This window comes from Vipera ursinii, assembly GCF_947247035.1.
Source record: "Vipera ursinii genome assembly, chromosome: 1".
Lineage (NCBI taxonomy): Eukaryota > Metazoa > Chordata > Lepidosauria > Squamata > Viperidae > Vipera > Vipera ursinii.
The window spans coordinates 158503691-158647869 of NC_139512.1; the positions used below are offsets into that span (position 1 = coordinate 158503691).

Sequence of the window (144179 nt, forward strand, 5' to 3'; positions counted from 1 at the left end):
CAATCTAATGGATGTCAATATAATCCTATATCTATCTATCATCTATCTATCTATCTATCTATCTATCTATCTATCTATCTATCTATCTAGCTATCCATCTATCATCTATCTATCTGTCTGTACCTACTTACGGTGCCTATCTATGCATTTACATATAATTTATATTCTGGATCTTGAAAAGATTTGCTAATGGATGATAATGTAGTTACAATATTTTGTAGATTGTTAGCACTAATGCAATGTAGTTGCCATGTTGAAGCAGCCTCTAGCAGTTTCATTTCAAACTGCTTGAGTTATGTAGATTGCATGACCTCCATCCAGGATGCCTGTTGATTTAGGCAGATTATGTTTTAAATCATTTACTGTATGTCTCTGCTTATAAGAATTGCCTTCTTGGGAGCTAATCCAATACAAGTGAGTGATTCAGAATGTTGAATCAGTTTGGGGTTTTTCTTCCCCGCTATATAAACAGCAAAGAAATAAGAAAGTAAAAGTTAAAAGTTGCAGCCATTTTTTGTTATAGCCACCTGTAGAAAGTTTAGGGTTTTTTTGTAATGGGCAGAAAGGTTCAGTGTTAGAGAACACTGAAGAAGGAAAGAGTAATTTTTTCCAGTTATATCTAAGTTTCCAGTAAAGATATTGGAAAAGAGGATTGGAGATCCAGGTTGAAATTTGCCTTTAGCTGTGGAAACTCAGTAACTTTTGGTCAGTCAATTCCCAGTCTGACCTACCCTATAGGACTGTTAAAAGAAAGTTGAAAGACACTGTGCTGGGTATATTTTGATATTTTGGAGAAGAGCAGAGTTTAAGTCTAATCAGTCAATCATTCCAACTTATCCTTACCTCTTTCTCATCTGCATATAGGTAATCCTTGTCCTATGACCATTCTTTTAACAACTATTTGAAGTGACAGAATGGAGGAGCTAAGGCTATGAGACATGATATCTGTGGAGATTCTCAATCATCCAGGGCATGGTTGTCTCAAAGGTGTTTTTTTCAAAAGGCAACTGGACTTTGTTTTTTCTTGATGACTTTTTGCTTCTCATCCAAGAAGCTGAACTGAATAAGCTTCTTGGATGAGAAGCAAAATGTCTTCAAGGAGAACCAAAGCCCAGTTGCCTTATGAGACATGATGTTGAGACTGAAAGAGAAGGAAACTATATACTTCCCTTACAAGCAAGGGCAGACATGTCAAAACACAAGGCCCGGGGGCCAGATCCGGCCCGCGAAGTGGTTTCATGCGGCCCGCGAAGCCATCCTGGAAACAGTGTGGGAATGGCCCCCACTGTCTTGGCCCTGGCCCAGAGACTCTCCTCCTGCCAGAGACCCTCAGATCCGTCCCACTCTTGCCCAGGCCCCCATAGGCACCCTTGATGAGAAGATGTAGAGCTGGCCATGCCCACCCAGTAGGCCATATGCACTCTAGCCACGCCCACCCAGTAGGCCACACCCACCCTGGCCACACCCACCCAGCCCCCCGAGGGCAACCACAATGCTGATGCGGCCCTCAATGAAATTGAGTCTGACACCCCTGAGCAAGAGCATTTGTATATAAGAGTATTTTTAGATAAAAGTAACCAGCAAATATGAACGGTTGTTGTATAGGCCATTCAGAGAAGCATGTTCTTAGACAGCCTTGCAAAAAGCATGGGAAAAAGAAGTTAAACAACTCTAAAGAGACCCCATCTTCATGGACTCACCAATACAGGTTGTTCTCGACTTACAACACTTCATTTAGTGTCTGTTCAAAGTTACAATGGCCCTGAAAAAATTGACTTATGACCATTTTTCACACAACTGTTGCAGCATCGCTGTGGTCATGGGATCAAAATTTGGATGCTGGGCAACTGGTTCATATTTATGACCGTTGCAGTGTCCCGGGGTGATGTGAACAGCTTTTGCGACCTGACAAGCAAAGTCAATGTGGAAACCAGATTCACTTAACCCACCATGTTACTAACTTAAGAATTGCAATCATTCACTTAACAATTGTGCCCAGAAAGGTCCTAAAATGGGGCAACACTCACTTAACAAATGCCTAACTTAACATCATAAATTTTGGGCTGAATTGTGGTAGTTGAGGACTACCTGTAAAACAAGGCTAGAGTATTCCAGTCTAAGTTCTCATGATTTTGTACTCTGCTCCCATATTTTTGGCAGTCATTAAAATAGATACTCTGAATTTAGTCAGTTTGGCTGCCGAAAATCTCCAGGTTCCAGAAACTGAAGAACTCTGAGGTGATGGGAGGATCACCAAACATGGAGGATGGTCGTGTTTTAATGGAACTTTTGTACCCAATCAGAGAGGATCCAAAAAAGATCTAAGAAGATCATTGTTTTGCTAGTTGTGTAAGATTGATAACCAAGCATAATTAAAGCCCTAAATTAACCGGGGAAGGAGTTAGTAATACATAACTAACTGTAAACATTTTGATACAGTATATATTAAAAGGTAAAGGTTGCCCCGCACATGCGTGCTAGTCCTTTCCAACTCTAGGGGCCGGTGCTCATCTCCGTTTCAAAGCCGAAGAGCCAGCGCTTGTCCGAGGACGTCTCCATGGTCATGTGGCCAGCATGACTAGACGCCAAAGGCGCATGGAACGCTGTTACCTTCCCACCGTAGTGGTCCCTATTTTTCTACTTGCATTTTTACGTGCTTTCGAACTGCTAGGTTGGCAGAAGCTGGGACGAGTAACAGGTGCTCACTCTGTTACGCGGCACTCGGGATTGGACCCACCAAACTGCCGACCATCTGATCGACAAGTTCAGCATCCTAACCCACTGAGCCACCGCGTTCCTACAGTATATATTAGGCATACACTAATAGAGCAGCAGTAGTGCTACTTTACATGGAGCAAATTAATCATTGGAGGAAAGAAGGAAGTAAATCATAACTCCTTTACTGCATACCAAATTTCTTTGAAAGCAAATATAGGAAGAGATGGAGGGAATATTATGTTTCTCTGTTTAAATTAAATGTGGTTTAATGATTTATCTTTAGATCTGAAAGAGAAACTATGACTTTACTATCTCTTGAATTATGCCACAAAGACAAATTTTGTTTACAAGAATCTCTTTTTCATACTGGAATTTTTATGGTTGGATCCTGAGGGCCTAACTGTCCCACCCCCCACCCACCCCCCGGACAAATTATAATGGCTTAAATATTCATATGACAAAATGAGCCAAGGGTTATGAATAAGTGCAACAAAATGTGTTATAGAGCCTTACAAATGATGTTACTTTTCATTTTGTGAATGAATGTGGAATCAGCTCTTTTTTTTCAGTAGAGCAGTTAGTTCTGCATTAGTATATTAGATAAGGCCAAACAAAGGTGCATAGAACTTAATCTGATTATTTGCTCCTGCCTCTTTCCTCTAGCACAACTCTTGGTGGTTTCCCAAAAATGAGGGAATTGAGGGATTTCACAGGGTATGTTTGCAAGTGAATTGGGTGGGATCAGGCAACAAAGAATTAAAAAGAATTTGCCAGAACAATCTTATCAATGTGCTTTTCTACTTAAGCAAGACATTTGTAGATCCAGCCCACTATGGATTGCTTCAAAGCATCATAGCCTCTATTAAGACAGTAGGAGTGCGAGGGATACAATATTTATGTATTTGCTTATGGATAAATGCCACTTGCATTGCACCATTTATAAAAATTACAAGGCAACATAAAGCAATCATTAATAAACCTTAATAAAAAAGCCATGAAAAGCACCCCTCAAGTATACCATGCATTTCATAGAAGCTACAGATAATTTACAAATTCTTGGCAGAACACTAGGTTCTAGATGGGATAAAAAAAATAAATAAAGGTGCATGTCTTCGGGTTACCAATTCCATATTTAGAATTACCTATCACCATCTCATATAGTTTCTACGATGGGTCTTTGTCCTCCAGAATTAAAAACCCAGATGTATTATTAGAACTGACCCAGGCATGACCTTTGCATTATTTATTTTAACCATCTTCATTCTGGCTGGTGAGAATTTTCTGCTTAAATTCAGCACTCAGTTCTGTGCACAACTGTGCAGAAATACATTTAGAAAATGATCTAAGGTACTTTATTATTTATATCATTGTAATGCAGATTGTGAATCGGTTTTTAAATCTTATTTTAAGGATTGGTCACATTTACTCAGTGATCCAGTCTCAAACTATGTCAGAATTATTATTATTATTATTTTAAAAAAGGGGGGGAGCTGATCTTGTAATTTATGATTTTAATGAGTAATTAAGACCTATTGGTGAACAAGACGATATGATCCAGTTTAAGTATAAAACAAAACTCAGGGGTATACACACACACACACACACACACACACACAAGAGAGAGAGAGAGAGAGAGAGAGAGAGAGAGAGAGAGAGAGAGAGAGAGAGAGAGAGAGAGAGAGAGAGAGAGAGAGACTGTACACTAAATTATTGCTCCCTTTTTTCTGGAAGTACAATTAAGCCATGAATGAAGGGAAAAAATGTATTTTGACCAGATACACTTAAAACTCCAAATCAAGTATTTATTATTTAGCAAAGATTTGCAGACAGGGTTCTGGGTCTGGAAAAGATGAGTGTTGTGCCAGATTGTTCAGGGACTTAGGTTGTGTATATTTCTTCAAGTGATTCAACAAAGATTCATGGCATAGCCTAGATTCCAAAACTCCTAGGCAAGCTGACGGTTGCAAATATCCTTTCCTTTTGACAGCCTATGTCGCTGTAAGGGAACTGGTCTCTCTTTCGATATGTGCAGGCACACATATACGGTAAGAACCTTTTCCAGTAGTTCTCTAGGATCTGAACATAGGAGGAAATGTGCTCTACGTTCTAGTTGTTCCTTTACAAAAAACAGTTTCGGGACTTTGGACTGAAGGTATGCAAAGTGAGTGTCATTTAGCTTTTTGTGTCAATAAGAACTTATTTGCCTTCTCGTGTAAAGGAAAGTTAAGAATTCAGTGACTTGTGATATCAGAAATCTAATTGATTTATTTATTTATTTTTGCCATCTTTTTCTTAAACAGATTTTTTGGTGGTATATATTGTCATTATGAGATGTCGTCTCTCGGCGCTTCACTTGTGCAAATTAAATTCGATGATCTGCAGTTCTTTGAAAACTGCGGTGGCGGAAGTTTTGGGAGTGTATATCGAGCCCGATGGGTATCTCAGGACAAGGAGGTGGCTGTGAAGAAGCTGCTTAAAATAGAAAAAGAGGTAAGGCCCTGAGCATTACATTTACATTTTGAACTGGAAGTTATAGCCCCAGCTCTTTGTTTTTCATGTTTCTGAATTCTGTGATGTTTGTTTCCTTCAATTGTCAAAGCACATAATACTGGAAAACTCTACTATTAACAAAAATCAGGAAACCATTTTACAACTGGACAGCCAAATACTTTTGATAGAATAAATTAATTAAACGTCAAATAATATAGTGAGCTTGTAATAAACTGTAAACAATATGTTAATGAGTCAAATTGTTTTTACTTCCTGATTTTTTTAAGCAAATGTGCCATGTAAACAAGATGCTCTATCTTTTGCTAAAATAGTGCTGTTCCGGGATTGGATTTTTGTACTTGGATATAAAGTTACTTGTCATGTATTAATATTGTTTGTAGTTATCTTATATGAGCTAGAGGGCGATAGAATTAATAGTTTATTGTTGTTAGCATATGGATGTTTATGATTGTTCTTTGTTTTTATACCTTGTACTTAGCTCTGGGAAGTCGGGGGGGGGGGGAGGGGGGAATGGGGGGGAGGGACAGGGAGGGCTAGGTAGGGGTGGGGGGAGGGGGGATTGTTAAAGATAAAATGTACTGTAAAACTTTTCAATAAAAAAAAAGTTACTTGTCATGTTGGTTTTCCTGGGAATCACATGCTTTTTTAAGATTGAAGGCTTGGTGTGCAACATCGTATTTCAGTCAGACTTGTATTTTTGGAAATGTGTTGTAATACTAATAGGCATTTCCAATAAGAATCTGTCCTTTCATTCTAAAGCAAGGCAGTGCCGTTCACGCTCGTGAAGCACCTGTCCAAGGAAATTGTAGTAATGAATATTTTTTGAGTTGGATGAGGGTGGTGATGGGGCTCTGTGCATAAAGGGGTATCAAAGTTTCTCCTTAGCAATAATATATGTAGGGCTAATTCCTGATATAGATTTAATACTTCCACACTATAAAGAAAGTGGCTTTAGTAGGAAGAATATAAACGTTACAGTACTTTTAACATCTTGGTCTTTCTATATTTATTTCATTGCAGGGAAATAGGAGTAATAGTAATAGTCTTGACAGAAAACAGTTGCATGTTATGGGCAGTATTAAGTTCACATTTCCAATGATTAGCCAGAGTAGTAGGCCCTAACTCTATATGGATTAACTACTAGACAGTAAACCAAATTGATTAGTTCAAAGAGAGTAAACCATTTGTTTAGTTCTAAGTTACAACAGCACTGGAAAAAGTGACTTAGGACTGTTTTTCACACTCATGACTGTTGCAGCATCCCCACGGTCACGTGATTAAAATTTAGATGCCTGGCAACTGGCAAGTTTTTATGACAGTTGCACGGTTCCAGGGTCATGTGTTCACCATTTGTAACCTTCCCAGCCAGCTTCCAACAAGCAAAGTGAATGGGGGAACAATCACATGATTCCCTTAACAACTGTGGCAAAAAGGCTGTAAAATGGGGCAAAAGTCAGCTAACAACTGTTGCTTAGCAACAGAAATTTTGGGCTTGATTGTGGTCATAAATTGAGCACTACTTGCAGCAAACCAGATTAAAGAGTTCTTACTAAATGTTCTCATTAAACCAACATTCCCTTGATTGTCTTGGAGAATTGTTTTTTAAAAATCAACAAAGTAGTAAACACAGTAAAACAGATAAAATACAACACAACCAAGTTTTAAGTAGTCTTAAAATCTGTTTTGCAACATGTGTAGCAGCCAGTACAAGACTCATCTTCTTAATATCATTTATTTGTTATTAAAAAAATTGATATGTTTGAAACTGAGAACTGAACAAATATTTGAAATGTGAACTGTTATGCTGAAGAAAATTCATTTAAAGTTTATATCAGCAAACTACTTCAGTTTTTATGAAACAGTTGTTATACTATAATATAAAATAGTTATAAAAATCATAATAATAGTTATGATTATTTGTATTTCTCAGGATCAAAGGACCACTTTGTTTGATATTTTGTTTTTATTATTCATTATAAATTTATCTCCTGACTTTCTATCTATATGGCATTTTAAGTCAGCTTAAACAATTAAAAATGCAAATTCCAAGCATTAAGAACAAAAACAGTACAGTTAAATTTAAAGTGGCATTGGTAGGTAATTGTCTACTGTCAAAAATTGCTTCTGTAGAGGTCTACTCCAAAGTAGGTTTACTTGAGTTCAGTGGAGCTTCCTAAGTGGAATAGAAATGCACCCCCCAAAATTAAAGGAGCTTATCTGATATTTCAGATTTTTTTTTTTAACGACCCTGCAGTCCCTTGCATTGGAGGGAGAGTTGAGGGAGCTGAGTGTTTACTGGCTGGATGCCCTCCCTGACGCCTATGCAGAGTTTGTAGCAGATATTTTCTCTTTGCACCTAGATAGAGAAATATCTGCCGCTACCTAGGATCAAACTCATAGCCTCCTGATTGTGAGGCAAGAGCTTTACCTCTTGGCCACCACACCGCTCACCTGATATTCCTAAATTAATTAAACCAAAATTTTTGTGCTCTATTGCAGCGGTCTCCAACCTTGCCAGCTTGGTGACCCAGCCCAGCCCAGCCCGGCGCAGTGTGGGTGTGTATGAGTGTTAGGCACACGTGCGCTCACAGCTTCATTTGTCCAAGAGGTGCGTGTGCGTGCCCTCCACTCATGCGAATGGAGCTTCGGACGCAAGCTTGCACTGGCCTGCGAAGCTCCCCTCACACAAGTGGCAGGCAGTTGCACTTGTGGGAGTGGAGCTTTGCGCATGAGCACATGTGTCCTTCGCTCACATGAGTGGAGCTTCACACGCACTCGCTTACTTCTCCCGCAGCCTGGTTTCAAACAGGTTGCGGCCTGGGGTTGGGGACCCCTGCTGTATTCGGTTATGCAAGTAGACATCTGTTTGCACATTGTGGCTTCTTTTTACTTTGCTTTCTCCTCTCCTTCCAAAATCTGCTTTAAGGTGGTCCCACACTCAATTGAAGGAGTCATGCTGCCTAGCACAAAGACAGCTATTCTTCACTTTGAAGCATGTTTCTAAAAATATCTCTAAATGAAGCAGAACTATAATTTTCATTGCTTAGAGTAGGCAATTCAGTCATGTCACCTGTGTTCCTCTCTAATTCATAAATTAAAGGGCTCCACCTAGCTTCTTCTTCCTAATCTCAACAAAGCTGAACAGAGTCCTATTTGAATAGAAGACCACCAGGAAATTTGAAGATTGTAAGTTAGATAGGGAAGCTGAAAAATAAATAAATAAATAAGAAGTACTAACAAACTGTGGCTATGTTGCTGCTAAGAAATGTACACGAATATGCTCATTAGGTGTCAAGACCAACCCAAGGAAATTCTTAGCGTTCCCTTTTTAATTTAATTCAGATTGCAAATCTCTATGCCCCTTGCAGACCTAAAAATCCTCAAATTACTTGTGAAATTCAGCCTTAATATTATTAGCTGAAGGTTAACAATTTCGTTTATGATTGGTTGTGATTTTTTACTTTAAAATCATTGAGATGCCACTGCAGTTTCTTTCCATAAATACACTTTTAGCAGTCAGTTTGGAGCCTGTTTCATTCTTGGAAAAATTTAATTAAAATGTTCTGCTTGTTGTTGTTTGTTACCAGCAAATATAAGACTTATATGGGTCATGGGAATTTCATGAGCTAATAGAAAAAATATATATTTTTAGGTAAATTGAGCAGTTTTGTAATCTGAGAGTAGGGTGGTTGTATATATTGTCTGGGTTCATGGAAGTGTTAGAATTATGTGTATCTGGCATGTTTAATTTAATTTATAGCACATTGTCAAGAGATCCACACTAGCAGCTTATCCTGTTTATACAGTAGATTTACAACAAGAAATTACAGCCTCGGTATCCCACTGTAGGAGGGATGTCTTGGTCTATGGTGGCCAAAAAAAAAAAAAGGAATCTGGCAGTACTTTTTCCAAATAATTAATTAAAATGTATAAGCTTTTGTGAGTTGCAGCTAACTTCATCACATACACAGAGTGACTAGATTGATGAGGGCAAGAAAAAAATAAGAGGAAAAAGGTGTGGAGGAAAGATCAGGGAAGAGAGGTTGGTTATGTAGAAACATGCTATATGTATCACATATTACAATTACGCTGTCAGTTAACAATTTGAATATGTTTAATATGTTAAAAACTCACTGTATATAACAATGGCTTGCTTGATGGTGCTGTTAAAGTCCAGCTTTCTCTAAACAGTAACTTTTAAGTTACTTTTCTGTAACTTTTAAGTGTTCTGGGGGGTTCAACTGCTTTGATATTACTTCATTGTCGCTTGATTACTGATGTCAGACTTGTGTCCTGTCTATGCAAAGTTTGTCTATTTTTCCTGTATAGAATCCATATGGGCATTGCTGCAGACAATGACTTACATCACTGTGGAGGAAAAGCTTCTAATCGTGTGGGTGCATTAATTGTGGTTTGTCATGGGGCTGTTGGTGGAAGCACAGTAGACATGTACGTTTGTGGGAGAGGGAGAGTGGATCTTATGGTCAGAAATATCTGAGGTAACTTTCAACTACATACACTAAGAGATGGAAAGAGCGATGGCAAGTACTAATGATAGCTGAATGAATACAGGATGAAACGTATGAGTAAAAATGCAGAATTGTAAGGACAGAGTTGGAAGGCCATTGGGTTCCCAAGTTCTCCTCCTATTTCTTCTTCCTTGATTATGTCTTCTCTGTTGGGTTGTGTCAGGTCAAGAATACTGTATCTCATTCTCTTAAACCCTTTTCCACTCACCAAAGGAGGAAATTACTGGAAAGGCAACGGAACAATTTTTTAGAGGCACAATGCTTGCCAATGTTTGCCTCCCACCAAATGCTGGAATAATTGAAGTCCCCACCAATACTATATCATGTCTTGGTCAAAGATTTACAAGTTTATTTTTGGAAGCATTTTCTCCATAGTTTTGTGGAAATAAGTAAATAGCAACAATAGCAGTGTTTCTGCATCCTTCCATTCATTTAATCCACAATTTTTAGCACAGTGAAGTTACCGTATTTTTTGGCGTATAAGACGACTGGGCGTATAAGACGACCTCCTACATTTCCTGTTAAATTATAGGGTTTGGGCTATACTCGCCGTATAATACTACCCCTCTTCCAACGCACACCAAATAAAAATTAAAAAAACATCAGATTTGATTTTAATATGGCAATTTTAATTCAAATGCCTATGACATGCAGGTACTTAGTAGGAAAACTGTCACTTATAAACATAAGGCTGTTTGTCATCAAACATGTAAACATAAAACAGTGCAGGTGGATTAAACTTTTCCTAATTCACTCTAAAGCTTTGCCTGCGCAGACCAAATGGGAGACCCTCTCCAGGTTTTCTAGCCAGCCCGCCCAGTTCCTGAGTCAAATGTGTCCTTAGAGCTAAGCAGCTGCTCTGGCTGCTGTATTCCCCACCTGCCTTTCAAGTTGGGATAGACTGCAGCTGCTCTTCAACTTTAGAAGGAAAGACGCCCAGACCCCAGCCTGTAAAAAATCACAGACTGCAGCTTCTTCTCCAACTGGTCCCGCTTTCCCTGCGCAGACCAAATGGGAGATCCTCTCCAGGTTTTCCAGCCAGCCCTGTCCCTAAAATTTCAGCACCCGGCGTATAAGACGACCCCTGACTTTTGAGAAGATTTTCATGGGTTAAAAAGTCGTCTTATACGCCAGAAAATACGGTAATTCATTCGCAAGTAACGTAGACTTCCTTCTTTTATTACTTCTGGGTTGTGTTTGTGTGTGTGTGTGTGTGTGTGTGTGTGTGTGTTTTGAACAAATCTGCTTTATTCCATTTTGGGGTGTCATTCCACCAAGTCTCCATAATACCTTTTAATATTTGCTTTTCTATATTGAAAAGTCATTTTCATCTTCTTTATTTTCTATATTCTGGGCACTGGTACTATATATAGATAATGAAGCAATGAAGCCTATGAGCTAAAGTTTCTTCCTTACTGATTTTTCTTTTGTTTTACTAAACCCCATTACCACAATATTCCACTTTTCTTTTGTAGTTCACAAAGAATTTCTAAAGAATTTAGTTTAAATCCCTCCTATTCAGGTTTTCCCATATTTCAGTGAAATATGTGTTTGCGATTCTTGTGAGCTGAGTAAGTCCATTACTGTACAGGTAGTTCTCAAGTTACAACCATTTTCATTTCGCTTGCCTCCAGAAATCGTGGGCACTCCATCACTGGAGATTTTTAAGAAGAGACTAGACCAGGGGTCAGCAACCTGAAACAGTGAAAGAGCCACTCGGAACCGGTTCCCTCACAAAAGGAAAAATTGAGAGCCGCAAAAAATGTGTGCACATGCACGTACATGCGCACATGCGCAGAACAGGGTTTGACTGAAGAGTGGAGCCAAGGCGAGATATGCACCTACCCTGCATATTTGAATTGATTGGTTGAACTTTTTTAGTCCCACTTTTTTTTTTTTTGGACTACACATAGCAGAAGACTGGGAGCCGCAGGAGACGGCTGAAAGAGCCGCATGCGGCTCCGGAGCTGCGGGTTGCAGACCTGTGGACTAGACAGTCACTTGTTTGAAATGGTATAGGTTCTCCTGCTCGAGCGGGGGGGCTGGACTAGAAGATCTCCAAGGTCCCTTCCAGCTCTATTCTATTCAAATCATAATGCTTGTAAAACAGGTAAGTTAGATGACCAGCCCGATTTTATGATGTTTTTTGCGGCAGTTGGTAAGCCAATGTGGCAGTTGTAAGTATGAACCCATTGTTTCTTATCAGCATGGTTTTGCTGAAAACTAGAAATAAGTGCCAGTTTTCTGCAAAACCATTGTAAATGCAGCCATGTTGTTCAGTGCTTGAAGTTTGGATATAAGACTTCAGGCTGGGGGCTCTTGCCCATTGGAACTTCAGATCTTGGTCATAAGTCCTCTTTCTCAGGTAATTTGTAACTTTGAACAGTTGCTAAATGACCAGTCATAAGTTGAGGACTATCTCTGAAGGAAATAAGAGAGGAGGAAGACAGCAGTCAGAAGACAGCCTGGCCCAAGAAATTAATTTGACTAAATGTCTTGGACATGCCCCTCCAGAGTTCCCAGAAGATAACATGAGGGGTGGGGGAGGCAAATTCAGGCTTGCAACCTGAATAGGTTGCATATACTTAAGTTTATACTTACGTCTCTTAGTCTTGACTTCCTTGTTGGGCTGACAATCATTCAGATCCAGAAACCAAATCTATGGATACCTCTGATTCATATAATACAAGTTATGTTCCTACAGTCCAAAAGGAATATATTTTAAAAGCAAGTATAAGCTGGAACAATTTGACTCAATAAAAAATTAGACAAAGATCCTATACTTTCAAAGGTGGATGCTGGTTATAGAAAGAGATAAGGTCTTGAAATACAGGTAGTCCTCCACTTACAGCAGTTCACTTAGTGACCATTCAAAGTTACAACAGCACTGAAAAAAGTGACTTAGGACCTAATTTCAGACTTATGACCGTTGCAGCATCCCCATGGTCACGTGATTAACATTCACATGCTTGACAAACCGACTCACATTTATGACGGTTGCAGTGTCCCGGGGTCATGTGACCATCTTTTGCCACATTCTGACAAGCAAAGTCAATGGGGAAGCCAGATTCACTTAACAACCAGTTTACTAATTTAACAACTGAAGCGATTCACTTAACAAATGTGGCAAGAAAAGTTGTAAAAGGGGGCAAAACTCACTTAACAAATTTCTCACTTAGCAATATAAATTTTGGGCTCCATTGTGGTCATAAGTTGAGGACTACCTGTAATGGATAGCTAGTAAGATTTTTCTTTTTAAAAGAGAAGGTAAAAAAGAGTTTGCAGCTTAGCCTGATCCTTGGAGAACACTTCACAACAGCAGAGGTTCTGGTGATGCCTCGTACAAGTAGAGACTTCTGAGCTATTGGTGGGTCGTAGAGCATTTAGGCTTGGCTAAACTCCAGAGGATTTTAGGATTTAAGCGGCTAAGAAATAAGTGCTTATAACCATTAGTATGAATGGAGCAATCTGTGTTAGCCAGAGAAGATTGCTGGGTCTGAGTGACATGCAGCCTAATAGGCCTTTGGGGGAGAAGAGAAATTATGTCAAATGTACCCAATTCCCTTCCCGCCTCCCCCGCTTACTTTGTCTTTTCCATAAAGACAGTAAGCTGCCAGATAAATTGACGCAGTCCCAAAACATCTGTTTACACCGTTTGAGGTTGAGAAATATAGCTACGTGAGTAAATGGCTGAAGTTGCTGAAGTTTTCTCCACAACCGCTTCTCCCCCAAAATTATTCCAGGCTAGAGCAATAAAGGATATTCGAATGGTCAGTCTTTGTAAATGTTTAGAAAGTGATTATTCTTTTCTAATAAGAGCTAGGAACGAGACAAAATATTTGTGGTCTTGAGCAAAATGTGTAGGGAAAAATTAAATGGAATAATAACGTAATGCAGTTGCGCACTCATAAAGTCCCTCTGTGCTTACACTTTCTGCCATGTAAGATGTGTCTGAAGAAAGTTACCTTTTTAAGAGGGCAGCATAAACAGTTGTAAGGAAACATTGCGCACCTGTTTACATTAACTGGGCAGTGAACAGATACAGAAAAGGCTACCACTCCGGCCACTCTTGTACAAATATATAATCACAGGAAGTGCTTCATAGGAACACGAATCTGTAGGAACGCTATAATGCCGTTCTATGTATGATTACTGAAGTGAGATTATTATATGTATAGAGATGGAAAAATTTGATGATGCCACTATGAAGGAATGGTTGGTGAAAATGACAGATAAAATAACACATATTGTTAGGGGGGGAAAACAATATTTACATTGATTGGTGACTGGAAAATTCTTATGGACATTTTGCGTAAAGATGAAAAAAATGAACTTGTGTCATAGCTTTGATGATTACTTAGGATAGATTATAGTAAGGAGAGTATTATAATGTCACTTTAGACCAGGGGTGTCAAACTCAATTTCATTGAGGGCCGCATCAGCATTGCGGTTGCCCTCAGGGGGCCGGGTGGGTGTGGCCAGGGTGGGCGTGGCCTACTGGGTGGGCGTGACTAGAGTGCGTATGGCCTACTGGGTGGGCGTGGCCAGCTCTACATCGTTCGCATCAAGGGTGCCTTTGGGGGCCTGGGCAGGAGTGGGGCAGATCTGAGGGTCTCTGGCAGACGGAGGGTCTCTGGGCCAGGGCCAAGGCAGTGGGGGCCGTTCCCTCACTGTTTCCAGGATGGTTTCGCGGGCCACATGAAACCACTTTGCGGGCCGGATCCGGCCCCCGGGCCTTGTGTTTGACATGTCTGCTTTAGACAAACAGGTGAAAATATAATTTTTATAACTTCTGTGAAGAATATTGGGAGCCATTTTTTCATATCTTTTTGTATCTTATTTTTCTTTAACTTTTTTCTTTTTTTTGCATTTTATGCTTTCTATTTGACTTATTTCTTTTCCTTTTTCCCCCTCTTACTCTACAATAGTTTGCCCTAGTTTTTATTCTTTTTTGAAAGTTTTAATAGGAATGATATAGAATAAATTAAAGAAGGAATGATCTAATGCAGGAATGATCTAACACTAGTGTAGATTAGTGTAAATATGATGCTATTGTTTTTGAAGAAATGTTATAAAAGTTGGGTAGGATAATTACACTGATAGAGGCAGATTCTCTGCCAACTTTTCAGTTTATTCTACTTTCTGTGGATTCATTTCTGCCATTCCTTCATACTTGCTGTTCTTACAGTGAAAATGTTGTATCATCCATTTCTTTAAGAATTTAGATTAATTCAAGATTAATTCAAAAATTTAGATTAATTAATTCAGACACTCCAGATACAATTATTCTAAAGAGAGTAGTGGAACTCAACTTGAGATGGATGCTGGAGCAGCAAGACTTTAGTTTCAGCAAAACATATTACCAAATAACTATGATGAATGTGTATGTTAACATAATAGTGCATATTCAACATCAAAGAAAGAGCAATGGACAGGAAAATGAGAAGCATAAGACTGCCTCAGGAATTAGTAAAGTCCATTTATTTTCATATAGTACATGCATTTTCATTAAAAAAAATCAAAGCAGTGTACTGTACAGCAACAGAATATGAATTATAGTACAGATTTTGCTACCATCTTGAATTAAGTTCAGCAGCGTATGAACAAAATACCGAAACATGAATAACTGCATTTCCTACATCAGATAAGATATGACATTAAATTGTTACTTTTTTATTAATGTGATTGACAATCTAATAATCTAAATTATTTAAACGTACACATCCAATTTTTGTCATTACAATACTGCCATTATATTAATTTTTATCTTTAATGACCTTATATATTATCAAACTGCTGCATCATTTTATAACCACATTTGCACCCATCTTTCGGAGTGAGATAATGTGCGAAGGCTATAAAAATATGTATTCGTATATCAGATTATGATGAGAACTTCACACTATGTACAGGTGTTCCTCATTTAACAACCACTCTTTCAGAAACTATTCAAACTTACAATGACACTGAATGAGTGTAGTTACAACCAGCCTTCACACTTACAGCCATTGCCATGTCCCCGTGATCATTTGTTAGCAATTTGCGATTTTTCTCGTCAGCTCTGGCAAGAAAAGTCAATGGGGAAGCTGGCAGGAAGTTGCAAGTCCCAATCGTATGAGGTCCTTACTTAATGACCCGTGAAGTTCGCACTTAATGAAATCAGTCAGGAGCGCCAGAACAGCTGTGAGTAAGCAGCTCACACGCCCCCTTGGCTTTGACCCCTGCTCCTGCCCGTGCCTTGCCTTTGCCTTGTGGCCTGCCTTTTGCCTCATGGGCTTGCTTTGCCTTGTGGATTTGCCTTTGGCCTTGTAAACTTGCCTAACCCTGTGGACTTGCCTTGCCCTTTGTACCTAGACTCTGGACCTCTCCCTGTGAGCTTCCACCTTCTCTTCGGACTTTCTTTGTTGTTTGCTGGCTTTTGTTTGGGGCACTGAGGATGGCTGCCTTCAGGCTAGTGTGGAGTGGAGCCTTACGAGCCGTTGTAGGGGCATTTGTTGCGCCATTTAATCAGAGCAATAAAGGACTCTTTATCAATGCCTGCCTCTGCCTAGGTCAGCATAGCCGGCTCAGGAATTCTGGGAGTTGAAGTCCATGAGTCATAAAAGAGCCAAGGTTGCCTACCCCTGGCCTAGGTGACCTAACTGATCTGGTGAAATTGTTTGTTGATTATATCCTAGGACCTTACATTCCTGCCTATGCAAGGTTTTTCTGGCTTTGGGGTTGGTGTCCAAAGATATTGATGAGGAAAATTGCAGTTTCCTTCATTTTCCTTCCTTCTCTGTGGATCTATACAGTTGCACATTCTAGGCCTTGCAGATCTCTTATTCTTCACTATGGGATAAATTTAATTAATACGGTAAGAACAAAAACCTGATTTTGGACATAATGCAGGTCAGGAAAGGTTACTTACAAACTTGTCCCATGTATTGCTTACTTTCTATGCATCCCAATGAGAAGGAGGAACAGGGGAGAAACTTAATAGCAATACATTGCCTGTACCAGGCTTAACTGATGGTAAAAAAATAGTTGTTCAATGTTCTAGTTGTTTTAAATTTAGGATGATAAAATTCAAAAGGAAAGGTTGAAATATGTTCAAAAATTGGTTCCTTGTAATCCAATGAACCCCTTCATGGATTACTGCCTTGTCATGGAGAAGGGGCTTGCGTATTTCAATGAAGCTATGAGCTATGCCGTGCAGGGCCACCCAAGACGGAAAGGTCATAGCAGAGAGTTCTAACAAAACGTGATCCACTGGAGAAGGAAATGGCAACCCACTCCAGTATCTTTGCCATGAAAACCCCATGGACAGTACCAAAAGGCAAAACGATATGACGCTGGAAGATGAGCCCCTCAGGTCGGAAGGCATCCAATATGCTACTGGGGAAGAGCAGAGGGCTAGTACTAGTAGCGCCAGAAAGAATGAAGCAACTGGGCCAAAGCCGAAAGGACGCTGAGCTGTGGATGTGTCTGGTGGTGAAAGGAAAGTCCGATGCTGTAAAGATTTTTTCTCCATAGGAACCTGGAATGTTTAAGTTTATTGAATTTATATACCGCCCTTTTCCCGTAGGAAGATCCATGAATCAAGGAAAGCTGGACGTGGTCAAACAAGAGATGACAAGACTGAACATCGACATCTTAGGTATCAGCGAATTAAAATGGACAGGAATGGGTGAATATTCCATCAGGTATACTACTGTGGGCAAGAATCCCTCAGGAGAAATGGAGTAGCCTTCATAGTCAATAAAAGAGTAGGAAAAGCAACACTGGGATACAATCCTCAAAATGACAGAATGATCTCAGTTCGAATCCAAGGCAAACCATTCAATATCACAGTAGTCCAAGTGTATGCCCCAACCACCAGTGCTGAAGAGGATGAAATTGACCGATTCTATGAAGCCCTACAGCACCTTATAGAACTAACACCAAAAAATGATGTCCTTATCATCATGGGGGATTGGAATGCTAAAGTAGGAAGCCAAAAGATAACCGGAGTAAAAGGCATGTTTGGCCTTGGAGTACAAAATGAAGCAGGGCACAGGCTGATAGAATTTTGTCAAGAGAATACAATGGTCATAGCAAACACTCTTTTCCAACAACCCAAGAGACGGCTCTACACATGGACATCACACATGGACATCAACACAGAAATCAGATTGACTATATGCTCTGCAGCCAAAGATGGAGAACCTCTATACAGTCAGTAAAAACAAGACCAGGAGCTGACTGTGGCTCAGACCATGAGCTTCTCGTTGCAAAGTTTAGGCTTAAACTGAAGAAAGTAGGGAAAAGCACTAGGCCACTCAGGTATGAATTAAATCATATCCCTGTTGAATATACAGTAGAGGTGACAAATAGATTTAAGGAATTAGATCTGATAGACAGAGTGCCTGAAGAACTATGGACAGAGGTTTGCAACATTGTACAAGAGGTAGCAACTAAAACCATCCCAAAGAAAAAGACATGCAAGAAAGCAAAATGGCTGTCTGAGGAAGCTTTGCAAATAGCTGAGGAAAGGGGGGAAGCAAAAGGCAAGGGAGAAAAAGAAAGATACGCCCAATTAAATGCAGAATTCCAGAGAATAGCTAGAAGAGATAAGAATGCCTTCTTAAATGAACAGTGCAAAGAAATAGAAGAAAACAATAGAATAGGGAGGACCAGAGATCTTTTCAAGAAAATTGGAGAGATGAAGGGAACGTTTCATGCAAAAATGGGCATGATAAAGGACCAAAATGGCAGGGACCTAACAGAGGCAGAAGAGATTAAGAAGAGATGGCAAAATTACACAGAAGAACTATACAAGAATGAGCTTAACGTCCCTGATAATCACGATGAGGTGGTCACTGACCTCGAGCCAGACATCCTAGAACATGAAGTGAAGTTGGCCTTAGAAAAACTGAGTAACAACAAAGCTAGTGGAGGTGACAGTATTCCAGCTGAGCTATTCAAAATCTTAAAAGACGATGTAGTAAAAGTGCTACACTCAATTTGCCAGCAAATTTGGAAAACTCAACAGTGGCCACAGGATTGGAAAAGATCAGTTTACATTCCAATTCCAAAGAAAGGCAGTGCCAAAGAATGTTCAAACTATCGCACCATTGCACTCATTTCACATGCTAGTAAAGTTATGCTTAAAATCCTACAAGCTAGACTCCAGCAGTATGTGGATTGAGAACTACCAGAAGTGCAGGCAGGATTTCGAAGAGGCAGAGGAACTAGAGATCAAATTGCCAACATACGCTGGATCATGGAGAAAGCTAGAGAGTTCCAGAAAAACATCTACTTTTGCTTCATTGACTATGCTAAAGCATTTGATTGTGTGGATCATAACAAACTGTGGCAAGTTCTTAAAGAGATGGGCGTACCAGACCATCTTATTTGTCTCTTGAGAAACCTATATGTGGGCCAAGAAGCAACAGTGAGAACGGGACATGGAACCACTGATTGGTTCAAAATTGGGAAAGGAGTCCGGCAAGGCTGTATACTGTTGCCTTGCCTATTTAATTTATATGCAGAGCACATCATGAGAAAGGCAGGGCTAGATGAATCAAAAGTTGGAATTAAGATTGCTGGAAGAAATATCAACAACCTAAGATATGCAGATGATACCACTCTAATGGCAGAAAGTGAAGAAGAACTAAAGAGCCTCTTGTTGCGAGTGAAGAAGGAGAGTGCAAAAGTTGGGTTGAAACTTAACATTAAGAAAACCAAGATCATGGCATCCGGCCCTCTCAATTCCTGGCAAATAGATGGGGAAGAAATGGAGGTAGTGACAGATTTTATTTTCCTGGGCTCCAAGATCACTGCAGATGGGGACTGTAGCCAAGAAATTAAAAGACGCTTGCTCCTGGGGAGGAAAGCCATGACAAATCTAGACAGCACACTAAAAAGCAGAGACATCACCCTTTCAACAAAAGTGCGTATAGTCAAGGCTATGGTCTTCCCAGTTGCAATGTATGGCAGTGAAAGCTGGACCATAAGAAAGGCTGAGCGCCAAAGAATTGAGGCCTTTGAACTATGGTGCTGGAGAAGACTCCTGCGAGTCCCTTGGACTGCAAGGCGATCAAACCGGTCAGTCCTAGAGGAGATCAACCCTGACTGCTCTTTAGAAGGCCAGATCCTGAAGCTAAAACTCAAATACTTTGGCCACCTAATGAGAAGGAAGGACTCACTGGAGAAGAGCCTAATGCTGGGAAAGATTGAGGGCAATAGAAGAAGGGGACGACAGAGAATGAGGTGGCTGGATGGAGTCACTGAAGCAGTAGGCGTGAGCTTAAATGGACTCCAGTAGATGGTAGAGGACAGGAAGGCCTGGAGGAACGTTGTCCATAGGGTCGCGATGGGTCGGACACGACTTCGCAGCTAACAACAACAAGAAATCCAAGGAATTTTACAGTACAAGTAGGCAAACTGTATTCTTTAGTACAATTACTCTTTGGCTTGATCATCTGATTCAGGATTAACCCTGGGTATTCTACACATCATTTCAAGAAAAAAGTTTATATTGTTTGGGGTGGCAAAAAGGAATTTGCATATAATAAAAATGTACATCATAGGATTGCCCAGTAGTCCCCGGGCTATATTTTGCACTGCCTTGGTTTATGTATGAAGGAAATACAGCAACAGTTCTCAAAAGTGTTTGTTCCCGTATTTGTGCTAAAATGACAGAATCCAAGAAAAAGTTTAAGTCAGTTTCAGGATAGTCACTTGCTTCACCAGGTGTCTCCATAATTCCCTACAACCTGGAAAGAGTTTGCAGTCCCTTGGTAGAGGTGATGGGCTGGGGAAGGCTGAAGTATGGTGAGTTTACCTTGGATGATAGCCAAGGAGGAGGAAAGATGCCTGAGAGCTTAAATTGTTTTACACATTACGTGGATGGTGTGTGCAATCATTTTTATTTTTAATTGTAAGAGAGATGCTATGGAAAGAGGATCTGCTCTGCAAATAAGAGAGGCTGGTTGGAGGGAGAAAGCCTTTTGGAATAAAAGCCACTTCACCTGATCACACCTTTAACATTCATTTTTAAACACAGTGACTTCCCCCCCCCCCCAGTTAATTAATCCCCCTTTAAAAAGAGAGAGAGAGAGAGAGAGAGAGTTACTGGAGGCAAGGCTAATATTATCCTTTATCATCTTTTACAGATCTGGATTTCCCCCCCCCTTTTTCGGCTCAATCAGTGTTTAGAACTGATTGACATCAGGGTAGAGAGGGCAACGCATTGCCATTTCTTCCCCTTTCCAATTATACATTCATCCCCAAAAGTACAAAGCAAAAATACAATTCCATTCTTTATGAATCATAAACTAGGTTTCTTTTGCCCTTAAACTGGCATTTTAAACTATGTTCATTCATGGTGCAAAAGAGACCTTGAGGGTAAAGGAAGGAACCAAAGGACGGGGGGGGGGGGGGGGGGGGGAGGGAAGGTAGCTCTCAAACGAGTAATCTTCTGAATAGCCCAAATTTAATCCTAAAACAAAAACTGCTGTATATGTGAGTGTGTGTGTGCGCGCACACGCACGCACACACACACACACACACACTAATGTCCTCCACAGCCACCTCTTAGCCTGGAAAACTTGAAAGAGGAAGTAAAAGAGGTGACCCAAATCGCAGTTCTTTTGACAGAAGAAATTCAGCTGTTTTGAACACTTACAATCAAAGGAAGTGGTTTCCCTAATTATATGAACTATGGGAAAGCTCTCAGAGTAGCTTTTCCGCCCCAGGATTCCTTGCACTTTAGAAGTTTGCATAAAAGCTCACGTGGAGACTTGGATGCAAAGTGTTTGATTCAATTTTGTTAGGCAGAAGTGTACCTACCTTCGGCTTAACAGTTGGTTAAATTTGGACCACAATCAGATTTAGATGATATATTTCTGTCCCTTTTAAACATTTCAGCACTTTGCTTTATTTCCAAATAACTCTTTGAAATGAGCTGTGGAGAAAGGGCCTTAAGCGCTTTTTGTCAGCTTTTCAGTGAAGTTTCCATCCTTTTGGCTTGATTTGATAATAGGCAATTCTGTGAAATAAAATTTGTTATTTCCACTGCTCTTAAGAGAAGAAGAAAAATGATTTTTTTTCAGGGTGAAAAAGAAGCAACAACTTGTGATAATTATACATTGTAAATTTATAGGATTTGAACATGGCAATTTATTTGTTTGAAAATGCTGAAATTCTTGAGCCTTTTTACAAAGATACGACTAATTTATTTGTTCTCTTTTTTATTCATAGACATTCTTTTTTCTGTACATGAAAAATACTTTGGGAAAGAACACCAAAGGATCAGAACATTTTTGAAAATCACACCCTAACATAAAATAACAAAAGCTATCATCCTGATTAAAACTGATGTATTCATTCTATCCTTATGTATTTATTTGCTCCATTTTTATTCTATGTTCTTTTCAAATTTCACTGTAGCTGATTACACTGTCAGCTACTTTATTTAAAGGTTCTGGAAGAGTGATCAGTAAAAATATTTTTTCCTCTTAAAACTATACTGATAATGAGACTGTATGAATCTTACTTATTCTGCAATCCTCTTTCCATTTACCTGAGTATAAACAGAACCTTCCTATTTTTTTTTTTGGCTGTAAAGCAGTAGTGGGATTCAAATATGTGAACAACCGGTTCTCTGTGTGGATGCCGCTTCCGGAAGTCCATTCTGGGCCTGGGCAACAAAAAAATTAGCTACCGCTTCTGCCAAACTGGGGCGAACTGGCTAAATCCCACCACTGCTTTAAAGCGAAGGGGAAAAGTAAATTGAGACTTGCATGATATGAGATAGACCGGACAGGGAATGCAAACAGATGAACTAATTCTACTTTATTGTAAGGTTACATTAATAAAATCTCACACATCTGATAGTATTATCTCCAGTAAGCCTTGTGATCATAAACCATAGCACGTAACTATAAACAGATCTTGATTTACCTTAGAATATTTTGAGCACTTTATACAATATAAACCCCCGCTACTTAAGCTACCCGTGCTTCTTAAAATTCCTTGCTAGTGAGATTTTATCAGTGTCAGGAATGATTGATTGACCCTTTATGAATGGATTGTCAAAAATAATTTTTGCACCTGGTTTGCAACAACAACAACAAAAAGACTTTTGAGTTACTTTGTGATACATACTTCAAGACATATTTACATTTTCCCATATTTTACACAATTTTTTTTATACTTTTAATTCAAAGGTGATTGTTAATATATTACATTAAATATGTATTTAATAATTATATCTCCCATTGTTATATTGCTATAAATATTTCAATGAAATAGAAATATCAGATATAAAAATGGAATGAATTGTTTTGTACCTTGCTAATGAAGCCTACAGATATTTTGCACACGTACTAAGGGCCTTAAGTCATGAATACATTGCATTGTGTCAAAGAATGAGAGGAAGCCACACTCACAGAATTAAGATAAATTATATGTGAACCAATAGTTCATGTTATTGGTAAAAGGTTTACCAGTAAGGTAGCCCTTATGGAGGAGAAAATCTGAAAGAAGCCCAAATGATGTCCATAGTATTTTACTAATAGAGAGAATTTTGACCGAAACTATTGCTAATAACCACAGGATCTATAAACCTCTACCAAAAATATAAATCTCAGACCAAGATGAGTAGGATGGATCTAAAACATTGCACTGTCTGTTTTCCACATATCAAGTGAAAACTGTAGTAAGCTGAATCAGTTGCATAATCAAACTGTGATTTTTGAACATCTTTATCCCCTTTTCGTAATCCTTCTGGGTAATACATTTCATACACATGCAAGATCCCAGTGTGTGCACTGGCTGTACAATACGGAAAAATATGTATATACTTAATCACCCTTCCCCCCCAATAGAATGTATTAGTGGTCTATGTAATTTTTTTGAAACTATAATAAATTCCAAACCGCGCCCCAACCCTTAAACATTGACAAATTACTTTCACATTACTGCCCAATAAGTTCCGTGGCCATATCTGCAAAATCATTTTGCAAAATTACTTGGCTTCGGCAGATAGTAGATCTGTTCTGTCTAAAACCTGCTTGTTCTTCTGTGAGGATGTTGTTTTCCTCTACCCAGATTTCAATTCTGTTCAAAAGGTACCTAGCATATATTTTTGCTACAATGTCAATCAGGCTAATGGGCCTATAATTACTAGGATCCTTTTTATTCCCTTTTTTATATATAGGGACAACTATTGCCATCTTCCACCCGTCTGGTATATGGCAGGTGTTATTTATGTGTGTAAAAAGACCTGCTAATACAGGGCCCCACCAGTTGGGAAATTTCTTAAATAATTCTGCTGGTAAAAAATCCTCACCTGGGGCTTTATTGCTCTTTAAGCTTTTAATGATGGACTGCTTCGGCAGATAGCTGATCTGGTTGACCGCCTCTGAACAAACATGGGATGGGCCTGTTCGATACTTGAGTGGGAGACCATCTGAACATACCAGGGCTGTAGTTTAGTCTGGGTACATGAAAACATCATGGAAGAAGGAATGAGCAAGCCTTTTCATTAACTGTTGTCAGAAAACAACATGGATTTGTCCATTAAGTCACTTTGAAGCATAACTTGAAGGAAATATCTTTTTATATACGTACAATTGGGGTGGTGGCGGCAGCTGAGTGATAGGATGTGTGTATTGGACTTAAGCTAACAATTAGTGTATAGGAATTACATGTTTCTTTGTTAGCATATGTCTGGTTGATTGTATTATGCAATAAAAAAAACTAAAGGAAGAAGCACTTTTTGTAAAACATTGCAGGAGAACAACTGTTGTGTTACAACTTTCCCAGGATTTTACTTCAGTAGAATTTTAAAATACTGTAGAACACTTGGGTGATTTTTCTTCATCTGCCTGCAGTCATTTCTAAACAATATTGCTATTCTTGAGGAGTCCTTGGTGCTCTCTGAGCTTGGTTGCTTGCTGGTGCTCCATTACCCGATTAGGTAAGATCTTCAGTGCTGGTGGGTGTGGGATTTTCTCCCTGTTTATACTGTATACAATAGCTTGCCCTGTTAGTATTAGTGAAGTGTGGTTTTCTCTTTGCTAATCCTTGAAGGGTATTGTTTTCTGTTTGACTGTTTGTCAGCTTGATTATGTGTTTCCTTCGTAGTTCTTTGATTAGGATATTGTTTTCTCCTTCGTTGTTTGTCTGCTGTTAATCCCTGCTTCTCTGGGTATATAGGCTTTGAAGAAGATGTGTTCTGGGGTGGTTTTTTGTTTCCTTCTTAATTTTTTTATTGTCTCTTTTGAATGGTGTGTAAGTGTGGTTTATCTCTACATGTCTATTGATGGCTGATGTGTCTGAGTGCCAGATTTCCAGGAATTCTCTAGTGTTTTTGGATTTAGCTTGGTCTAGGATGCTCACAGTTGCCCAGTTTAAACTATGTTTAAGTCTGTCCGTGTGCTGTAAGATTAAGGTGCTTTCATTGTGCCTCCTTACTGTATTCATGGATGTGCTCTGCTAGGTTTCTGCTTGATGATGCTACATAGTAGCTGTTGCAGTCCTTGTATGTTTAGATGACTGCTGTTTTTTCTTCTTAGGTATTTTGGTTTACTTAGAAAGTTTTGAAGGATTTTAGTTGGTTTGCACACTATAATGATATCATGTGGTTGTAATAGTCTGTTGGTTGTTTCTGCGAGGTTTCTGATGCCTGGTAGTATTATCATTTTCATAGTTTGTGTTGGCTGTGCTGTAGTGTGTTGAATGGGCAGCCACTTTTTGATAAAGTTGAGAGGGTATCCATTTTGTTGGAAGACGTTGTATAGGCAATCTGTTTCCTTTTTTTAATGTTCTGGGTTGCTACAGTGCATTTGTGCTTGTCTTAGTAATGTTCCTACACAGCTCCTCTTGTGGGAGCTTGGGTTATTACTTTGGTAATGGAGCACTTCATTAATGTGGCTTTTATTAGTCCTATAATAAGACATGGTAAATATTCTTGCCATAATAACACTAATGAACTCTCGTGAAATGGCGATAAATATTAGTAATCATTTAGTGATGTTCTGCAACTCAGAATGCTACAGTAGTTAAGCACATCTAACCCTGTAATTTTGTCTCATGAAAGAGTACCTCATGCTGGGAAATATCTTAAATATGGTGTGAATTAGTTGCTCTAATAGCAAATGGAATTTATTTTCTAGATGTGATCTTGAGAATTAATCTCAACTTGAAAAAAATGCACCCTACCTATGTTGTAACAAACAGATGAGCAAACTTTTAAAATAAATTGTTAACACGTTGATCTTTAAGAAAAATTCATAACTGGTCTTATCTTTATTTGGGCCAACCAGTGAAGCTTTTATTCGGTGGTTGGTCCCAATGAAACTTTTATTCAGCTATGGATTTGGGATTTAAATTATTTTTTTTTTCTTGGGATGTTCTTGAAATGGGGTTAGAACAAACTAGGGTTTGTTTGTTTGTTTGCCTTTGGATGGATTTGTGACATTCATAACCTGCTGGGTTTGATAGAAAAAAAAAGGATTTGCATCAAGGTAAGATTTTGAAGTAGTGACAAATGTTTTTTCTCAATGAATAAATTTCTTAAAAATCAATACATAAATAAAAACTAGACATTCCAATATACTCAGTTCCTGACTCGTTCAATTTTCTTTTTTGGAAACTACTCAAAAATTCGTTACTTGCTACAGGCACAGTACAGGCATAGATAAATATTTAACAAAGTTTTCTCCAAAGTATTCTAGGATTAGCCATTTCCTGTAAATCTCTCCTTAATCATATCACTCTTCCTTTTTTCCTCCTGTCCTCTGGCTTTACTTCAGGTTAAAGCCATTCCGTCTGCTGTAGATTCCTCTAGCTTTATTGACAGTGATAATGAGTGACAAAAGATAAACGTTTCTATGTCTTTAGAGAACCAGAAAGCTGTAGCAGAACATGAGGCAGCAAAGTAGTTAAATGTAAATAGCCTGTCCTGTCCTTGTTTGATTGTGGCCAGTGATGGAAGTTAAATTTATGATTAATGTTACGAATTAAAGTCCTAACCTGGTTTGGGTGAAATACATATAATATGGTTGTGTACCTTTAAGAAGAGAAATGGCCTAAGGGTGTGACTAATTCTATTCAGCATAAATGAATTTCAGATGTTAGACTTACTCTGGCTCTCTCTAGTGTTTTTTTCTCTGACTGACTTGTTACTGTGTGTATTGATATTTGACTTTTAACTGGTAAGGATTTTTGACTTTGAGTTGTTTACTCCTGAACTGTTATTCAACGGTGATTCTTCCTTACTGACCTTGGATTGAAAACTGGACTATATGTAATTGTGTTTTTGTTTTGTTTTGTGTTATATTGTCTGAGTAAAAATATTGTTATGATACAACTCAAGTTAGTTTGCCTTTTACTGTTTGCTTCTTAAAGGTCCCAGTACACTTTCCTTTGTGCATTGCAAGCCTTGTATAAGGCATTCTGCACATTCTAATTTTGTTTCTTATTAACAATTAACATAAGGGTAAAAGAGTTATCCCGATCCTGAAGTTGAAACTCAAATACTTTGGCCACCTAATGAGAAGGAAGGACTCACTGGAGAAGAGCCTAATGCTGGGAAAGGTTGAGGGCAAGAGAAGAAGGGGACGACAGAGAACGAGGTGGCTGGATGGAGTCACTGAAGCAGTAGGCGTGAGCTTAAATGGACTCCAGAAGATGGTAGAGGACAGGAAGGCCTGGAGGAACGTTGTCCATAGGGTTGCGATGGGTCAGACACGACTTCGCAGCTAAACAACAACAAAAGACTTATCTGTTCATAATTTATGGGAAATAGGAAAAGGTTAGAGTGACCGCGTGTTCTGTGAATGAACTTTCTGGTTGTTGTTGTTGTTGTTGTTTCCTTTTTAAAAAGACATGTGAGAACATCCATTGGAAGAAAAACGGAGAAGTCTTAGGAACCCAAAAATGTGATAAGCCTTATTTTTTCATTTGGCTACAATTCCAGGCCTTTCAGTTAATCGTCTTAACTGTTCTGGGATGAATGAGGAATCCATTCTTTCCCTTTGTTTCATCAACCATAATTACAAAAGACAGAAGAATGCAATCAAACTTATATCAGTCATTTAATGGGCTCCTCACTTCCATGGGATCTCCAGATACGATGAGAAAATCAAGTTTTGAGGGCCTTCCAGAAGACTAGCAGGGTTGGGGCCAAACTCACCTTTGATGCTTAATTGATAAAATAAAGCCTATGCCTCTGATAGTTCTAATGTTAACATTTTCTAAATTTTGGGTGCAATTGTTCTAGAATTGCTAAATTAGAAAGCCATTGATTTGTGCCATTCCTATCCTTTCTCAAAGATACCTTTGAAAGATTGAAGACAATTGCTAACATGTAGAAGCTTCTGCCTTGTCTTCATAGTATGGACTGGTGAACTTGCAGTGTACTGTAGCTTCATTTTCAGTGGTTGTGATCTTTTAAAAAAAGTGTTATCATAAGCTAGAAGCATTGCATTTATCATTGCATTTATTTATCTGATTTCTTTGCCTGAACATACTTCAGGATTAAAGCTGTTTTGTGAGCAAGCCTCCGCTTCCCTCAATTGGCTGTCTTTGTCAACATTTTATTGGTGGTCAGGAGCACATTTGAAAATATCATATCTAATCATATATCTTCATTATTTATTACCTTTTTAAGATTTATATCCTAGCATTCATCTAGGAAATCTGTGGCTTATATCGGAATCTCCCTCTGCTATTATTAGATTGCTGCTCAGTGGTTAAAGACACTGAGTTTGTCAGCTGGAAAGCTGACAGCCTGAGTTTGAGACCCAAACACTGCACAACAGGGTGAGCTCCTGTTCCTACCTCAGTTCTTGCAGATACAAGTAAATTAATAGGTACCACTTTGGTGGGAAGGTAACAGCATTCTGTGCACCTTTGGCATATAGCCATGGCGGCCACATGACCACAGAAAATGTCTTTGGACAAGGATGGTTCCCTTGGCCAAGAAACGGAGATGAGCACCTTGCCCTAGAGTTGACATGAATGGACAGGGGAAATCTTTACCTTTATCATATATGGTAATGCCTTAGGAGGAACCAGATTTCTGTAGTTAAGGATAGATGTGAATCTAGTTCAGGACATTTATTAGTAACACCAGCTGCCTGCAATTAGTGCAGGTTCGCATCCCACCAGGCTCAAGGTTGACTCAGCCTTCCATCCTTCCGAGGTAGGTAAAATGAGGACCCAGATTGTTGGGGGCAATTAAGCTGACTTTGTAATAATGCCGCTTGGGGTGTGTGTGAAAGCCCTAATAAGCAGGCATATACATAGAATGAAGGCTACTGCTAAGCTTGTAAGCCGCCCTGAGTCTTCGGAGAAGGGCGGGATATAAATGGAATTAAAATAAAAAATAAATAAATTAGTACATCACCCAGGTCTCAATTCCAACTTTTGATTAATACCATATACTTGGCCAGTGTTTGAAGTATGTTCAGAAACTTCAGGTAATCTAAGATGCCCCAGGAAAAGTTTCAGAGAGCATATGTCCTCCATTTTGAACAACCTAATGTAGTGTGTCTCTAAACCTGTATAGGATTTCAAACTAGGCTACGGTATATAAAAAAAATCTCTTTCTCCCATACAAATCTTCCCAAACTTTGAGATAACTTCAGGAATTGCTCTTCTTTTGAACCCACCATTACTGGAAACAACTTTTTAGTAGCTGCTTTTCCAATGTTCAAAGGAGTGTTGTGTACCTTCCAAATAATAATAGTTATAATTGTGTCAGCAAATATAAACATGTTTATTTTAGCAGGGTTTTGATAAGGAAGCTCTAAACCGGTTTGTCTGTCAAGGTGAGTTTTTGAGGAATTGTTTGATATTTGTTTCACTGTCTTAACATTTGTTTTTAAGCCATTAGCTGTTTTTTATATATATTTGTTTTTAAATATGCTTTAATTGCTTTAATTAGACAAAGGTTAGCCTGTATAATCTGTAGGTTTAATGGTGATTTTTGAATTTCTGTTCTTGCTAGCTACCTTGAGCACAACTATTGATACAGATAATGATTCAAAGAGGTTTTTGTGTTAATTATAGAATTATGAACGTTTTGTATTCACATCTGGTGCTTTTGTTGCATTTTGAACAGGCAGAAATACTCAGCGTGTTGAGCCACAGAAATATCATTCAGTTTTATGGCGCCGTTATTGAACCCCCAAACTATGGCATAGTTACAGGTAAGCTACAGATGCTCCTCCTTTTGTGATGTGTGGGGGATGTTTCTGAAACACTATTTTTTTTAAAGTAGTTGGCTATATACTTGTGGTTTTGTTTTTGTTTTTTTAAAAAAATAACCTTTCTTTCTTTTCATATTGAACTATATGTTAATGTAATTTGGAAAAAACCAAATTCCTTTACTCCTGCAAATATTATTTAATTGTAGGGTTTGGAGTGTTTTCTGTGAAACCAAAATTGGCACATTGCAGGGATGGTATTTGCTTTAATTAAATGGTGCCAATGGACAGAGAACAATATATAGATTATTCTTATGTAGTCTGCTGTCAATGTGGAGAAAATAAAAGTGATATAAGAAACAGCTATTTTGCCATTATATTCTACTGACAGAAAGACAACTTGGGGGCAAATCCTACAGTTTAGTTTTCAGTTGGCTGTAAGGCATACTTATAGAGCCAAGACAGATCTGCTATACCAGCACCCCTTTTCTTAGGGAGCGGGGATATGCCTCTATACAAATCTTGAGCCAATATTACAGAAATCTAGGCCTATTAGAGATATAGGCGAGCTATTTTCATGAACTGAAAACATACTGCAATCTCAATTCTTCTATCAATAGACTAGACCAGGGGTAGGCAACCTCGGCTCTTTTATGACTCATGGACTTCAACTCCCAGAATTCCTGAGCCAGGCTGGTTCAGGAATTCTGGGAGTTGAAGTCCATGAGTCATAAAAGAGCCGAGGTTGCCTACCCCTGGACTAGACTTACAAATTGACCTGAGCCTAGTAGGGTCTATAAACTTTCCCACTGTGGGAACCACTAAAAAACTGAGCTTTCCCCCCACCCTCCATATTCTTTAGCCTTTATGAAGCAGCTGGAAATTCTTTTTTTGTTTAATTGAACAGTAATGCTGGTGGAGGCAAAAATATTTAAGCCTTCTTTTTTTTCTTCTGGCATGCATCCTCCCATGCCTGATTCTACTAGTCTTCTCTTATTAGAAAGTACAGTGATTGGTATTGTTTGGTTACAACAACACAACAAATACGGTATATTCTATATAAGATTCTGTTTCAGATCACGTGTCTCTGTGTTGAGGTATTAACTTGAATATATTTCACATTTTTAAATGTGCTTATTGTTGTGTTCTGAATGCTTGCCTTTCTATTTCCAAGTGAGCTATGGTATGTAGCTTAAGAGGCAGCTTGGTGTAGTGGCTAAGGCACCAGGATACTAGAAACCAGGAAAATGGGAGTTCTTAGGCATGAAGTTAGCTTGGAGACCTTGCCAGTCCCCCTCTCTCAGACCTAGGAAAAAGGTTATGGTAAGCCACTTTGAAAATTTTGCTAAGGCTAAGGCAGTTGCCAAGAGTCAAGATTTACTTGAAGTCTGTCTGTCTATCTTGAAGAAGCATAGTATTTTCAAGGCCTCCCTCTTATTTGATAACTTGAAGGATTTGCTAAATTTAGTAAATTTAAAGCAGATGCAAATTTCTTCTAGCAAAGGATTCCCCCCCACACACAAACACACACACCAAATAGGTGAGTTTTGGATAAAGTGTGAATGAAATTACACTCATAAAATGAAATGAAATTAATGGTAGTTAATATGGGTTAATGCTCAGGGATGTGCTTCATGCCATACTTTTGTCACACTGGAAAAAAATTTTGTCTTGTGTTTGTTCACTTGAATACATTTTAGTTGTATTAGATTTAATTAATATATTGGTTAACGGACTCCAGAAGATGGTAGAGGACAGGAAGGCCTGGAGGAACGTTGTCCATGGGGTCGCGATGGGTTGGACACAACTTCACAGCTAAGAACAACAACAACAACAACAATTGGTTAATGCAAGATATTTTGCTAATACCATGTTGTTCTACTAAAAGCTTTTTTTTCTACGCTACGCTTTTAAGTTTATGTCTCCACATGGAAAAAACGTATCATTTTTATTTTTATTATTTTATTAATTTGTATCCTACCTTTATTATTTTTATAAATAACTCAAGGCAGCAAACATGCCTAATACTCCTTCCTTCTCCTATTTTCCCCAGAAAAGTCACCCAGCTGGCTTTCATGGCTAAGGTGGGGCTTGAACTCACAGTCTCCCCTTTTCTAGCCTGGTGCCTTAACCAGTAGACCAAACTGGTACATGCATGCAAATGAGAATGATGAGGGTGATGTACGGTAATTTCTAGTTGTTGTTCCCAGAGGTATTAAGAATAGTGTTTATGTGTATGAATTCATGACACCCATCTTTTAATAATATGCAGGGCAAAACTATAGGCTGCATAATTATGATTTAGATTAGTTTCATCAAATTTATTTATAAATTTCTTTACATTTAATGGGATTAGTATTATTTTTATGGTACACACAATCTGACCCCAGAATGTCAAGACTGATTATTTAACCTAAGAGAAATATGTGTAGTCATCTTTACATCCATTTCATAATGTTATGCAGTCTCTTAATTTTTGCTGGCTAGTTCTTTTGCTGTTTAATGAGGCATATGTATCAATGTGTTTATTTAATATATATTTAAATGTTATTTAATTTAAGTGTTTATTTAAATTTATTATTTTAAAACTCCTTATATCAATCCCATCAGATCTTACTAATATTTTGTATCTATGTTTTATTCCCAAATTAATACAATTTGTCTAATATTTGAGAACCAGCATGTTATAATGGTTAAGGTGCTGGATTGGGAGTGGATAGACCCAGGTTCTAGTCTACTTTAGGCACTGAAGCCAGCTGGGTGACTTTGAGTCTGTCACTTTCTCTAAGGCTAAACTGGAAAGAAAAAAACCAACAACCTAGAAGTTGTCATTGACCAATGAAATTGACACACCCAGAGACAATATTGACACAAAAACGCAAAACAATTCTCACAAACTTTTATTCATAAATCATAGTGTACCTTTTTTAAAGTTAATGTATTTGAATGATACCTTGTTCAAACTATTTGCTATTGCAACATGGTAGGTAATATCAAATTTGCTAATTTTTAAAATCAAAGATGGCTAATTATTGTGCCTCCATGTGTTATTAAATGTGCCAATTTAAGCATATTTTTGCTCTTTTGTAACAGAATATGCTTCTGCTGGGTCGTTGTATGACTATATTAATAGCAACAGAAGTGAAGAAATGGATATGGATCATATAATGACCTGGGCAACAGATATAGCTAAAGGTAAGTGAGGTCAATAAGGTCAATAATTCATAAAAGCTTAGAACTCCTTGCTACTTCCATTTCCTATTCAGTCAAGATCTATTCTTACTCATTAATCTAAATGACGCAGAGTGCCTAAAGATAGTGCCTTAATTATCTGTCCTATGAAATCTTCAAAAACCTATTTGACTTACTAAAGAGGCCTTGGTGGAGCAGTGGGCTAATGCCTCCTTAAGTAACACCAGCTGCCTGCAATTAGTGCAGGTTCGAGTCCCACCAGGCTCAAGGTTGACTCAGCCTCCCATCCTTCCGAGGTAGGTAAAATGAGGACCCAGATTGTTGGGGGCAATTAAGCTGACTTTGTAATAATGCCGCTTGGGGGGGGGCAAAAGCCCTAATAAGCAGGCATATACATAGAATGAAGGCTACTGCTAAGCTTGTAAGCCGCCCTGAGTCTTCGGAGAAGGACGGGATATAAATGGGATTAAAATAAATAAATAAATAAATAAAATAGTTAGCATGAGCTTTCCAAAGGTGCTTTCTTTCAAAAGGCAAGTGGACTTTCTTGTTTTGCTTGAAGAGGTTTTGCTTCTCATCCAAGAAGCTTCTTCAGTTCAGTTCAGTGAATACGAACTGACCACACCTGAAGCCTTTATTAACAGAACACTGACATATCCTAAACTCCGCTGAAGATGTCACCTACCCTGGTAACAAAATGTTTGAAAATCAACCCACAAGCTAGGAGAACGAACCTTCACCCTCACCATCTTACTTGTTTTGGGAACAAGCTACTGCTGGTCCTGATGTAGCAAAATAACCTTTTTTTTTCATTTTTACTTTTAGGAATGCATTATTTGCATATGGAAGCTCCAGTCAAAGTAATCCATAGAGATCTGAAGTCCCGGAATGGTAATTTAGCATAAATTTACAATTTTGTTTATTTTTCCTGCAAATATAACATTTTAGGGCTGATACTGAAAAGAGCAGAATTCAATGCGCAAGCCACTTTGATATAGGGATATGGATATATGGAAATATAAAAGTGCTGCACAGGATTTTAAAGAATATATCTTGCTCACAATATCAAGGACAGGGTACATGATATTACAGTAGCTGCTGTATCAAATTAGTATGTGATGAATATTGCTGATTGAGAGTTGAATCCAATATTTTCCTTTCGGCATTCTCATTTTTTAAAAAATCTACTCGTTTGAGGTTTTACTTGCAGGATGATATTCCAATTGCTTGATTACTTCTGATTAAGTTCAGCTATTCCTCTTGTAACCTTGCGATTAGAGATGGGATTAGAAAGCTCAAATAAAAATGATACCTTTCTTGATTTCCCTTTTCCTATTAGAAAAATAAAAAAGAATTTTGAAATATTTTCTAATAATTTTACTTTTTAAATGGCACCTAAAATGGTTAACAGTGAAAGAAATTGGCCCAAATTTGGAAGTGTACATAATCAAAAAATAACTTAAGTAGTAAAAGAATTTCAATATCTGTTTGAAATGGTGGTGGGCAGAGTCTAGAATACAATTTGGAATGTTCCTTCTCTTTTCAGGTTCATGTTTGACCTGCCTGCTTAATCTAGTTAGGGGAAAAAAATGAAGAGATGCTCTGGGAAATTAGGAAATAATATCATATCATATATCATCATATCATGTATATCATATCTTTATACTGACTAAATGTGCTAAAAATAACTTGCATAAATTTCAGTTTTTCCTAAACTATGTATTTTCCTATTTATTTATTACATTTATATGCCTCCATTCTCACTGATAAGGGAATTTCCTTTGGTTTTTTTTATTATTCCTTTGGTTTCAAAAAATTGGGAAATTTTACAATTGTCTGTGATATTTTTTGCATATTTTAAAGATATATGCAGCTGCATTATAAAGCGTGACAACTTTAGTTTTAAATTATTTCCCAGTAACTGTTAATAATACATTTTTCAGCGCCATTGCTGTAACTCGTTAACTTGACGTTAATGGTGATTTATCTTCCATGATCCTGCATAGAGAGAATCGAGTCAATAATAAAGTCATCTGGTTTTAGATTAATATCAGCCAGATAATTTAAATGGTCTTGCCAATATACTGTCTATAAGCCTATAAGGAGTGATTTTTTTTCCTAAAGAAATGCCTATGGTTTCCTCATAGTATTAATATAATTTTCTCTTTTAAAAAAAATTTCAGTGGTTATAGCTGGTGATGGAGTATTGAAGGTAAGAATATTTCAGTCTTTTTATAAAAATATTTGTTGTGCTGAATTGGGCATCTTGTTTTTTTATTTAAAAAAAAATCTCTATTTCCCCCCCCCCCACTCCTAGATTTGTGATTTTGGGGCTTCAAGGTTTCATTCCCATACAACACACATGTCTCTCGTTGGTACTTTTCCTTGGATGGCTCCAGAAGTAATACAAAGTCTCCCAATATCGGAAACATGTGATACATATTCATACGGTGTGGTGAGTAAACCTATTTCTGTCCACGCTTCTGAATGCGTTATATAAATCTATCTTTAGACCAGAGTTTTCCAACCTTAGGAACTTGAAGATGCATGGACTTCAACTCCCAGAATTCCCCAGCCAGCTATGCTGGCTGGGGAATTCTGGGAGTTGAAGTCCACGCATCTTCAAGTTCCTAAGGTTGGAAAACGCTGCTTTAGACAACTGGATATAATTCATGATCATGTACCATACACATGTGAAGGCACAAAAACAAAGTTCTATTTCTGAGGCACTCATTGTGGCTTGTATATCTCCCACCCACCCACAGTATTTTGGATTTCATCGTTCTCTAATTTTATGGTAAAATTTTTCGCCCCAAAAAAGCTATCCATGCCAACAGGCTTATAATCAGCAAACAGCTGGAGAACATCTTATTATCTGTTACTTCCAAGATCCACAGTTCTGCCGCAGAAGTCATACTTTAGATCAGGGGTGTCAAACTCAATTTCATTGAGGGCCGCATCAGCATTGCGGTTGCCCTCAGGGGGCCGGGTGGGCGTGGCCTGGGTGGGCGTGGCTTACTGGGTGGGCGTGGCTAGAGTGCGCATGGCCTACTGGGTGGGCGTGGCCAGCTCTACATCGTTGGCATCAAGGGTGCCTATGGGGGCCTGGGCAGGAGTGGGACAGATCTGAGGGTCTCTGGCAGGAGGAGGGTCTCTGGGCCAGGGCCAAAGCAGTGGGGGCCGTTCCCTCACTCTTTCCAGGATGGCTTCGCGGGCCGCATGAAACCACTTTGCGGGCCGGATCCGGCCCCCGGGCCATGTGTTTGACATGTCTGCTTTAGATTGTTTCTTTAAAAAAAACATTTTTTACTCTTGCTCATGAAACTTATATTAATTAAAAATCAATGTTTAAAGCAGCTAAGAATGACTTGAATCTTCCCGATTTCAAGGAGAACTAGTTATTGCCTACCTACAGCCAAACCTGTAAGCATCCATTCAGGAGAAAGCTAAAGGAAGTTTAATGGGACTGACTGCCAGACAAGCATATCTAGTATTGCAGCTTGAATCCAGCTCAGGTTTTTTGGAAAAAGTTAACTTCAGTAAAAGGAAGCAGTTCAGGAATCAGCTTCTGAATAAAAAAATTGATCACTGGCGAAAGCAGATATGTCCAATCTTTAGACTTGCCTGGAATGCATTGAGTGAAGAGGAATTGTCTTGGGCCACATGTAAAACATGTGGTTAATGTACCGGTATATCTATATGTAAATAATGTTAAAAGTTTACTCTCTCAGGGGTGGCATTACTAGCTGTCCAGGACCACATATGCCGCAGGTTAGACACACCTGGGTTAAAGTAAAGGAGTTGAATAATAGTTATATTTTTCAGGCACATACAGACAGTTTCAAACCCTGTAAAATCCTTTTTTTCCCCTCAGCTTAGTGTTCTGCATCTTAAATAGTGAAAAGAGCTTGAAACATTTAGAGAGAGAATGAAATTCAGAAATAATTGCAGTTTGGCTCAGAGTTAAATGTTTATAGATAAATAATAATTAAATAAGTTGTTCCCTTGCTACTGTCAATGGGGCAGAAAAGAGTGAATTCCCAGGCTTTTGTGCAATCTCAAAATCTGTTCCTTCTAAAGCCCAATTTTTAGAAGGGGAGGGTAGATCCAGAGGGAATTTAGGAGGAGAAAGTGCTGTCAGATGTGGTTTTACTTCTATACATTTTAAATTCTACTCTAGAAATTGGTTCAAGTAAACCTATTAGTATTGATTCTCCTCACTGTTGATTTCTATCAGAATTTTTTTCCCCTGTAGGCTTTCAACTTCTAATCAAGCAGACTAACAATGTGCTCCAGAGATAATGAATCCATGAAAAATGTGGCAGTTTTTGATTTAAAACAATCTCATCCGTGAATAAAAGTTTTGTATGGTCAAGTAACACAATCTAGAGCACTAACAAATGGCTTTTGTAGTGCACAGACATCTGCTTTTCATCATTTGAAGCACAGCTGAAATTGTGATAACAAAGAGCAGAATCCTTTTCAAATGTAAACTACTACTATGTTGAGAAATACTGTTCTATTGGCAGAATCTGTAGCATTTCTTTTATTTATTATTTTCTCTGCCAGAATGGATTGTATTCATTAAACTATTACACTGCTTACAATGTACAGTGAAGCATTTTTCCACTTTAGTATGCTGCCCACCTAAAGGTCCAGGTTTTCTTGGTCAGGCTGAATTTGTCTTTTGCAAATAAGTCACAAGAACACAAGGAAAGGTGATTGTTGTACCCATTTATAGTTTTCTGACTTTTACAAATTATTTCATGAAGCTGGAATAGAGGGTCTCAAGTTCGGTATCTCTTTATTTGGAAGTAAGCCACAATCTCCTGAAATAAATTGTGTTTTAAAAAGTAAACATGCTTTTAGTCAGAATCTTCTGTTATATGAAAATGACCCAAAGCTGAATTCAGATTTAAGATTTATAATCTATCCAGTTGTAAATATCTGTTGCCTGCCAAATAATGTTTAATATCATCTAACTTACTGTTTTATTGTCCTAGACATGGAACTTTGTAGTAGAAGAAAGGTAACATGGTCTTTTACCTGATATGAGAGTTATACAATTCACATATAACCCCAGTAAAATTTCCACCAGCACATATATCTGTTCCAGAGTCCATTGGAGTTCGGTGACCAATAAATTTAAATAAATAAATATAATGTGTACAGTATATGTTTAATATAGCAGACTTCAAGTTTGGAAATAACAATCAACTGAAAATGTGTCATGACACTGAGTAATAATGTACATATGTCACCTTTGGTATGATGAAAACATCTTTAACATCTTCCTTTAAACCCAAGTGTCAGGTTTGTTGTTTAGTTTTGCAAAGTGCCTATATTTCTTAATGAATTATAGTTAGCAGCTGTGATTGAGAGCGACAGTAAGGTTTAGGAAACTCCAGCTATGCTGACCAAAAATTTTGAGAAACATATTTTTGTGAACGTACAGTATCTGTCTGTCTGCCTGTCTGTTTATCTATCAACTATCTAGGTATCTATACACACGTGTGTATTTATGTGTGCGTGCGTGTGTGTGTCAGCAACTTACCCTACATATTTCTGGGCTCTTGTTGGCTTCAACCACTTTGTATGTCATCACAGATTTTTTAAATGACTTTTTACTGTGCCTGAATTTGAAGCAGGTGCACACCTGTAGTTTTCTTTATTCGATTTGTCATAGCTGACCTTTTGGGAAAGATGTCATCATCCTACCGCAATTGCATTCCCATATTATTATTTATGTAATTGTAAAACTGCTCCCTCCGTCCCATAACAACAAAATACGCAGCTGTGAGTTAGCCGTATAAAATCAAGACAGGATATACATTTAAACCTAACAAATAAATAATAGCTACTTGGTCAATCTGGATATTTTTATATGTGAGTGACAGAAGAAAAAGGATAAAGCTAAATGAAGAGGAAGGCCTGGCCAGATAATCCCCACAGAGAAAAATGTTTCTATTTCCTTTCACCGCCCATAATTCCTTAAAACAGGATACAGTAGTCCCTGTCTCCATTGTTATGTCCTCAGCACAGTGGTTTTTCAGTAATAAACTTTTATAGTTTTATAACTATTTAACCTCTAAGATGCTGTGGTAAATCCTGTGATTGAAAGCCTGGCTGAATGTCAAGGATTTTTTCTCTCATAGAAATGGGCAACATCTGGCAATAAGTTATTAATTACCTTTTTTAAAAGGTAGTTGGCCCAACTAAACCCAAATTTGAACCATAAATTAAGAATTTTAAATACTTAATGGAGAATATTGATCTCTGGAATTCTTAGCCAGGTCATTACCTTGTTAGAAAATATCAATAGGATATCAATCAATATCAATAGCAAATAGAAAATATCGATATTTACTTTAGCTAAATAACATATTTTCCAACTCAGATCAACAGAAATATGTCTGCTTTGTGAAGTGAAGAGAGGCAGTTACTTTTGTAAATATAACTGCTTCCCTGGAAAAAAGAGATTATTGCTCTCTTTGACATAACCAGTTATATTACCCTTTTAGTATAATGGTGGAATATCATCCAAATAAAATCAGCTGAGGTCATATTGTACTGTAAAGTAAATTTATATGTCTGTTATTTGGCTAAGTATGAAATATAATTAAGTATAAAATATTTCTATAAAGTTGGTATTAACACCGAAATATGTGAAAGATAGAAGTTATTTCATTGCTTACAAATCTCTTGTGCTATAGTAACTATTTTTAAAATTTTAGACATAACTCTAGAAAGAACTATCCCAAATGGATAGAGAAAGTCTCTGGTTTAAAATACAAGAAGGAATAGGTTCCGGAAACATTTTTCTAGTTTTTCTAGCTGAAAACAAGAAATCTGTTTCTTGACTATCCCAACTATTGAACAGTGGAGGTACAACAGGGTATTCACAAAATCTAGTGCCCAGCTCTCTCTCAGTAATTGGGAGAGAGGGTTCTTATTAAAATAAGAAATATTCAACATTGACGTGGTGTAACTGCCTTAAGCACAAACATATATCCAGGTTTTTGCCAATAGACTTTGATTGCCTGGTAATTGGATACAGACCACAATGTATCACGGTTTAATAATATATTTAAAATACAAAGTACAGTAATAAAAAAATCCTTTTTCTTTTCTTTTTTCCATTCCAGGTTCTCTGGGAGATGCTAACAAGGGAAGTCCCCTTTAAAGGCTTGGAAGGATTACAAGTAGCTTGGCTTGTAGTGGAAAAAAATGAGGTAAGACTACGTTTCTACATTCAGGTACATAGATCAGAAAACAGTGTTGGGTTTTGCAAAAGACTTTTTCATCTTCCTCAAATTGAAAGTAAGTTCACGCGTATGGAAAGATTAGCAGTAGGAGCTAACACAAAGGGTCAAAGTGATGTTATTCCTCATGAATGGACCCTTTACATCTAATTGTTGCAGCTTCACGTCGTGATGCTGTAGATCAAAAATTATACAAGTACTGTACTAGCTTCTCAGTCTCAATTGTAAAACCTGGGGGTTTGTTCTTAGGGATGAAAGAAGCCATTGCGTCCAAGGTAGGAGAACAGTTTAACTCCATCTCCTGCATTTAGGACATCTTTATACTGGCCGGGAGTTGATCTATCTGTAAGAGACCTTCAGCTACTTCAACTTAACTCTCCCAGCAGGAGTCACTATAATACAAGAAACTGCCACTTAGATGAGGATTTCAAAAATAAAAGAAGATAAAAATAGTTTAAAAAGAAGACAATTACAGTTTTGCCACCCACGTTCCTCAGTCCATTGAAGATGAGCTCCTCACTGCAACTGGTAAGGCTATGCCATAGTTGCAAGCCTCCTCATGCCGTGTCTTTCCACTTCAAAAGGACTTCAGTGGCGTAAACACCCTTTGTACGTGTCCCCAGTGTTGCTTTTCTTCTGGCTACAAATTGAGGCTTTCAGGTAGTTGAACATGTGAGTGCATATTTGAACACATGATCTCTTTAGTATCAAAGATAGGAAGTGTCGTTTTAAAGAAGAAATGTAGCTTGGCGGCTTTATTGCATGCAGATAAGATGTGGGATTCCTCCTCTGTCTAAGTTGGCTGGAAGGTTGAGTACCATTAAAGAACAACTTAGGCAATTTCTGTAGTATGACTTCTTGGTTTCTTTGTTTTATTGCTGGCTCTGTAAATTATTGTTAACGTCTTTACATATAATAAATTTATTTATCATGTTTAAAAAAACAGGAAGGAATTCATGTAAAACATGACATTCTCACTTTTAAATGTTCTTTCTGAACTATAGAAGGCCTGTGATATCTGTGAATCATTGTGGAATAACCAATTTAGTTGGGATGTTCTGTCACTCGCTATAAATTTATATCTGTGATTCTTACAAATTTAATCTTGAAATAATAAGATGTAGCAAATGTCATTCTTATTTTTTAAGCATGACGAAAGTTTTATTTGATCTCATCAAAGTAGCCTCATCCCATCCTATAGACAAACATTAAGCAAGAAACTTCTCCATCTAGATCAATGCTCTGATCTTATAGTTGGATACAAGATTTTGGTAGGAATAGTAGTGGCTACAATTGAAGTGCTCATAGGTTCAATAGACTAATACAATAAATATAGAAATAATACCCATAACAAAAAGTTATACTTTTTAAAAAAAAACATGATTTCAGGTTCTTCCTAATGCAAAAAACCTGAAATATCTACAGTAGATATTCTTTGTGACATTAAAATAACCCCTAATAAAGTGGCTGAATATCTGAGACACTAGCCTCCCAGTGAATTGTCACTCTGCATAGTGTTTGTTCAATTCAAAATAGGTTAGTCCTGCTTTAGTCCCATTGAGATCAATGGGACCTAAATTAACTATAATTAACCTGTCACACTGATTTTAATGGGCCTAAAACATGACTTATAACATGACATATTGACTCCAGCACCTTATAATTATTGCGCTGAGTTTACACTGTCAGGAGAAACAATGAATCTCATATTTGGTCCTTGGGAGAATTCTATTCTTTGGAAAGTTAGAGCAGATGTAACCCAAAAGACACCTAAAGACAATGGAAGTCCACCCTTATTCCAAAAAAGTGCAGAGGAATTTGAAAGATACATAGCACTGCTTACATAGGTTTCTGTTCTGATGAACACTTATTTAGAGTCCAGATGAAACTCATAGTCAAGAGATTTGAACAAAGAGTTCTGGTTCAGTATGTGTCCATTAAAATTAAAAGAGTGGTCAATGAGAGATTCTTTAAGTCTGCAGATGCTACTCATATATACAGTCATGGCCGAAATTGTTGGCACCCCAGAAATTTTTCCAGAAAATCAAGTATTTCTCACAGAAAAGTATTGCAGGAACACATGTTTTGCTATACACAGGTTTATTCCCTTTGTGTGTATTGGAACACAACAAAAAAGGGAGGAAAAAAAGCAAATTGGACATAATGTCAAACAAAACTCCAAAAATGGGCCGGACAAAATTATTGACACCCTTAACTTAATATTTGGTTGCACACCCTTTGGAAAAAATAACTGAAATCAGTCGCTTCCTATAACCATCAATAAGCTTCTTACACCTCTCACCCGGAATTTTGGACCACTCTTCCTTTGCAAACTGCTCCAGGTCTCTCTTATTGGAAGGGCACCTTTTCCCAACAACAATTTTAAGATCTCTCCACAGGTGTTCAATGGGATTCAGATCTGGACTCATTGCTGGCCACTTCAGAACTCTCCAGCGCTTTCTTGCCATCCATTTCTGGGTGCTTTTTGACGTATGTTTGGGGTCATTGTCCTGCTGGAAGACCCAAGATCTCGGACGCAAACCCAGCTTTCTGACACTGGGCTCTACAGTGCGACCCAAAGTCTTTTGGTAATCCTCAGATTTCATGATGCCTTGCACACATTCAAGGCACCCAGTGCCAGAGGCAGCAAAACAACCCCAAAACATCATTGAACCTCCACTATATTTCACTGTAGGTACTGTGTTCTTTTCTTTGTAGGCCTCATTTCGTTTTCGGTAAACAGTAGAATGATGTGCTTTCCCAAAAAGCTCTATCTTGGTCTCATCTGTCCACAAGACGTTTTCCCAGAAGGATTTTGGCTTACTCAAGTACATTTTGGCAAACTGTAATCTTGCTTTTTTATGTCTCTGTGTCAGCAGTGGGGTCCTCCTGGGTCTCCTGCCATAGCGTTTCATTTCATTTAAATGTCGATGGATAGTTTGCGCTGACACTGATGCTCCCTGAGCCTGCAGGACAGCTTGCATTCCTTTGGAACTTGTTTGGGGCTGCTTATCCACCATCCGGACTATCCTGCGTTGCAACCTTTCATCAATTTTTCTCTTCCGTCCACGACCAGGGAGATTAGCTACAGTGCCATGGGTTGCAAACTTCTTGATAATGTTGCGCACTGTGGACAAAGGCAAATCTAGATCTCTGGAGATGGACTTGTAACCTTGAGATTGTTGATATTTGTCCACAATTTTGGTTCTCAAGTCCTCAGACAGTTCTCTTCTCCTCTTTCTGTTGTCCATGCTTAGCGTGGCACACACAGACACACAATGCAAAGACTAAGTGAACTTCTCTCCTTTTTATCTGCTTTCAGGTGTGATTTTTATATTGCCCACACCTGTTACTTGCCCCAGGTGAGTTTAAAGGAGCATCACATGCTTGAAACAATCTTGTTTACCCACAATTTTGAAAGGGTGCCAATAATTTTGTCCGGCCCATTTTTGGAGTTTTGTTTGACATTATGTCCAATTTGTTTTTTTTCCTCCCTTTTTTGTTGTGTTCCAATACACACAAAGGGAATAAACCTGTGTATAGCAAAACATGTGTTCCTGCAATACTTTTCAGTGAGAAATACTTGATTTTCTGGAAAAAATTCTGGGGTGCCAACAATTTTGGCCATGACTGTAAGTCACATGGTGTATATAGTACTCAGTAAGAGGTATACCTGAGTAGAGAATTACATCTTCTATACCATGTCCATATCTTTTATTATTGTTTCCTTGATAATTTGCATGCTCTTTATTAGAGGTGTAAATTCTGTTAAAGGAGATTTTAATATCAAATGAAATTAATATAGTATTAAGACATGTCACTTTTATTGGAATATAACTTCTTTGAGAATAGAATAACCTTCTATTTCAGCGAGATATTTGTAAGTAATCATTTTCCATGCCTGGAACTGTGAGGGTGAGACAAATGCCATGGCTAGATTGTCAGATGTATTTTTAGGGAAATGACCTACTTGAATATCAAGTGTCAATGCTACTTTGTTTATGCCAAAAGATCTCTTGGATTGACTTCTGATATCACTTTTTTTTGCATTTATAATATTCATGATTTAAGGATTCCCAATTGGGTTACATGACTACTGTGTACATTTCTTCTTTCCTGTTTTCCATTTTCTTAACGTATCTTCTTGGTTTTGGTTTTGTAAAATAACACCTGTTTGGAGCATAACAGCTATAAGATTTTGCAAGTCCTAGTATACTCATACAGTGTCCTATTTTATTTAACTTTCTCTATATGCCTCTTTGAAAACTGTCATTTTAAACACTAAGCAGAGTTGTGAGAAACTCATATATAACTACTTTTTATAATTATATCCTTCTGTTAATCTACAGAATTTTCTGTATTTTTTTCTGTCTTGCTATGAGGATGAGGATATTAACAGCTATTTTTTTCTATCAGCAACAGTGATACCGTTTTTTTTTACTATCAGTAGCATAGTAACAAACTATATGCAGACATTCTAGTTATCAGAAAACTGTAATTAACACACTAATATATTCTTGTTAAGGTTTAGTTTTAAATAACAAGTTGCATCTCTCCTTACTCTAATAGAAATTGAGTAAATAGATAATTACTATTAAATATTTTAGATTTAGATTTTTATTTTTAATAGAATGTCTAGCATCTTCAATATATTAAAAGTTTGTCTGAATATGTTTGAAGTATGAATGATAAAATATGTCACTTATAAATACTTTTTTGCAGCAGGCTGGATAGGGTTCTGTTAGTGACTTGGGAGTTATTATCCCCAAGAAACAGATTCTGTTATTTTGTTATTTACCATTCATTTTTGCTTACTACTTGCCTTTTTTTTCATCACAGTCTTTCTTAACCTTATATTCTAGTGTCCAATATAAACTGGATTTTTATTATATTTACTCATCATTATAATGCTAGACTGCTTTATGGTTAACTTGACGTGATAATAACTACATATTTAAATTTAAATGATTATTTTAAGAACGATGTAGATCACAAGACCTTTTAACATTATTAACACTTATTTTAAATAACTAATAGGGCTATGCATTCTTTGAAAATGATTCAGAGAAGCTCTTTATAACTTATGTGAACATGGCATCTTACTAGTCTTCATTAAAGCAGGCTGCTGCTTTCAGTCTTCTGTGGAAACCAGAAAAAAGATGCTGCTACTTTAAGGAGCTGGCTCATTGTACTCTCAAAGCATCTGCATCTTTTTTCAGGCTTGTGTGGAGGCATGACAAACTGTAGGCTGCTTTTTTTGAATAGCAGAGACACACTCTGGCTTTGTATTGTATAGTCCAAAGCACACCATCTCATTCATTTTCAAAGCAGTGTAGAAAATAACCAATGAAGAAGTGCATTTAATATATATTTAATATGTCCAACAAAACAAAGATGGATTTAATGTGAATGAAAGTATACAACATTTCAGGAGGGATTCAGAAATTTAGATTCTTTAAAACCTTGGGAAAAAATACCTATACATAAGGTAAAGGTAAAGGTTCCCCTGCACATGCGTGCTAGTCGTTTCCAACTCTAGGGGCCGGTGCTCATCTCCGTTTCAAAGCCGAAGAGCCAGCGCTTGTCCGAGGACGTCTCCATGGTCATGTGGTCGGCATGACTAGACGCCAAAGGCGCACGGAACGCTGTTACCTTCCCACCGTAGTGGTCCCTATTTTTCTACTTGCATTTTTACGTGCTTTCGAACTGCTAGGTTGGCAGAAGCTGGGACGAGTAACAGGCGCTCACTCTGTTACGCAGTGCTCGGGATTCGACCCGCCAAACTGCCGACCTTCCGATCGACAAGCTCAGCATCCTAACCCGCTATATTGGGTATGAAAGCAAGAGAAATGTAATGTAATTTTAAAAGATTTGTAGATATTACAGGAATATAATTCTAAAAACCTTTCCCTCCAAAAAAGTTACACAGTATTATTTTCCCCACAATGGTAATAGATTTAGGAAAGTTTTTTCCCTATAGTATAGCTGTAGGACCAAGTTTTTTGGAATGCATCCATGTTTTCAACATTTCAAAATTGAGTCTTACAAAGACCGAAATTGCTGTTTATTTATTCATTCAATTTATATCCCCCTTCTCATAACTAGAAAAAATACTTTGCACTAACGGTGCGGTTAAACTTGGCTATGTACATATGTCATTTCATAACAAAACCCAAAGTGTATCATTCAGCACGTGCAGCATTTGTCTCGGCAGCAGTAATCTTTTGCATCTGGCTACTGAAGCTTCACTATTGCTTCTCAACTTCTTGGGAAAATAATAGTTTAGTTTACTGTCACCATCTCCTTCCAGGCATAGGCATTTTGGTGTGATGTCCTCTGCTCTGTTCTGTTTTTATGGCAAGCTCTGATCTATTTTTAGCTCTGTTGCACACCGAAGATCTTCACATTTTAGATCTAAAATTTGAAAGGCTATGGGTTGGTGTTGGGTTCTTTCTTTATGTTCACTACTTTCCTCCTTCTATTTCAGAGACTGACCATTCCAAGCAGCTGCCCTGGAAGCTTTGCAGAATTGATGCTCCAATGTTGGGAAGCAGACCCAAAGGTATTTTTTTAGACTGATATACCATTGTATTAACTTTATCATTGTTTATTTTTTTAAAGGCAGTTGTCAGGAAATAGGTTGATGCTGAACATTGGATAGTTAGAGACCCTTAGCTTGCATGTGATTTAAACATGCTGATTGTTGGCTTGTCTGATACAGAATTATTTAAGAAAGGAAGCAGGTCAAAGAATGTAATAATCCTGCCTTCTACTAATGAACGGAACTTCTTGAATATAATTTATATTTTGTTACAAAATTATTTTGATTTTATTTATTTATTTATTTATCACCTCGGCTTAAGGACTACTCCATTTCTAAATATTTTGTACAATACAGTGAATTAACAGCTAACCAACATTAATGAAAATTAATGTTCATTACTCTTGATAATCCCCAGTTGCCTATTTTTTGTTTTACCATGATGTATATGAAGTACTCACAAGGAAGTGGTTGGATGTATTATAGCACAACACAATTGGAGGGCAACAGACTGAAAAAAGCTGTGGGCTGAAAAATCCAGTTTTGACATTCATTCTTCATGTGCACAATATTGCACAAGAGTTGTGTGTATATCATGAGCACAACAATCCTCTTCAGTCCTTGAAGTGAAGACTGTGACATCATAGAATCATATGATAGAAACATCAGACAGAATCTTGGTGATCACTATATATATAATAAGGGACGCGGTGGCTCAGTGGGTTAGGACGCTGAGCTTGTCGATCAGAAGGTCGGCAGTTTGGTGGGTCGAATCCCGAGTGCCGCGTAACAGAGTGAGCACCTGTTACTCATCCCAGCTTCTGCCAACCTAGCAGTTCGAAAGCACATAAAAATGCAAATAGATAAATAGGGACCACTCCGGTGGGAAGGTAACAGCGTTCTGTGCGCCTTTGGCGTCTAGTCATGCCGGCCACATGACCACGGAGACGTCCTCGGACAAGCGCTGGCTCTTCGGCTTTGAAACGGAGATGAGCACCGGCCCCTAGAGTCGGAAACGACTAGCACGCATGTGCGGGGGAACCTTTACCTTTACTATATATATAATAAAAGTGCAGATAAAAGAAAGTGGATCAAATTAGGTCCTTTTGCAAGGTCAGAAATTAGTGGGCAATAGTTTGTGTTTCCTCCTGGATTAGTGTATGTACAAGTAAACTCAGCACCCTTAACAGAATCAGTGATAGGCCAAGGAAAACTGAGAGTTGGATTTTTGCATTCCACTGTTTTTTTGCATTTTTTTTAAAAAAAACTTTACATTATTCAGTATTTATGAGTGTTAAAACACATTATTAGTATCTGACAAGTTTGAATTTAGGATAATCCAGAGTGTAATGAACACCAATGAAATATATTCTATTGTGGCATTTCTTGTGTCTGTTAACTGTGATGGTTTAGTTCAGATGTGTGAGTGGTGTCAAACGTTACTAGGCAAAGACATTTTTGCGGAGGAAATGTTGAGAGCTATTTAGCTGCTATAAAAGAATTTTATTAAATTTATATAAACCCCACCCCTAACCTGGCCCAAAGTCTGAAAATTTGGTCTCTGCCAAATACTGCTAGTTGTTCTGAACTCTTACACTCCTGCTACATCCAGTCCTTACCCATGTCCGATTTGAAGGAATATATGATGCATAATGAAGAAGCACACTCACCATTGTGTATCTGCATCTAGATTATGCTTCTACTGTTCCTAAAAGCATTAAACACTAAAGTAGTCTTCCCCAATCTGTGTTCTCCCGTGCAACTTGACTGGCAAAAACCAGGTTACTTCATTTAGGTCCTACTGCAAAGATTTGGGTAAAATATTGTGTGTGAACCTGTCATGTGGGGTGAAATGAACAGAACAGCCACTGTTTAGCTTTAAAAGCAGCTGGATTATAATCCATGCAGATTGACCAAAAATGACAAGACAGAACAGAAAAACAGAAAAAGAAATACCTTCACTTAAACATTGAATAGGCAGTTCTTAGAGAGAAGAACACTTGTCTCTTTTTGTTACACACACACACACACACACATATATATACATATATATATATGTGTGTGTGAATAATGTTTGACATTTGAAATAAAGAAATTGTCTCTCTTTTATAATGTGAAAATCACTTGGAGAGACACCTCAGCATTGTTCCTAATTGTTTTTGTGCACCCAAATTAAAATGCACGTTTTAATTGCCGCATCTGTAATTTTAGCAGAAATGGTATAATTACAGGCATGATGCAGAGAGAGTGTGCATCATCCCTTTATTATGTCTCCACTTTTTGGTTTCCACCTTTTGTCTTAACCTTGTCTGGGGTCTGTCAAACAGACTACTGGAGGCAATGCACTCTTGAGAAGCATTTTACTAAGACTTTTTCAGTTTTCAACAATTATCCCACTTTTTGCACTATAACAAAAGAAGCTTTAAATTCAGAAGAGAATGCGGGGAAATTTATGACTGCTTTGTCTGAGTCCATTCAGATAGGCTTGGGCTGTGCATAGCCCCATCTTCCTCTGCTTTGTCACTGGACGTCAGGATGATTTGACTTCCCAGGTTACAAAATGCTAAAATTGGTACACTCTCTCCTACTGAAAAAGTATAAAAAATTAATATATTAGCACTGTTATTTAATTCTTATGATTACACCAGGTTCTCCCAGATTTTTAAAGAGTTTGATGTAAAGGTACATTTTACTATCAAAGTATACCGTAATTGGAAATTTCACACACTTTTGGAAAATGTCTGTATAGATCAGTATGTTGTGCCTGGTGTAGACTAAAAATCTCACATTGCAGAAATAAAACATGGGCATTGATATCATGTTCAAAATATCATGATTCTGCTAACTCTTCCCAAATTTTAACAATTAATTGGGTTAGACTCAGACTTTAGGAAAATTATCCTTCCTTCCTTCCTTCCTTCCTTCCTTCCTTCCTTCCTTCCTTCCTTCCTTCCTTCCTCCCTCCCTCCCTCCCTCCCTCCCCCCTCTTTCTTTCTTTCTTTCTTTCTTTCTTTCTTTCTTTCTTTCTTTCTTTCTTTCTTTCTTTCTTTCAATTGCAGGTTTCAGTCACTTTTATAAATACTTTCTCCTTTAATGATATTTTTTAAGAAAAAAGAGTTTCACTTTTCCAAGTTGATCCAGGATTTTCATTCTGGCCTCTGTATTAGAAAAATGGAGGAGTAATTACTAACAGAAGAGGCATATAAGCCTCCAGTTGTGTGAATGCCTACAGTGAATCAAAATTGCATTAAGGCAAAACAAGCTCAGAAGCCTCATAAAAGTTATCAGGAGTCAAATGTTTTTGACTTATAGGTAATTTTATGTTTTACTATGACACTCTTCCTGCTAAACCCAATCAGAACAGTTTGTAACAAACATCAAATCATATGTCATTATAAAAGGTGCAGTACCATTAACTATCAGTTTATAAAACACTAACGAATGGTTTCTAATATTTTAAACCAATACTAACTCCAAAGCCAGAATGGCCAAAAACAGTTTGTTAAAAATTGAAGCATTAAAACTAGGGACTATATATGAAAAATTGCCAAAATAGTAATTTCTGGTAAAAGTTTTTCTGGTAAAAATGGAAATTACAAGAATGTTTCATCAACTTTTCCACATGGGAAATTCCTACTAGTCAGTAATTGCTGTTTTTTCCATTATAAGCTGCAGATGGAATTATAATGTACTTTTTGGGGTATATATTCTGTGAAGCTCTATCCATCTTCCTGAATCGATGTAGCTGTGTAGTCAGAGCATTATTCTTTCTCCTCCTTGTTCCCCAAAATTGGAATTACCATTATTAGCTGCTTTAATGAATTGCTTTGTGTTTTAGTTTCTTTCCACCACACAATCAATGCCTTCACCAACAGCCAGAGCTTTTTTTGTCATAGAACCCTCAGAACGGAGTTCCGGCACCTTTTTTGGATGGAACCTTGTAGGGTAGGCAAGGCGGGCTGTATGACGTGTGACTTCCGGCACCTTTTTCTTTTTACAAAAAAAAGCACTGCCAACAGCCATTTAATTTTGCAATTTATGTTGCAGGTTTAAACATTTTTTTTAAAAAAACAACAACACACACAAACAAAATAATAGCAGATTTCTAATAAAAATATAGAAAAATTGTAAGAAAATGTGAAAACATTCGTTTATTTTGCTTATTTTAACAGATAAGGAGAATTCTCCTCATAACCTGCCTTCCCCTTCACAAAATTCAGTAGATTGAGATGCTGATATGGATTGAATAGAGAGTGCTCACTTCTGAGCCTGTTCTTGCTGTGGGGAATGAACTTCTTAATTTATTTTGCAGGATAGTTCTTTTATTTACCTGCTGACTCCAACATCAAAGTGAACTTGATTTTAAGAAAACTGTAATTTAAAGGAGCCACAAAGTCAAGGAGATTTAGGAGTTTATTGCTGCTGCTGTTTCAGGAGAGGCTTCAGTCTTTTCTGATGCTTCCAATAATATACCTTAATACAGCTGAAAATAATGGTTTCCCCTCTCTCTTAAAATAAGATGTTTCGTGCTTTGAGTTGATAGTGAAAAGAAACCTGAGCCCTCTATGCTTTTTCATTTTGTACAGTTCTTGCATAATTTCGCTTTATCAGAGTTACGCTCCTAAAAGTCTACCAGAAAATAAACACGACAGCAAAACAAGAGTTAAGTTCAATGGCTGAACATTGATGGAGGAGGATGCATTCCAGTAGCGAACTAGTAAGGGAAGTAATTGAGTTGCTTGTAACATCATTTCAGCGACTCAGGAGGAAACCTTATCTACTGAGTGTGTGTTAAAAAGATTAAGGTACTAAGATTAAAAGCAAAGGGTACAGAACAAAAAATCAAGAAGTGCTAGCAACACAGAAATTGACATTACTTTCAACCTTCCATCTTCATTCCCCTAAGGCAGTACTTCCTAAACCTGGGTTAATTACCCCAAATTTGGTAAAAGTGTTTTTTCTTTGGGTATCGATACCCAATTATAACAGGAACATTTAAATTGACTTAAAGTGTTTTGCCTAAATTGGGTAAAAAAGGACTTTCTGATAAGCAGTTTTGGGTAACGAAGGGAAACGTTTGGAAAGCCCTGCTATATGATATCCTCTGCACTGCAACTCCCTTCTCTGTTTTCTGTAATACTCCAGAGCAATGTTTCTCAACCTGGGCAACTTTAAGATGGGTGGAATTCAAGCCCCAGAATTTCCCAGTCCAGCATGATGGCTGGAGAATTCGAGGAGTTGAAGTCCATCCATTTTAAAGTTATCCAGGCTGAGAAACGTACCTTCAGAAAGATTGTGCTGGCATTTTTCTCCTTAATAGATTTTCTGGGTCAAGAAAAAGAGCAGGATAATCACTGGAAAAACATGAGATGATAACCACGTAATAACTAACATTATGTGGACCTCCAATAAAAGGGGAACTTTTTCAGTTAACAATCTGGAAACTAGCAGTGTCAAGGACTGGTCAAGTCGTTCAGGCTTCCTTACAAATATCCTCAGATAGCAACAGCTGCAAAGCCAGCCTATAGGGGGAAGCAACTCCTAAAGCCAACTACCTATAGCTAGACTAGAACTAGCATTTGGAGTTGAGCATGAAGCCAATACCGAACCCTGGAACGGACATAAATACTAACCTATGAATACCAGGGAGGCAAAAAATATTTAGATAATCACCTTTATGGGATATAGGAAACTACAGCTCATAAAATTAAATGTCTTTTCCCCCCCTCTCTTTAAATTATGGGGTTCTCTGGTTCACCTTGATTTAGGAACGTTGTTTCCCATAACAGGGTTGCATAATTTTCATTGAGGGCTACAGATCCAATTTATAACTTGTGGAATGTTGATTACGGACCCTGGGCCAGCTGCTGGCATGATCAAGCCTGGATAGTAGTCAAGTAATCTTTGTCCCAGATGTTCCACCACACCCATACAGTTGAATTGATGGACAAGGAAAGATCATACTGCTTGATGTGGAAACTATGGGAAAAGGTGTCATAAATGAAAAACAGGGTACAGTTTTCTACCATACACCTATCCAAAGTGCAAGAGATCCTAGAGGAGACAACAGAGGACAGGGGAATCTGGCGTGGTCCAAGGGGTTGTGAAGAATCAGACACAACTTAGTGACTGAACAACAACAATCTTAGACAAACTGAACCAAGATATCCTTCTGTTTACATTTGTGTTGCACCCCTGGCAAGGAAAACAGAATATTGTCTACAGATCCATTTCCTGCATGTGTGGTACAGCCATACTAAGATCAATAAGTTCAGGCAGATATGCAGCGTATTTCTACTGTATATCTGGTGGAAAGATTACAACCTTTCCAGGGAGATCACTGAGAACAGAAAACGAGCATAGAGTTTTGGTTCTATCCAGTTGATAAAAATTACAAAGTAGATTAAGGTTACCGTAACTCTTTTATTGTATTATTTTACATGAGTAATCTGGAAGGTCCATTCAGGTCAGCGTCTTGTTATATTACAAATTTTAAGATACCATTTTTGTATTGAAATTTAAAAGCAAGTTCTGCATTTATAGCTATAATAATTTACAGCTCTGTGTTGTTTACCTAATAATTATCTAGTCAGAGTCCCAGTATGAGTTCCATTGCAGTTTTAGACTTGCTGCTTTCATTGGAAAATGTTATTAATTCTGCAAATAGTGTAATATTAAAATGTAGGTTTACAGAATGTAAATGTCATAATGGACATAATGATGTACATCTTGCTTTCTGTGTCTTCAGAAGAGACCCTCTTTCAAGCAGATCATTTCAATTTTGGACTCCATGTCAAATGATAGCAACCTTCCAGACCAATGCAATTCATTCCTGCATAACAAGGCAGAATGGCGGTGAGTCCTTTTAGTTCCCACCGATAATTATGACATTATCTGTGGGGAGAAATTAAGTATTTTCCAGAAAAAAATACATGGCTAAAATTAAATATCAAGTGTTTGAATTTTCAAAATGTTAAGTGCAGGCCCCAGCGATCATTGTTTTGCTATCAGATGAGAAAAATTGTGTTTCCCACTACGTGTTCACATTGGTACTTTTTCTGCATAATGATGATCAGAAACAAGTTTGTGTTTGGTATATTTAGAAGCAATGAGTTGGTTTCAATCAAATAGACATCAAAATGGCCAAATCAGACCACAAAATTAAATTTGTAAGCATTAAGAACGATAGTAAGAGATACAAACAAACAGCTATGAATCAAGGGACCAGAACTAAATTGTAAAATTTGGGAAGAAAATATTCTTGTCCATAATTTATTTCGTCATCCAGGGCTAGAAAAGCAGGATAATCAGCACGGAGTAAGCAGATGTAATATTTGCCATCTCAAAAATTTGCAGTCATTATTTGGTCATTTTCATATATATGTTATTGCAAGACTCTTCTGTTTTTCACTGATCCTTCAAAAGTTCCCCAGCGAATTGTCTAGGCTGGATTTATGAAGCGGTATCAGTGATGGGATTCAGCCAGTTCGCACCACTTTGGGAGAACCGGTAGCTAATTTTTTGTTGCCCAGGCCCGGAATGGACTTCCGGAAGCAGCATCCACAGAGAAACAGTTGTTCACATATTTGAATCCCACCACTGAGCAGTATGTATCCTGACTACCTGTTTATGGTATCTCTTGTTCTTGTTATTTCCCAGTTTACACAGCTATAAGATTATGTGTATAAGTAGTTACTAAATTGAACGAGATTGGGTGAGATCCAACTTTAGTCATTTGTACTTAAATTAGTCTTGACTTTATTGTTTCCATTGATCTAGGTGAGTCTTCCCTAACTACGTCAGACTTTCCATCCACTATTAATATCCTTCATTTGTGGTACCTTCTGTGCTAAAAGTCTTTCTTTACTGGGTAGATTTGAGCATGCTTTTTCAGACATAAACCCTATGGTATTTACCTGGATTTATTCCAGAGAAATATTTTTATGTCCAATTTTTACAGTATTTGTAAAGCACTCTAATGAGATGTGTGCATAAATATAGAAATAAAATATATGGATACATTTAAAACAGCTCTGCTTAGCGTACTGTGGAGGCCGATGAAAAGGGATCTATCTGTACAAGAAGAGGATAATACAACGAATCTTGCTGTAATCTAAATTAAGAAACCTTGGCCATTCTCCAGGTATTGCAGAGCACAATTTAGTAGTCCACTTGATGGTTATATGCCTGCCTCCTTTGGAGACTGGCAAAGAAAACCATGCAAGAAAGATTAGAGAGTTCTTAGCACGTAAATAATATTTAAAATCCCAGGATGAATCAAAAATGGATTTGTCAACACAAAACATCTTAAACTTAAGGGGGGAAATAATGGTGAACTGATAACAAGCAAGAGAATTTTACTGCAGGGATGGAAAATGTGAGCAGATGGGAGGTTTGAGCCAAGTCACATGATGCAAGTATAAATAGCTTGTTTTAGAACTGACATTCTTCTTGCACTGACTCAGCAGTGTGTGGCAATAATCCACTCTAGCACAGCCCTCTGAAGACCAGGATGCATTGTGCCATCTACTGGTGCAAACTGCAAACTGCAAACTGCACCGGAGATAAAGCTTCAAGCTTTCTATAATTCTATGGGTCGTGATGAATCCTTCCCATAGAGCAGGGTTGTCAAACTGCTGGCCCGTGGGCCGGTTGCATCATACGGAGGCTGCACCCATCCCAGCTCCAGCAATGCAAAAAAAGTCACGATATGTCGCGACAAGTCATGTGACGCAGCGAATTTGACACCTGTGCCATAGAGTATTAAACATGTGTACTCAAGAGCAAGTCCCACTTATTTTCTACAATGTGTGTTTAAGATTACAGAATTTCCAGATATGTTTAGGTTATCCAGTTGAAGCCAGGCAACCAGTATGGCTTTTTACACGTTGCTAAAGTGGGAAATGGTTACTAATGTTATTAAGAACTTGAAGTAGCTAGGACCTGCCTTTTGTTTATAAAAAAGGATGATTATTTAGATTTCTGAGGGAACAATATAATATAAAGTTATTGCACAGATCAATGCAAGTATATAAGTATATTTTTAAAACTACAGATTTGATAACAATTTTTGAGATCTCTAGGAATCACACTCAAGTATTTCTGGAGGATATATGTACCCCTGGATTTCAACTTATGCATATCTGTTCTAGAGAGAATTAAATCGTATTGTATTTATAAACTTAGGTGAAAATAATGAAGGGGACGAGACATAAAATAAAACTTGGGCAAAATAGGAACTGTGCCATATTCTATTAGTTATGTTTGGGCTGCCTGTCCTGTTTCATAAAACAATTCAGCTGTCAAAAATTAGTACATTGTAATGAGCTTGCCCAAGTCACTTTCATTGGACATTGTTAAAAACAGTATTGACCATAGGTACAATATATTTAGGAAACTAGAATTTTCTCCTAGTTTATTTTTGATTAAAAATGTTACCAAAATGGAGAAATTGGCTCCAGTAATTATAGGAAGCCTCCTGAACATTATAAAATGTAGCACAGGGATAATTGGTGAAAATCCCTCCACCCCTCTCAGCATGGCTGCCTGAGGAATTCTGGGAGTTGAAGTCCACACTTCTTAAAGTTCCAAAGATGGACACCCCTGGTTTAAATCAACTGGCTCCTTCTGTTTGCAGAAGGGCACAGATAGTTACTATCAATTTTTGAATTGTTAATTGAATTTAAAATAATTTTCCTGAAATTATCGATGAAACTATTACTGCACTTTATTTGTTTTTTATTTCATGTAACACTAAGACAGCAGGCAATGTTAATTTGTAAAAGTACTAAAATAAATGGAACATACATGATCACCAATGCTCAGGATAAATTAATAAATTTGTAGAATAATATATATTAATTAAGCAATGTAAAGAAGCATTCTGTTTAATTACACTATTTTATTATATATTTTTAAAGAATGCAGCCTTTTAGAGAATCATTGTAACCTTTCTCTATAAAGTGCTTTCTGTCTAATGAAGAGAGATAATTATAGCATATATACAGTGTAATTCTGGCATTTAGAAAGTGTTGTTATTAAGGACAAAGACTTTAAAAGTTGGATAGCAGTTTGTTACATGTTTAAAATAGATGTAGTGCACATGAAGATAACTCAGTATTTTTATTTAAGATTCTCTCTTTGTCAGTGCATCTGGTGGCCTTCAGGTTTGAATCAAAACAAATATGGTTTAATGTGATATCTGAAGCAATCAATCAGTAAGATACATCCTTAGATTATACAGATTTTCATTGGCATAGTGGCTTGAGGAATTTCCCATATATTGTCAAAAAAAGTGACAAAGAAATGCAAAGTATCAATTTTATGTTTCTCATTATGGCTGGCTAAACCTGAACAACTGGGTTTGGATCAAGGCTGCACTAGCAATTATTAAATAAATGATTTTATTTGGCAAAACTGGGTCTTGTTCCTGGGGCCCTGTTGTACTTCAAGCATCTGTGACAATTCTTTGCCTTAGGCCACACTAGTTGACAGTTAGGGGTCATTTTGGGGTCAGGCATGCAATTTAGGCAAAAGAATTAGTGATAAGATTCACAGGGACCCTTGGCTCACAGTTCCAAAGACCTTTTCTAACCAGACAATAGCAAGCATGGCAAAAAAAATTTCTGGTGTCTTGAACCCTGAAGAGTTTTACCATGCTTAAAATCAGAAATAGAAACCTTTTTGATTAATTTAAGGATAGTAAAAGAGCTTAGCTACCAAACAGGAAATCTGAATGATAGAAATAATATAAAACAAAATAGGATAGAATATTCTATATTGGCCAAGTGTGATTGGATACACAAGGAATTTGTCTCTGGTGCATAAGCTCTCAGTACACATACAAGCAACAAAATGATAAATCATAAGATACAACCATAAGTAAGATACAACCAACAAAGTGATAGTCATAAGATACTAATAGGAGTAGGTAATAGGAAAATTGAGAAAAATAATAGTAATACAATCCTGCTGTGTGATTAGATATCCTTAAGCACATAGACAGTGCTGTAGGAATTAGGTGATGGCATGAGGAGAAAAATTGTTCCTGTGTCTAGTTGTTTTGGCATGCGTATGCCCTAGAGTGTGTCCTGAGGGGAGGAGTTCAAACAGTTTATGTCCAGGATGTAAGGGGTCTGTAAATAAAATATGAAGCTTACACTCCATCCTTCATATTTTAGAAGAGATCAATGATTCCCCAAATAGAATTTTCTTTTGTACCTTCAGGTTTATTCCTCTCAATAAAACAATTCTAAAGTGCGACTCTACATTTATTTAGTTAGTTTTTAAAATCACCCAATCAAAAGCCACTCTGGGCAACCTTGAAAAATAACGCCATGATCCATAAGACTCACTTTTACTGAAGTGAGTCGATATGTTTGGGACTGACTTCTAAATATACTTATGTACCATTCTACTGTAAAACTTCTTCCTCAGTTCATCTTAAAAGTTACCTTGATCATCATGCATACACTTTTCTGGGATGTTAACATTTTATGGCTAATTAAAACGTTAATTACTACCGTTTCAAATACAGTAGGAATTCTGTTTTTTTAAACCAAAATTTTAATAGATGATCTAAACTAGGTTTAATAGATCTATTAGTGGGTATTATTAATAGATTAATACTGTTAATAGATCTAGGATCTATTATTCGGTTATTCTGTGTTCTGCTATTGAAAATAATTTAAGTCATCTTATACATCGTAGGCTTGGAAAAGTTTTGCCATTCTTGCAGCAAAATGCAGTGGGATTGAGATGTATACATTTCTAAGCTCGGAAAATGGATCATCATGCTTCCAACTTCTGGGGTGGAGCAGTGCTTTTCCTAATGGAAAAAAGAAAAGAAAAGTACCCAATAGGAAAACAGCCAGGGATGAACCATTTTTCTCTGATATGCTATTAATTTTATATAGAGGCAAAAAATATTGTGTTAGTGGTAACCACCGGCAAGTGTATTTCAAAGCAGTGGAAAAGTCTAGCATTCACTTTCAGCTCATCTTCACATCCTGCTGACAGACACGGGGTTGCATCACCAATTATTTTTAAAGGCCATTTCTACATGATTCATAAGTACACGTAAATAAGTTGCACAATAAAAAAAAATCAACCTTGGTCCAAGCCTATAGGGAAGTATCTTAAATCCATATTTTCTTGCTTCGGTTTTAAAGTAGAATTTCCTGTTTTCCTTTTTTCAACAAAAAGTCTTGCTGTGGACATGGTCTGTGACACTTTATTGGATTGCATGAAGATTTCTAAAATACTGGGGCATTTCCAAATGTTATTCTCAAATGGCACACTTAATTGTATTTAGTACGTGGACTCAATTTTCTTATTTCGTAGCAAAATATGAAGAGGGGAAAAAAGGACAAATTCAAGGACTTACTTGTTCAGAATGAAGTTCCTCTGTGTTTGAAGAAGGGGGTCCTCCATGCTTGGTTCACTTTCAGAAACACCAGTGTTTGACTCTTTCCCTTTCCCCTTCCTTGATAGGTCGATGACTGGGATACAGTGGGTGGAAAAGGGGGCCTGGGAAGGTCTCCGAGCTGTATGATTGAGGTAGCGAAGGGTTCAGGAAGCAAGACATGCAGCCTGGCAAGCCTCAGCTTGCATCAGGCTTCAAAAAGAGGGCCTCTTATTTTTGTTTAGGGTTCAAACAAATCTGTACTCCGCTAATTAAGAGTCCTACTTGAAACAGCACTATACTTTTCACTCTCATTAACTTTCGAATGGAAAATATTTCTGAGCAATTCGTTCCTGCCAAGGGAAGGCACAGTTTAATAAATTTCTTTCTGTTTAGATGTGAAATCGAGGCCACCTTAGAAAGACTGAAGAGATTGGAACGCGATCTGAGCTTTAAAGAACAGGAATTAAAAGAAAGGGAAAAACGCTTGAGAATGTGGGAGCAGAAGCTAACTGAACAATCCAACACACCGGTAAGTACTGTGACAGATGTTGTTTTAGTGTTCATCGCAGTGGAATTAGAAAATCCAACGAAAACCTGAATCTGAGAAATGTCTTGAGCTACACTTGCATTCATATGGTTGAACTCTCATTATTTTCCTGCTTTGAATTGCAAGTGGCCATGTTTTGTTAGACGTGTCTTTTGAAATTGACTTCATTTCAAACTGTTGGGAGGTATAGGTGAAGACTTAGAGAAATGAAGCAACCTTAGTTGCTTTATTATAATGATTTATTAAAGCCCAAGTAAATTATTCTTAAATTTGCATGAAAATAAGGTATCATCCATCTAAATTAATTGGTATATGGTTAATTTCAACACAATAATCTGGAGTTTATTCTCAGATAAGACGATGTTGGATTGCAATCTACAGTAAATGCCATTATACTCTGGGCCCCGTCTTACAGCTAGCTGTATATATTTTTAGGGCTACACAGAGACCCATATATAAAATTATGTGGAACTATTCACAAAGAAATACAGGCAAGAGCAACAGGAATGCCCACATAACTCCAAAGATATTTCCCCCTTTGAATTTGTATTGCTATACATATTGATAGAATTTTAGCATAATTGTTTATCTCTTAGCTAACCAATTGGAAAAAAAGACTTAAGTGAATCATAGATAAAATCTACAAAATTCAGTGGACTTAATCTAATAGGTCTTAGATCCAATCTAATTTCCCATTCCCTGTATCAAAATACAATTGGAGTTCTTGCCAAAGTTAAAAAGCAGAAATCCCCTGCAATCCTGTGGGGAAAAAATGACATGATCTAGTCAGTTTCATCTCCATTGATACCTTTGTTATGGAGGCATATTGGATCTCTTAACCCTGTAGCTTAATTCTGAATCACTGTATCGTGAAACTGTCATAATATTAAGAATTTGGGTCAGTTGAGATGTTTTTAAAAAATAGTTATTACACTGATGTTCCACTTTTCCTTCGAGAAGTACAGAGCATCTGATTGGGGGAGAATCTGGGATCTCCATGTAAGAAAGTGAACAGAGTGTGACCTGCTTTGCTTTAACAATATGTGCCATCAGGCTGCTTTGTGGAAATGGATAGGCATTGGATTCTGTCATGGAAATGACAAGTTTTGTTCTTGTAACATATATTGGGACTAGAGCATGGCCATATAATTAGTGCAACACAGGAAGGAGGTTCAGATTCCACACACACCCCAATTAATGTAATGTAATCCATAAAAGTAGTGATTTTAGAAGGAATCAGGTGGGAGAGGTATAGAAATTGCACTGGGAATCATTTGTATTTAGGTCTCATTGCCTGTTTTCCTGTATAAAGGGCAAAACATAAGTAACATTTTCTATCTAAATCTGAATCTTGTTTCCTAAAGGAGTCATCAACGCTTAATTCCATATGCAGTGAAATGATATATATGCCCAAGAAATGGCTATATATATATAAAAGTAGCTTTCAAGCAAAACACGATTACCTTAACATCTTTTGACATCTGTTGGTAGTAACAGCCAAGCTTCTGTTTGCCTTATTTAATTACTGTATGTTGCATTTTACTTCTGCCCAAACTGATGAGCTAATAGTCTTCATCCATCATTGCCTCTTGATCCAGCATTCATTTGCAATGTTTATCAAACTTGCAGATGTTGCAGAGCGCTGTCCTTCTGTGCTTTACTTTGCAGAGTGCATTGTACTTACTATTTAATCTGAGTTGGGATTTTGGCCTGTTCACTCTTCCTGCACCTTCTTTCTAAGGCACAGCTTAATGGCATCTGTATGAATGACACCGCATGTGTATTCCAGCTGTGAACACGGAGTAGCCTATAATGATGAAGCATGAGTGTTTCCTAGAAGCAAGGCGTTCTCTGTTCTCTCTAGGTAGCCTGTAGGCTTCCTTTAATGTCTGCCAAGATTGAGTAGCTAAGATATAGGCCATCACCTATGTGGTTCACAGCATGAAACATAGCCATAATGAGCTGATCTTTCCATGAGTGAGGCTAAGGGATTTTTATCCTGCACCGTTGCTTTTTGCTGCGACTTTTTTACTGGCTGGCTTTGCTGAGGGAAAGTGTTGTGTTCACGTCTATTGTGCTCAGTGTAAACTTCTTTTCTATAGGATATTAATACAAGCCTTCTATGGCAAGCAAAATGCCATTCTTGGAAAGGGAAGGCTAAAATGATATTGAAAGGGAAGTACTTTTAAGCCTCAGGACCTATAGCTGAAAGGGCTTCTGTCAGATTTTTGACTAATAAAAAATCTTGCTGTTTCCAAACCTCCTTTTCCCTCCCCCTTTTCCCTCACTTCTTAAAAAATTAACCTCGGAATTCATCTACATATAAAAACAAATTGCAGATGTTTTTGCCAGTCTTGTCAGGTAGTGGCCTATATTGGAGAGAGTGGAAGCAGGAGCAAATACATATCTGGATAAAAGAGGAATAAAGAACTGAACTGATGTGCATATTTTTCTTCTTTTTCGGAGAATTCAAATCCCAGTGAATAAAGGCTCATGATTTGGTTCCATAAAGGACAGTTTGAAATGAGAGCTGTAGAGATTTGAAAAGGATATTATATTGCTGGCCCTTCATGTCTTTTAAATGTTTCTGTTAAAAAAAGAAGAAGAAGAAGAGCTGACCTGTGGGAGTCATTAGCATTTGTAAACCATCTCAAGCCTTTGGCCTCTTCAAGGAGGCTTGAAGGAGCAGAAATGGGACATTGGCCCCATAGTTACACACTGAGGCAATAGATGCCATAAAGGCTGCACCTCCGTAGGCTGTCAGCAAAGGCTCATATGACTGGAAGCTCATCTTTGCAGCTTTTAAAAATACATTTCTCACATGTAAAGTGGCATGCCTAATAAAAGGCCAGTGGTAGGATTAGGTGCACTGAATCACCTTAGATTAGCCCCCAGTTAAGCACCTTGTCAAAGAGACCTTGCTCTCCCTTGATCAAGAAACAGAGCTCTGGACCGTTAAAAATCCAAAGCTACAGATTTGTGCGGTGAGTTGTATAAGACAGAGCAAAATCATCTGTGGTCCAAGATAGATGGGTAATGAAAAATCCAAACTCTGTTTTACAAGGTGAAAAACAAAGAGTAGCGTGTTTTGTTTTGTTTTGTTTTGTTTTAAAAAATTACAATAGGGCCGTATTGTTCGGGCTTGTTTCACCTCATTGATTTGAAATGGTTTCTCCTGCAGGAATTTTATGTAAAGTAAACCGTAGCATTCAAGAAACAGTGAGAAAACCTCCAACCCATTGCTAGGGAAACTAACCGAAAGACACAGTGACAGTGTGGGTTGTGATATTGTAGAGTTATTTCAAAGCATGCTCCAGCTTTATAGCAGAGTTATGCTATGATCAAGGTCAAAAAACGGGCAAGAGGTTAGCTCCTTCAATCTAGTTAATGCGCCCATTTTGTTATGTAGATAGCTGCTTGACTCTTTCTTTCCCCTTGCTAGCTCCTGACAAGAGGTGCCCTTTCAGAAGCTGCTATTTTCATCTCAAGGCAAGCGAGCTTCAAGCTCAGCAGAGTGAAGGGTTGTCTCGATATACAAATAACAACTTGCAACAGGCAGGGCATGCAAGTCCTCTTCTCTGCCCTCCGTAGTCTAAAGGCAGCTCAGGGTTTACATCATCGAAATGTAATCCCCTTCGTGCGTTTCGGGTTGCACCACTTCTTTATTTATTTATTGCCTCAAAGGCAAAATTGTAATCTGGGATTACTGCTTTTGAAAAATTTGACTTCAAATGGGGCAATAGGTGAATCAATCCTGACCTACAGTTCCTTTAATGCCGAGTACCCTTGGCCCTATTGCTGCAAGGAATTAGGAAAAATCAGGGAGGAGCTTAAAGGCAAGGTTTAAGTTGCATGCCTTTTTTCTTTTGTTAAAGTAAACATTCTTTGTTCATGTCAAGGCTGCATTTCTAATAGCTCAAGTTTAACATGAGATGGTAAAAAAAAACAACATATACCGGTAAAAAGGCAAGTTGTGAACTTGTTGTCCCCCCCCCCACACACACACTGTTCCAGTAAAAACAGGAACTACTTACAGTCCTTCACCAGGGACATCCTTGACTGTCGAAGCGATTCAATCTTTTTAGCTGGGAAGCTCAGCTCATTGTCAGTTTGGGGAAAGAAATTCTCGGTTTTATTTATTTATTTATTTTTTTAAAAAAGAAAAGCTTAATTAATATGCAAGAATTAGAGTATAGAACTTATGTCAGGAATTGGAAGCAGATGGAGACACATGCTAAGCGGAGAGTTTTCAAGTTTAGGGACTAAGCAGCAGCTGCTCAGCACCTGCTCTGTCATTGTCAAACATCGTGGTGACATTGACATGGAATTGAAAGGAGGACAAATTGAGCAGTTTTGTGGATATATTATGGAAACTCATCCCTCTTAGTCCTGATTTACACATCCAAATACTGGCTACTTGTAATGTAACTCAAGAGTGTTCAGCGTAGCAAGCCATCAGTATGAAACAGCCTTATTATTTATTTGGGGGTATTTTTTTTAATGCACTGATGAAAATACACACCAATCTTTTCCCCCCCACAATATGCAATTTGGAGCCGTAGAGGCAAGTGATAATAACTTGAATGAAATAGGAAGGTGTTTCAAACCAACGGCTAGTTATAGGGCTCAAGTTGCATCTGCTGCAGCGTAAGGCGATTTTCTGCTGCTCTTTGTAAAAATCAACTAGGATTAGGATTCTACTCTTCATTCAAGAACATTTATACTAAAATCAGTACAGTAGGGTTATTCCGGGTTTAGTGTGTTTAGCTTTCCAGGTTCTTAAAGCTCCATAATATACTAAGCTCTCCATTTTCCACATGACATGAACAAACCATAGTTTGCCCTCCACTGAGCTTTGCTTCTTGATCCCATCTCTTTTGGAAACCACAGCGAAGACTGTGTCAAATTTTCAAAATGTACTTGTAGGAGAATCAGAACATCTATAGTAGATTTTCCAGGTGATCTTGGCTGCTTTTGGAATCTCTAGAGCAGGGGTAGGCAACATTGGCTGTTTTATGACTCGTGGACTTCAACTCCCAGAATTCCTGAGCCAGAATTCTGGGATTTGAAGTCCACGATTCATAAAAGAGCCAACGTTGCCTACCCTTGCTCTAGACAAAAGACCCAACATATCAACTTTGTCTCATTTTGGACTTTTCTAAAGAACTTCTTTACTTAGAAATAGTTTGTATACTTTTACAGGCTAGACAGGGATGTTGAAAAAATATCCCAAGAGAAGATAGTGGCAAGCATTTTCATATTTCCTTAGAAAACTACATGGAGGTGTCTGCAAAGCAGAGGTGGGGAACTATGGCCCCTTTGTGACTAGTGGATTTTAACTTCCAGAATTCCTGAGCCAGCATGGAATTCTGGGAGTTGAAGTCCACAAGTCATAAAAGGGCCATGGTTCCCCACCCCTGCTGTAAAAGAATCAGGCACCGAGCTAAAATTGAAATAGATTATTATTTTATTTATCTAAAAGGAGTTATGTGTGACAAATGCTTTAAATAAGCATTCTTCCAGGGGAAACCTTTTATTCATTCAAAGGTATGTCCTGTTTGCATAGCTCACTTAATTCTTTTCCTTATCCCAAATGGATTGGAATGTACTTGCATTGATTCTCCACTTAACCAATGGATAGGGCTCGCAACTTGGGAGTCCTCCTAGATTCACGGCTTAGCCTGGAAGATCATATAGTGGCCGTGACTAGGGGGGCTTTCGCCCAGGTTCGCCTGGTGCGCCAGTTGCGGCCCTATCTGGACCGGGATGCCTTGTGTACGGTCACTCATGCGCTCGTGACCTCTCGCCTTGACTACTGTAATGCTCTCTACATGGGGCTTCCCTTGAAGACCACTCGGAGGCTCCAACTGGTACAGAATGCGGCCGCGAGAGTTGTCTTGGGAGTTTCCCGGTACTCCCATGTTACACCTTTGCTCTGCGAGCTGCATTGGCTACCAGTTGTCTTCCGGGTGAGGTTCAAGGTCTTGGTTATGATCTTTAAGTCCTTACATGGCATGGGTCCGGGTTACCTCGGGGACCACCTGCTGCCAGCGTCAACTCCCCTCCGCCCTGTGCGTTCCCACAGAGAGGGCCTCCTCAGGGTGCCTCCGGTCAGGGAATGCCGACTGGCGGCCCCCAGGGGGAGGGCCTTCTCTGTGGGCGCTCCGGCATTATGGAACCAACTGCCGGTGGAGCTCCGGATGACATCAGACCTCCAAACCTTCCGTCGCGGTCTGAAGACCCACTTATTTGAACTAGCTGGTCTGGCCTGATGGGGGATTATGGGTTTTTAAATTGTTGTTTTAGTATTGTATTATTGTTTTTTTAACTGGGCATTGGTTTAATCTTTTTTTAACTTTTTTACTGTTATTTATATATGCCCTGTGAACCGCCCTGAGTCCCTAGGGAGAAGGGCGGTATATAAATTAAATAAATAAATAATAATAATAATAATAATAATAATAATAATAATAATAATAATAATAATAAGTTGTTGTTTGGTTTTTTTTGCAACAAATTAATAGGATACATAATAATGAGCCAAAATGATTAATTCAAGAATACTACAGCTGGTGTTTTGAGATTTGGATCCTGTGATTCTACTCCAGCTTCTTACAGCTCTATCATGCTAGCCTTCAAAACTACAAAGTATATTAAAGCATTCTCCTGGCCAGAGTTTGAACATGCATTTCTTTGTATGATTAGGCCGAGAAGAAAGAAATTATATGAAGAAAGAAACAGCTTAGCCCAATCACTGAGAATGGCTGCAATTTTAAGCTTCACATCAAATACATTATCAGGAACCTTAAAAAGCCAGAAAGCTCTATCAGAATGGTCATGTAATATCTGCCCTATTAGTTGTTGCAAAAACACAGCTGGTGGGTGCAGTATCCATGCATTAATGCAGAGTGTTTCACTTTTTCCCCCCCCGGAACTAGGTTGTCAAGGGGACAGCCAAAAAGTCTTATTCAGGCAGTAGCTAATAGTTTGTATAGACAAAAGAAATGTCCAGCAATTGCCAATGAAGTGGAAAGGAATAAAATATAACAGAATACATTTTTTTACCCCCACAGATGCCTCTGCTTGGTTAGATAACAACTTGCACATTTTCCTCTATGCATAGCCATATAGCAGAATAGATATACAGGTTGTCCTTGCATATGACCACAACTGACCTCAGAATTTGTTTGTTTGTTTTATTTGATTTCTATACCGCCCTTCTCCCTAGGGACTCAGGGCGGTTCACAGGGCATATATAAATAACGGTACAAAAGTTTTTTTTATTTTTTTATTTATTTTAATTCCATTTATATCCCGCCCTTCTCCGAAGACTCAGGGCGGCTTACAAGCTTAGCAGTAGCCTTCATTCTATGTATATGCCTGCTTATTAGGGCTTTCACACCTCCCCCAAGCGGCATTATTACAAAGTCAGCTTAATTGCCCCCAACAATCTGGGTCCTCATTTTACCTACCTCAGAAGGATGGAAGGCTGAGTCAACCTTGAGCCTGGTGGGACTCGAACCTGCACTAATTGCAGGCAGCTGGTGTTACTTAAGGAGGCATTAGCCCACTGCTCCACCAAGGCTCTAAGCTCTAAAAGTTAAAAGGAAATTAAATCAATGCCCAGTTAAAAACAATAATACAATACAAAAAACACCAAATTTAAAACCCATAATCCCCCATCAGGCCAGACCAGCTAATTCAAATAAGTGGGTCTTCAACCCGCGACGGAAGGTTCGGAGGTCTGATGTCATCCGGAGCTCCACCGGCAGTTGGTTCCATAATGCCGGAGCGCCCACAGAGAAGGCCCTCCCCCTGGGGGCCACCAGTCGGCATTCCCTGACCGGAGGCACCCTGAGGAGGCCCTCTCTGTGGGAACGCACAGGGCGAAGGGGAGTTGACGCCGGCAGCAGGTGGTCCCTGAGGTAACCCGGACCCATGCCATGTAAGGACTTGAAGATCATAACCAAGACCTTGAACCTCACCCGGAAGACAACTGGTAGCCAATGCAGCTCGCGGAGCAAAGGTGTAACATGGGAGTACCGGGAAACTCCCAAGACAACTCTCGCGGCCGCATTCTGTACCAGTTGGAGCCTCCGAGTGGTCTTCAAGGGAAGCCCCATGTAGAGAGCATTACAGTAGTCAAGGCGAGAGGTCACGAGCGCATGAGTGACCGTACACAAGGCATCCCGGTCCAGATAGGGCCGCAACTGGCGCACCAGGCGAACCTGGGCGAAAGCCCCCCTAGTCACGGCCACTATATGATCTTCCAGGGTAAGCTGTGCATCTAGGAGGACTCCCAAGTTGCGAGCCCTATCCACGGGGGGTAAAAGCTCACCCCCCCATAGAAAGAGATGGAACATTTTGAATGTCCCGGGATGCCGGGATGTACAGCCACTCAGTCTTGTCAGGGTTGAGTTGAAGTCTGTTCCTCCCCATCCAGACCCGAACCGCCTCCAGGCAACGGGACATCACAGCGAGGGCATCACTGGGGTGGTTTGGGGTTGAAAAGAAAAGTTGGGTATCATATTGATGACACCCAACTCCAAAACCACGAATGATCTCACCCAGCGGTTTCATGTAGATGTTGAACAGGAGAGGCGAGAGCACCGACCCCTGAGGAACTCCACAAACGAGAGACCTAGGGGCTGATCTCTGCCCCCCTGCCAACACCGACTGCGAGCGTCCCAGGAGATAGGAGGAGAACCACTGAAGAACTGTGCCTCCCACTCCCAATCCCCTGAGACGCTGCAGCAGGATACCATGGTCGATGGTATCGAAAGCCGCCGAGAGGTCTAATAGGACTAGGACAGAGGAATATCCCCTATCCCGAGCCCTCCAGAGATCATTCACCAGTGCGACCAATGCCGTCTCCGTGCTGTACCCGGGCCTGAAACCCGATTGGTAGGGGTCCAAATAATCCGCTTCATCCAGGACCAGAGGGAGCTGATGCGCTACCACACTCTCGACAACCTTCGCAAGGAAGCGAAGGTTGGAGACTGGACGAAAGTTGTTCAATACAGCTGGGTACAAGGCAGGCTTCTTGAGGAGAGGTCTCACCACCGCCTCCTTCAAGACAGTGGGGAAATAACCCTCACTCAGGGAAGCAGATATAACCGCCTGGAGCCAGCCTCATGTCCTCTCCCTAGCTGCATAAACCAGCCAGGAAGGGCACGGGTCCAACAAACATGTGGAGGAGCTCAGCCTCCCCATAATCCTGTCCACTTCATCAGGGGTCACAGAATCAAACTCTTTCCAGGTAACATTGACAAGACCGCTCGTGTCCTGATCGCCAGACTCTGCCCAGTTGGAGTCCAAACCGGTCCGAATCCGAGCGATTTTATCCGACAGATGTTGACTAAATTCCTCGGCACGACCCTGCAAGGGATCCTCCCTCACCTCCTGATTAAGAAGTGAGCGAGTCACCCTAAACAGGGCGGCCGGGCGATTATCTGCGGACGCGATGAGGGTAGAGAAGTAGTTACACCTCGCCACCCTCATCGCTGCGAGATAAGACCTAATGTAGGTTCTTAACCGCAACCGGTCGGGTTCGGATCGGCTAGACCTCCAACAGCTCTCTAGGCCCCGTTTCCGACGCTTCATCTCCCGGAGCTCCGCGGAGAACCATGGAGCTCGCTGGGATCTGCGCCGGGTCAGGGGCCGCAAGGGTACAACCCGGTCAAGTGCCTCAGTGGCTGCCCTTTCCCAGGCTTCCACTAAGGCATCCGCCGAGCTGTGAGCAATGGAGGCAGGTGGGGACCCCAGCGCCGCTTGGAATCTATCAGGATCCATTAAGCGTCTGGGGCGGTACCATCTAATTGGCTCCGTACCCCCACGGCGGGGGGTGGCAAAACGGAAGACCATCCGCAGGAGATGATGATCGGTCCATGACAGGGGCATAATAAATGGAGAGCCCCCACCAAGATCATCCAACCACCGTCTAGATAAAAAAATCAGGTCAAGGGTGTGACCTCCCTCATGAGTTGGTTCAGAAATTACTTGCGTCAGGTCCATGGCCGTCATGGAAGCCATGAACTCCCGAGCTAGCTCAGATGAACCTCCCAGGGATGGTAGATTGAAGTCTCCCAAAACTATAAGTTTGGGAAACTCAACCACCAACCCCGAGAGGATATCGAGCAGCTCGGGCAGGGCTGCCGCTGTGCGACTAGGCGAAATGTACACCAGCAGCAAGCCCAACTGCGCCCCAGAACCAAATCTCACAAAGAGAGACTCACACCCGACTATCTGAGAAACGGTGGTCTCCTGCAGATATAAGGTCTCCCTAATAGTGACCGCCACTCCCCCACCCCTACCATGAGTTCGTGGCTGGTGTAGCACCCGGAAGCCTGGTGGGCAGAGGTCAACCAAAGGGACCCCACCCTCTGGGCCCAACCAAGTCTCCGTGATGCAGGCCAGGTCCGCATGCTCACTCTCAACTAAATCCTTAACGAGGGGGGCTTTGTTGACCACGGACCTGGCATTCAGATACACCAGCCGGAGCTCAGGAGGCTGCACATCCTCGCTCCCGGGACCTCGGGGAAGAAGCAGAGGGTCGGAGCGCCTCACTGCTTGCAAGTAGCGGAGATGGCCCTCCCGGTAGCGATACGGCCCCCTGTCTATCCGCCTGCTGCCATTCCCCGTCGTGGGAATTGGTAATCCCACGACCCGCTCGTGAGCTCCGGAGACAACGACACCCTGTTCTCCCGCCGCGCGGTCGGACCCAAGTCTGGCCTGAGCCATGGTTGATTGCCCCCCCCAAAGCCAGACAACCCTTATCACCCACCCCTCTCCCTAACCCTATAAAAAATTTAGATAAAAAAATGATCAGAGGCCTTCTATTAAATTTATGTTGACGGCCCCTGCCCCTGCCCAGCCATCTCTCAGGGTCCCAAAACTCGGGCCCGTCATCGAGGTTGAAAGTGTTTAAGGAGGCGGGTCGCACCCAGGAGAGGGGGGCTCCCCTGAGGGCATACAAATCCGTGCTAGTATATTTTCGCATGAGTCTAGCAAGTCCAGGATAGGCGTCCCATTAGTTGTGTCCATGGGAGGATCGAAGCATAAAGACAGATATCTAGGTCCCCACCCAACTTCACTGCCACTCAGTTGGGTGCCCCCAGAGACAGGCCACCCCCCGCCCTCTCACGACGGGTTGCAACTCTGTTCCTGGAGGTGGACCAGATATCCTCTGGGTAGGCAACCCCATAGAGCTCCCACCTCCATGGGGCTGCAAATGGAAAAAGTCAAGCCACTCTCCCACCGTGGCCGATGTTGCTAAGTGAGTTTTGCCCCATTTTACGGCTTTTTTGCCACATTTGTTAAGTGAATCATTGCGGTTGTAACATTAGCAACACGGTTGTTAAGTGAATCTGGCTTCCCCGTTGACTTTGCTCGTCAGAAGGTCGCAAAAGATGATCACCTGACCCTGGGACACTGCAAGCGTCATAAATATGAAGCATCCAAATGTAAATCACATGACCATGGGAATGCTCTGATGGCCATAAGTGTGAAAAATGGTCGTAAGTCACTTTCAGTGATGTTGTAACTTCAAACGATCACTAAATGAACTGTTGTAAGTCGAGGACTTCTTGTAGACTTCTGTTCGCCTTGATAGAAAGTCCCTCCTTATCTCCAGGCAGATCCCCAAAACATTTGAACAAGCAAGCATAAGAAGGTAGCAGAGAGTAGGAATAAAATCATTCCCTGACAGAAAGGGCTCCATCAGCAAAAGGGATCAAATGAATGAAGCTTTTGAGTTCCTTAGGATTCTCTCAGTATAAGTATTTGTCTTGTCTTCTGAAATCTTTTCAAGTAGTGTAACCTACAGGTGGGGAAAGATTTATGTGTCATACAGCTGTGACGTACAGACTGGTTTATTTATTTATTTTTAAATCTCTGTGTGGCAACAAGCCACTTCTACTTATTCTTGGCAGCAACTGACCAGGAGATGGAGACTCTGTGTCCATCTTAATTTGTGGCATGAAATATTATCTTATAGGAAATAATGGGAAATTATTTTTATATTAAGGAGCTGAAATCCTGTATCTATTACTTGCTAATTTCCAGCAAAAAAAGTGTGAATTGCTTATTAATAGAGTCAGGATTCGTTTCTGCTTTCTCCAGAATTAATTTGATTGTCAACCAGTGGTGGCTTTTGATTACAATAGAAAAATGGCCACATAAAGCAAACATAAGCCATATACAGTTCTGCAGAGGCATACTTTTTGTCAGTCCTGTATGAGACACTGAAATATTTAAATATATATGCATATAAAAAATCAAATTAATTTAGAAAACAAAATTTATTTTCATTTTTTCCCCTTTTTGCTTTGTTAAAATTATTCTCAGACTAGACTGCACTACCAAAAAGAAACAACGCCCCCCCACACACAATCTTCTAACGATACACAAAATGTATATGTTATGATGCCTTATATATGCCTTAGGTTTCTGATATTTTTATGGAGTTACAATAACCAAGTCTTTAAAAAATAAAAAAATGCTGACTTGGCACTTTGTATTAAAGGTCACTTAATCATTTTACTTTCTGTTTACTGCTAACTAATCTGGTGGTTGGTGTCTTTTGCTGGGATTTTAATTGGTTTCTAATTTTCCTTTCCCCTCCCCCTCTGTCTTTCCTTTCCCTTTTTCATTAGTTTTGCTTCCCTTTTGCTGCCAGAATGTCTGAGGCATCTTACTTTGAATCTAAAACAGAGGAATCAAACAGTGCAGAGATGTCATGTCAGATTACTGCCACGAGTAATGGGGAGGTAGCTGGCATGAACCAGAGTCTGAAGGCCTTGATGATGCAAGGTTTTGGGGATGTCTTCTCTGTGAAGGAGGCAGGATCCGGCCTGCATTCTGGAATGCAGATCAATATGCAAGCCAAAAAGAATTCTTCCAAAACCACTTCTATGAGAAAAGGGAAGAAGGTCAACCTGGTGCTGGGGTTCCATGAATTCGACTTATCTGATGATGATGATGATGATGATGATGATACCGATGATGAGGCCAATTTTAAGGATGACAGTGATTAGCAGTAAAGGAAAAGCTGTGAGAACTCTAGTCTTGGCATCTATAACAAAAGGGAGAAGAACACTGAGGAAAAAGTATCCTATTTTTTTCATTTTTGAGTAAGAACAGAGCACCATTTTGTTGCACAGAACCATTTTGTTTTCTTATTCATGTTCCTTATGTTTATACCCTCTATGTGGTTTCTTTTTTTTTCTTTCAATTTTAAAATTAAATTAAACAATTTTGGGTTGTTTATTTAAGTTTTTTGTTGTTGTTTATGTTGACCTATTGTCGACACAGTTATGGCTCAATACTACGCTAATGCTGAAACTGCTGGAGTTTTCTTTTAAGTATACATCTATTATTGTTCCTCCTGTAGGTCTCTTGAGCAGGTTAACGGATAAAAATGTGTAATTCCATTTGGGGTTTTCCTGCATATTTTATAGTTGTAATTCCAAAGATTCATGCATACAGCAGTGGGCTGTATACTAGAATCAGTTTGGTATAGTGTAGGCCCTAGGGGTAGGCAACCTTGGCTCTTTCATGACTCGTGGACTTCAACTCCCAGAATTCCTGAGCCAGCATGGCTCAGTTTGGAAACTTTCCCTTTCCCCTCAGCATGGCTGGCTCAGGAGTTCTGGGAGTTGAAGTCCACGAGTCATAAAAGAGCCAAGGTTGCCTATCCCTGGTATAGTGATTAAGGCATCAGGCTAGAAACCAGAACATTATGAGTTCTAGTCCCATCTTGGCTACAAAGCTGGGTGACTGACCTTGGCCCAGTCACTTTCCCTCAGCCCTAAGGAAGAGGAAGAGCAAAATCACTTTTGAAAAACCTGGCCAAGAAAAATGCAGGGATTAGTCCAGATGGTCACCAGGAATCAACACTGACTAGAAGGCACACACAGACAAACATACCATATATTAAGATTGATAGGAAGCAAACATTTTCAAATGCTCACTTTTATCTGGCAGTACAGTTCACCTACTTGGGCATGGTGAGAGAATGGAATCAGTTTTACCGATTCTAATATAGATTTCCTGCCATACAGGTAACATGCCGTTAGCATTATTGTAAAATAACTAAGGAAAATCCAATCTGGACAAAGACTTCTCGAATAGCTGGATTGTTCTTGTGCGATAAATATGTCTTTTTCACATTGTTGCTTACTTATTGCCATTTCTGTCTTTTTTCGGTTGATAAAAATCTTAGTAAAAACGAAAAAAGGAACACAATGCAATGATATTTAAATCCATCAACTTCTTGAGTCAAAGCAAACATAAAATTCATATTTCCACAAAGTATGGTTATATGTCAGACATAACTGCATAGAAACAACCAAGGATCCAGGTTAGGGCTCCACATCTAACTAATTGCTTTGATTAATTTAAACAGAAAATTTGACTGAATAGGACCTTCCACTTAATCAGGCAACATATTTCTAAGAATGTTCATTTTTTAAGAATTTAGGAATCTATAAAAGAACTTTATTTCTTGCACATTTTTTTCCTTTCCTGGAGCTACTTTTTATTTTACACGTTTTATCATTCTGAAATAATTGAAAGGGAATTCATTGTGTTGATTCTCAAACCCTTCTAGCACACCCCTTGCCTAGTCTGCTTGGAAGACATCAAGTTCAAATCATTCTATCCTTAAAAATGATAGTTTGATTAATTCTATAGCCTCTAGGATATTCCTAGGGATTATAGTCAGTGGTGGGATTCAAATATGTCAGACATGTCAAACACAAGGCCCGGGGGCCAGATCCAGCCCGTGAAGTGGTTTCATGCGGCCCGCGAAGCCATCCTGGAAACACTGAGGGAATGGCCCCCACTGCCTTGGCCCTGGCCCAGAGACTCTCCTCCTGCCAGAGACCCTCAGCTCTGTCCCACTCTTGCCCAGGCCCCCATAGGCACCTTTGATGCGAACGATGTAGAGCTGGCCACGCCCACCCAGTAGGCCATACACACTCTAGTCATGCCCACCCAGTAGGCCACGCCCACCCAGGCCATACCCACCCGGCCCCCTGAGGGCAACTGCAATGCTGATGTGGCCCTCAGTGAAATTGAGTTTGACACCCCTGAAATATGTGAACAACCGGTTCTCTGTGTGGATGCCGCTTCCGAAAGTCCATTCTGAGCCTGGGCAACAAAATATTAGCTACTGCTTCTGCTGAAGTGGTGCAAACCGGCTGAATCCCACCACTGCTTCTAGTCTTAAATTGCAATCCTTTACTGATGGTAAAAGCCAATCTCATGAAGCTTCTTTTTTAGCAAATAATTTTGCCTTGTAAATTATCTTGAATGATAGTTTTCTATGTCCATTGGGCTACAGACACACAGATCTGAGGAAGATACTGATTGCTTGTAGAAACAGGCTTTGAAAGTAGCTCCTTCACACATATTTCCAACTGATTTAACTTCCAAAGTTTTACTGTAGTGCTGAATATTCTGGATTAACTATTAGGACATTACTAAAGCTTCATTTTGGATGCTGCGTTACAGAGTACAATTGTGCTGCTGCATATTGCAGTCAGAACTTAAGATTTCTAAATTTGGGTATATGAGCAGTGTTATTTTGATAACACTAAAAGCCCTAATCTAGTGTATGGAGTACAATAGTTTATTGTTGTCTGAGAAAGCATGGCAGTCACACTTTAAAATAGTTAAACAGAACTTAGTGAGTTTTAGAGAACTATGAAAAGCCTATTAGATCTGAAATATCTTTCCTCACTCTGGATGTATTGGCATTATTATCTTCAGCATTCCCGGGCAACATAGCCAATGTGAATTTTGGAAGCAAAAGTCACAATACATCCGGAGAGAAACAGCGTGTAAATTGTGTCATATAGAAGTTCCATGGATACATTCTAAGGAAAATCTGAACCTGGTATGAGTACTGAGTACATAGTAAAAGCTACCTAGTGAAGAGAGGAGCCTATCTCATGAGAAAAGTAGCCACTTGGGCAAGTATTCTCCTTTCCACCAAATCAAAATATGGATTTTGCAGAAGACTAAGGATGAGCCCAAGTAGTCCAGTGGGGGCCCACAGTGTTTTTAAAGGGGTCAATGAAAGCTTGAAGAATTGTTATGATTTAAATCTTGAGTTAAGTCTTGGTGGTCTGTGGCTCTGGTCCATGTTCACAAAAGGTATTTGAAAAGGGTCCGTGATGAAGAAAAGGTTGAGAACCATTGAAGTAGACTAGAATCTACTTTGGCATAATGCATTTAGTAGTTTCTTTGGAGGTATTCTATTTTTCCCTTTTTCATAGATTTTTTTTTACCTAAAAGAAAAGATCAATAGTGTCATATAAAAGAAAGGTTAATAATAGAATACAGTGTCATTTTCACTTTATGTAATATCCATTGATCACCTAGGGTTATCAAATGCTCTCCCCTGGTGTATTAAGTTGTGACATATTAGTAGAATAATGCATTAATAGGGACAGTGAAATCTGCTGTTTTAGTGTCACAATGTCTTATGTACTGTTTAATAAAATCTGTTGCTTGAGCCACATTTGGTTTGGTAATTCCCCTGAAATCATTGCATTTGTTTCCATTTTTGTTTTAATAAAATAGCATGAAAAGCAGTAACAGCTTACAGTCCTGAAATATCTGCTCTACTTTTAGAAACTAGTAAAAAGGCCATCCTTATTTTCTTTTCAAAACTTGAATTTTAAAACTATTTTTATGGAAAAGCCTGCCTAAAGCTTACTTGATAGGTAAAGGATAATTCCAGAAACATTACAGAGGAAAACTAGGTTATTTCAGAAATTTGTAATTTGTAAATCTGTTGAAATCTGATTGAGCATATTACCATTTGGGGGGGGTGGGGGGGTTGGTTTTTTGCTTTTTACACTTTTGAAATGTTTTATATTGATTAATAAGGAGATAATGTTATTTGTATTCAGATTTGTATGAAAATGTAAATGGAAAGTATTTCAACCATGTTTAGAAAAGTTGAGACTTGTTTTCTGCTGTGCTGTGATAACTCTGTGCCAAAACTACTACAATGTGTGAACGGAATATAAAATTTGTATGGAATGTGAAATGTTCCACTTCTGCATGGCAAGACTTCTTTTTTGTAGTTACTTTTTTCATTATAGTATTTAATTATGTGTTGTCTTGCTTCATTCATTTAATGGTTTGCATTTTTAATTATTCACAGGACACCAAAATGTAATCAGCTTTTTTTTTTACAAATTGGTGTCATAAATCCTAATTTGTTGTGAGCTGTTTTTCTTTGCTTCTCTTTGTTTCATTTTTGACTTTACAATAAACGTGATGACACTGAAAAAAGTATACATAAAAAGCCTGTAGTCCTGATTAAAAACGTGATGTTTACATGGGGTACCTAATAATACATCTGTACCAACTTTTAATCTGAGCTTTGTCACCAAATGCATCACAAATGTCCCTTATTAGTGTTATTTCCCTTCAGTGTCAATTCATGCATAAGAAGGGTGTCATAATCATTCCTACATTAAAACAATTTAGAAACAATTCAAATACATATATACAGACATATGCATTGCACAAAAAGCTGAAGAAGCTAAAACAATATCAATGCATTAGGCGGAGATGCCATGATTATATAGGTAATTCATTTATGACCGTTCAAAGTTACAATGAACTTCACTTAATTACTGTGTGATTTGCATAACAACCACATAATTTGCTTAATGACTACATTGACTTGTTTTATGACTGTAATAAAAATAGACATAAAATCAAGTCCATTCACATGGTGCCTTGACTTATGACAACAACTTTTAATTAAAATTCCCATCCAAATTGTGATCTTAAGATCTATCTATTTTATTTATTTTATTTTTTTATTTTATTAAATTTATATACTGCCCTATTCCCGTAGGACTCAGGGCGGTTTACAGGGAGAGTTAAAAACAAACATACAAAAGTTAAAATCAGATTAAAATTAATTAAATCAAGTCCCCAATTTAAACTAAAACCCAATAAAATTAAAACCCCTCAGCCTGGACCAGACAGCTCAAAGAGCCAAGTTTTCAGGTCCCAGCGAAATGAGCGAAGGTCGGAGGCACTCCTAAGTTCCATTGGGAGTTGGTTCCATAGGGCTGGCGCGCCCACAGAAAACGCTCTTCCTCTGGGAATAACCTGCCGGCATTCCTTAACCGGCGGTATCCTGAGAAGGCCCTCCCTGTGGGAGCGCACAGGACGAAGGGAGCTTGATGCCGGCAGCAGGTGTTCCCTCAGATAACCCGGACCCAAGCCATTTAGGGCTTTATAGGTCATCACCAGCACCTTGAATCTCACCCGAAGGGCAACCGGAAGCCAATGCAGCTCGTGGAGTAGAGGTGTTACATGGGAGTATTGGGAAACCCCCATCACAACTCGCGCGGCCGCATTCTGCACCAGTTGAAGCCTCCGAGTGGTCCTCAAGAGCAGCCCCATGTAGAGAGCATTGCAGTAGTCTAAACGGGAGGTCACGAGCGCATGAGTGACTGTGCGTAGGGCATCTCGGTCCAGATAGGGTCGCAACTGGCGCACCAGGCGAACCTGGGCAACACCCCCTGGTCACGGCTCCTATGTGGTCTTCAAAATTGAGCCGTGAATCCAGGAGGACGCCCAGGTTGCGAGCCCTATCAACAGGGGGTAACACCTCACCCCCCATCGTTAAAGATGGAATAGTCTGGTTGACCCGAGATGCCGGTATGCACAGCCACTCAGTCTTGGCAGGATTGAGACGAAGCCTGTTTCTCCCCATCCAAACCCGGACCGCCTCCAGGCAACGGGACATCACGGCGAGGGCATCACTGGGTTGGTTTGGGGTGGAGAAAAAAAGTTGGGTATCATCAGCATACTGATGATACCACACCCCGAAACCACGAATGATCTCGCCCAGCAGCTTCATATAGATGTTGAACAGGAGGGGAGAGAGAACCGACCCCTGAGGAACTCCACAAATGAGAGGCCTCGGGGCGGACCTCTGCCCTCCCATCAACACCGACTGCGAGTGGCCCAGGAGATAGGAGGAGAAACACTGCAAAACAGTGCCTCCCACTCCCAACCCCCTGAGACGCCGCAGTAGGATACCATGGTCGATGGTATCAAGAGCCGCTGAAAGATCTAATAGGACTAGGACAGAGGAACAACCCCTGTCCCGAGCCCGCCAGAGATCATTCAACCAGCGTGACCAATGCCGTCTCCATGCTGTGCCTGGGCCTGAAACCCGATTGGTACGGGTCCAGATAATCAGTTTCATCCAGGAACAGAGGATGCTGATGCGCCACCACATTCTCAACAACCTTCGCCAAAAAGCGAAGGTTGGAGACCGGACGATAGTTATTTAAAACAGCTGGGTCCAGGACAGGCTTCTTGAGGAGGGGTCTCACCACCGCCTCCTTCAGGGCGGCGGGAAAGATACCCTCCTTCAAGGAAGCAGTTATTACTGCCTGGAACCAGCCTCGTGTCTCCTCCTGAGCCGCATAAACCAGCCAGGAGGGGCACGGGTCCAACAAACAAGTGGTGGAGCTCAGCCTCCTCATCATCCTGTCCACATCATCAGGGGAAACAGGATCGAATTCAGTCGAGATAACATGCTCAAGACCGTCCGATTCCTCCACGTCAGACTCTGCCCAGTCAGAGTCCAAACCGGCCCAGATCTGAGCGATTTTGTCCGTCAGATGATGACTAAACTCCTCGGCCCGCCCCTGTAAGGGATCCTCCCTCACCTCCTGGTTAAGAAGGGAGCGAGTTACCCTAAACAGGGCGGCCGGGCGATTATCTGCGGACGCAATGAGGGCAGCAAAGTAATTAGCCTTCGCATCGCTGCAAGATAAGACCTTATAAAGATTCTTAACTGCAATCGGTCAGATTCGGATCGGCTGGATCTCCAACAGCTCTCTAGACCCCGTCTCCTACGCTTCATCTCCCAGAGCTCCACAGAAAACCATAGAGCCCACCGGGATCTGCGCCGGGTCAGGGGTCGCAAGGGTACAACCCGGTCAAGTGCCTCAGTGGCTGCCCTTTCCCAGGCATCCACCAAGGCGTCGACTGGGCTGTGAGTGAGGGGGGTAGGTATAGACCCAAGCGCCGTCTGGAACCGTTCCGAGTCCATTAGGCGCCTGGGGCGGAACCACCTGGTCGGTTCCGCAGCCCAGCAGCGGGGGGTGGCATAGCGGAAGACCAACCGCAGGAGGTGATGATCGGACCATGACAGGGGGACAATAGTTGGCGAGCCCCCTCCCAGATCATCAAGCCACTTCCCAGATAGTCGAGAGTGTGTCCCCCCCCCATGGGTCAGACCCTGAATTACTTGGGTCAGGTCCATGGCCGTCATGGAGGCCAAGAACTCCCGGGCTAACTTTATTTTCTATATTGAAAATAATTCTCAACAGTTTCATCCAGTATGGCCAATAGTAAAAGATGCCAGGAATTGCAGTTGTGCAATATGTACAGGGCTATAGGTGTCTTATCCCTGAATACTCTGAGGTAACCACTGAATTTGTACGAAATAGATATAGGGCAATGTATTTTTGTAACCATGTTACACTGCTCATCTAGTCTCTAATCAGTCAACTAATGTCTATAATTGAGATAGAAAGGCATACAAATCATGATTTGGGCCTACTGCTTCTGACAGGCAACCATCTGCTACATATAGACTGGAAGACATCTTCTAAACATGTTATAGATTTTTTACACACATAAGAGGTTTATTGTCACTTCAACAATATACAGTACAGTACACAGTGAAACGAAACAACCATATGATATAGTGGTTAAGATACTGAAGCTGTTTAAATCACCACTCGATTCTAACTTGACTAAGAAAATGATTTGATAATTTTGGATCAATCATGAACCCTTTGCTCAATTTTTAAATCTTTGCATACCTTACTAATTATACTTCTAAATACCAAATCCACTAACAATGAAGAAATCACTACATTAATAGTAATCCCATTTGATTCAAGCTAATAAGCAGCACCCCCGGTTGGGAACCCCTGGTATAGGGTCTCCTGCTTGAGCGGAGGGGCTGGACTAGAAGACCTCCAAGATCCTTTCCAGTTCTATTCTGATTCAAGATTCAAGACTGTCTCCCCCACGCCCCAGGTAGTGCTGGTTTGCCTATCAAATTCACTATGGGATACATACTGTACTCTATATGTGCACATTTGTATACCACGCTAAACTATAATTTCTGGACATTTATATTATTACATTTACCATGGATTAGTTTATATCCAGGAAATCAGTGTAAAATCAGTAAAAGCCAAAGGTCTTACTCATAATCTTACATCTTACTCACAATCCTACTCAGATGATCTTAACTCAATGTTTCCCTGTGGATTCAGTCTCACCTTATCTAATAACCTATTGTAATCTGCCCAGAGTCACTTAGGTGAGATGGGCAGGGTAGACATTTAATAAATAAAAATAAATTAATAACTCAGTGACACATTCTTTCTGTTCCCCGCCATATCACTAGTGTGCAGTAGTCTTCAGAACCGAGTCTCAACTCTTAAGTGTTCATTTCTTTTGAATGACATTCTCCATCATTGCAGGATGTTTAACAGGCAATCAACTAACCATTCATTACAATTTACATAACTCACACAAAATTGAAAAGCGAATCTCAAACAGCCTCCTCAATACTAAGTTTGTAAACCTAAATTAGAATTTGACTTAAGTTTAAAGTTCAAATTAGAACTTGACATATTAATTAAAAGCTAACTTATGATAATTTGGTTTACTCTACTTTGAGGTTCTTGTACACATAGAATAGCATACACTGAAGTTCTGATCTGGCAAATAAATGTAAAAAATAAAACAAACAAAAACACAGTCTTGTTAATATCGTAAATCATCCAAAATGAGTTAGAATACAAATAACTTGGCTGAATGGGGAAGAAAAGGGGACATGTCGTCTTTTTATCAGTAACATATTTCAATCTTCAAAATTTGCAAAGAAAAAAACATATGCTAAGAGAAGATGAAGAAATAGAGACAAAAAAAGAAACTGCACTTTTAAATTCATATTTCTTACACAGTTGCTGCCATCATTTGATATCGGTGCATGGACTGAAGAAGATGTGGTAAGCAGCCTTTATTAATTAAATCAATATTTTTCAATTTAGCTAAGACATCTTTCGTTAAGCAAAGGCCACCCTAAGCCATGATGGGAAATCTGTCACTCCCTTAATACTGATGCACTACAAGTCTGCTTTTTTCTTATCAAGAGTGTTGGCTATGAATAACAGGGTTTGCAGTCTAACCACATATGACCACAGACTCCCCATCCTTGGGCTAAAACTTTACTTTTGTTTTTTGAAACATTGGTTTGTGGCACCTTCTTTCCTGCAGTTTAATCTTAAGATGAACAATGAGGAATGGACTGTGAACTTATTTTTTCTATAAATGTCCTCCATCAGGTTCACAATGATAGATGTTCAAGTCTATGAGATACATGGAGGTTCAGGCTACTGGCAAGGAGAAAACAATGTAAAGAGAGTCTTAGAAGAAAAGAAGGTGGCCCAGAAAAACTGTTTTCATGGCATCACTGGAAAAGAGATGTTGAGAAAGTCAGATGCAAAGTCCTATCTAATTTAATTGATATTACTTATTATGTAACCTTATTTGATATCTATGGACTCTAGACAGCTTGCAATCTATAAAATAAAGTACAAATTATGATAGAATATTAGTAGTTCAGGGTTGAACTGTGGGCTCCTTGTTGTTCTCTGAGCTTGGTTGTGCTTTTGCAGATCTTTCATCAGTGCTAGAAGGGGCTGGTCTTGTAGGTTCCTTGATTGGTCTGGTGTTTACTGTCAGCTGTTATCAACTCAGACAAACACACTAACAGTAAATAGCCCAATCAAGGAACCATCAAGACTGTTCCCACCAACTTTGACAGGGCAAGCCACTAACATACTGTATAAAATAAGAGTAAACCCCACTCCCTATTAGCACTGGTGGTGTTATCTAGTTTGGTAATGAAACATCTGCAATAAAATAACCAAGCGTGCAGAGCACCAAGGACCCTGCAAAGTGCAAACTAAAAACGTATAATAAATATCATTTCAACTCTGGACAATCAGCTCCTTCGGGTTAGGTGACATGCCCTGCATCAAAATTCTTTGCAATGGCACAGCTATAACACATTCCCATAATGAAAATTGGAAGGAACCAACGTGAAGTTAGGGACAGGCTATTCCAGAGCAATGGGACTACAATCAAGGAGGCCTGCTTTCATGTCCATGTTATATTCTGAAAAGGGATGATCTACATCCTGGCATCTCACATGGAATATACGTAGTAGATGGGAAGAGTTTAGCTTGAACACGTAGTCCTGAAGTTAACAAAGGTCCAAGCAGTGAAGTAGGCCATAACAGCACCTTGGATAAGATCTAGAAGGCTACAGGCAGGTTCTGCAGCTCCAGTAGTAATGGTGCTACCCTGGTAAATTGGTTCTTCCCCATCAGCATTTAGGATGAGGCATTTGGTGTTGGCTGAAGCTTCTGAATATGGACAGCCTTGTGTACAGCAAATTGCATTAATCTAAATTATCCTCTGCAGTCTAACTAAGGATCTTAGTAATATGTCCATTGGTAGTAATTTAGAAGTTAGCATTTTAGTTTTTCTTATATTTATGATCCTACATGGTGGGACTGTTTTGCCTTCAGGCCTACCATTAATAACTTGATGGAAGTTTAAACGTATACTTCATAAACACATCTCTGCACAGGAAACATTCTTAAATTACAAATGACTCTGCATAAACATATTTATTTCAAAGAAGAAATATATGTTTGGTAATTTCTACCTTACATTATAATTCTAGAGCTTTTTGTTGATTTTTTTTAAAAAAAATGATAATGAGGGATGAAAACCTCAAGCATATTAAAATGGAGATGTTCTATGGAGAGTGTAAGAAGTAATTGTCTTACGGTGGGTGCCCTGGCCAACAAATAGGTTTACTCAAGGATCATCTTGGAGGCAGAATGTGGACTCATGGGCAGAATCTGATCCATCTCTCATGTTAGATTGCCAATTCATCTTTCTGCTTTAGTCACCATCAGTCTACATCTTCCTTTGAATTGGCAACTGATGAGAGGAGCTGGATTTGGCCCTGGTTGCAAATTTTTAATCTCAGATGTAAGATTAAAGTATGTTATTGTGTTTTTTTACACAATCCCTATTCATTTAAACAGCTTTCAGGACCACGTTTTTTCCCTCTCAACATGTTTTCTGATTAGATGTGCCGTACAAAGCTTTTCATGCCTCAGATCATAAAATCAATGTCCTTTCTTCACAGTATTTTTGGATGCAACAGCTCGTTAGACAAGGTAAGGCTCTATATATGTCTAGCTCACAAGAGCTAAATGAATAAATGTATTGTGGTGATAGACTAAGCAAGGTTAAAAGCTCTAATACAACTAGGAAAAGCATAAAAAAAACCTTTGAGTTGTCTTAAGATTCAAAGGAACTTAGCTAACTTTCTCAGTAAAGCGAAAAGAACAAATCCCTCAACAAGAATATGGGAATATTAAGAAATCTTTCACTGATAGATATTACTCAATTTACATCCTCATTGAGTTGACAGCATGAAATAAATGAAGCCAATAAAAGTTTCCGTTAATATTTTCAGCATAAATTTTGAGAGAAACAAGGATTCCAACGGAAATTCTGTATAAAATGAATTCTGCTTCCCTGAATCTGCTTCCCTGAATTCTGCTTCCCTTGTTCATTTAATGGGATTTTGTTCAAGCAGCACACTGGCAAAGCAGGGGGCAACAAATTAAAGCAAGAATAAATTTGTATACTAGTTTTCTAAATAATTGGTGTTTATAATTTTTTTTTAATTTAAAGGATTACTGAAGGCTGGAACAGAACAAGGCTTGCCTGTTGCTGTAGTCAGGTTGGAAATCTAAGGCACTAGCTCACAGAGAATGGAGTCTTCTTTAGGGTACAGCAAGACCCAAACCCAATAAAGGAGAATATTTGTAGTTTACAAATATTTATGTTTGTAAATGAGGGGTCCTTCTTGGTGCTCTCTGGGCTTGGCTGTTTTTTGCAGATGTTTCATTACCCAAATTAGGTAATATCATCAGTGCTAGTAGAAACAAAAAAAAATGCCTTGAAAGAGAACTGCACTCACAAAACTTGATCCTTCTATGTCTAGATTTCTGAACAATGTCTTATGATCTTAAGGTGATACATCTGGCGACATGAGTATGTATGCTAGCTTGTTTAAAGAGCATCACATCACAGGAAAACGTCTACTTCTTCTGGAAGAAGAAGATTTGAAGGACATGGGAATTTTTTCCAAAGGACACATCATTCATTTGAAGGTATCTAAATTGCAAACTTTGGGTGATCATCAAGCTATTAAATTCTAAAGCTGACAATCTATGACAAAAATAACTCCAGATTTACTAAAATAAAAATGATTACATACAGTACATATTATTTCATGAGATGCTGAGATTTCAGGTGTGTATTCATGACCATTAATAAATATATCCATAAATCTTTTTCTTATATTGTTTTGCACAACACATGTGCAACTTGTCACGAACTTCTGGTTATGGACATTGATGTGCTTAGTATAGATATGAATAGGTAAGGATGAGATAGAATGGGAGGTAAGTGCAGCTCTTTACTCTTGCAAAAAAAAGAGGGGAGGAGGAATCAAAAAAATTGCTCTCACACTTCTATAGATAAGGAAAGAATTGCAAATATACGCAAAAAAAGTGTGTGTGCAAACAGTATTCTTGATCAGAAACGTTTTAAAAGCTGAGGGGAAGCAAAGTGATGGTAAATCAGAGCTTAGACGCCAACCAATGTGGGCAGTGCTATAAAATATCTGTAGACACTGTCCAACAAAGCTGGAATTGGGTATGTCTACTTTAATGAAAAGACTAGGGGCACCATGATAGCAGTGTTCCAATATCTCAGGGGCTGCCACAAAGAAGAGGGAGTCAAGCTATTCTCCAAAGCGCCCCAAGGCAGGACAAGAAGCAACAGATGGAAATTAATCAAGGAGAGAAGCAACCTAGCACTAAGGAGAAACTTCCTGACAGTTAGAACAATTAACCAGTGGAACAACCTGTCTCCAGAAGTGGTGAATGCTCCAACACTGGAAGTTTTTAAGAAGAGACCAGACAGCCATTTGTCTGAAATGGTATAGGGTTTCCTGCCTGAACAGGGGGTTGGACTAGATGACCTCCTAGGTCCCTTCCAACTACTACTACTACTACTACTACTACTACTTATATTATTATTATTATTATTATTATTATTATTATTATTATTATTATTATTATTATTATTATTATTATTATTATGCCATAGTTTAGTAGATAATGCCCATCATCAGCATCAGCCATTTTATTTAACCAGGAGACTTGCCATTTTATAGTCTCCGTGTAAAACTGCTTTCACTCAGAATCGGTACCACTCTGGTCCAGTCGGGCCATTTCTAAGATATTTGCATTTTGATAAGACCCAATCAGGTTTGGATGCTTGACTCTGACAGGTAGTTTGCATTTCAGTCACCACTCCAATACTTCACCCACCACTTAAGGCTGATCATGCATCTGCTCTCCAGCAGATTGGTGAGCAACAGAAAGAAGAAAACGGTGCTCTATGACTGACCAAAAAGTGCCTTCTTGCCCCACAGAGTTGAATATTTTATGAGATCGCTACATGAAAAATTGTTTGCAGTCATGTCCTGTGTTTAACTTTCTATGTTCTTTCCTTCTCAGACTGCCATTGAGAAGCTATATCAGGATTTCTTCAATATGTTTCATTTTCCACCTCTGATTAAGGTAAGTATGGTGTGTCCTTGTTGCATTCTATTTGATTAAACAAGAGAGAGATGTGAAAAAATTGTACTAATATTTGCTATTACTATCAGCCAAATCTAAAAGCATATCCAGGCTTAACTATCTTGAGAAGAGTCTATATTTGGTTGCAGCTATTGAAGAACTCTAAATAATCTATGCTCTTGTTTTATTGGAAAGAAAATTTCAATACTGGCAGAAAAATGAACAATTGATCCAGCTAGGTCAGAGAGTGCCAAGCTATTACCCATCAATTAGACTGGGACCCGATATCAGAGCAATTTATTATTAATTTTTCTTATAACTTTCAGCAATGCTGCATCATTTACCAATTAAACAATCAGCATTCATGCCCAAAATTCTGCATGGCTCTCTATCACCTGCAGTTCCTCCAGGATTTGCTAGGTTCTTGTATAACACTAAGCCATAATACAGTCAATTTGATTCTGGCTGAATGCAGTGTGCGAACCCATCCATTCCACTTTAGCATTCACTGTGAACCATGTAATTTGCCTTGTTGAATAAACATAAAAATCCAAAACCAGTATTGTGAATTTTGATGACCACTATTGTTGCGTGATAGAAAAGCAAAATCACGCAACAGGTCTCCTTCTTTCTTGCCATATGACTGGAAGTTTGGAGTCAATTGCAGTACTTTATGAATTATAACACGTTGACTTTAGAGAGGAATTGCTTGAATCAAATGAGGGAATCTTGCATTGCTAGCTTATAGTTCCAGGTTTGAACAATTTGGTTCAACTGCTACCCACCTGATAAGGGTGCAGGTGCAGTACCCAATGTTTTGCAGAACTTCTCAATTTCTTAAGGTTCTTTTATGGGATGCATAAAAAATTCCCGAGAGGAAAAAGGGGAAGACCAAGACCTGATCCCTTTTGGCCCTGCTGCATAGGGAATATCTGACGCCTCCCTTAGAGGTTTACAGATTTGCTTTTAAAGCCTGAATAACACAATGTTCTTTCTTACATTCAAGATTTAAATTGAGCCAGACTGCTTCAGTCATGTGCAAAATGGTGAAATACTCAACTCAAATGATAGCATTGTCTTGAACTTAAAACAATATTATTATTATTATTATTATTATTAATTATTATTATTATTATTATTATTAATTTAATTTGTATACCGCCCTTCTCCCGAAGGACTCAGGGCGGTGAACAGGGCAATACATAAAAACAAGATACAAAAATTAAAAATTATTAAAAAGTAATTAAACAACAATGCCCGTAATAAATTAATACAAATTAAAAGTTAAGATCAATTTAAAAAATCCAACCCCCGTCCCATCAGGCCAGGCCAGCTTGTTCAAAAAGATGGGTTTTAAGATCACGCCGGAAGGAGCAGAGATCGGCCGCCATCCGGAGCTCGACCGGAAGATGGTTCCATAAATCCGGCGCACCCACAGAGAACGCCCTCCCCCTGGGGGCCACCAGTCGGCATTCTTTGACCGGTGGCACCCTGAGGAGGCCCTCTCTGTGGGAGCGTACTGGGCGGAGGGAAGTTGACGCCGGCCGCAGGTGCTCCCCAAGGTATTCCGGACCCATGCCATGTAGGGCTTTGTAGGTCATTACTAACACCTTGAACCTCACCCGGAAGACAACTGGAAGCCAATGCAGCTCGCGGAGCAAAGGTGTGACATGGGAGTGTCGGGAAACTCCCAACACAACACAATAACAGAAGTCTGAGGTGAACCAAAGTGACTAATTGTTCTTTTTTGTGGCAGGATTCTGCCAGTGAAAATGAGGCCAGTGAGGTGAAAGTGCTGAATCTGGAACTTGTTTTTGGCTACCATTTAAAACCTGGAAAGGGTCCTCAGGTAAATAAATGAAGATTTCCTTTTATTTGCTTCTGAAGCAGAATTAACCTGTCCTTAAAATCTTCACAAGATACTTCTTCGCTGTAACACGGAAAGCAGCCATAGTTTCACTTAGCAATTGCCTCGCTTAGCAACCACAATTGTTGGTCCCAATTGGGGTTGTTAAATTAGGACTGCCTGTTCTGGTATTCTGAACTGCAAAAATGTATTTTGGCATGTTTGCTCATTGAGCTTGAAATTTTGTGTTTGCTTACATAATTAGTCCTGATGATGCCAGTTTTACTATTTCTGATTGTCTGGTGATGAGCAATTTGAGATCAAATTTATCAAGATAGATAGACCTCACCAGATATTTGCATCAGGAGGCCTGGGATACGTTCAATATATGCCGATCTATGACTAAAATTCTAAACAGATGGATGTTGAAAACTTAATCCAGGCACAGGCACTTTAAGCTAAAGCAAAACTCTTAACTTGAGTTAATTTTGAAGTCTCAGATTTGCTGTTTGGATTATTCCTGGAATAAGCCTTAAATCTGAATATTTAAGTTATAGTGGCGATAAGAAGAATGTCTGCAAAGGGAAGAGTATCATACAAGCTCTATCCGTTCCTGAATATGTCAGATTTGACCCTGGTGATAAAGCTCTTAATATATTCTATGTAAGACTAACTTGTTTCAGGAAAGCTCAGTTCATCCACTTAATGAACAAAGAAGGTTTTATGAGGCTGGTGTATGTTATTCCCTTTTTAGTGCATTTCCACTGATGGCTGTTTGTATTTCTGGGCAAAATTCAAGGTATGAAAGTGAATTTGGTGTAGTGATTAAGGTGTTGGCCTTGAATTCGGGAAAATGTGAAGTCTACTGCTCCTTTAGGCGTGAAAGCTGATGGGTCACTTTCTGGCAGTCACTGTCTCACAGTTCAAGATTTGTCGTAGGAGGGGAAAGAGAGGGCAGGAACCTTGTACACACTATCCTGAATTGTTCAATATTAGGGTGAATATGGATCTATAAATCAATGAATAAATCAATGATGAAACACAGTAACTAAGTCTGCTTGAGCCCAATCTGTTTGAAAGACTGTGCAAGACTGAAGATTTAGTTCTAAAAAAAGTAGGCAGGGGCAGAAACACAGCAACTGTTTGCAACTTTTTAAACAAGTTGCATCTTTTTCCAGCATCACATAGATCAGGGGTGTCAAACTCAATTTCATTGAGGGCCGCATCAGCATTGCGGTTGCCCTCAGGGGGCCGGGTGGGTATGGCCAGGGTGGGTGTGGCCTACTGGGTGGGCGTGGCTAGAGTGCCTATGGCCTACTGGGTGGGTGTGGCCAGCTCTACATTGTTCGCATCAAGGGTGCCTATGGGGGCCTGGGCAGGAGTGGGACAGATCTGGGGGTCTCTGGTGGAAGGAGGGTCTCTGGGCCAGGGCCAAGGCAGTGGGGGCCGTTCCCTCACTGTTTCCAGGATGGCTTCGCGGGCCACATGAAACCACTTCGCGGGCCGGATCCAGCCCCCGGGCCTTGTGTTTGACATGTCTGACATAGATTCACCTGGCTTCTTTAAAGTGTCACAGTGTTTAAAATGTTGCTATGTTTTCACGTGGTCTAAAGAATCATTTTGGAATTGAATTCAAAGAATTGCACAGTCCTATCTTTTACGATAGATTTTTCATTACTCCACGTTTAATTTATGATTTTGTAGGTTATATTTACTTGTATGATTGTTAGGCTCATTTTATACTGCTTTGAAGAGAGATTCACAAAATAAATCCAATAAACTGTTCCTGGATTTATTCCCCTGGCTTCCCTTCAATTCTGCGTTCTGTTGTACAAGTAATATAGAAAATAACATAACTTTGGAACTAGGTTCTTTAAATAATTTCTGAGCAGTTGCATGATTTATTGCTTTAGTTCCTAGATTTATGGAGAGAGAAAGAGGGAGGGAGAGGGAGGGAGGGAAAGAGACCAGAACTTATGTTTCAGCTTCCTTCCTGTACAATCAGGCCATCTTCTTCTACATGAGGGGATATAATGATGTAGAATGGTACTAGCTTAAACATTATTCAAGTTCAAGTTCCTGTTTATTCAGTACTGTCTCAAACCCTGATTGGAAAACATTTTGGGAAAACACCTCTGCTAGTAACTTTAGTCCAATTCCCAATAAAATAAGAAGATTCAGATTGAGAACTAAATCACGTTTACCTAGAGCTAGAGCAAAAAAAAAATTATTCACTGAATCTACTGAAAGAGCAATAATTGTTCTTTTCAGCCAATTATTGGGAATTCTGGGATAGGAGTCCAGTTTTGTTCACCATAATCTTTTCATATGTAGGGGGAACTAAGATTCAAGAGAGGCTGTCTTCTTTGGGGTGGATGGGAGTGGGGCTTGAGACAACAATTGGCATACATTCTTCCCACTCTTTGCAACTTTAGGGTTGGTTCCCTTGATCAACAGTAGAGACTCTTCAAGGCAGAGAAAGGAGGAGGAATCAATGAAAATTTCTGTTGCATGACCTTCTACCAGCTCCACTGGAAGTCCCTTGAGAATAATGGAGAATACTGGATCCCACTCAAGTCATTCTAACTGTAAAATCTACTCTAATGTAGAAGAACCTGCCTAGAGAAACTTTATGAAAATGTGTACCATGACAACTATACAAAGGAAAAAAGAATAATATTTTAGAAGAGCACAGACAACTCTATTCTCCAGCAAATAGTTGAAACTATATTATTTCTGGATTGTTCACATTAGATAATTTTAGGAGGAAGGCTAAAAAAAATAATGAAGAAAAATAAAGAGATTTTTTTTTAAAGTAAGTATTTAGAACATTCTATATCAGGGGTGTCAAACTCAATTTCATTGAGGGCCGCATCAGCATTGCGGTTGCCCTCAGGGGGCCGGGTGGGTATGGCCAGGGTGGGTGTGGCCTACTGGGTAGGCGTGGCTAGAGTGCCTATGGCCTACTGGGTGAGCATGGCCAGCTCTACATCGTTCGCATCAAGGGTGCCTATGGGGGCCTGGGCAGGAGTGGGACAGATCTGGGGGTCTCTGGTAGGAGGAGGGTCTCTGGGCCAGGGCCAAGGCAGTGGGGGCCGTTCCCTCACTGTTTCCAGGATGGCTTCGCGGGCCACATGAAACCACTTTGCGGGCCGGATCCGGCCCCCGGGCCTTGTGTTTGACATGTCTGTTCTATATGATGAATTTATAGAGCTCTCTGCAAAGTTTTTGAACCAAATAAAGACAAATCTTTGGCAAGTTGAAAAATGCATCCTTTAAAGCCTTGAGATGGTATCTCAAATATCTTAAAAAAATAAAACGGGCCGATCATCTTAAATTAAGCACTCAGATTGACAACATCCCAAAACAGAATAGCATCGTCCTAACCTTCTGACCTTTGCTATCCTTCACAGAAGCTGCATCCGTGCAAGCATTAAGATGCTATAGAAGCAGCCTGTGAGATTTTTAAATATATCTTCTTGCAGTCACTTAGGCGATGAAAAATCCTGAAACTCATGGGTGTTTCTTTTTAAACAATAATTTTCCTTCCTAGAATTTCTCCATCTAACCCACTGAAACATGCTGTTTTAAAAGGGCTAGAGACACACAGCTATTCCTAGCACCTAAACAAAGTCATTATTATGCATAAATTCCACCTTACAATACTCAAAATAAAGAGAACAGCAAGCAAAGCATTTTTCTTTTATTTATTTTTTTAAATACAGCCTGTTTTAATTACATTCAAGGACCTAATTCTGCCATTCTCAGCCAAAATTGCATTAGAATTGGGATGCTTTCCCACATCTGGTGAAACTGCCTGTAGTACAGAAACCCCACAACTGAAACATACTGATGCCTCACTCTTATTTGCTTATTACCTTTAATGAAAATCTTTCCCCTAATACTATTTAAAAAATGGGAATCAATAACAACAACAACCTGCTGTTTAGCAACCTTTTCCTGCAGTGGTGCCTGCTTGGCAGCAGTCTCCCTCGACCCAAGACAGAGGCCATTGTTAAGGCTATAACACATTTACATATTTTGCAATAAAACATCAGTTATTTGCATTACTGTGTCAAGTTTTATTTGATTCTTTCACCTAAAAATGACTCATTTTCCTTTCTTGTGTTTTTTTTTTTAAAAAAAGCCAAACTACTCTAAGCTTGTTTGAGAATAATCAAAAATTGCCCATTTAGCTAGAAGTCATTTTCTTTTCAAAAGGCAAATGTTATTTAATCTTTCAGCTGCTCATTGTGCCATCATAAATACTTTCTTTTCAGCACAGTTGTGGGGACTGAAATGAGCCCACTAATTGCCTCCCATTTCGACTGACATGTGGTGGTTTAGTGGAAAGGGAACACAGCGGGGAGAAGGAAATAGGAGCCTGAGAAAATGAGAGCTAATTATTTTCCCTGCCTCGTGTCAGGCTCTGTGTCAGCCTTGTTTTTACAAACTGGAAGGTTTAGCACTAAATAAAACAAACTGGCGTCATGTTTTTATGTACTGGCAGTGTCATGGAAGCAGCTGCACATCTCAAAAGACAATATAATGCCTGCGTGTTCGCATGGACACCATCTGACAGCCACCGTGAGCCACGGCTAATGAGGATATCGCAGTGGTGCCAAGTGAAAGGTGCTGAATTATGTATGATTCTTCATCAGGACGGCAAGCGTCCTGTACATCATTACGAGACATTGTTTTGCTGAAAGAGATTAAAACATTCTTAGTGCCAGACCCTGCAACCTAAACAGGCGCTGAGAGGTTATTAATGGAATTTTGAGGGAGAGTTTCTTACAGATTTCTTTTGAGTTGTGGTGGGGTGTTTTTTTTGTTTTTGTTTTTAATCTCTTCTCTCTTCTCCCTCTATCCCCCCCCCTCTCGTGGGACAAAGCAGTGGTGGGTCATGACACTATATATAAAGAAGAGAAGCAAATTAAGCATACTTGTGTTCTCCCTTTTTTTTTTTTTTGAATCTGGCATATAAAATGTAGCGTAGCAGCGTTCGCTTTAATGATAAATAACCCAGGTGCTAAGACTATAGATGCTCCTGTTCTTATTGCCTTTAAAACAGCAGCCTTCGGCAACTGAGGTAGCTCATCACAAAGAATGCAAGGAATAACTGGGGGCCCAAATTATTAACGTGCTAATACTTTTATAGCAGCATGACCGGGCCTCCTTTTTTTTAAGGCTGTACACTTCTGAGGTTGTATTTTGCAATGCCCATTTGCCAACAGTTCAATTCCTGGCCCCGTGTATTTTTTTTATTTTTATTTTTAGTTTACCATAATATAAATCTGAATTATGCTATCATACTTTCTCAGTAAAAGCTCCTGAAAGAACTCATTCCTCTTTCAAGTTATAAATGTGCTGAAACACAAACTAATTCGGTGACCCTCGACCACATTCATACCGTAGAGTTCAGCGTCTAGGTGACCGCCTTGTTAAAAAACAACAACCCAGCTTTTTTTAAAAAAAGGTTGTCACTATTTGATAAAGGCAAGGTTAGTACAGAGGCTACTCATAATCACCTGAGGAACAATGGAAAATCCATAGGCTCCACTCAAAAGGTCATTTCTGGGAACCTGAAAGAGAACTCCTCTCAAAAACGTTTCTTCCCCTGGCAATGAAAATAAGATATTGCGGTAAGGATAATAATAATCCGAATAAGTAATAATTTGCTGGCCTTTCTTGCCTCTACAATTAGCTGCTGGAGTTGGGCATCTCGCTCTGCTTATAGATCAGGTTTGTTTTGCCTTGCCGTGAAGCTTTGTTTCCGCCTTGCCTCCAAGAGCCATTTGCAAAGGATTGGATTCGCTTCATGTGATTCAAAGCTTTGTGGTGCTTTTCAGTGGGAGTACACTTGTCTCACTTCTATAGGGTCTATCCAGTTCCTTTGTATTTTAAATAGCATCCTTCTTACCCCCAGTGCTGTGAGCTGCTCTTCAGAGCACTAAATCACAGGATCAGGATTGGCGATTGCAATTAGAGCTGTGCACCCCTCCGAAATGATTCAGAAGTACCTCCAATCGTGCATGAGCTATTCATTAAAGCAGCTTTGTCTTCTGAGTGAGCCCAATAATAGGTGCCACTGCTTTAAGTACTCCTCAAATAGTTGATTCCCACCAGAGAGGTTCGTGCTCATGTAAGGTCCAAGGCCCTTCTTCCCAATATTTGCAAAGCATGTACAGTTCTACTTCCACTAAATTCCTGAAATACAATTTACAGTGAATTCCTAAATATTAATGCATTTTCTCAGTAATGTTTAAATATATGATATCACTATCATCTTCATCGGGGTTACTTTGCCTTTTCTATTTTGTGACTTATGGGGAAAGTCATGATGGATGAAAGATTGCTTAAAATGGGAAGATGGAACAGTCTCGGGCCAGTAGACAATTTCTGTATTTCCAGAAGAAAAGCGTACTTCTTCCAGGGCAGTATTAATAGGATGTGATTGACATCAGTGACCATAATGACCAGAGTCACCAGATTCAGTGAATTATGGAAGACTGGAACTCCCTGAAATGCAATTAAGTTATCAACATGCTAGTAATGAAATGTTATTTGTAGTTATTTTTGTTAACCTAAATTAGCAAACCGAGGGGGGAGGGGGAGGAGAAAGAGAGGGAGGGAGGGAGGGAGAGAGTTTGGTCTAGTGATTAAGGCACCAGGCTAGAAAGCAAGACACTCTAGAGACTGTGAGTTCAAGTCCTGCCTTAGCCAAGAAAGCCAGCTGGCTGACTTTGGGCCATTAACTCTCTCAACCCAACCCGCTTCACAGGGTTGTTGTTGAGGAAAAATAGGAAGAGGAAAGTGTGTTGGATATGTTCACCTCCTTGAGTTATTTGTAAAAATAATAAAGGCAGGATACAAGTAAACAAATTATATATATATATATATATATATATATATATATATATATATATATATATAAAATTAGGGATGGGTAATCTTTATAAGCTACTCACCCTTTACGTAAAGTAGCAGTGTTTCCCATGGGCTCATTATGTTTCAACTGCCAGAAGCTATTGCTGGATTTAAAAAAAAATCTGGACTTATCCACATTTATCATTTCTGTGTTTGCATTTTTTAATATCTCTGACAATATGCAGAAATGAGTACATGGAAGTTGGATGTTCTTTGGCCTATTAGAACTAGAATTACGGACCAGCATAATTTGAAAATCAAGAGAGCTCATTGAAATCCAATCTTACACATTCTTAAATAGGAGTAAATTTCAATGAAATTGGAAGACTTGGCTTTTGAGATTGTATTGCAGTACCTCCACAGTCCATTTCTGTGCTTTGACTTATGAGGACTTGCCATTTTCTCTTGTCACATATTCAAGAAATCTACATTCATCCCCCATATTTTAACTTATCTTCAGTAGTTCCATGCAAAAGATACCCTTTCTTCCTATCCAAGAGTTTTGTCATGGTGATGCCATTTGATCCCACAACAAAACATCAGCTGTAGTGTCGGTACAACATCCATCACCTGTTAGCAATAGCATGTAGCATAAAGGTACATTTACTATTTAAAATGTGCTTTTTTCTCCACTGTATTCTACAGACCACTTTTTAAGTTTATACCACCGAGTCAGACAGCCATAAACTTTCATTTTTATACCTGAGGAAAACGAACAGAGAAACATTTCTGTATTCGTAAGTTAAAAATAGGCAAGTCTAAAATGCATATAGTTAAATCGAATACCTGTATTATACAGTTGGTCCTATCAGGCAACATACTGAAAAGCCACGAACACTGAAAAGGCCTGCTTTACACTGGCAGGATATTTTCATTTCATATCCTTGGAATATTTGTCCTTGGACTGACTCCATAAGAGGTAATGGGGCATTGCTAACTGGGGTCTAAGAGCTTTCTTTTGAGGGGAAATGGAATACCAAATCCCTTGGGTTGGGAGGTTTTTTTTTCAAGCAGCTCTGCAGCAATGCCTGAATAATTAACCTGACTATAGCAATCCGTGTTAAGATGGAATGCAGGCTGGAAGACAGGCATTAAGACTGGAACAAAAAAATGGTGGGGGGGGGGAAGAGGAGGCTGTATGTATATATTTGTGAAATTTTACATGATTAGCCTATTTCAGTTGTGAACAAAAAATGTGAATCTGTGGAAGCAGAGTAGTTGACTTGCACATGGAATGTCCACTCTAGAAGCTCGGGGGAATTACATCCAAATTAACTGAATAACAAAATGGGATTACAGGTAATCTTCACTGAACCAACGATACCTGTGCCCAGTCCCCAAGGTTACAGCCACTTGGTTGCTAGGCAGGCTGGTTACAGTTATGACCACGATGTTCTCATAATGCTTTGGAAGGCCTCAAATTTGATTTATAAGGGTTTACTGTATAAAGGTTTTCCAAAGGTTTTCCAAAGGTTTTCCAAAGCATTGTGAGAATGGCACGGTCATAAGTGCCTAGAATGGCATAAACAATCTAGAGAATGACCCAAATGGCCTCGTGAAGGCCTGGTTAGCCAGCCGTTGCCTTGCATAGGGGTAAGACTGGGCACACCTCATCAGCAGGGGAGGAGAATAGTGAAAGGCAGCTGGGGACAGCAGAATTGGGAGAAAGGAGGGTGGTGAAAGCGGCTGGGGCTTTGAGCTGTGGCACTGGGGTGGCTGGCTGTGGCACGGGGCTTGAGGCATAACTCTTTGGTGACAGTGGCAACGCGAGGAGAAAGCAGAGCTTGGGGATGGTGGCAGCTGGCTGAGACTGCTGAAGGCCCCAGGCCTCTTCCTCAGCCCCAGTACTGCCCCCACCACCACTGCTGGCAAGGAGCGCTGTGATGTAGCACGGGCAAAAGGGCAAAGAGACAGATTGAGACAGGGATTTAAATTGAGAATTCATTAGCAAATGTTAACTAGAATAGACTGGAGGTCTCCAAGCTTTTGGACACCAGGGACTGGTTCCACGGAGAGAGGTTTTCTGCAGACTGTAGGGGGGCGTGGTTTCATGTACTGCCTGCATCCCGTGGATGGGGCTTTGCTTGTTTGTGCGGCCTGGTTTCTGACATGCTGTGACCCAATGCCGGTCCACGGACTGGGGGTTGGGGACCCCTGAGCTAGAATATATAATGCAAGAAGGAGTATACATCTGAAATTTAATACATCAAAGACCAGATAGTGTTTGAGACTGAAAGTAAAGTGAATAACCGTTAGTCATACATAAATGCAAACTCCACCCCAGCCCCCAAAGCAAGTACCTGTTTTGTGACCTTGATGGAACCTTACTAAAGATGGGGAAATGGATGAGAAGATTTAAGAGATGCATATTCTGGTAGAAAAATGGTGAGCAGGGTGCAACTGTTAGAAGAGATAGAATGTGTCAAAACAAATCAGAAATGGTTATGTATAGTATAATACCATGCCTCTAGTCACATTCTTACATGGAACTGGGTGCGAGAAGAAACATCAAGGTATCTTGAATGCAGTGGGAATGGAGTACTTTCAAGATGTGGGGAACAAAGAAGAAAGAACATGGTGATTTGTTTAACAATTGTGAATAATTTAAAACCTAGAAAAACAGGTCTCATCATATAGGTGCCTCAACTTACAACCACAATGACTTACAACTGGGTTTTCAGTCCCAACTCTGGTCAATATATTCTTTTTGGGCACTTTGTATAACATAATAGCATGAAGATGTATATATGTTTGTAAAAAAACAACACCTATTATTTCAGAAATGCCAAAATATAGATTGTTCTCAATCTCTAGGGAAGTGCATTTCCAATATAAAGATTTGGTACTTAAAACTTGTTTTTCGGAGAATTGCTTCTTCCATTTTTCTTCCTGCCTCACAGCACCGGGATTTTAGAAGGGAATCCAAATTCCATCCCTCAGTTATTTATAAATCAAATTTGTATAGCCTTCCATCCCACAAAAAGTGACTTTGGGTGGCATGGAACAAGTAACAAAATAAAAAATAATCATTATTAAATTATTAAAAAGAAGAGAGTGGATGTTGACTACAATACTTGCCTTCAGAAGTTGTGGGTGCTCCAACACTGGAGGTTTTTAAGAGAGTGGACAACCATTTGTCTGAAATGCTATTGGGTTTCCTATTTGAGCAGGAGGTTGGACTAGAAAACCTCCAAGGTCCTTTCCAATTCTGTTATTCTGCTAATAATGGAGATATTTTGTAATGTTACCGGCCCTCTGGGACCCCCCAGATCTGATGACATTGCTGCATTTTGGGTTTTGTACCTTTCACTGGAAGAGAAACGCACTTGGGAAATGGTGATGTAGCCACTTATGCTATTCCAGAGACCAGCCAATGGTGGTTCAGCTTAAACAATTCTTAAGCCTCTTCTCATGTGACAGAAACTCAAATAACTTTTGCTTTTCAGGCTACTTTTTATTGTTTCATCATCAAAGTTCAGTTCTATATACTTATTCATAAAAACATGTGTAATTACTAATGTGGAGGTGATGGCTGGAAAGAAGGGAGAAGCTTTCTATTCATAGCAGAGCCCATTGCAATTTAATATTTTGTATTTTCTTTCCAAAACTAGGATTGCAAATGGAAAATGTATATGGAGATGGATGGGGACGAAATTGCAATAACTTATATAAAAGATGTGACATTTAACACTAATCTACCTGATGTCGAGATTTTAAAAATGACAAAGGTAAGTTTGTAGTTATGGTGATGTTTTCATGATTGTCTTTGGGTCCACCAAAAGTATTGAAATACCAGAGCAGCAGACTCTCTTTATCCATAGCCCTTGTTTCCTCATCCAGCCCTATCCTTGCACCTCCTGAGAGTCTTGGAACAAATTAGCCATTGTTTGAAATTCCTTCTGAGCTTCCAGGCCCATCTTCCCTGATCAGAGAGCCCAGCATTGTCCAGCCCTCTGACCAGGCCCTGAGCTTGCTGGCACACTCACTGAATTGGGAGGATAAAGTTGCTCTTTCTGCTTGTAGGTTCCACTACCTCCAGGAAAGCTTCCCCTGGACTATTACTGTGTTTTCCCCAAAGTAAGACCTACCCCCCAAAATAAGCCATAGCTTGATTTTTGAGGGTGGACCCAATATAAGCCCTACCCCAAAAATAAGCCCTACTTTTCAGGGGAGGCACACATTTAAAAATGAAGCTAGGGTGGGGGTGGGGGTGGATCTGCCCCATTCGCCTTGCACCCATTTACCTTGCAGCCATGTCTCTCTTCGCCGGCCTACTTCTTCTGCGGCATCTTCTGCCGCCAGGCCTGCATTTCTCAGTCACAGGCCTTTCCAGAAAGCCTCTGCAGCCAAGGACTGAGCTATGGATTCACTCCGTAGCTCAGTATTCAACTGCACAGGCCTTCCGGAAAGGCCTGACTGCGAAATGCAGGCTGGAATGCAGCTGCAAAATGAAGCTGCTCCTTCGGCCCCAGAAGAAGTGGACCAGCTGGGCAGTGCTGGAGGTGCCAGAGGTGAGTATAAAAGACACACCCTGAAAATAAGACCTGGTGCCTCTTTTGGAGGCCAAAAAAAAAAATCAGACCCGGTCTTATTTTCGGGGAAACATGGTATCTGTTTAGATTTAGAAGAAATACAAAATCTAAGCTATAAACACCAAACTAAGTTAAGAAACACAGTTAAATGGAACACTGCTTAAATGTTTTTTTTTAAAGAAAAAGAAAAAAGGGAAAAACCCAAACCCCCAAATAGAAATAAAAATTAAAAATTTACCTTATATATTAAGCTGATCAATTATCATTTGTTTAGTAATCAATAGTATAATATAAACAAATGAAAATGTAGTGTAAAATATAAAATTTCTGACAAAGTAATACATATTGCGTCATCCTTTGATGCCTTTTCCAAGATGGATAAAATATACATTTTCAAAAGCAATTCCTTAACATCTGGAATAATACTGTATCATTTCCCCAATTTCTCAGTATAATTTTGTTAGCCATCTCCTTAGGCCTGATACAGCCATGTGTCCTAATAAGCAGATTCCCACGTTTTGGTATATAATTCAGTATCATGTAAACATATTTAATATTTGCACATTTCCTCATCAATCTAGCTATATACATTAAAATCCCAGTCTAAAAAAGTATCAAATGACAACAGGGTCATATCATATGGGTCAGTGCATTCTCATTTTTTTTTGTATTTCCAACAAAGAAAATCTGAAGCACATCCTTTGAAGTACATTCTTCAGGGAGTTCAATACACTGAAGATACAATGTTTTATGAAGCAATTTTAATATCAAATCTGAGGTTGATCAGCTGATACATTTTAATGTTTTAAAATGTTGGTCCCCTGGACCAACCTGTACACCTATGTGATGTTTAGTGCTTTGTCCTTGGTCCTCAGTGACAAAAATCTTACTGCGAACCACTGAAAATGACTTGGAGGGCTGTGAATCTGAGACCAGCGATAGATGTTCCTGTTGTGAATTAGATTGTGGATTTCACTTTACTGTGTAATCCCAACAGTTCCTAACACTCTCCTTGTTTAGCAACTGCATTCTGTTCCAATAACTTGGTCATTAAATGAAATGGTCACTAAGTGAATACATGTCAGAGAGAGGGAGAGAGAGAGAAAGAGAGAAAATCACTGGCTGATGCTATCTTATAAAGTTTTCTTGCAGTGTCTGGCATCCAGCCAATTTTTTCCCCTTTTGTTGCCCCCTCACAGAGCTGAGAGATTGCTCAAACAAGCTATCTTTTCCGGAGTTGCGCTGTGCATCCCTAAAAAGTGCTAACTACAAGCTCAGCTCTGTGACCTTAATTAGTTCATTAGAACCCTCTGGCCAGCTGGTGCTGCTGCCTGACTAGACCTTAATCAGTTTCACACTGAGAACTTTTGTCGTCAGGTGCATGAAATTTGGTCATAAATGCACTCACTGGTCAGAAAAAGAAATACCATTTATTACTGTCATATTTGGGAATGGTTACTAACCAAGGTGGTCTCTGAAAGAAAAGTAGCTGAATTGTGTCACTGCAGGGATGTTCTGGAAGCTGGTGACCACAGAGGTACATGTCTGCCAAGCCTGTGGAGTAGGAGAGTGGAATTTGGCTATGTATTCCCTGGTGATGGTTGACGTGACTGAAGAAATTAATTCTCCATTTGTGACCTGAGGGGACAATTTATTTATTTTTTAAAATTAAAATCATTCAGCTTTTAAAAAGACAGCCACAGCCATAATTTTGCCATGAATAACATTTTAAAACAGTTTGAAGCTTTTTAAAAATAAAGTTAGAGAATGTTAATGCTAAATGTCTCTTTAAATAATCATAAATAATCACAAGCTTTTGCTACCTTCTGACTCAGATTAAAATTCTAGTTACTGAAGGAAACTGTGGCTTCAGAAACATTCCACCAGTTATTAGCTGTAAATGATAACAAGGGAAAATATCTTATTAAAAAATTGCCCCAGAAAAAAAGTGTATAAATTACAAGGGACAAATACATACACATACACAGTAACCAATTTGATGAAGCTAGCTAAGAAGGTATTTCACATTCTACTCCAATATTTTGTGTTTAAGAGGTAAGAAGAATGTGGTATGGTTGCAGCTGGAGTAGTATTTAATTATTTAGTTATTCAGTTATTTGCCTAAAGCTAAGGCCTAAGGCTTTCTTCAAAATGGCAGAAGAAATTTGTATACAAGATATGTGGAGAGAAATAAATCCTAAGATATCCCAATACACATTTTATTCAAACAGCCACAAATAATGATCTAGAATTGATAAGATGTGGATATCCCCTTAATTAAGAAGGGATATACAAGAAATCGAGATAGAAACTAACATATGGACGGACCATAATCCGATAAATAACCTGGAGAGGAACAAAGAAAAAAGCATGATGGACCTTAAACCAATTCTTATTGAAAGAGAAAGAATTTATACAAAAAGCTGTAAGGGAAATGGATTTTTTCTTCAAATAAAATAAGAAAGAAGATACATCAATCCAAAATGTCTGGCATACAGCTAAAGCATATTTTAGAGGAGTAGCCATAACCTATATGGCGAAAAAGATGAAAGACAACAACAAATTAAGCTTAAAGAAGAACTTACAAAACTAGAATTAGAACTACAAAGAGACCCACAAAAGAAAACTTAAAAAACAAATGGAGATAATAAAACACAAATTAAATCTAATAGAAGCTGAAGAAATGGCTCAACAAATTAAAAGAGTAAAAACAAAACTTTTTTGAAAATGCCAATAAGCAGGGAGATGGTTGGCTTATAAACTGAAAAAAGAAAGAGAGAAGAAATTAATAAACTACAAGATGTAAGAGGCTATGTCAAAATGATGCAATAAAAAAATAAGCAATTTTATGAAACACTTTATAATACAGAAGAAATTCCTCAGGAAAAAATAAGGTAATATTTAGAAAATGCTGTTACCAAAAAATCTCAAGAAAATTTCAAAAATATGCTATATGGAAAAATAACAGTGATGGAGTTGACAGAAGCTATAAAAAGATAAAACAATTATAAGACACCAGGCCCAGATGGGCTACCGGCAGAATTTTACAAATGTTTACAAGATACATTAATTTTACCAATGAAAGAAGTGTGCAATCAGGTATTACTAAAAGCCAAATTACCAAATACATGGATAGATGCCAATATTACGCTAATACCCAAAGAAGATACAGACTTGACTCTGATAAAGAACTACAGACCCAGTGGTGGGATTCAGCCAGTTCGCACCACTTCGGCAGAACTGGTAGCTAATTTTTTGTTGACCAGGCCCAGACCGGAAGCGGCATCCACACAGAGAACTGGTTGCTCACATATTTGAATCACACCACTGTAGAGACCAATATCTCTACTAAATGTGGATTATAAAATCTTTGCTTCAATAATAGAAAGACTAAAGAGATTTTTGATTGAATTTATACATTCAGACCAAAATGGATTTTTACCAAAGAGACAAATAAAGAACAATTTAAGAATAATTCTAGACACAAGGGAATATTATGAAATGCACCCAGGGAAACCAATGGCTTTCATTTTTTTAGATACATAGAAAGCCTTTGATAATGTCAATTGACAATTTATGGTTCAACAACTAAACCATATGGACTTTAGAGAAAATTTTACGAATATAATTCAAACAATTTATCATAGACAAACAGCTAAAATAATTGTGAACGGAGATTGCACGGAGAGTTTCAATATCAAAAAAGGCACAAGACAAGGATGTTCATTATCCCCACTATTATTTATCTTAACTTTGGAAGAGTTGAACAGGAATGTTAAACAGGATCCAGAAATCAAAGGAATGGAGATAAAAGATGAAAAGTACAAACTACAAGCATTCGCAGATGACCTGGTATTTATATTGGAGGATCTGTTAGAGCAGGGGTGTCAAACTGCTGGCCCATGGGCCGCATGCATCATAGCGAAACTGCGCCCACCCCATTGCCAGCAATGGCAAAAAAGTCACAATACGTCGCAACATGTCACGTGACATTGCAAGTTTGACACCCCTGCGTTAAAGACAAGTCCTAAATTATTAACAAAGATTGAAGAATTTGGAGAAGTAGCCGGACTGAAAATTAATAGAGAAAAGACTAAAGTTATAGCTAAAAATCTCAGAGATAAACAAAAAAACCAACTATCAGTAAAAACAGACCTTTAAGTAGTTAAGAAAGTTAAATACTTGGGGATATATTTAACAGCAATATGTGCAACATAAAATAAGGTAATTATGTAAAATTATTAAAACAAATAAAACTAGACTTGGAAAAATGGAAAAATCTACAACTATCAATCCTAGGAAGAATAGCGAAGGTGAAGATGAATATTTTACCAAAACTACTCTTTTTATTTCAAACAATACTGATAAAAATTTACAATTTTTTCCCCGATGAATTAAATATAGCGATATTGAAATTTATCTGGCAAGGGAAAAAAGTTAGAATCAGACTGAAAATGTTACAAGAAGCAAAAGAAAAAGGAGGCTTTCGCCTACCAGACTGGGTCTTGTACTATCAAGCAGCCGTACTAACATGGTTAAAAGAACGCACTAACATGGTTAAAAGAATGGATAACTCTTAGAAATAAAAGCCTATTATACCTAGAAGGGCATGACCTACAACTTGGATGGCATGCTTTCCTATGGTATGGGAAGAACAAAATTCATAAATACTTTCAAAACCACTATGTAAGAAATGCACTGCTTTTGACATGGGAAAAGGTAAAATTGGAGATCCAGTCAGTCCGAGTCTGACCGAACACAGTTAAGATCCTTTTCTAGATCTTATCTTGTGGCAACGGAGGTGGCAAAGTGTGCTTACTTCAGCACCCTCATTGTGTCCGCAGATAACTGCCCGGCCGCCCTGTTTAGGGTGACCTGCTCCCTTTTAAATCAAGGGACGGGACAGGACCCCTTGCGGGGATGGGCTGAGGAATTTAGTGAGTATCTGGTGGACAAAATCGCTCAGATTCGGGCTGGTCTGGACTCTGACTGGGCATTATCTGACGAGGGGAAGCGATGGGTTTGGCCAAGAACATTTGGGAAGAGTTTGACCCTGTGACTCCGGATGAAGTGGACAGGATCATGGGGAAATTAAGTGCCGCCACGTGTCCCTCCTGGCTGGTTTATGCGGCTCGGGAGGTTACATGAGGCTGGCTCCTAGCAGTTATCAATGCTTCATTGAGTGAGGGGTGCTTCCCTGCCACCTTGAAAGAGGCGGTGGTAAGGTCCCTCCTCAAGAAACCTGCCTTGGATCCAGCTATTTTAAATAACTTTCATCCTGTCTCCAACCTTCGCTTTCTTGCGAAGGTTGTTGAGAGCGTGGTGGCACAGCAGCTCCCTTTGGTCCTGGAGGAAACTGAGTATCTAGATCCGTACCAATCGGGTTTCAGGCCCGGGTACAGCACGGAGACGGCATTGGTTGCGCTGGTGGATGATCTCTGGCGGGCCCGAGATAGGGGTTATTCCTCTGTCCTGGTCCTATTAGATCTCTCAGCAGCTTTTGATACCATCGACCATGGTATCTTGCTGCGACGTCTTGAGGGGTTGGGAGTGGGAGGCACCGTTTTACGGTGGTTCTCTTCCTACCTCTCGGGCCGTTCGCAGACGGTGTTGGCAGGGGGGCAGAGGTCAGCCCCTAGGCCCCTTAGTTGTGGGGTGCCTCAGGGGTCAGTACTCTCGCCCCTCCTGTTCAACATCTAAATGAAGCTGCTGGGTGAGATCATCCGTGCTTTCGGGGTGAGGTATCATCAATATGCTGATGATACCCAGCTTTTCATTTCCACCCCGAACCAACCCAGTGATGCCCTCGATGTGATGTCCTGTTGCCTGGAAGCGGTACAGATCTGGATGGGGAAGAACAGGCTCCGGCTCAACCCAGCCAAGACTGAGTGGCTTTATGTACCGGCATCTCGTTTAGTCCAAGAGGTTCCATCTTTGGTTATGGGAGGAGAGATGTTACCTCCCGTTGATAGGGCACGCAATTTAGGTGTCCTCCTGGATTCACGACTCAGTTTTGAAGATCATATTGGAGTCGTGGCCAGGGGGGCATTTGCCCAGGTTCACCTGGTGCACCAGTTGCGCCCCTATCTGGACCGAGATGCCCTACATACAGTCACCCACGCACTTGTTACCTCCCGTATAGATTACTGCAATGCTCTCTACATGGGGCTGCCCTTGAAGACCACCCGGAGGCTTCAACTGGTGCAAAATGCGGCCGGGCGGGTAGTGATGGGAGCATCCCGATACTCCCATATTACACCCCTCCTGCATGAGCTGCATTGGTTACTGGTTGTCCTCCGGGTGAGATTTAAGGTGCTGGTACTTACCTTTAAAGCCCTACATGGCCTAGGCCTGGGATACTTGCAGGACCATCTGCTGCCGGGAACGACTTCCCATCGCCCAGTGCACTCACACAGAGAGGGCTTCCTCAGGGTGCCGTCGGCTAGACAATGTCGGCTGGCGACCCCCAGGGGGAGGGCCTTCTCTGTGGGAGCGCCAGCCCTATGGAACCAACTCCCCCTTGAGCTTCGGATGGCCCCGGATCTCCGGTCCTTTCGCCGCGGCCTCAAAACACTCCTTTTCCATCAGGCTGACTTGGACTGACAGGGATTTTAATTACGTTTTTAATTTTTAACTTAATTTTAATTTTAATTTATTCTACTGGGGCCATTAATATAATTTCTTTCTAACTTTTGTATTATTGTATTTTATTGTTGTTAGTCGCCCTGAGTCCTTCGGGAGATAGGGCAGCATATAAGTCCCAATAATAAAATAAATAAATAAATAAATAAATAAAATCAAGAAGTTACATGAAAATACCAGGATGGATTTCGACAATGGAGGCGTTTGTACACCCAAACTTAATCAACTATGAGAAACTTGTAACTTATAAAGATATTTTGAATACTGATGGGAAACTACAAACCAAACAAGAACTGGAAGAACAAGGCATTGAGCTATCATGGTGGCCACAGCTGCAAATGCAAATGAGATATGAGAAAGATGCAAAAATATATGGCTTTTAGATGCTATTTTCATTAGATGATAAATTGATTAAGAAACTGTACACCTTTCTGTTATATTTTTAAATATGTAAGATGAACAAGTTAAAGAAACAATGATAATTTGGGCAAAAAACTTTGGGCACAATGTAGAGCTAGAAAAATGACAAAACCTATGGGAAACAAACTACAAAATAACAGGGGCAGCTACTTACAAAGAAAATTTATATAAAATGTTCTGTAGATGGCACTTACCACGTGCAAGATTACCAAAATATTTTAAAATGTGTCTACCAATTGTTGGAAATGCAGACAAAATCCAGGCACGTATTATCATCTTTAGTGGACATGCCCTAAAGCACAGGTGTCAAACTCGTCACGTCACGTGATGTGTCATGACGTATCATGACTTTTTTTGCATTGGCGGAGCTGGGGTGGGCATGGCCTCTGTATGATGCAACCAGCCCATGGGCCAGCAATTTGACACCCCTGCCCTAAAGCAAAGAACTATTGGTCAAAAATACATAGGTGGCTAGAAAAGATGATAGAAGCACACATAAACTAGAATTACCGGTATTTCTTTTAGGCATGATTTCAGCAAATTATGATAAGAAATGTGTATACTTAATATTACATATATTAACAGCAGCGAGAATTATATTTGCTCAGTTCTGGAAAAATGAACAAATATCATCTGAAGAAGACATAATTAAGAAAATTTTGGACTGTGCAGAAATGGATAGGCTTACATTGAAAATGAAGGGGAAGTAAGATTCAGAATACTTTCAAACATGGGAAATTTTTTATAAATGGTTAGAAAAATGGAATAAAGGATAGGAATGGAAATTGTACTACTATTAATGTTAAACACAGAAACCCAGACGTGTTGCTTATTAAATACTAAAGATTGTTATCATAAAAATTAATAAAATATACATAAAAAAAGAAACATTCCATCAGTTATTAGCTGTAAACAGGGCTTTTTTTCTCATAGAACGCTCAGAACGGAGTTCCGGCACCTTTTTTGGATGGAACCTTGTAGGGTAGGCAAGGTGGGTTGTATGACATGTGTGAGTTCCTGCACCTTTTTCTTTTACAAAAAAAAGCACTGGCTGTAAATAATAACAAGGAAAAATAACTTATTAAAAAACTGCCCCCCCAAAAAAGTGTACAAATTACAAAGGACAAACACACACACACACATACAGTAACCAATTTGGTGAAGCTAACTAAGAAGGTATTTCACATTCTACTCCAATATTTTGTCTTTAAGACGTAAGAAGAATGTGGTATGGTTGCAGGTGGAGTAATATTTATTCAATTAATCATAATAGTTTTTCCCAATAAACCCCAGATGGAATCTAGAGATGAGATAAATTGTATTCATGCACTGGGTCTTTCCTGATTCTTCATTCACAACCCCTCTACAGCTAGCTACCTATGTCTCCCCTAAAAGCTGCATCTGAAAATCCAAAGATTCCCCGTGAATGGCACAGGCTGCCTTACATGCAAGTCATACCTGACTCAAGCCTTTGTATTATCTGGAAACATCTGAAAGTGTCATGACTTTTATGACACCAGATATGTATGGATTCAAAACTTGTCACAATCTTCTTGTCAGATCTGGCCTTCAAAGGAGATCATGGGATCTGTCAATCAGCGATATTAAAGTCAAAGGGAAAGTCTTATGGAAAAACAACATCAGCTTAAGGCACAGTAACAGCTACAAAGCTAACCAGCAGGACTGTTTCATGACAAATAATTTTGGAGGAGCTACTTAATTCTGTTGCTACAATTTAAACATCATTACATAAAATGCCTGTGCATTGCTGTTATCTTAACTTAGACCAGGGGTGTCAAACTCAATTTCATTGAGGGCCACATCAGCATTGCGGTTGCCCTCAGGGGGCCGGGTGGGTATGGCCAGGGTGGGCGTGGCCTACTGGGTGGGCGTGGCTAGAGTGCATATGGCCTACTGGGTGGGCATGACCAGCTCTACATCGTTCGCATCAAGGGTGCCTATGGGGGCCTGGGCAGGAGTGGGACAGATCTGAGGGTCTCTGGCAGAAGGAGGGTCTCTGGGCCAGGGCCAAGGCAGTGGGGGCCGTTCCCTCACTGTTTCCAGGATGGCTTCGCGGGCCGGATGAAACCACTTTGCGGGCCGGATCTGGCCCCCAGGCCTTGTGTTTGACATGTCTGACTTAGACTATCTGCAGAATTGAGCAGATGAGTGATTGAATAGAAAATGAACCGTAAATTTAAGAAAACCTTTTTTTTTTTGCTTCCAGACAAGGGTGTAGATGCACATTCATGTAAATTCAGGACTGTGAATGTGTGTGTGAGAGACTATGTATTTGTCACAAGTGTCTCCAGGATTAGGGGTGAGCAACTAAGCCATTATTTCAAAATTGTCTTTAGAGCTTGCTGTCTCCCAGTCATGCAGAGAAAAGAGATGGTGGGAAAAAAGATCTTCCTATTGACTTCAAGTTCTGACCCCATAGATTGCTTGCTTCAGGTCTGGGCATCATTTGACTCCAACAGGGTACTTTTATGGCTATCCATTCCTCTAGAGTTAAAAGGCTCCCCATCTCAGCTCTGTCTGATCCTGCTCAGAGGTTTTTTTTTTCTGGCTCATGCAGTGATGCTGAGCAGGCAGGAGTCTGAGAGAAAGATCCATGATCTAAAGCCAAAGCAGGAGCAACAGCCTAATTAATAGGATGGGACATGGCTCAAAAATGAATTGCAAGAGGTGTTTCAGAGCATACAGGGATATCAGTACAGCATCTCTTTAAAGCAGCTACATCTTTCTTTGGATTTCTGTAGGATGTGGCTAGAGTTGATTTCTCTTTCTTTTAAAGACATGGCCGTTTTAAAGAGGTGATATGCTTGTTCTCTGGCATGTTTGGAACCTTCTCTTTCAAATCATTTTTGAAGCATTCAAAGCTGTACTAATTAATAGAAATTGCCTTCTGAATATTCATAACCCTTCAGAATGAGAAATTGGAAGGAGATTCTCCTTGGCCAAATTTAGATTCAAACATTTCTTTTATATACTGAAATTACAGGTCAACAGCAATGGTAGATTAGATCAGAGTTCCCCAAACTTTCTGACTTGGCGGCCCGGAATGAAAGGGAACAGCAGGGAAATGTGAGTGTGCATAGCCCCACGCATGGATGCACAAACAGGCATGCGCACGACGGCAGTGCTAGCGTGCATATGCATGTGCAAGTGGGCTATGCGCCCCCGTGGCATACGTGCTGGTGCTCGCGCTCATGGGCAAATGGGCAGCGCACACTCTTGTGACACTGGCAGTGGTGCATGAGCAAATGGGGCCACTAGTGCCCGGACGATGGTGCTATCACGAGTGGGGCGGGGCTTACCAGCTATTCCTGGCACCCAGTAGATTAGATCACAACCTTTGTAGACATTTTCCACTTTTTAAATGTATATTTTTTTAAAACAGAGGTCAGACATGGAAAAGTCCTCAGGTAAATAAAACAACAGCCCCTCCGAAGTGGGAGGAGCAAGGCAAAGGATACCAGTAAATGATGTTTTTTTTTCTTGCAGCCTCCATTTGTGATGGAGAAGTGGATTGTGGGGATAGGAAAAGATCAGACTGTCGAGTGCATAGTGACTTACGAGGTTAGTGTTTGAAGAAAAATAAAAGTGAGTCATTCTGCCAGCATTATTGCACAACGAGGAACCTGCCTTTCTAAATTTTAGGGCTCACTTTTGTAAAGGTCTGTAATTAGTTTTAAATGACCAATCACCTACAAATCTGAATGCTATAAACCACACTGAGGCTGCTCACTTGGAAAACTTGATCGTGTAAATTTTAAAAAGTTCCTTCTCTCTCTTTTTTCTTTGAGTATCAGTTGGGTAGGTAACATTTGCTGATGGGATCATCTTTCTCATCTTTCTGACACACTGCTAATTAGCAGACTAGAGATACAACAGGTGAAAGGAAGGGGCAAGAAGGAAAATATAAAATAAAAAATGGGACCAATTTAGCAACATATAATAGGATGGGAACTAGTCTTTGTACGAGTAGAGTTTTGGATATTTACCAAAAAAAATGTGTTTCATAAAGACCAATGGGATACTTCACGCTGAGGCTAATAATTGAAATCCCAGCTCTGTCTGTCACAAGGATTCAAGCAGTGAGAGAGGCTGACAGTGAAACTCTGGCCTTGTGTGCCTCAGAAGTGGAGGAGAGCCGCTCTCGGGGAACTGGGAAAACAACACACACACACACACACACACACACACACACACACACACACAGGCTCCTTTCAGACTGCAGCTCCTTACAAGTATTAGAGACTGGCAGCAAGTTTAAAGGGACCTTTCCACAAGCAGATCCCAGCAACCAGAAATCCTGGGACACATCCTTAGTGACTTCTTCCTCACCATAACTACAAAATGATTCTATTAAAACTCAATAGTTAAAAGAGTGTCCATCACTGTTGACGTGGGAAGGCACAAAAAAACAACACCTTTAATTTGCTATTGGATTCCTTGCATAAAGAAACAATTTTTTTCTAGATGGGGGGTTGATATTACAGGTAGTCCTCAACTTATAACTTCATTTAGTGACCATTCAAAGATACAACGGCACTGAAAAAGTGACCTTTGGCCATTTTTCACACTTACAACCTTTGTGGCATCATCGTGATTGTTATGTATTGAATATATATAAAATTGTGTTAAGCCCTGCTAAAGTGAAACTAACTTAACTCCAACTGCTTGTGAAGCTAAAATGAAACTAACCTTTAGATGACCCTGGCTATTAACTCCAACTGTTTTGGAGGGAAACTTTGAACATTCATATTTGGGTGTGCTTTTTCCAGTATTATGATTGGTTAAGGCCCTGTGGGCTCAGAGTACAAATTACAGGCAATTGCCTGCAGTTCTCCAGTTCTAGTTTGAGTCAATAAATGATGTAACTATGCTGGTCTGCTCCTTGCCTACTGAATAATAATGATCATGTGATCAAAATTCAGTGCTTGGCAACTGGTTCATACTTATGACCGTTGCTGTGTCCCAAGATCATGTGATCACCATTTGTGAACTTTTGGCAAACAAAGTCAATGGGGAAGCCAGATTCACTTAACAACCGTTTTAGTAACTTATCAACTGCAATGATTCACTTAACTGTGGCAAGAAAAGTCGTAAAATGGGCCAAAACTCACTTAACAAATATCTCACTTAACAACAGAAATTTTGGACTTAATTGTGGTTGTAAGTCGAAAACTACCTGTACTATCTGTTTCAGAATAAGACATTAAAACTTGGGACAAATTGGGCTTGTTCTTGTGGGGTTTTGAAGAAAGACCTTGTTCTCTCTCTTGGATAGGCTGATGTCCACACTCCCAAATCTACTAAACACACCCAGCAAGTGCAATGGAGTCAGATGAAACAGCAGGATGAAGTGAAATCAGTACAGCTGAAAATACAAACGTCTCTCCCAAATGTGGAAGGCAACCCTCGGAGCAGATCCAATTCCAGTAAGTCAACTGAGGCAAGGTTTAAGAAAGAGCATATGCCAGAGAAACAAAACCTTTTCAAAAATCGGCACGTTCCACAAAGCCAGACTTGCGAAGAGGGAAAATGTCTCCCTAAAGCAGCATTTCTCAACCTAGGCAATTTTAAGATGCTGGCTGGGGAATTCTGGGAGAAGTCCACATTTCTTAAAGTTGCTGAGGTTGAGAAAACAGTGATCTCTCAAGTAACTCAATGGCCTCTAGGTGGGGACTGGGAGGTCTAAGGAAAGCCTAGGACTTCACTCTAATGTTGAAGACTGCTTTAAGTCAGAAAAGCTACATTTCTGAACGTAAAAGGTTGGCCTGAAATCTCCATCCATTTTGTACCCTCAAACTGTGGAAGCAAAATTTGGGGGTCTCTGTTTCATCGTAAGGAGATGGGAATTTTTTAAAGGAACGAATAGGGTGTAGATGAGGGGCAGTGGTGGGATTCAGCCAGTTTGCACCACTTCGGCAGAACCAGTAGCTAATTTTTTGTTGTCCAGGCACACTGGCTGAGGAATTTCCTTACTGCCCCACTTGTTCCAAGGCTGCTTTCTGCTCAGATGCTTTGCTCTTGCCAATGGCCTGACCATCTACTTCAGTGCCCTCCCTCCTTGAGCCTCGGGCGCTCCACCTGCTGCTTTGGTTGGCCTGCTGGCCTCCGCCTCAACACCCTGCCCATCGCCGCCCAGCACGGCCGCCCCGGGGCTGCAGGGGCTGGCCTGGCATGGGAAGGGCACGCATCCCATCCTCCTGCCACTACGCAGAGTAAGGTTGCCACGCCCACCCGACCAGATGCCCTCACCTCCCCCAAGCATTTTTTTTATTAACCTGCCTTTCAGCTGCATTCCGTTTCTCCGTTCGCTTCAGAGCCTTTGCCGCATATTTGTGGGACTATTGGTTAAAAAAAAGAAAATTCCATCAGACTTTCTAACTTCTTGAGATCTCGTGAGGTTAGAAAGTCTGATGGAACTTTTTTTTTTTACCGATAGTCCCACAAACACACGGCGAAGGCTGAGAAGCAAATGGAGAAACGGAATGCAGCTGAAAGGCAGGTTAGTAAAAAAAAAAAAAAACGCTTGCGGGGGCAAGCGCGGAAACCTTACCCTGCGCGGGTATTGATGCAGGTTGCTCATGGACGGGACTGAAGGTTTAGGACTGGGGCGATGGTGCGTGTGTCCACAGCGCTCTGTGTGCTGCCTGTGGCATGCGTGCCATAGGTTCACCACCACGGGGCCAGGCTGAGCCAACTTTTGAAGTTAGCATCTTGTCATGCTGCACATAGCCTGGAACAGGCCTTGAACAAAACAGAATTTGCACATTGCTCTTCTAGAATCCCTGGCTGAGGATACTGTTGTGCATTCACACTTACATCTAAACCCCCCTCTCTCTTTTTGTCTTTAATCATCCATAGTTTAGTCATGATCTTAAATTGGAACATCGTATATTTTTATTTCCTGAATTTGCATTTTGTATTGCACCTAAAACTCTCATCTTCCAAGCTGCTGTACTTCCATTTGAAGAAAGAATAATCAATACAACTAATATATTTGTAGCAATCAAAGGATCCGAGTCTAATGCAGTGCTTTTTTAACCTTTACCTATCTTAAGTTCCACCTATCGCTCATTCAAAGGGTCTGCCGTTCATCAGGAGAGAAACAAAAACCCTGCTTTTGCAGGGGACATTTAATATTTATTAAGTTTCTATGTCACTTTTATTTTTTTACAACTGAAGAGACATGCCTAATATTCCTTCCTCATCCTATTTTCTCCACAACAGCAACCCTGTGAGATGGGTTGAGAGAAAGGGACTGGCCTCAAGTCACTCAGACATCTCTCATGCCTAACAGAGGCCCAGAAGTCATAGTCTTCTTGTGTATAACACCTTAATGTTTCTGGCTGTCATTTATACAGAAAGAGACATTCAGTTAATTATGTCTTATTATTTCCAGTAAGTTTCAAAGATGCAATTAAAGTTGTAATGACTTGTGTCCCACTTGGAGTACTTTTGAATTGCACCTGTATCATCAGTTTTGAACCAAAGGATACTGATGAAAGATGTTAGTGCTCTAAAGATCTGTGATGTGCTGTTTGGGGGGCGGGGGGGGGGAAATGCTAGGGCGTATGTGTAGTTAACAGAAAATCTGTCTAATCAGTGAGGTGGTTAAAGTTACATTGCAAATCTCTGCAATTAAAATCATCATAACAGTATCTGAAGAACAGAGTTCAACTGTAGAAACATTACACCTGAAGATACGCTTTCAAATAGGGAATATATATATATATATATATATATATATATATATATATATATATATATATATATATATATATATATATAAATAATTTTATTTGTATACCGCCCTTCTCCCAAAGGACTCAGGGCGGTGAACAGGGCAATACATGTTAAAAGACAAAATACAAAAATTAAAAGAGATTAAACAAAGTGCCCCAAACTATAACAATAGGTTAAAATACATAAAACCCGACCCTATCCCATCAGGCCAGGCCAGCTTGTTCGAACAGATAAGTCTTTAGATCGCGCCGGAAGGAGTGGAGGTCGGGCGCCATCCAAAGCTCAACCGGAAGATGGTTCCATAAATCCGGCGCGTCCACAGAGAACGCCCTCCCCCTGGGGGCCACCAGTCAGCATTCTTTGACCAGTGGCACCCTGAGGAGGCCCTCTCTGTGGGAGCGTACTGGGCGGAGGGAAGTTGATGCCGGCCGCAGGTGCTCCCTAAGGTATTCCGGACCCATGCCATGTAGGGCTTTGTAGGTCATCACCAGCACCTTGAATATATATATATTGCTTTCCAGTCAGTCTTGAATCTCAGCAATTGCCTGGACAAGCCTCTGCAAATATACTTGGCAAGATTTTTTGGAAGTGGTTTGCTTCTGCCTTTTTCTTAGGTCAGGGGGAGAGTGACCGGTTCAAAGGCATCCAGCCAGCTTCATGCCTAAAGTGGGATTGGAACTCACCATCTTCCCACTTTCTAGCTCTGGTGCCTCTAAATACTACACTTTATTGGAGACTGCAAGGAAGCATCAACCCATTATGGCTCCTTAAGCAAATTAGTGACTCCAGTAGCTACAGCTATCAAACGGGGTAATATCAGAATCTTATTAGATCTCTTGTGACTACTTGGGACAGTGATGGCGAACCTTTTAGAGACCGAGTGCCCAAACGGCAACCCCAAACACACTTATATATCGTCGGGTGCTGGGTGGGCATGGCCCATTGGGTGGGCGTGGCTGCGGTGGTAACAGCAGACTGGGTGGAACTAAAAAGTTCAATCAATCAATTCCAACTTTGCGAGATCTTTTTTTTTTCCTGTGAGAAGCTGAAATTGGATTGATTGAATCTTTTTTTTTTTGCACACGGCGGCGGAAGCCTAAAGCGAAAAGATTTTTAAAAACCCAGCTGAAGGCCCAGGACTGGGGCAACGGTGCGCGTGCCCACAGAGAGGGCTCTGCGTGCCACCTGTGGCACGCGTGGCATAGGTTCGCCACCACGGACTTGGGATTAAAGCTGATAGTTCCTTTTCTTTCATTCCAGGTATTGACTGCCAGTGGATGAATGCACTGAAAATGCACCGTGTGACAAGCAGCCCTTCTCTCCAACATTCCCGTCCCCACAGTCCCAACAACTTAACCCATTTTTTACCCTACCTTCACAATCAGGACACTTACGCTGCTGCTGTGAGGCGGACTTCAGTGCCTACTACCTTTCATATTACTCCACTCATTCAGTCAAGAAGCTCATCGCCAACAACCTATTTATCATCTTTACATCTGAATTCCAAGGGAAGCAGCAGCTCCAGCGCGACTTCAACTTCGGATAGTCCATCTGAAAGGGGCAGCTCCAAAAGCAGAAACAGAAATAACCATCATAGCAGCGTCTCTCCTGGAGGAGCGGCAGCTGGGAAGCGTTTTGTAAGAAACCCAACTGCTCCAGGGACACTGAGAAATGCAGGGAAATATCCTAGATCTTCCCAGTCAACCTTCAATCAATATCAACATCTGCCAAGGACGCATGAGAGAAAACACACTCATTACCCTCAGCAATTCAAATCAATACCAGGGATGCCCTTGAAAACGGAAGCAGAAGAAGAAGAGGAAGAAAGCAAAGTCAGTGAAGGCGGATGGGTGAAAGTCAACTATTCAAAGAAATCTTACCGACAAACTGTTGGCAAACAGAACAAAGAGAAATCGAAAGGCACTGGAGCACTTCAGAGGAAATCCCGTTGATGCTTTTTCAGAAATAGGTTTTTTTTTATTGCACAGAATACTGACTTTCCACGGAGAAGGTTTCAAATTCTTCTTGAAATAACTGACAACGAATGTGAGAATGGGGAGCCTGGGAGGAATGACATTAGTGCAGCCTTGGGTTCTGTTGGAGGCTGTTTTAGCACATTAGAAGCCTGATATAGTCTTCTCCCTCAATCAAAGCACAAGATGGCAATTCTCCCTTTCCTGTAAAACAACACTAAAGCATCTGACAGCTGCTGGGCAGTGTTCTTGGGGCTGAATCACATTCAGTTAGGGGCCAAGGGGGATACAGAGGCACTACAGGCCCCGCCTATAAAACTGGTGTCTGAGACTCCACCAAAATGGTAGAGCTGAGCAGGTATAAAAGGTTCTGTTTTTTTAGTTTGTCTACTTTTAATCAGGTACTTTTTACTTAAGTCTGGTATTTCCATTAGCATGATATTCTACTTCACTGTGCTTTATTTCTGACACTCTGATCCGGTATTGATACACTGACAAAAAAAGTGCTGCTTAAACCAGGGGTAGGCAACCTCGGCTCTTTTATGACTCATGGACTTCAACTCCCAGAATTCCTGAGTCAGTATGCTGACTCAGGAATTCTGGGAGTTGAAGTCCATGAGTCATAAAAGAGCCGAGGTTGCCTTGTTGTTGTTGTTAGTTGCGAAGTCGTGTCCGACCCATCGCGACCCTATGGACAATGTTCCTCCAGGCCTTCCTGTCCTCTACCATCTTCTGGAGTCCATTTAAGCTCACGCCTACTGCTTCAGTGACTCCATCCAGCCACCTCATTCTCTGTCGTCCCCTTCTTCTATTGCCCTCAATCTTTCCCAGCATTAGGCTCTTCTCCAGTGAGTCCTTCCTTCTCATTAGATGGTCAAAGTATTTGAGTTTTAGCTTCAGGATCTGGCCTTCTAAAGAGCAGTCAGGGTTGATCTCCTCTAGGACTGACCGGTTTGATCGCCTTGCAGTCCAAGGGACTCGCAGGAGTCTTCTCCAGCACCATAGTTCAAAGGCTTCAATTCTTTGGCGCTCAGCCTTTCTTATGGTCCAGCTTTCACTGCCATACATTGCAACTGGGAAGACCATCGCCTTGACTATACGCACTTTGCCTACCCCTGGCTTAAACATATGAATGAAAAAAAAATTAAAAAAAATGACTGCAAAAGTTATCCTTCCCATATTTTTTGCTTTCGGGGTTGTCGAATGGATTATTTTTTTCTTGATTTTGTAGCAACACCTTCAAGCTACTACATCAATCCTCCATTTAGCAATAAGCTCCATCTACTTCCGTTGGAATTATTCTTACGGGTAGGGAAAAATGTAATAGCTTCTACAAAGAAGCAAAATAGTATAAGAAAAAAGGCCTAATTATTTTTGGTACAACTATTTATTAACGTAAGGTTAAAAATCTTATTCATGATATTTAACTATACTCTGCGTGTTGTCTTTAAGTAATAAAAAGAAACATTATACTTACTAGTATACAGTATTTTTCAATTCCATTGAAATCGAATATTTCTTTGTTTTCCTGGGCATATCTACAAGAAAGCAAATTCCTGTGGGATTTTCTTTGAAATAAAGAATTGGGTGATATAAAATTAACTCATTTCTCCAACTGCAATTATCAGGGGGGGGAAAATGACATTATGTTAAGATTCTATTTATAAATAAAACCTAACTCCTAACTTAACATATCCTTCCCCTTTTTGAATTATAAGGAAAGGAAAAGGTTTTGAAAAGTATTGTTTAAAGTAATTTGATACTCAGCTGAGGAAATAAGGAATGAATGTATCTTATTTAGCATATATTTTCCAATCCTTCATGTAGTCACAGATTTTTAACAATAGCAAAGTAAACCATTTCAGCCAGCTGTAAAACTATAGTTCTTTTCTTATTCAAGGAGCTATTTCATTGATTGGCTGAGGTCTCTCCTGTTTCTAGAAAGAAGAGTGGTTTCCTAGGGATAGTGCAGGTGCTCTCTATTTGTTCGGCAAATAATTGGAGGAGAGATTTATGAATATATTTGTTTACTTGATGTATATGGCCATTCCCTCTCACATAAGCAACTCTAGGCAGCTAACTCAATAAAAATATCAATACAATAAGGATAAATAAAAGCAAAAAAAGGATGTCCATCAAACGCAAAGCAGTCAACAACCAAGAGATTCCACTGACAAGCTGAACCCCCTCCCAACCCCCACACTTGAGGGGGAAAAAAGCTGGGTCTTAAGGGTTTTATGAAAGGCTAGTGGAGTTGGGGACAATCTAATCAACAACGTATAAAAGGTCTCCTGGTATGGCTGGAGGAGCTGTGAGATCAGGAGGATCCCACAGATTTTGACAGAGTAGTGCAATTTCATCCAGAACTAAAGATAGAAAATCACCAGATCCAGCAGGCCTTAAAAACCTGGATAGAGTTGAAGCCTGTTCTTCCCCATCCAATCGTCCAAAGTCTCCAGCTACAAAGACAGAACCTTCGCAACATTACTTGGGTGATCCGAAACAAAGATATACAACTGAGTATCACAGCCTACTGATGTTACTTCACCCCATATCTCTGAATGACCTCATCCAGAAAGTTCATGTAGATCAGGGGTGTCAACTCGCAACGTCACGTGACGTGTCGTGACGTATCACAACTTTTTTTCCATTGCCAGCAATGGGGTGGGCACGGTTTTGGCGTGACACATCTGGCCCGCAGGCCGGCAGTTTAACACCCCTGATGTAGATGTTCAAGAGGTGCAGGGAGAATCAAGCCCTGAAGAACCCTTCAAAAAACAGGACATGGACCTGACCTCTCCCCAACCCATTAATACTGACTGGAACTAATTCCAGAGGAAGGGAATAAAACCTGCAAGGCCATGTCCCCTGAAGGATATCATGACTAATAGTACTGAAAGCTGCAGAGAGAACAAGGAGAGTCAGGATGGATACGCTAACCCAGGGGCAGACAACCTCGGCTCTTTTATGACTCATGGACTTCAACTCCCAGAAGTCCATGAGTCATAAAAGAGCCGAGGTTGCCTACCCCTGCACTAACCCCACTTATTATTTATCACATTTCTACACTGCCCATCTCACCTAAGTGACTCTTAGCCCTTGCAAATTCTATTTGTTGTCTTTGAATTCATGAAGCTTCGAACTCATGAAAAAAACAGGTTTGGGATTGAAAGAAAAGAGAGGGAGAGAAATTATAAATAATTGAACTATAGCTAGGTATTTGAGAGATGTTGTGTTTATATGTTGGGGAAGCTACCTTCAACTAGGGTTGATTATCAAGATGTCCAAACCAACTCCAGGCCTCCAGGTCACAAAGAACACATTTCACTCCCTGTGGGTTAAGCTCAAATTCCTAAAACACTTCAGCTTTACTACACTCACTACTTCAAGTCCAGCAATATGGTGGTGCTTGGCTCAAGCAGTTGGCCAATGACAAAGAGAGACGTTCCCTCTCAAAGCTCTAGATGTATTTGTGTGAAGGGATGAGAATAAGGTAAGCTTTTGACAACCCTCATTTGCAGCCTTCTCCTCACCTATGCAACATCTAGGCTGCAATCAATGCTAAAAGAAGGACGAACAGTGAAATTAATGTATGCTGCGGTGGGTTAAGTGGGTGGATGTTTGCAGCATCTTAATTAGTGAACAGGCATGCGTTACTCGGTTGCTTTCACTCAGGAATCTAAATATGGATAAAAGGGGCAGAAAGAACATGTCTAGCTTAGCACAAATGTGGAGTCCCTCCACCATTGTATTGCCAAAATGATCAACGCTGCCTCTGGCTGGCAGTTACCTTAAGCACTACAACATTCTGTAACCAAACATCAAACTATTTTAAATTTCACACCAAACATAAACGGTTGTGGTTTCATTTAATCTACAGCAAAAAGATTAGAATTCCTGATATCTGTAACCCACCTTCTTTGCTGGCTTAGTGTGATATGTGCACCTTTGTATTTTAAGAAAACCTCCCTATTTCATTATTTTGTTCTTTTACTGTTATAGCTTAAAAGAGCAGCCTTTCACTGCCTGGAAATTGATGCCTTGTACGCTAGCTCTGTCAAGCTAATTTATATGCAGACTATTATGTCAATAAATCCACCTTCTTCTTCCCGGCAAGAGAGTGGTTGCATTCATTTCCATTCCCAGAAACTTCCTCGGATATACCTGACCATATTTGGTGATCAGGACTGTGATCAAGTAGCCTGCTTGGGCGAGAGATCAAAACCTCCATCCAATGACCATTATCTGGCAACTTGCTGAGCTGATTTAATGAGGTGAAGTTGCTCAGAAAGACTTTGTTCTTCCATTTCCTCCTGTGAGAAATCACTCAAAACAATGACCTCTGCAGGTTGCTCTTCATAGAACAATTGTCCTTTCTAACTCCACAGAAGCTGCAGAGAATGAAATTACATCTCTATGTGTTCTAGGAACACTGAATTTAGACTTAAGAAGATAGAGGACTTTTATTTTATTTATTTTTTTAAAAAACTTCTTTGCAATATGACCTTTGAAGTAATTATTTTTAGATAAGTAAAGGTGCAGTGCTTTTTTTTGTAAAAGAAAAAGGTGCCGGAACTCACACATGTCATACCACCCGCCTTGCCTACCTACAAGGTTCCATCCAAAAAAGGTGCCGGAACTCCGTTCTGAGCGTTCTATGAGAAAAAAAGCCCTGTAAAGGTGTATTTAGTTTTATAATTATGAGGGGGGGGGAAATCATAGGAGGATTTTACAAGAATCTTTTTTGAAATCTGACTTAATTTTCTATGCAAGTATATTGTCTTCTTTTCCCTTTCTTGATGATCTATATCAGGGGTGTCAAACTGCCGGCCTGAGGGCCGATTGCATCATTCGGAGGCCACGCCTACCCCAGATCTGGCAATGCAAAAAAAAAAAAGCCACTATACGTCGCGACACGTCATGTGACACGCCGATTTTGACACCCGTGATCTGTACAAAATCCGAGAAACAAATAGTTCAAATCAATTTGTTACGAGACACTGACATGTGATGTTAGGGAAATAAAATAAAGTGTATGTGGCAGGTCTTGGGAGTTAGAAAAACTCTCTCACACTTGGAGAGTTAATATGAGGGAGAAACTACTTGGTTACTTAAGACTTAATTCTTCTTGCATATAACTTGCTACTCTGAAAACTCTAAGGATGCCATGATCCTATAGTTTAGTAGCCAGGCACTTGTTCCAACAGCTACAACCATAGTTGTAATTTGCAGTGATGCACTTTTATGCCTGAGAGGGAGAAAAAGAGTAATGATGTTGGGGATTCAGTCTGAAGAAAGAGCACAACACCGAGGAGAAGAATCATATCTCTTGCAATGATCCTTGGGTGCCCACTTTATGAAATTGATGGGGGATTTAGTCCAGGACAAGGAAAGTCAATTTGGTTCCGATAGGATTCAACAAAGAGAAAAACTGGGTTTGACCCTGGTCATTTTCAAAAAATGGGAGAGGGGTAGAAAAGGGTGCAATCTCTATTTTGCTTGTAAGATTTATTTTCTCGATCACAATGGTTCACTTGAGCTTAGAGGCTGGGAAGTGAGATATGGCCTGAGCTGTGCCATGCCACAATTAAGCCAGAGAAAATCAGCTGAGTTCTCCAAGGAATAAGATGTAGGCAAGGGCAGAGAGCCCCCCCAAAATAAACTAATCAGGTGGTAATTAACTGTAATTGGTGAAATGATAACCACAGAGCCACACAATCATGTATTTTAGGCTAAGAGAAGCTCAGTTACAATATTTATTTTGATTTTCCAAAGATCCCTTTTACACAAAGCTTGACATTTCTCTTTCCAGTGCACCTTTACAGATATTCAAATATTTTCATAGAGGTTGAGATTTGGGAGGAGCATGTCGCATTGTTAACTTCACCACTTACTTGTGCTTGAAGCTCTGAGATGCAGTTACAAGAAGTTGGAGCATGCATTGTGATGTCCTGTTTGTGTAACATTGTTAGGAATGAACACCTTTGTGTATAGTATTTCTCTGTTAATATTTTTAAATTGGTAATTGAAGATAAGCCATTGAGTTTTGGAGAAACGAATCAAATTGTTGCTGTCTAAAAATTGAATTTAAAAAATTATAAATAAAATTACATCATGTTGCAATTTGTAAAAATGCTCTGGGTAAAGCTTTCATTTCCTTGAATGAATCAAAGCACCAACTATATATTTTTAAATTAAACCTAAAACTATAAAGTTTCATAAAAATCTAAATACAAATAACCTTTAAAAACACAAATTGAATATTATCTACACTTAAGACTTCCTAGCATATTTTTGCTATTCAATTAGTTAATGGTTTCTCTGTTCACTGGTCTACTTGGCAGATGGAACCAAAATGGCAGCACAGTAGCAGCTTTTCAAATAGTAAGCTCCCAGCATGCAACAGGCCTTATCACTTCTAGCTTAAACAGACACCCCCAAAATGTGACCCAAGTCAAGAAATGAGCCTGGACCAATCCCAGCAAAATTACTGGAATGCACTCGTTTTCACTAGCACTATGCTAGTATATATGCTCTTGATTTATCAAGCCTATACCTTCTATTTCTTCCATTTAATGGAAGATTATTACTTTGGCCACAGATATTAACAAGCGGGATAATAGCCAGGAGGTGAGAATCTAAGTTCACTGTCTCTGCCTGATTCATTCTCTACCACTAAACCACAATGTGATTTTTTAGCTTAGAAAGATGTATAAATCTAGCCATGAATTTAAGGCAGGAGACAGTATTTGAAGCTCCCAGCACCCCACAGTTGTGCTGCCCAAATTCAGTCCCATGACTGCATTTTATGGAATTTTATTATTTTTTTAAATCAAAGATGTGAAAACAGGAGGACATAGGGGGAGGTGTACCTTATCCCATTTTACCCTTTAACTCCATCAAAATGTCTGAACCTTCAAACATTTTTATACTTCACTGGGTTGCATAAGAAAATTATTACCTTCTTTGTAGGGGCATTGTGAGATTCATATTTCTGTATTTATTTAAAGGTTTATGCCAATGTCAATAAAACTGATTAACTTTAAAAGTTTTGGCATGATATGCTACACTTTGGGCACGATATGCCTTTCTGGCATGTTATGGTTATGGTCAACCCAATATGCTTAGAATTCCAGAACTACAATAATTAAATGAAAATCATAGTTATTTCTCATCTAAATCACTACCAGTTATCTGAAGCTTTCTTCATTTCAGCAGTACATTTAAGAAATAGGGAGAAGTAATTATTGCTGCTAAAATACTGGGATCAATGTACTATAAGGATAACTAGAATTACCCCTTTAAAATCCCATTGTAAGATAGCTAAATGCCAGGAAAAAATTCCCTGATGAGGTATCATTTAGCCGTGATATCTGGACTGCAAAAATTTAAACAAACATTGGATGATAGCAAAGTAGTTTCTGCCTCTTTTTTGCTGCTGTTGAGTGATCATTCACCTACACAGGTGAAAAAATATGACAACTCGGTATATTTTAAGCTGACTATTGGTAACACACAAATTGGGGTAGCAAATGGATACATGTAAAGGATTATAAAGTATTTTGAGTCTTGGTTTTTCCTGACCGAAAACCAGGGGTGAATGGACAAATTACAACAGCAATGGGTGCACTGTCGGAAAACCTGAAAGGGTGAGGATCGATCATTTTGGACAAAATCTACAAGGCCAATTAGGAGTTAATAATTTTGGAGGCTTCCGGTTTGCCATGCAGCCGCTGTGGATGGCTGGGAGACTTGCTCTCTCTCCCCCGTCCGGTTTTGCATCGCTGGGGGGCCCTGAAAAGAGTTGAAAGTTGCCCCGAAGAGGCGACCAGAAAGGAGGGGCGCTCGCTGGATCATGGGAGAGCTGCAATTCTCCCGTTAGACCTGGCGATGCCTCCAAACCAGCAGATGAAAGGACCATTATGGCTCGTCCCTAGACTGTGAACAGCCTAAGTCACATTTTCCACCAGGCAACTCTTAAAGCAGCGTGGAAGAGACTGGGTGAGATCTACCTTGTTTACACCCTAATTACTTTCTGTACCTCCTTAAGCTGCTAAGCATTCTCCCCCCTGCAGTGAGGGAAGGGGGATTTCAGCCCTCCCTCCAGAAAGAGCAGAGACTAAATACCCAAGGGCATTTTAAACGTTAAAAAGGTAACTGAATCCCAATTGGAATCTTACTTCTCAAAGCATGTGGACTGAAAGATTTTTCATTTTTTATTTTTCATTATTTACTTATGTTGGGAATCTGGGTTTCTTCTTATGAAAAAAAAAGAACTGAAAAGATTAAGATAACTTTGGGACTCAAAGGGAAACTTTAAAAGGGGGCTGGCTGACAGCCCAGGGAAATAGATAAGATACATAACCTTAAGAGCTCTGAAACAACAGCTGTGACAGGCTCTGTGTTCCCTAACTAGAAAAAAAATCTCTCTAATGTAAGCCATTAGTTTAAAATATCAATATGGAAAAAGGCCAGGAACAAAATTTCTTTATAGATGAAGATCAACAAACTCTCGCTATGTTGAAAACACTAATTCAAACTCTTAGCACTACCAATGAAATACGAAGAGGCTATGTGAAAGAACAAGAAGACAGCCCAGATATGAAAGCCCAAACTTTGGCCACAACTAAAGAACCATCTATACAAAATACAATAGAAAAAATGAAACATTCAAATACTATGACAGAAGAATCTACAGTTCAACAAATATTGATATTTGAAAATCCAGAAAAAATATTGACAACTTGGAAAAAGGAAAAGGTTTCTTATACAACACAGAAGGAACTAGAGGATCTAGAAAAAGAACAATTGAATGAGAAGACAAACAATTCAGAACAACCACGTTGATATGGAAGAATAAAGAGACAACCCACTAGACCACGGGTCGGCAACCCGCGGCTCCGGAGTCGCATGCGGCTCTTTGAGCCGTCTCCTGCGGCTCCCAGTCGCCCGGTGCGTGTGCACCACTCTGAACGGGAGGAGGTGCGCGCGCACCACTCCAAAGGTTTGGAGAGCTGCGCGCGCACCTCTTGGAACAGGCGGAGGTGTGCGTGCACCACTCCGAATGGGAGGTGCGCGCGCACCACTCCAAAGGTTTGGAGAGCTGCGCACGCACCTCTCGGAACGTGCAGCAGTGGTACCCGTTTGGAGACCTGCTGGTGCCGGTTTGGAAAGCTGCCGCGGCCCGCAGCAGCTTTCTAAACCGGCACCAGCAGGTCTCCAAACGGGTGTTCGGGCGGAGGTGCGGTTTGGAGACCTGCTGGTGCTGGTTTAGAAAGCTGCCGGAGCCACCCCCGGGACCTCCAAACTGGCACGCGAACACCCGTTTGGAGACCTGCTGTGCACCAGCAGGTCTCCAAACGGGTGTTCGGGCGCCAGTTTGGAGGTCCCGGGGGTGGCTCCAGCGGCGCCCGGGCTGAATGTGGCGCCGCAACCTAGTGCCCGTCACCACGGAGACCCGTCGCCGCTGGCGTGCAGGTGCGTCCACATAAAAAAAAGTGGAACCGCACGCGTGTATCCACGCACGCGCTTGCGCAAAAACCAAAACGTTTTGCGCATGCGCAAAACATTTTGTTTTATGCGCGTGCGTGGATGCATGCATGCGGCTCCCACTTTTTTTAATGTGTGATGGAACTGGTTCCCAGTGGCTCTCTTGCTTTTTCAGGTTGCCGACCCCTGCACTAGACCTACAAGTCCTCTCAAAAAAATGGCAACCGGATGGTTTTGCCAACATCAACATCAATACATGATATTACAAGGAGATTGGTTCGATGACCCAAAAACAAGGACATGGAAGATGATTTGGCAAAGGAAAAAAGCGAGAATTAAGACTCAAGAAGAATGGAGTTTTGACCATTTTTTTATTAAAGAGTTTTACAAAAACAAAGTTTTACAATATATCCCCAAATCCCCCCCACCCCAAACCCGCCCACTTCCCCCCCCACTTCCAAGAGCTAAATACAGGATTATAGTTATAATAATCATATTCTAAATAAAAATTATGCATAATATACAATAAACCAAATTCATAATGTGCTTTAACTCCCCTTTAACATAACTAAAAACAAAGTACCAATAACAATATCCCACTAAAATCTACTCATAAGCTAAATGGAACTTTTTAGTCCCATATTTGTTCTGAATATAATCTATCCATCTCCTCCAAACTGAAATATATCTTTCCTGTGAATGATCTTTCAAATAAGCAGAAATCTTCGACATTTCTGCAAGATTCGAAACTTTAAACACCCATTCTTCTATAGTAGGCAAACTATCCTTCTTCCAATATTGTCCCACCAGTAACCGTGCTGCTGTTATCATATTCAACATCAAATTAGTTTCTTTAACATCACAATCTACAACAATACCCAATAAAAACAATTGCGGAGAAAACTTTATCTTTCTCTTAAAAATCTTTTGAATGTTCCACCAAATTTTGATCCAAAAAGCTTTTATATTTCTACAAGTCCACCACATGTGAAAATAGGTAGCTTCTAAACTACCACATCTCCAACATTTAGACTGTAAATTAGGATACTTGTTAGACAACTTCTTGGGATCCAAATGCCATCTATAAAACATTTTATAAAAATTTTCTCTTAAGTTTTGAGCCTGAGTAAATTTAACATTTCTGACCCAAATTATCTCCCAAGTGTCCAACGAAATTGGTTCCTGAATATTTTGTGCCCACTTTATCATACAGTCTTTAACCAATTCTGTTTCCAAATCCAATTCAATTAATGCATTGTATATCCTCTTTATATGTGCACAATTTAAATCTCTAATTTGTTTTACTAAATTTTGATCTATAATTGTGATGCCAACCTTTTGATCTGACTTCCACCTTTCAACTGAGTATATTGAAACCAAAAGTAACTTATGTTTTCTTGTCTTAACTCATCTAATGATTTAAGTTGCCAATCATTCCCTTGCAATCTAAGTAATTTCTTATAAGAAACCCTATCCATACTCACTCCCATAGATACGCCCTCTATCCCGTGTCCAGGAATTCCCCAAATCGGTATTTTATAATTTAACTTATAATAATACTTTTTCCAGACATGCAATAAAGCACTTCTAAGAATATGGGAGTTAAAAGCCCTGTCCACCTTCTTATCGTAAAGCAAATATGCATGCCATCCATATACCAAATCCCATCCCTCAAGATGAAGTAATCTCTTATTAGTTAAATTAAGCCAATCACTAACCCACGTTTTGACCATCTTATTGAAATTTAAAACAGAATGTACTTAAATAGATAAGATGTGCATGTTGAACACAAGACATTGTTATGAACTGAGATAAATAAAAAATTTTGGTCATTAAAATTTAGCAGTATAAATACTAATAGCTAATTTGAATATTGATTTGTGCATAAAGGTCATGTAAAGGTAAATAATATAGATAACCTAACAACGTATTGTTGAAAGTAATAAATAGATCTATATGGACCGTTAAAAACGAAAATTATCAGTTTAAGCAAGAGATAGCAGATACAAAGAAGAAGAGAGGAAGTATTAAATACTGAAATAAAAAAAGAAATTTTGATTACTACTTAAAAAAAACAAAACTGAAAATTAGCAAAAAGAAAGGATATCATATTGTATCCTTAATTTGTTGACATAGAGGGTGAGAAATTAAGTAAATGGGATGTGTATTTTGAATATTAGATTTTGTGAGGAATGGTGATAGATGAATTTGGAGTATATTAAAATTTTTGGGAATGATAAATATCAAATGTTAAATCTAAATGTTAATGGAAATTAAAATTGAAAAATTTATTAGGTCATTGATTGTGTAAAAGACTGTATGTTAAAACAACTAGAATATGTGTAAACTAAAAACTAGGGATATATGTAAGTAAGTTATTTTTATGTGATTGATAGGATAAAACTTGTCTTTAAATTCACAAATAGACAGTACATATGAAGGGAAAAAGAGAGGAAATGTTTATGGTAGCAATCTGAAATCTGTACTAATGATATTTGTATGTAATTGAATTACTACTACCCAGCTACCATGCTGCTTTTCAAATATCTAAATGTAATTTTAGAAAATCAATAAAATTTGTAAAAAAAAGTTTTTTTATTTCTTATTTTTCATTGTCTACTTCTGTTGGAAATCTGGATTCTTTCTTATGAAAAAAAAAAGAAAAACTGAAAAGATTAAAACAACTTTGGGACTCAAAGGGAAACTTTAAAAGGGGCCTGGCTGACTGCCCAGGGAAATAGATAAGATACATAACCTTGAGAACTTTGAAACAGCAGCTGTGAAAGGCTTTGTGTTCCCTACCTAGAAAAAAAATTCTCTCTTTTGGATTTTCTAAGTGTAAAAGCCTTTAGCTTAAAATACCAATATGGAAGAAGACCAGGAACAAAATTTATTTATGGATGAAGATCAACAAACTCTCACTATGTTGAAAACACTAATGCAAATTCTTACCACAACCAATGAAATACTAAGAGGCTATGGGAAGTAACAAGAAGACAGCCCAGATATGGAAGCCCAAACTTTGACCACAACTAAAGAACCATTTATAAAAAATACAATAGAAAAAATGAAACATTCAAATACTATGACAGAAGAATCTACAATTCAACAAATATTGATATTTGAAAATCCAGAAAAGACATTGACAACTTGAAAAAAGGAAAAGGTTTCTTATACAACTCAGAAGGAACTAGAGGATCTAGAAAAAGAACAGTTGGATGAGAAGACAAACAATTCAGAACAACCACGTCGATATGGAAGAATAAAGAGACAACCCACTAGACCTACAAGTCCTCTCACAAAAATGGCAACCGGATGGTTTTGCCAATATCAATTAATATACATGATATTACAAGGAGATTGGTTCGATGACCCAAAAACAAGGACATGGAAGATGATTTGGCAAAGGAAAAGAAGCCAGAATAAGACTTAAGAAGAATGGAGTTTTGACCATCTTATTGAAATCTGAAACAGAATGTAGATAAGATGTGTATGTTGAATACAAGACATTGTTATGAACTGAGATAAGAGTTAATAATTTTTTAAAAATCCACAAGATGTTATTTGCCATGGCTACTTTTGCTTAATAGCCATGTAATTGCCTGGCTAGCCCAGATTAAAGTGGAATTATTATCTGCATCAGGAGAAAAAGAGCAGATCATGCACACAACTCTTTTGCACAGGCCCAGGTGGTCAGTGAAGTACCCCTGGGTACCAGCTGAGTAGAAAGAAACTTGTATGCAGTTCATATCTGGTCTGGCCCCAAAGTTTTTCTTTTTATGGCTCTGTAGGACATACCTGTGATGTATTTTAACTCCATTTTGATAGAAATAGATGGAGTTCATTGTCAGTTCCAGCAATTATTTGCACTTGGTTGTATACTTCTACAAACAATTTTGATAGGATTCCTGGAAGAGAAATTGTCTGGAAAATCTAAAGGTATAGTTACTTGTAAGGTATAGTTGCTTGTATGTGTGCGCAAAGGGGCAATCCCTTTCTCTGCTAGTTGAAAAGCACTGGTGAACTAAAGCTGATTTAAGAGACTCAAGTGTGGTCTAGTCTCCAGAGAACAGATTGTTTGCTTTTGTGTGCGCTGTGAGAAGCCAATGGTGCAGGTAAGTATGTAATTAAAGGCTTATTTAAAATTGAGATTCTTTTACACCAGTCTGCTGCATGCTCACAAGGAATAATAACCTACAGTTTACACACCCCTTATACTGTGTTTTGGCCTCTGTAAGTACTCTACTTTCCAGATTATTCTTGGTTCATGTTACCAATTATTTGGGTGCCACACGCGTGGAGTTTGGTCCTAGGAAACATTACAGGAAACACGAAACAAATATATCAATCTGCTCGAACTACATTTAAATTGGTTTTATCCAGTGCTTTTTTTTTTGTAAAAGAAAAAGGTGCCGAAACTCACACGTCATACAACCCGTCATACAACCCGCCTTGCCTACCCTACAAGGTTCTATCCAAAAAAGGTGCCGGAACTCCGTTCTGAGTGTTCTATGAGAAAAAAAGGCCTGGTTTTATCACTCTGAAAATATTTCAGTACAAATATACTTCATATATTTCAGTACATTACTATACTCTTTATGCTGTATTTTTTAAACTGAGCAGAATCTGGTTCAACATTACTGAAGGTGGCACATCCGAAGCCTGTCATAAAGGTTTGTGAGGTACTCTCGATTGTTGTTCTTTAGAAAACTTCATATTCATTTTAGGGGGGGGAAATCACAAGCATTTGCTCATTTTATAATGTTGCAGAAAGTTAATTGCAATGTAATGTAATGTAATCAGCTCTTTCTGGAAGCAAATAAAAGAAAGTTCCTTCATTAAAAGTAGCCATTCCCATATATACAGTCCAAGAATTGCTTTCCATGTTTTGTAATCGCGCAAAGGACATCTGGCATGTGTTTTTGAGGCGAACTTGTAACTTGTTTCCACTAGTCACAAAAGCAACGCATCTTAACCACAGCACTTCCTTCCAAGGCAAGTTAGGACGTGATGTGCCCCCATTTCTTTCCTAGTGTCCCCTCCCTTTTCTTCTATGCAAATACTTCGTTACTATTTCGCGCCACAGATCTAGGTCCTTGAAGAACGATAGACGCCTATGCTAAACCTGAAAAGAAAAAAAGAAAAAAAAAGCCCTGGCCAGTTTTCACAACATCTCCTACTTTTACTACACATCGTCTTCACGACTTTTCGAAAACCGTGTCTTATACGATCCGGCGGCGTAACGAAAAGCAACGTCGGCGAAAAGCAAAGGGGGGGGAATCGTACCTTCCAGGACCACAGCACTTTCGCGGGAAAAAAAAAACCGTATCTAAAAATCTCCGCCTCCGGCGAATTCTAAGCAGCTTTGGCGCGAGTCTGAGGCGTGCGGTTCCTTCGGCTGACCCGGGTTAGGCTTCGGGTGCAGAACGCGTGGCAAATCTGCAGCTAGTATGGACCCCTTCGGCTTGCAGGTGAGCGCCTTGGTCGCAGCCTAGGACTAGTCCTGTAAACATTTTATTTTATTTACTTACTTACTTACTTACTTACTTACTTACTTCGGAGTAAGTTCTGGTCAACTCGTGAGGTCGGGTTGCTGGGGAAGTCGGGCGGTGAAGTTAACTCCTCTCTTTAAGAGTTTACAAAGATGCGAGGTTAGATTTATGACGGGACCTGTGAGGAAAAGCCTCGCAGATGTTGCAACGGGAACGAATTTGGCGGTGTGTGTGTGTGTGTGTGTGTGTGTGTGTGAGGGAGTAAACGTAAGCTTTTGCCATACGGTACCTTGTCGCTTTTTAGCGTTCCTTGGGCCTCAAGCCGGTAAGTCGGCAAACGGCGTTTGAAGAATTGCCGCCAATGCAGTCGTCGCTCTGCATATTAGTGCGCGGTTTCCAACGCCATTTGTACCGAGCGAGCGGTTTTTCCCGAGGAGCGAACTTTAAAGGGTACGACGCGAACCGGTTTGGGTTTAAAATTCCCTGGAAGAGTCAGCCGCGTTTGGAAAACGGGCTGCTGTGTAAAAGTGGGCTTTCTCCCCCCCCCGTTCCCCCCCCACGCGGCTTTTTAACCTAAGTAGTAAGAGGTTTTTTTATTTTTTAAGGGGAGCGCTGCTGAAGTCCAGGAGGAACTTCTAAAAAAAAAGGCAAAAGTAACGCTTCCTTCCAGGAACGACTTCCCACGATTCCTTTTAGAATCTGGAAATAAGGAGTAAAGCGCGCGGGGGGGGGGGCGGGGGCTTAGTTTTTATATCCTGTAGTAAGAGAGTGAGTCGGGAACAGGCTCAGCTCGGGGCGATTTACACACCCACGGGGCTTCCTGCCTGTATCTCTCGTCTTTGTGTGTTTGTGTGTGTGTGTGTGTTCGTTCCCCAGATCGGCGTGCGCTAGCTAGGCGGTAATCCTTTGTTTCACCGCCAGGCTCCCCCAAGTTTTTTTTTCCCTTTCTTAAAACTTGCTCCTCTATATGACTTGGTTTTTTTTTCCTTCTCCCCCTCCCCAAGAAATAAACTTCATTGCAAATAAACTTTTTTTTGTCTCCTCGGGCAATTTTCTCTTGCTCTCGGTGGGGGGAGAGCCAGAAAGAAGCTGGAGGGGAGGCCGGGGTGGGTCCTCGCTTATCCCGCGCTTATCGATCTCTTCGAGTTTGGTTTCCCTCCCTCCTTCCCTTCCTCTGGCTTGCGATCGAGTTGAGTTTTCGTTCATGGGGTGGCTTCAGCGCCGAGGTGTGTGTGTGTGAGAAACCCGAAGACCCCACCTCTCTGATGGGTTTCCTTTGAGCATGCCGCGAAAAAAGGGTGGAGGGAAACCCGAGTCCTCCTTCCTTTGAGAAGGGACGCAAGAACGCGTGGTAGACTCGCCCATTTCCTCCCGAGTCGCTGTAGGAAGGGAACAGCGGGAGGGTTTAACCAGCTCCTAGAACATGAAAGCTGGGATAGAAATCCGATAAACAATCAGACAAATAGGTTGGCTGATGTTCAAATATGGAATGCTCTGTTCCCTTCTTTAATCCCAGATTGATGTTTGTGGGACATAAATTTTGCCAGAAGTAGAACCCAGATTGTTGGGGGCAATAAGCTGACTTTGTAATAATACCGCTTGTGGGGGGGGCGAAAGCCCTAATAAGCAGGCATATACATAGAATGAAGGCTACTGCTAAAGCACATTGATTTGTGCTTCTTAGATTGTAAGCCGCCCTGAGTCTTCGGAGAAGGGCGGGATATAAATGGTTTTTTTGTATTTTGTTTTTTTATTCTCTGGTGGCGGGAAAAAGACAAGGATGAAAAAGAAGCAGAAATGCCCTAGGCCTGAAGTTCAGTATGGAAAAAAATATATGTCGATATGTGTTTGAATATTATTATTACGGAGAAATATGTAGTTTTTAGTCTGCCGATTGATAGTATTACTGATAGGTAGCATTACGGTACAATACTGCAAATTGTGATTACACCTATTAATGATGCCTGTCTTTACATGCAATAAACGCTTAACAGATACCCTTCTCCAGGTTTGAATTAATTGTTTCTGAAAACGTGTTTAGATTCATTGTTTTCTTAACCCATTTGGCTTTGTTTACCCTTCCATGTTCTCAGGGCTGTGTAAATGGTGACCACCTGGTGATTTTATTCTCAAATTCAATCTGAAGTAGACTAGCCTGAGTTGCTGGTTCAAAGTCATCCATGAAACGTGATTTAATGGCACTCTGTTGTTTTAATCTGATACATTAGCACTTTTTTCATCTGGTTACCCTGTACATAATCGTCAGCTTACTTATTCACAGGACTCAGAGAATGAGACAGATTTTCAGGGAGGTGTGCTGTGGTGACAGGATTATACCTAATTTAGTGGCCACATTACCTTTTTGGCATTATTGTTACCTTAAAAGTATGTGTTGTGGATTCTACCAGTCCTAGCAATTTGACAGTTTCCACATTTTTAAGCTGAGTGTTTCCTTCCTCCTCCATACTTTTCTCCTGTTTTCAAATATTAGTATATTGCCTAATGGCTCAGTACAATATCTGTGACATTTACTGATTAAACAAATGCTCCATTTTGAAAAAACAATTCTGCACTTATAAAGTCTTTTCATTTTTAACAGCTATCTAATACAGCAGACGCTTCCAGTTAACTTTTATTTCTCCTTTACGTACATATTTTTTTTAGAAGCAAGATCCAATGGGACTTGCTGCTTCTTTGGAACCAGCTGCCTGTAGAGCTTAAGACTGCCCCTGACCTTCGCTCATTCCACAGGGACCTGAAGACCTGGCTCTTTGAGCTCTCTGGCCTGGACTGAGAATATTAATTGGGATTTTAATTGTATTTTAATTGGGGTTTTATTTCAAGGTCAATATAATCTTTTTAATTGATTTTAAGTTTTGTAATTTGTTGTATTGTTTTAAAAACCTTGTGAACCGCCCTGAGTCCTACGGCAGAAGGGCGGTATATAAATCTAATTAAATAAATAAATAAATAAATCTATATATTTGCAGTTGGAAAAGAGTGATAAAACAGCTTTATATGGGTGAAAAGGTATTCAAGGCGGAAGATTTATATGATATTTTTTTTTGCAGAAAGACTTTAACGTATCTTAAGTTTACCTACTCATGGGGCATTTTTTTAAATTTCATCTTAATAATGGGATTTTACTTCTGATTGACAAATCTTTAGTTTGCCATCCTAAACTAAAGGCAAGAGTCAACAAGTTAGATACACGATTATGGAATCCCAAGCTGCATTTTGCTTTTGGGAGATCATGGCTAAATCTGAATTATTTATGCTTGTAATGTACCCACAAGAATGGCTGAATTGAGGTGATGAAGAATTCATGGCTGCCCTATGAGTTGTCTATAGCCAAAATAGGGCTAACAATTTTGCCATGCTGTCTTAATTGTAAACTGATGGTATAAAAGAATGTTAATTTTTAACTGGAACTATTCCCTTACTATATGTTGTAGATGAGTAAAAGTCCCATGAAAGGGCAGTATGTGTCTCGAGAGTTGTATTGCTTCCAAAGTGTGTATAATGTTGCCAGGGCTTTTTTTCTCATAGAACGCTCAGAACGGAGTTCCGGCACCTTTTTTGGATGGAACCTTGTAGGGTAGGCAAGGCGGGTTGTATGACATGTGTGAGTTCCGGCACCTTTTTCTTTTATAAAAAAAGCACTGAATGTTGCTATTAAATTGTCCCCTGTTTAATAGATTGTGCTTGTTTTACCAGAGTGGCACAAAATATGATAGAAGTCTCATTTTAAAAAAAAAAACTAATGTGAACTTCAGTCTAGTCTGTAGCCAAACTAGATAGCTTAGCTTTATTAGGCCAGCCTACAAGTTACAGTAATTAATTGAGTTGTCATTGTCCATTTTACAGGGCAACCTTTCAGGAAAGAGAGAATCCACAGCATTCCGTAATACTAGGCTAATCCCTATGGAAACGTCTTCATCCTCTGATGATAGCTGTGACAGTTTTGGCTCTGATAATTTTGCAAACACAGTAAGTAAAAAGTGCAAGAATAAACAGAAATTGTATGTGTGGTGTTCAGAAATACCCCATTTGTGATTAAAATGCTTTGCTTACATTTCTGTACAGCAGTTATACGAATATACAGTGTGAACTCTAATTTCATTTCACTTCTTCCCTTGTGCTCCTAGGTGGTAATTGTTGGAGGTAGATTAGCCACTTAGTCTATCCTTTTGAAATGTCGCCTAACCTAACATGCCTGATGATTTGCCATAAAAGCTCTGAAACCATTTGTAAACCTGAACCATTTTTTCTTTGTTACAAAAGCTATTCTCTTGTAGTGCACTTGCACATTGTGATTTGCTCTCAGAACAGCTTATGGAAAATAGCTTCTCATTAAAAAAAAGAGAAAGAAATACATAGTGTACTTATTCTCTTTAAGAAACCAACCTTCAAGGCAGAAGTTGCAGAAGAAATGGCTAAAATATTTTATGAGGATTCAGATGAAGAATCTTTCTGTGGTTTTTCAGAAAGTGAGATTCAAGATGTGCTGGTGAGTTGAGCATTTGAAGTTCCTAATTACTATTGTCCTTATTTTGCACATGGAAATAGGCCAGGTTCCTTCAACTTCCACTTCCATAGTCTGAGAAATAGTTGTTTTGACTGAGATTTATCAGTCTTGCAAATGAGGATTGAATCTTAGTCTTGTGTAAGATTGGAGCTTCTTTCCCATACTGCAGTAAATTGTTTTATCAAAAAGGGATAATCTTGATAGTGATGAAGTAGCTCTTTTGCTCATGTGTAAGCTGGCAAATGAAGCTCAAATAATGTAAACCTATCAGCTGTATCTTCATTGAAAAAGTGCTATGAAATACAAAGCTAGAAAAGAAAGCTCATTAAAAATAAAATGGTAGAATAACATCATGACTAGCATATACGTTCTGAAGTAATTATTACCTTAGGGAAAATACATATTTTAATAAGCTCTCCAAATGTGAGTAGTGAGGTGCCTTGCTGGCTTTTAACAGAAGATAGCAGGAAAAAATGGGAAGAAAAGATGAAGAAGGCCCAGTTTCTAATGTCTGCTAAAAATACCTATAAAGAAAAGCTCTTCTAAGATTAACTTAACCCTGACTTTGCCCTTCCCAGGATCTATGCTTGGAATAATAACTTCAGACTTGAAAAGCTGAAAGACATTTAAATGTCCTTCAGTGACTAAGGCCAGATGTGAATGGTTGCTCTAAGTATTCCTTGGTCTATGTCAGGGGTAGGCAACCTCGGCTCTTTTATGACTCATGGACTTCAACTCCCAGAATTCCTGAGTCAGCCTAGCTGACTCAGGAATTCTGGGATTTGAAGTCCATGAGTCATAAAAGAGCCAAGGTTGCCTACCCCTGGTCTATGTGGTCTCTTTCAGGTGTCATTTTTTCCTTGTTTCCCCTCTTTTCAGTGTTTATAGGCTTTCCCTTCTCCATCTTTTTAGACAAGAACTTAACAGTCAGCAGTACATTTAGTAGAACTGTGAAGACACTTCCTAATGATTTTCTTGGGCATGACAAAGCTTTGAAGAGTGGGGCCTGGCAATTTGGTAGACCTTGTAAGAAGCACCTGCTTGATGTATTTAGCCCCATGTAAGGCAGGAAACTCCTTACTATATTGTTTTAGAAAAATAGTGCTATTTTATGTGCAAGGTAGTTAAGCATTCCAGTAGGGCCTGCAGCAGGAGAACAACATAATAATCTGACATCGGAATGGAACAACTTGCCACAGCCAACTTGCTGCGGGACAACTCACCATGGCCAACTTGCTTTGTCATTCGCATTTCATTTTGTCCCTCCTTTTTTAATCCTTTCTTTAATGATTCTACCCTATCATTTCTTTGATATCAGTGTAACTCTTGTGCCGCAGCAAGTTGGCCGTGGCGAGTTGTCAGTAGCTTTCAGTGTAATTTTTTCTCTTAATTCTTCCAAGTCAAGAACAAAGGTCAACAACTGAATGTAAAAGGAAGAGGGAGTGGTTTAACTAAGGTAATCTATAACATCTGTGCTCTTAATGGTGACTCTAAATTACCGATATAGAACCTGTAACCGTATAGATGTTGTTAAGCTACAGCTTTCAGCAATTCTGGTTAGCAAGAGCATTGAGAAAGAGTTGTAGTTTAAGAATGTGGAGTGAGCCACAGGTTTCCCAGACTTTGATGTGATAATAAGCTCATGAAGTTTTGAGACTGTCTAACTGTACAGGTGGCTTACTATATTTTTTTATGATTTGAATTTGTTTAATAGAAACTGGGAACAGATTCTGAAGATGAAGCAGAGAAATGTTCAAGTAAATGGCCTAAGAAAAGTTCTGCCCCCCTTAAAGTTGCTCTGAAGTTCCCACCGCGAAGGTCTAAGAGGGGAAAGAGTGAAACAGTTGCAGCTTCGCAATCTTCTTGTAAATTGGACTCGGAGGCAGAATCTGATGAAGAAAGTGGACCCAAATTCTTGGAGAGAAGAGCTTTAAATATAAAGGAGAACAAAGCCATGGTAAACATAAAAAAAGTCCTCGAGAATCGTTTTTTTCTGAATAGAGAATTTTGTGGCTTCTGTTTCATTGTTGAAACGCATTCAATTTCTTGATACTGCTTCACTAAATATTTTAAATGTTGCTTAATTATCAACTTCAGGCAGCTTAAACAGTATTCAAAATTATAATTATGCAGGCATTTCAAATCTCATTCTTTCAATGTTGTCCGTCTTTTCCATTTGAATAAAGTGTGAAAAATTCTGAAACAATCAGAATAGTAGGTCCAGTAGATCATTGCTATGTACTTGTCTCCATATTCATGGAGATGACCAAGGGTTTTGATCACTGCAGGTTTATTTTTTGTATGCTTCTTAAGTAATCTGATCAGTTCTATAAATAGTCTTTGTATATGTGGTATTTCTGAATAAATGCACAGTTTCTTTCATATACAATCTGTCTGAATCTCTGAGATTCCACTACTTATTTCCTTCATTACAGCTTGCAAAGCTAATGGAAGAGTTAAAAAGCGTGTCTGGAATTTTTACTAAGAGAGGCCCACTTGTAACTCCTACTCCGGTAAATCACCCTTATCTACTTTATTAGCTTTTGTTTTATAATTATCTAAAAACTATTCCATTACTGTTTTTTTTCAAGCCTGTTTATGGATGAATTTAGAGCAAATAAATTAAAGTCCAGTTCTTTGCTGTACTATAAAATAATTGCCATCTGTCGTAGTTACTTTTTGATCTATAAAACTTCAGTGCTCAGTTAGACATACCAGGAATTTTTTAAACCTAAAACCAATAAATCAAAAATCTTTTTAAATAAAGACATACACTTCTATATCTCAGAGTTCAGATCTGGATCTTGCGTAACCAAGTCCATGATTAGCAAACCACCCTAAGCGAGGTGCAGGTGGGATGCTTCACAGTCAACCCACATCTTGTAAGAAAAACATGCCAGCACTATCTGAGCAGAGTCAGTGCTATCATATTTTTCATTTCCTGCAAAGTCATATTGTGATTTAATATTTTGATGGTTTCACTGGGTCATAAAGGTAAAGGTTCCCCCGCACATGCGTGCTAGTCGTTTCCAACTCTAGGGGCTGGTGCTCATCTCCATTTCAAAGCCGAAGAGTCAGCTTTTGTCTGAGGACGTCTCCATGGTCATGTGGCCGGCATGACTAGACGCCAAAGGCGCACGGAACGCTGTTACCTTCCCACCGTAGTGGTCCCTATTTTTCTACTTGCATTTTTACGTGCTTTCGAACTGCTAGGTTGGCAGAAGCTGGGACGAGTAACAGGCGCTCACTCTGTTACTCGGGATTCGACCCGCCAAACTGCCGACCATCTGATCGACAAGTTCAGCATCCATACTAAAGTTTTAATAGTTTTTATTTTTTATAGTGTATGAATGGATGGCCAATAAATACAGTTGCAGTCTTCTAGAAGTAGTTACATCAAAAAAAGTATTGAGTAGATGAAAACAATTGCACTGTGTTTCCCTTCTGTTAATTTGGCTAGACTGTATTATGATTCATTAGAACCGCAGGTGACTATCCTATGAGCCTTTATCTAAGAGTAAATTTGCTACAGTTTAAATTTGGAGAGGAGTAAATCTCCGTAAAGTTGAGGGAATGCACTGTAGCTTATAAATGATTTAAGGTTACATACCTGTCTGACAATGCCACATTACCTTTATCCTCATTCAAGAAAGCCCAGCGTTGTCCAAGGAAATTGGTTCCCAGAAGTGCCCCAAGGAGGAATCCAGAAAGAGGTTCTAGGCCTCACACAAGATCCAGATCCCTCATTGAAGGTCCTCCAAATCCCATGTCTATGGAGGAAGAGGAAGAGGACCCCTATGTGTTAGTGAGAAGGAAAATGTCTGATGATTTTTCTGAGGTACGTTGGTGATTTTATTTCAGGCAACCAAGTAAATTGATCCTTAAATAGCCTAGGTGAATTTAGATAAATGTTTTCATATGGAATAAACATATCTAGTCATAATTAAGCTAACCCAGTAGGCTCTTTTCATCTTTTACATGGTGGACAACTGTAGTTATGGCCTTTTTTCTTGGCTTGCTTGCCAAGATAATTCAGTAGTACGATTTGCCATTGTTCCTGGCCATATTTTTTTTAGAGCCCTACGAAAATATAAGGCTGAGCACAGTCCTTGGCCTGAAAAGCTGGCTTGTCCTGATTGAAACTGTATTTCAGAGAAAAGCATCAGAGTTGAAAATGATGGAGAAATTATATACTTAATTGAGCTGAAACCAACAAGCCATCTTGATGCAGTAATATGATTCAAGGCGTTGGTTAGGCAATGCAGTGGCATCTCTGCGTAAATATTGAAGCACTTTATGGAACTCTTCAATGATTTGCCTTAACCCAACACTACCATTTTCTTCTGGATTCAGGATGAAAGGGACACCCCCAGGAGAAGGCGCACTAGTGCTTTGACTCTTCCCCATATCATCCGTCCAGTGGAAGAAATAACCAAGGAAGAGTTGGATAACATTTGTGAGACTGTGAAAGAAAAAGTCTACAACCGTGCCACAGTAAGCATTCAGCCCTTTGGTTTGCTTTGTCCAAGTGCATCCTTCTTGTTTTGATTCTCTCCCCCCTCACTAGGAGCCTGATCCTATACTCTGATGGTTGTATTTTAATCCTGAGGTTCCCAGTGTTAGAGCCAAAGACATTTTTGATCCTTTGTCCTACCTCTGACTGCATAATTGCAGAAACTCCAATACCAGAAAGTTTCTTAAGTTGATTCTGTGCAGTTACGAGGTCAAGCAGAGCAGACAAGAGTTTAGATACCTAGCCAAAGAGTGCTTTAAAGAGGAGGGTCTTTCTCACTTCATGTAGACTTCACTGAAATCTTTGATGCATGACAATAATAGTCGAAGATTTGAATTGGGGAGATCCAACTTCAAGTTCCTCTTTGATCAGGGAGTTCACTGGGTAACTTCAGGCCAATAACATTCCCACTTCAACCTATTTTTCAATATTGTTGCTATGGAAATAAAAAGTCCTATTTAAGCAGTAAAGTAACTTTCAAAGAGGAAAAAAAAGTGGAGTAAGGAAGTCTTGGGTCTAATGCTTTTCTTTTGCCTACCATTACCTGTACATGTTGGCTAGAACTTTAAATGTAACACATTTCTGCTTCCTCTTCCAGATTAAATGTGATAGTTCATATATAGTGGTAAAATGGAGGTTCACATGTAGTGGCTTCATTGATAAATTGTAAAAATATTAGTTTACCTAGTTTAGATATAAAGGCATCTTTTGGCTTGCCACTATGTAAATTTGATTAATTTATAAAATAAAGGGCTGAAGCAACTGGTACTTAGATTAAACTTCAAATATATAAAATCTGGGGTGTTTTTCAGAGAAGTATTCAGTTCCCATAATTCGGAGGTTGTTTTGGCTTGGTGCAATGTATAGAGAGCCAGTTTAGTCTAGTGCAGACATGTCAAATTCGTGACGTCACGTGACATTGTGCGACGTCTCGGAGCTTTTTCCCCATTGCCGGCAACAGGTTGGGTGTAGTTTCTTCATGACGCGTCTGGCCTGCGGGCAGGCAGTTTTGACACCCCTGGTCTAGTGGTTAAGAAACCAGGCCAGAAACAAGCATATTGTGTGTTCTAATCCCACTTTAGGCATGAAAGCCAGCTGGTGACTTTGGATCTGCCCTTTTCTCTTAGCCCAACTCACTTCACAGGATTGTTGTGGGGAAAATAAGAGGAAAGAGTATTAAGTATGTTTGCCACCTTGAGTTATTTATAAAAATAATACAAGTGGGGTAAAAAAAATTAAAAATATTAAAAAAATGTGTGAACATATGCATTATAGCAGGGGTGTCAAACTCAATTTCATTGAGGGCCGCATCAGCATTGCCGTTGCCCTCAGGGGCCAGGTGGGTGTGGCTGGAATGCGTGTGGCCTACTGGGTGGGTATAGCCAGCTCTACATCGTTTGCGTCAAGGGTGCCTATGGGGGCTGGGCAGGAGTGGGACAGATCTGAGGGTCTCTGGCAGAAGGAAATGGGACCGGGACAACTGCCAAGGCATGGTCCACTGGAGGAGACTCACTATTCCACTCAGGATATGCGGGGGGCTGGATGGTGGCACAGAGGTCAAATGCCCAGCCCTGCCCAGCCCTGAAGCACCCACGGCACTAAGCCCAGCCCCACTTCCCCAAGGGGGCGCCCAGTTGCACTTATCTTCTCCTCAAGGCTGCTGCTGCTGTGCTTGGTCTCCTTAGCCAGGTTGTTCATGATGGGTATGAGGGCAACGTCAAGAAGGAGGCCCACTCCCTCTCCATGTGAGGAGACCTGGCTTTGTATCCAAAGCTTCCTTAGCAATAGGATGGGAGACCCCCCCCAGGATAGGCCAGGGGGAAGGGGCAAGGGGATGGTGAAAGGACATTAGGGCAGGACTAAGGCAGGACTTCCCTCAGGCCCTCCCACTCCTTCCTTCCTCCCTCCCTCCCTCCCTCCCTTCCTTCCTAAGAACAGAGTGGTGGGAAAATATTTGAGATGAGGGAGAGAATAAAACAGGCAAGAAACGCAGCTGGGGAAGTGTCATCCTTTGTAAGGAATGAAGAAATGCACCATTGCCTGGAAGTGGCCAGCACATGGCCCTTGCCTACTTCACATATGGGCTGTGGGGGAGGGGATGCCATGAGCAGTGTGAGAGTTGATGTTATCTGGGCAATTCAACCCAGCCCCCAGTCTACCTGATTTTGGCAGGCAGCGGGGCGCTCTCCTCACAGTGCTGAGAGGCTGAGCCGGGTGGCACGAATCTGAAGAGAAGTGCAACGCTGCCCAGCCGCTAGCCTGCCCGAAGTAGGCAGGGCCATGTGCTGACCACTTCCAGGCGATGGTGCATTTCTTCATTCCTCACAAAGGATGATACCTCCCCAGGGTGTACCCAGAGGGCAGTGCCGACGCGGCAGAGGCCGGTCCCTCACTGTTTCCAGATGGCCTTGTGGAGCTAAGCCTAAATGTATTTCAGCGTAGGTGACCACCATGAAATTGTACACTAGCTCCTGGCCAGCCTGGGCCGGGGCCAAGGCAGCAGGGGCTGTTCCCTCACTGTTTCCAGGGTGGCTTAGCGGGCCACAAGAAACCACTTCGCGGGCCTGATACGGGCCTTGTGTTTGACATGTCTGCGTTATAACTTACAGCATGTGTAAACTAAACCAATGGGTCCACATGACAAAACATACTTAAGGCTGGACAAATGTGCAATGTCTTTTCAAAGCAACAATCAACCTGGTATGTTTTGTCTTTGCTGTTCTCTTTAACAGGGTTCTACCTGTCACCAGTGTCGTCAGAAAACGACAGATACTAAGACAAATTGCCGGAACCCAGAGTGTCTTGGAGTACGTGGCCAATTCTGTGGGCCTTGTCTTCGTAATCGTTATGGAGAAGAAGTCAGGGCTGCCTTGTTGGATCCAGTAATTATTTTATTTTCATGTTTGCTTGAATGCATGCTCAAGTTCATAAAAAAGTAGACATACAGTAGTCCTCATTTAGCGACTACAGTTGGGACTTGCAATTCTGTTGCTAAGTGATGCAGGCTAAAGGGAAAATCAAATGACCATTAAGTTTTTCCTTTTTCCCCAATCTCCTGTCTTTGGAACAGTCATCTTGGTACTGGGATAATTCCGCAAGAATGGAATTAATGTTTGTATTTACCTTAATTGGAGAGGAAGGGATTACAAGAGAATAAGTGAGCACACTAAGCTCTAGCTCATCTTGGTCATGATTTTTTTTTCAGCAGTCGTAACTTTGAACCATTAATTGCACGAGGCATTTGGTAAATGAAGTTTATCTGTATTTTTTCAATTTTCTATTTAAAATGTAATCTGTTTATCATGTTCTAGCTGCATCATAGCCTAATAGCAAAAAGAATTAAGTTGG

General features: G+C 39.7%; 3 protein-coding genes across 7 annotated transcripts in view; all 3 read left to right on the forward strand.

The window, feature by feature from the left end:
• Positions 1–4805: 4805 nt before the first annotated feature.
• On the forward strand, positions 4806–84824 carry MAP3K20 (mitogen-activated protein kinase kinase kinase 20). Of its 3 annotated transcripts, none has more exons than XM_083348093.1 (13): positions 4806–4879; positions 5019–5208; positions 29857–29944; positions 33035–33136; positions 33959–34024; positions 35317–35345; positions 35451–35588; positions 40279–40365; positions 46883–46957; positions 53685–53791; positions 59736–59871; positions 60850–60888; positions 72543–73160. In XM_083348093.1, exons 2-13 carry the CDS (start codon positions 5050–5052, stop codon positions 72921–72923), a joined length of 1407 nt encoding a protein of 468 aa, XP_083204219.1. In that variant the 5' UTR covers positions 4806–4879; positions 5019–5049; the 3' UTR covers positions 72924–73160. The 3 variants fall into 3 exon arrangements, with proteins under 3 accessions (XP_083204219.1, XP_083204220.1, XP_083204221.1); XM_083348095.1 differs by lacking the exons at positions 4806–4879; positions 60850–60888; positions 72543–73160 and adding exons at positions 81930–81974; positions 84194–84224; positions 84748–84824; XM_083348094.1 differs by lacking the exon at positions 60850–60888.
• A 130-nt stretch (positions 84825–84954) lies between these two features.
• Positions 84955–117378, forward strand: LOC310631565 (mitogen-activated protein kinase kinase kinase 20-like). The gene is made up of 7 exons (XM_083348101.1): positions 84955–85229; positions 86646–86708; positions 88465–88557; positions 99093–99209; positions 110583–110657; positions 112372–112522; positions 116097–117378. The coding sequence occupies exons 1-7, from the start codon at positions 85107–85109 to the stop codon at positions 116786–116788; spliced, it is 1314 nt and encodes a 437-aa protein (XP_083204227.1). The 5' UTR covers positions 84955–85106; the 3' UTR covers positions 116789–117378.
• A 13902-nt stretch (positions 117379–131280) lies between these two features.
• The window catches only part of CDCA7 (cell division cycle associated 7), a 15147-nt gene continuing 2248 nt past the window's right edge, over positions 131281–144179 (forward strand). Inside the window, exons 1-8 of one of the 3 annotated variants that reach the window (XM_083348103.1) lie at positions 131281–131769; positions 135658–135780; positions 136190–136300; positions 138033–138275; positions 138754–138831; positions 139968–140156; positions 140672–140812; positions 143564–143713. In XM_083348103.1, coding sequence (XP_083204229.1) covers positions 131749–131769; positions 135658–135780; positions 136190–136300; positions 138033–138275; positions 138754–138831; positions 139968–140156; positions 140672–140812; positions 143564–143713 — 1056 coding nt within the window. In that variant the 5' untranslated portion in view covers positions 131281–131748. Of the gene's footprint in view, positions 131770–131976; positions 132042–135657; positions 135781–136189; positions 136301–138032; positions 138276–138753; positions 138832–139967; positions 140157–140671; positions 140813–143563; positions 143714–144179 lie in introns of those variants that run through there. The other 2 variants (XM_083348102.1, XM_083348104.1) reach the window with 2 other exon arrangements.

Bases quoted from the DNA above. Each gene is read 5' to 3' on its own strand.
- MAP3K20 (XM_083348093.1), top strand. From the start codon at position 5,050: ATGTCGTCTCTCGGCGCTTCACTTGTGCAAATTAAATTCGATGATCTG. The intron at 5,209-29,856 runs GTAAGGCCCTGA...CATTTTGAACAG, and splicing joins TGCTTAAAATAGAAAAAGAG to GCAGAAATACTCAGCGTGTT. The intron at 35,346-35,450 runs GTAAGAATATTT...CCCCACTCCTAG, and splicing joins CTGGTGATGGAGTATTGAAG to ATTTGTGATTTTGGGGCTTC.
- LOC310631565 (XM_083348101.1), top strand. From the start codon at position 85,107: ATGAGTATGTATGCTAGCTTGTTTAAAGAGCATCACATCACAGGAAAA. The intron at 85,230-86,645 runs GTATCTAAATTG...TTTCCTTCTCAG, and splicing joins GACACATCATTCATTTGAAG to ACTGCCATTGAGAAGCTATA. The intron at 86,709-88,464 runs GTAAGTATGGTG...TTTTTGTGGCAG, and splicing joins ATTTTCCACCTCTGATTAAG to GATTCTGCCAGTGAAAATGA.